This window comes from Rutidosis leptorrhynchoides, chromosome 9, assembly GCF_046630445.1.
Source record: "Rutidosis leptorrhynchoides isolate AG116_Rl617_1_P2 chromosome 9, CSIRO_AGI_Rlap_v1, whole genome shotgun sequence".
Lineage (NCBI taxonomy): Eukaryota > Viridiplantae > Streptophyta > Magnoliopsida > Asterales > Asteraceae > Rutidosis > Rutidosis leptorrhynchoides.
Window position 1 is genome coordinate 138,667,616 of NC_092341.1, and position 144,179 is coordinate 138,811,794.

The following is a 144,179-nucleotide window of genomic DNA, read 5'->3' on the forward strand; positions in this document are numbered from 1 at the left end:
GATAGGCGCGGTGGTTAACTTCCGTTTCAAGAATTGAAACGCTTTCTCTTGCTCGTCTCCCCAAACGAATTTCTTTCCTTTGTGAGTGAGTGCGGTTAGCGGACGTGAAATCAGAGAGAAACCTTCGATAAACCTTCAGTAATAACCGGCAAGACCCAAAAATTGGCGGATGTGAGTCGGAGTAGTGGGGGTCTCCCACTTGCTGATAGCTTCGATCTTGGCGGGATCAACTTTGATGCCCTGGTCACTCACAACATGACCCAAAAACTGAACTTCCTTCAACCAGAATTCACACTTGGAAAACTTTGCGTAAAGTTGCTCACGTCTCAAAAGTTCAAGTACTAATCGGAGATGATGCTCGTGTTCTTCTTCGCTCTTAGAGTAGATGAGGATATCATCTATGAAGACTATAACAAATTTGTCCAAGTACGGCTTGCAAACACGATTCATAAGGTCCATAAATACAGTAGGTGCATTGGTCAGACCGAATGGCATTACAAGAAACTCATAATGTCCGTAGCGGGTTCTAAATGCAGTTTTCATCACGTCACTTTCCTTCACCCTCAACTGGTGATAGCCGGATCGTAAATCGATCTTTGAGTAAACACACGATCCTTGCAGTTGGTCAAAAAGATCGTCAATTCGTGGGAGAGGATATCGATTCTTGATTGTTAATTTGTTGAGCTCACGGTAGTCGATACACATTCGGAAAGATCCATCCTTCTTCTTTACAAACAACAAAGGCGCGCCCCACGGCGAAGAACTCGGTTGAATAAACCCTCGATCAAGTAACTCTTGTAGCTGGCTTTGCAATTCTTGCATCTCGGAAGGTGCAAGTCTATAGGGTGCGCGAGCTACATGAAATGTCCCGTTCTTATTGATTAAAAACGTTCCATTTTAATTGATTTCGTTGCGAGGTTTTGACCTCTATATGAGACATTTTTCAAAGACTGCATTCATTTTAAAACAAACCATAACCTTTATTTCATCAATAAAGGTTTAAAAAGCTTTACGTAGATTATCAAATAATGATAATCTAAAATATCCTGTTTACACACGACCATTACATAATGGTTTACAATACAAATATGTTACAACAAAATAAGTTTCTTGAATGCAGTTTTTACACAATATCATACAAGCATGGACTCCAAATCTCGTCCTTATTTAAGTATGCGACAGCGGAAGCTCTTAATAATCACCTGAGAATAAACATGCTTAAAACGTCAACAAAAATGTTGGTGAGTTATAGGTTTAACCTATATATATCAAATCATAATAATAGACCACAAGATTTCATATTTCAATACACATCCCATACATAGAGATAAAAATCATTCATATGGTGAACACCTGGTAACCGACATTAACAAGATGCATATATAAGAATATCCCCATCATTCCGGGACACCCTTCGGATATGATATAAATTTCGAAGTACTAAAGCATCCGGTACTTTGGATGGGGTTTGTTAAGCCCAATAGATCTATCTTTAGGATTCGCGTCAATTAGGGTGTCTGTTCCCTAATTCTTAGATTACCAGACTTAATAACAAGGGGCATATTCGATTTCGATAATTCAACCATAGAATGTAGTTTCACGTACTTGTGTCTATTTTGTAAATCATTTATAAAACCTGCATGTATTCTCATCCCAAAAATATTAGATTTTAAAAGTGGGACTATAACTCACTTTCACAGATTTTTACTTCGTCGGGAAGTAAGACTTGGCCACTGTTGATTCACGAACCTATAACAATATATACATATATATTAAAGTATGTTCAAAATATATTTACAACACTTTTAATATATTTTGATGTTTTAAGTTTATTAAGTCAGCTGTCCTCGTTAGTAACCTATAACTAGTTGTCCACAGTTAGATGTACAGAAATAAATCGATAAATATTATCTTGAATCAATCCACGACCCAGTGTATACGTATCTCAGTATTGATCACAACTCAAACTATATATATTTTGGAATCAACCTCAACCCTGTATAGCTAACTCCAACATTCACATATAGAGTGTCTATGGTTGTTCCGAAATATATATAGATGTGTCGACATGATAGGTCGAAACATTGTATACGTGTCTATGGTATCTCAAGATTACATAATATACAATACAAGTTGATTAAGTTATGGTTGGAATAGATTTGTTACCAATTTTCACGTAGCTAAAATGAGAAAAATTATCCAATCTTGTTTTACCCATAACTTCTTCATTTTAAATCCGTTTTGAGTGAATCAAATTGCTATGGTTTCATATTGAACTCTATTTTATGAATCTAAACAGAAAAAGTATAGGTTTATAGTCGGAAAAATAAGTTACAAGTCGTTTTTGTAAAGGTAGTCATTTCAGTCGAAAGAACGACGTCTAGATGACCATTTTAGAAAACATACTTCCACTTTGAGTTTAACCATAATTTTTGGATATAGTTTCATGTTCATAATAAAAATCATTTTCTCAGAATAACAACTTTTAAATCAAAGTTTATCATAGTTTTTAATTAACTAACCCAAAACAGCCCGCGGTGTTACTACGACGGCGTAAATCCGGTTTTACGGTGTTTTTCGTGTTTCCAGGTTTTAAATCATTAAGTTAGCATATCATATAGATATAGAACATGTGTTTAGTTGATTTTAAAAGTCAAGTTAGAAGGATTAATTTTTGTTTGCGAACAAGTTTAGAATTAACTAAACTATGTTCTAGTGATTACAAGTTTAAACCTTCGAATAAGATAGCTTTATATGTATGAATTGAATGATGTTATGAACATAATTACTACCTTAAGTTCCTTGGATAAACCTACTGGAAAAGGGAAAAATGGATCTAGCTTCAATGGATCCTTGGATGGCTCGAAGTTCTTGAAGCAGAATCATGACACGAAAACAAGTTCAAGTAAGATCATCACTTGAAATAAGATTGTTATAGTTATAGAAATTGAACCAAAGTTTGAATATGATTATTACCTTGTATTAGAATGATAACCTACTGTAAGAAACAAAGATTTCTTGAGGTTGGATGATCACCTTACAAGATTGGAAGTGAGCTAGCAAACTTGAAAGTATTCTTGATTTTATGAAACTAGAACTTTTGGAATTTATGAAGAACACTTAGAACTTGAAGATAGAACTTGAGAGAGATCAATTAGATGAAGAAAATTGAAGAATGAAAGTGTTTTTAGGTGTTTTTGGTCGTTGGTGTATGGATTAGATATAAAGGATATGTAATTTTGTTTTCATGTAAATAAGTCATGAATGATTACTCATATTTTTGTAATTTTATGAGATATTTCATGCTAGTTGCCAAATGATGGTTCCCACATGTGTTAGGTGACTCACATGGGCTGCTAAGAGCTAATCATTGGAGTGTATATACCAATAGTACATACATCTAAAAGCTGTGTATTGTACGAGTACGAATACGGGTGCATACGAGTAGAATTGTTGATGAAACTGAACGAGGATGTAATTGTAAGCATTTTTGTTAAGTAGAAGTATTTTGATAAGTGTATTGAAGTCTTTCAAAATGGAATAAATACATATTAAAACACTACATGTATATACATTTTAACTGAGTCGTTAAGTCATCGTTAGTCGTTACATGTAAGTGTTGTTTTTAAACCTTTAGGTTAACGGTCTTGTTAAATGTTGTTAACCCAATGTTTATAATATCAAATGAGATTTTAAATTATTATATTATCATGATATTATCATGTATGAATATCTCTTAATATGATATATATACATTAAATGTCTTTACAACGATAATCGTTACATATATGTCTCGTTTAAAAATCATTAAATTAGTAGTCTTGTTTTTACATATGTAGTTCATTGTTAATATACTTAATGATATGTTTACTTATCATAGTATCATGTTAACTATATATATATCCATATATATGTCATCATATAGTTTTTACAAGTTTTAACGTTCGTGAATCACCGGTCAACTTGGGTGGTCAATTGTCTATATGAAACCTATTTCAATTAATCAAGTCTTAACAAGTTTGATTGCTTAACATGTTGGAAACATTTAATCATGTAAATATCAATCTCAATTAATATATATAAACATGGAAAAGTTCGGGTCACTACAGTACCTACCCGTTAAATAAATTTCGTCCCGAAATTTTAAGCTGTTGAAGGTGTTGACGAATCTTCTGGAAATAGATGCGGGTATTTCTTCTTCATCTGATCTTCACGCTCCCAGGTGAACTCGGGTCCTCTACGAGCATTCCATCGAACCTTAACAATTGGTATCTTGTTTTGCTTAAGTCGTTTAACCTCACGATCCATTATTTCGACGGGTTCTTCGATGAATTGAAGTTTTTCGTTGATTTGGATTTCATCTAACGGAATAGTGAGATCTTCTTTAGCAAAACATTTCTTTAAATTCGAGATGTGGAAAGTGTTATGTACAGCCGCGAGTTGTTGAGGTAACTCTAGTCGGTAAGCTACTGGTCCGACACGATCAATAATCTTGAATGGTCCAATATACCTTGGATTTAATTTCCCTCGTTTACCAAATCGAACAACGCCTTTCCAAGGTGCAACTTTAAGCATGACCATCTCTCCAATTTCAAATTCTATATCTTTTCTTTTAATGTCAGCGTAGCTCTTTTGTCGACTTTGGGCGGTTTTCAACCGTTGTTGAATTTGGATGATCTTCTCGGTAGTTTCTTGTATAATCTCCGGACCCGTAATCTGTCTATCCCCCACTTCACTCCAACAAATCGGAGACCTGCACTTTCTACCATAAAGTGCTTCAAACGGCGCCATCTCAATGCTTGAATGGTAGCTGTTGTTGTAGGAAAATTCTGCTAACGGTAGATGTCGATCCCAACTGTTTCCGAAATCAATAACACATGCTCGTAGCATGTCTTCAAGCGTTTGTATCGTCCTTTCACTCTGCCCATCAGTTTGTGGATGATAGGCAGTACTCATGTCTAGACGAGTTCCTAATGCTTGCTGTAATGTCTGCCAGAATCTTGAAATAAATCTGCCATCCCTATCAGAGATAATAGAGATTGGTATTCCATGTCTGGAGACGACTTCCTTCAAATACAGTCGTGCTAACTTCTCCATCTTGTCATCTTCTCTTATTGGCAGGAAGTGTGCTGATTTGGTGAGACGATCAACTATTACCCAAATAGTATCAAAACCACTTGCAGTCCTTGGCAATTTAGTGATGAAATCCATGGTAATATTTTCCCATTTCCATTCTGGGATTTCGGGTTGTTGAAGTAGACCTGATGGTTTATGATGCTCAGCTTTGACCTTAGAACACGTCAAACATTCTCCTACGTATTTAGCAACATCGGCTTTCATACCCGGCCACCAAAAATGTTTCTTGAGATCCTTGTACATCTTCCCCGTTCCAGGATGTATTGAGTATCTGGTTTTATGAGCTTCTCTAAGTACCATTTCTCTCATATCTCCAAATTTTGGTACCCAAATCCTTTCAGCCCTATACCTGGTTCCGTCTTCCCGAATATTAAGATGCTTCTCCGATCCTTTGGGTATTTCATCCTTTAAATTTCCCTCTTTTAAAACTCCTTGTTGCGCCTCCTTTATTTGAGTAGTAATGTTATTATGAATCATTATATTCATAGATTTTACTCGAATGGGTTCTCTGTCCTTCCTGCTCAAGGCATCGGCTACCACATTTGCCTTCCCCGGGTGGTAACGAATCTCAAAGTCGTAATCATTCAATAATTCAATCCACCTACGCTGCCTCATATTCAGTTGTTTCTGATTAAATATGTGTTGAAGACTTTTGTGGTCGGTATATATAATACTTTTGACCCCATATAAGTAGTGCCTCCAAGTCTTTAATGCAAAAACAACCGCGCCTAATTCCAAATCATGCGTCGTATAATTTTGTTCGTGAATCTTCAATTGTCTAGACGCATAAGCAATCACCTTCGTTCGTTGCATTAATACACAACCGAGACCTTGCTTTGATGCGTCACAATAAATCACAAAATCATCATTCCCTTCAAGCAATGACAATATAGGTGCCGTAGTTAGCTTTTTCTTCAATAACTGAAACGCTTTCTCTTGTTCATCATTCCATTCAAATTTCTTCCCTTTATGTGTTAATGCAGTCAAGGGTTTTGCTATTCTGGAAAAGTCTTGGATGAACCTTCTGTAGTAACCAGCTAGTCCTAAAAACTGGCGTATGTGTTTCGGAGTTTTCGGGGTTTCCCACTTTTCAACAGTTTCTATCTTTGCCGGATCCACCTTAATACCTTCTTTGTTCACTATGTGACCGAGGAATTGAACTTCTTCCAACCAAAATGCACACTTTGAAAACTTAGCGTACAATTCTTCCTTCCTCAATACTTCTAACACCTTTCTCAAATGTTCACCATGTTCTTGGTCATTCTTTGAGTAAATAAGTATGTCATCAATGAAAACAATGACAAACTTGTCAAGGTATGGTCCACACACTCGGTTCATAAGGTCCATGAACACAGCTGGTGCATTAGTTAAACCAAACGGCATGACCATAAACTCGTAATGACCGTAACGTGTTCTGAAAGCAGTCTTTGGAATATCATCTTCTTTCACCCGCATTTGATGATACCCGGAACGTAAGTCAATCTTTGAATAAACAGACGAGCCTTGTAGTTGATCAAATAAGTCATCGATTCTCGGTAGTGGGTAGCGGTTCTTGATGGTAAGTTTGTTCAACTCTCGGTAGTCGATACACAACCTGAATGTACCATCTTTCTTCTTGACAAACAAAACAGGAGCTCCCCACGGTGATGTGCTTGGTCGAATGAAACCACGCTCTAAAAGTTCTTGTAATTGGCTTTGTAGTTCTTTCATCTCGCTGGGTGCGAGTCTGTAAGGAGCACGAGCTATTGGTGCAGCTCCTGGTACAAGATCTATTTGAAATTCAACGGATCGATGTGGGGGTAATCCCGGTAATTCTTTCGGAAATACATCGGGAAATTCTTTTGCGATGGGAACATCATTGATGCTCTTTTCTTCAGTTTGTACTTTCTCGACTTGTGCTAGAACAGCATAGCAACCTTTTCTTATTAGTTTTTGTGCCTTCAAATTACTAATAAGATGTAGCTTCGTGTTGCCCTTTTCTCCGTACACCATTAAGGGTTTTCCTTTTTCTCGTATAATGCGAATTGCATTTTTGTAACAAACGATCTCTGCTTTCACTTCTTTCAACCAGTCCATACCGATTATCACATCAAAACTCCCTAACTCTACTGGTATCAAATCAATCTTAAATGTTTCGCTAACCAGTTTAATTTCTCGATTCCGACATATATTATCTGCTGAAATTAATTTACCATTTGCTAATTCGAGTAAAAATTTACTATCCAAAGGCGTCAATGGACAACTTAATTTAGCACAAAAATCTCTACTCATATAGCTTCTATCCGCACCCGAATCAAATAAAACGTAAGCAGATTTATTGTCAATAAGAAACGTACCCGTAACAAGCTCCGGGTCTTCCTGTGCCTCTGCCGCATTAATATTGAAAACTCTTCCGCGGCCTTGTCCATTCGTGTTCTCCTGGTTCGGGCAATTTCTAATAATGTGGCCCGGTTTTCCACATTTATAACAAACTACATTGGCATAACTTGCTCCGACACTACTTGCTCCGCCATTACTCATTCCGACACCATTTGTTCCTTTCGTTCTATTAACCCCTGGTCCGTAGACATCACACTTCGCCGCGCTATGACCATTTCTTTTACACTTGTTGCAAAATTTGGTGCAGAACCCCGAGTGATTCTTTTCACACCTTTGGCATAGCTGCTTCTGATTGTTGTTGTTGTTGCGGTTATTATTGTTGTTGGGATGATTGTTGTAGTTGCTGTTGTTGTTGTTGTTGTTGTTGTTGGGCCGTTTGTTGTAGTTGCGATTGATGTTGCGATTGTTGGGATAATTGTTGCGATTATTGTTGTAATTGCTGTTGTTGTTGTATTGGTGATTCTTATCACCATTTTCCTACCACTTTCTTTTGACTTGCTTCACATTGGCCTCTTCAGCAGTCTGTTCTTTAATTCTTTCTTCAATCTGGTTCACTAGTTTGTGAGCCATTCTACATGCCTGTTGTATGGAGGCGGGCTCGTGTGAACTTATATCTTCTTGGATTCTTTCCGGTAATCCTTTCACAAACGCGTCGATCTTCTCTTCCTCATCTTCGAATGCTCCCGGACACAATAGGCACAATTCTGTGAATCGTCTTTCGTACGTGGTAATATCAAATCCTTGGGTTCGTAACCCTTTAAGTTCTGTCTTGAGCTTATTGACCTCGGTTCTGGGACGGTATTTCTCGTTCATCAAGTGCTTGAATGCTGACCACGGTAGTGCGTACGCATCGTCTTGTCCCACTTGCTCTAGATAGGTATTCCACCATGTTAACGCAGAACCTGTGAAGGTATGCGTAGCGTACTTCACTTTGTCCTCTTCAGTACACTTACTTATGGCAAACACCGATTCAACCTTCTTGGTCCACCGTTTCAATCCGATCGGTCCTTCGGTTCCATCAAATTCCAAAGGCTTGCAGGCAGTGAATTCTTTGTAGGTGCATCCTACACGATTTCCTGTACTGCTAGATCCAAGGTTATTGTTGGTATGTAGCGCAGCCTGTACTGCAGCTATGTTTGAAGCTAGAAAAGTACGGAATTCCTCTTCATTCATATTCACAGTGTGTCGAGTAGTCGGTGCCATTTCCTTCAAAATAGTTAAATGGAGCAAGTTAATCATACAGAATATTAAGAGTAGTTAATAGTATTTCGTAGCATAATATGAACTCATTTATAAAAGCTTTTTCTTCATATTAGCGTTTTATAAGTTTAAATTCGGGTAGTACCTACCCGTTAAGTTCATACTTAGTAGCTAATATACAATTCAACTACTACAATTCTATATGAAAAACTGATTATAATAATATTTCGCGTTCAAACTTTTATACAATATTTTACAAACTTACAATACCGCTTATTTTACATAAAGCATGAAATATAGCACACAATAACTTTGATACAAGATAGTTGTGAAGAAAATTCTAGCTAGTACACAAGTCGTTCAGCAAAGGCAATAAAGACACGTAATTCATACGTCCAGAAACAAGTCATGCATTCTGGTTTTACTAGGACTACTTCCCATCCTTGGTCTTGTGCAACATAACCGTTATGGCTGTTGATAAGACAGCGTGTTGTAACGTCGTCAAAGGGACGAGGGTTACGTAATGTCCAACAGTCCCGTAATAATCTAAAAACCTCATTTCTTACCCCAATTACCGACTCCGTCACTTGTGGAAACGTTTTGTTTAATAGTTGTAGCCCGATGTTCTTGTTCTCACTTTGGTGAGAAGTGAACATTACTAATCCGTAAGCATAACATGCTTCATTATGTTGCATGTTAGCCGCTTTTTCTAAATCACGAAGTCCAATATTCGGATATATTGAGTCAAAATAATTTCTTAACCCATTGCGTAAAATAGCATTTGGGTTCCCCGCAATATATGCGTCAAAGTAAACACATCGTAACTTATGGGTTTCCCAATGTGATATCCCCCATCTTTCAAACGAAAGTCTCTTATAAACCAAGACATTCTTGGAACGTTCTTCGAATGTCTTACAAACTGATCTCGCCTTAAATAGTTGTGCCGAAGAATTCTGGCCGACTCTAGACAAGATTTCATCAATCATGTCTCCGGGTAGGTCTCTTAAAATATTGGGTTGTCTATCCATTTTGTGTTTTTAAACTGTAAAATAGACAAGAGTTAGATTCATAAAAAAATACTTATTAATACAAGCAATTTTTACATATATCATAAAGCATAAGAACACTATATTACATATATTACACCACACGAATACAACTATCTTATTCTGACTCGCTCGTTTCTTCTTCTTCGATTTTGGTTCGTTTTGCCAAGTTTCTAGGGATATATGATGTTTCCCTAATACGAGCCGTCGTTATCCACATTGGTTTAGAAAAACCTGGTGGTTTAGAGGTTCCCGGGTCATTGTTACAACTTAAGGACTTCGGGGGTTGACGATACATATAAAGTTCATCGGGGTTGGAATTAGATTTCTCTATTTTTATGCCCTTTCCCTTATTATTTTCTTTTGCCTTTTTAAATTCAGTTGGGGTAATTTCTATAACATCATCGGAATTCTCGTCGGAATCCGATTCATCGGAGAATTGGTAATCCTCCCAATATTTTGCTTCCTTGGCGGAAACACCATTGACCATAATTAACCTTGGTCGGTTGGTTGAGGATTTTCTTTTACTTAACCGTTTTATTATTTCCCCCACCGGTTCTATTTCTTCATCCGGTTCCGATTCTTCTTCCGGTTCCGATTCTTCTTCCGGTTCCGACTCTTCTCCCGGTTCCTCTTCGGGAACTTGTGAATCAGTCCACAAATCATTCCAATTTACATTTGACTCTTCATTATTATTAGGTGAGTCAATGGGACTTGTTCTAGAGGTAGACATCTATCACATAACACGTTAAGAGATTAATATATCACATAATATTCATATGTTAAAAATATATAGTTTCCAACAAAAATGTTAAGCAATCATTTTTAAAGAAAACACGGTCGAAGTCCAGACTCATTAATGCATCCTAACAAACTCGATAAGACACACTAATGCAAATTTTCTGGTTCTCTAAGACCAACGCTCTGATACCAACTGAAATGTCCCGTTCTTATTGATTAAAAACGTTCCATTTTAATTGATTTCGTTGCGAGGTTTTGACCTCTATATGAGACGTTTTTCAAAGACTGCATTCATTTTAAAACAAACCATAACCTTTATTTCATCAATAAAGGTTTAAAAAGCTTTACGTAGATTATCAAATAATGATAATCTAAAATATCCTGTTTACACACGACCATTACATAATGGTTTACAATACAAATATGTTACAACAAAATAAGTTTCTTGAATGCAGTTTTTACACAATATCATACAAGCATGGACTCCAAATCTCGTCCTTATTTAAGTATGCGACAGCGGAAGCTCTTAATAATCACCTGAGAATAAACATGCTTAAAACGTCAACAAAAATGTTGGTGAGTTATAGGTTTAACCTATATATATCAAATCATAATAATAGACCACAAGATTTCATATTTCAATACACATCCCATACATAGAGATAAAAATCATTCATATGGTGAACACCTGGTAACCGACATTAACAAGATGCATATATAAGAATATCCCCATCATTCCGGGACACCCTTCGGATATGATATAAATTTCGAAGTACTAAAGCATCCGGTACTTTGGATGGGGTTTGTTAAGCCCAATAGATCTATCTTTAGGATTCGCGTCAATTAGGGTGTCTGTTCCCTAATTCTTAGATTACCAGACTTAATAACAAGGGGCATATTCGATTTCGATAATTCAACCATAGAATGTAGTTTCACGTACTTGTGTCTATTTTGTAAATCATTTATAAAACCTGCATGTATTCTCATCCCAAAAATATTAGATTTTAAAAGTGGGACTATAACTCACTTTCACAGATTTTTACTTCGTCGGGAAGTAAGACTTGGCCACTGTTGATTCACGAACCTATAACAATATATACATATATATTAAAGTATGTTCAAAATATATTTACAACACTTTTAATATATTTTGATGTTTTAAGTTTATTAAGTCAGCTGTCCTCGTTAGTAACCTATAACTAGTTGTCCACAGTTAGATGTACAGAAATAAATCGATAAATATTATCTTGAATCAATCCACGACCCAGTGTATACGTATCTCAGTATTGATCACAACTCAAACTATATATATTTTGGAATCAACCTCAACCCTGTATAGCTAACTCCAACATTCACATATAGAGTGTCTATGGTTGTTCCGAAATATATATAGATGTGTCGACATGATAGGTCGAAACATTGTATACGTGTCTATGGTATCTCAAGATTACATAATATACAATACAAGTTGATTAAGTTATGGTTGGAATAGATTTGTTACCAATTTTCACGTAGCTAAAATGAGAAAAATTATCCAATCTTGTTTTACCCATAACTTCTTCATTTTAAATCCGTTTTGAGTGAATCAAATTGCTATGGTTTCATATTGAACTCTATTTTATGAATCTAAACAGAAAAAGTATAGGTTTATAGTCGGAAAAATAAGTTACAAGTCGTTTTTGTAAAGGTAGTCATTTCAGTCGAAAGAACGACGTCTAGATGACCATTTTAGAAAACATACTTCCACTTTGAGTTTAACCATAATTTTTGGATATAGTTTCATGTTCATAATAAAAATCATTTTCTCAGAATAACAACTTTTAAATCAAAGTTTATCATAGTTTTTAATTAACTAACCCAAAACAGCCCGCGGTGTTACTACGACGGCGTAAATCCGGTTTTACGGTGTTTTTCGTGTTTCCAGGTTTTAAATCATTAAGTTAGCATATCATATAGATATAGAACATGTGTTTAGTTGATTTTAAAAGTCAAGTTAGAAGGATTAATTTTTGTTTGCGAACAAGTTTAGAATTAACTAAACTATGTTCTAGTGATTACAAGTTTAAACCTTCGAATAAGATAGCTTTATATGTATGAATTGAATGATGTTATGAACATCATTACTACCTTAAGTTCCTTGGATAAACCTACTGGAAAAGAGAAAAATGGATCTAGCTTCAATGGATCCTTGGATGGCTCGAAGTTCTTGAAGCAGAATCATGACACGAAAACAAGTTCAAGTAAGATCATCACTTGAAATAAGATTGTTATAGTTATAGAAATTGAACCAAAGTTTGAATATGATTATTACCTTGTATTAGAATGATAACCTACTGTAAGAAACAAATATTTCTTGAGGTTGGATGATCACCTTACAAGATTGGAAGTGAGCTAGCAAACTTGAAAGTATTCTTGATTTTATGAAACTAGAACTTTTGGAATTTATGAAGAACACTTAGAACTTGAAGATAGAACTTGAGAGAGATCAATTAGATGAAGAAAATTGAAGAATGAAAGTGTTTGTAGGTGTTTTTGGTCGTTGGTGTATGGATTAGATATAAAGGATATGTAATTTTGTTTTCATGTAAATAAGTCATGAATGATTACTCATATTTTTGTAATTTTATGAGATATTTCATGCTAGTTGCCAAATGATGGTTCCCACATGTGTTAGGTGACTCACATGGGCCGCTAAGAGCTGATCATTGGAGTGTATATACCAATAGTACATACATCTAAAAGCTGTGTATTGTACGAGTACGAATACGGGTGCATACGAGTAGAATTGTTGATGAAACTGAACGAGGATGTAATTGTAAGCATTTTTGTTAAGTAGAAGTATTTTGATAAGTGTATTGAAGTCTTTCAAAAGTGTATAAATACATATTAAAACACTACATGTATATACATTTTAACTGAGTCGTTAAGTCATCGTTAGTCGTTACATGTAAGTGTTGTTTTTAAACCTTTAGGTTAACGGTCTTGTTAAATGTTGTTAACCCAATGTTTATAATATCAAATGAGATTTTAAATTATTATATTATCATGATATTATCATGTATGAATATCTCTTAATATGATATATATACATTAAATGTCTTTACAACGATAATCGTTACATATATGTCTCGTTTAAAAATCATTAAGTTAGTAGTCTTGTTTTTACATATGTAGTTCATTGTTAATATACTTAATGATATGTTTACTTATCATAGTATCATGTTAACTATATATATATCCATATATATGTCATCATATAGTTTTTACAAGTTTTAACGTTCGTGAATCACCGGTCAACTTGGGTGGTCAATTGTCTATATGAAACCTATTTCAATTAATCAAGTCTTAACAAGTTTGATTGCTTAACATGTTGGAAACATTTAATCATGTAAATATCAATCTCAATTAATATATATAAACATGGAAAAGTTCGGGTCACTACACTACAGGTGCAGCTCCTGGCACTAAGTCGATTTGAAATTCTACTGCCCTCGGTGGCGGTAATCCAGGCAATTCTTCGGGAAAGACATCGGAGAACTCGTTCACAATACGCACATCTTCCACTTTCTTCTCCTCGGTTCCTACAGTTTTCACATGAGCTAGGACAGCAAGGCGTCCTTTCTTCATTATTTTCTGTGCTTTAATGCAACTGATGAGGTTCAATTGAGAGCTACATCTCTCTCCATAAATGATCAATGGCTCGCCATCTCCTTGCGGTATACGAAGAGCTTTGTCTCCATAAATAATCTCGGCTCTTATCTTAGTCTACCAATCCATGCCAATAATAACATCAAAACTTCCCAACTTAATGGGTATCAAGTCTATCTCAAAGTCTACACCGGCTATGTTGATAATAGCCCCTCGGCCAATTTGGTCCACTTTTTCAAGTTTTCCGTTGGCTACCTCGACAAGCATACTTTCCTTTAAAGGAAATAACGACCAATCTAACTTATCACAAAAATGTCTACACACATAGCTCCTATCGGCACCAGTATCAAATAGGACAGAAGCTAAAAGATTGTTGATTTTGAATATACCTGTCACCAAGTCAGGGTTGTTGCGGACGTCCCCTGCATTAACATTGAAGGCTCTAGCACGTGGTGGTCCGCCATCCTTACGCTTGTTTGGGCACTCGTTCCTGAAATGGCCCGTCTTTCCACACTCATAACATTTCCTAGGCCCATTGTTGTTGTGGTTCGGCTTCACGTTCAAAGTAGTAACCTTACAATCCTTACCAACATGCCCAGTCCGTTGGCATTTCTCACAGACAACATTGCAATACCCGGTGTGGTGCTTATAACACCTCTTGCATTGTGGTAAAGTTCCTTTGTAGTTTGGGTTGGAGCTGTTGTTGTTGTTGGGGTTGGTGTTGTTGTGGTTTTGCCTGAAACCTTCATGTCGCTTTGCCGGGTTTTGATCATAGTTTCTACCTCGGTTGTTGTTGTTGTGGTTGTTGTCCCATTTCCTCTTCTCGCCACTACCAGTTTCAAACTTAGCCTTCTCCGGCTCGTCAAGGATGATTTGATTCAAGAGAGTATGCGCCATGCGCATTGCTTCGGGAACACTTGGTGGCTTGGATGAGGTAACATTGCCCTTGATGGACTTAGGAAGTCCCGAGAAGTATTTTTCCAAGCGCTTAAATTCGGGGGTGACCATGGTCGGGCACATAAGAGCCAACTCCAAAAACCTACGATTGTAACTGTTAAGGTCGTTCCCTACGGTCTTCAATTGCATAAATTCAATTTCCATCTTTTGGATTTCGGTCCTCGGACAGTATTCCTTGATCATAGCAGATTTAAATTCTTCCCAAGGCGTAGCATACGCCTCATCAATTCCTTGCGCTTGGGCCATGGTATTCCACCATGTAAGCGCACCATCGGAAAGCGTGCAAGATGCAAATTTCGTTTTGTTAGCCTCAGAGCAATTGCTAACCCTGAATACCGATTCTAACTTTCCGAACCATCTTGTGAGACCGACTGGTCCCTCAGTGCCACTGAAGTAGTGCGGCTTACAGCTTTGGAATTCCTTATATGTACACCCAATTTGGACGGGTGGAACAACCGGTGGTGGTGGTGGTGGAGCTTGGGGTTGCCTTTCAGCTAGAGCAGCAGCAACACGCTCGTTAATCATTTCCTCAATTTGTGCTGCGGTAGGGGTTGATCTCCCGTTGGCCATGATGTTCTAAACAAACATTTTGACTCAAGTCAAAATCCAGTATGCAAATAATAATAATATAGTGTATAACAATCAACATGAAAACAGCACAACACATGTTGATTAAGTAACGCAAGCAGATATAAGTACCACAAAACCATGATAATGTAAATAGAACACTTGTGCAAAAAGTAATCAACACAAATTTCCATTCATTAAAGATAATAAGTTCCATACATTACAATAAGTTCGTACGATACATAAGTGAAATATGAAATTCCAAAAGAGATTACAATACAGAATCTAATACAAAGTCCTACGGTGATGGTGGGTGCAAGATGTCCAAAACCTGAGCCAACTGCTCCTCAAGCTCAGTAACTCGGGCCTGAAGAATCTCAATCTCCCGCCTCAGTCCATCATTAGAGGAAGATGGCGGGGCAGGTGGTGCTGGCGGTGCAGGTGGTGCTGGCGGTGCTGAAGTAGATGGTCCGGCTCTGGGTGGAGATGGTAATATCAGTGGGTCAGCAGGGTACGGCACCAGCCGTTTACGAGCAGTAATCCTCTGACGCCGACCAAAAGCGTCAGTGATAGTACGACCCGGAATAATGCCAGCGAAGCGATACCGCTTCTTCGGCGGGGTAGAGGGTGCCTGAATCGGTCTGTCAGCGGGATCCTCCTCATCACTGGAGTCATCAGATGAGGTGTCGTCTGAAGGAGCATCGGTGGAAGACCCGTCGTCTGAATCATGTGGTGGTGACACGGGTGGCTCAACTGGATATCCGAAGGCGGCCAACATCTGTCGGTGTCGGCCTGGCGTAATCACGGCTAGGTATCCGTCGGGAGTGCGTCGGCAGGGAGTGCGCCAGTGATTACGAAAAGGACCTTCCCCGAACTCCGCGGGGATCTCCATACCACCAATGCGAGCCAGTTGCCTCGGGGGTCTGGAAGAAGATGCTGGGGCAGGTGCACTAGAGCTAGCTCCGGAAGTGGAAGCGCCGGGATCGCAAGTGGGTGTCGGGGCCGGAATATCGGCAGCAGCAGCAGCAGCAGGTGTAGCAGTAGGTGGGACAACGGGGTCTGAGCCTGTACTGCCCGGAATGCCAGCAGGTGAAACGTCCGACATCTGAACAAGGAAAAATAAATTTTTCCATGTCAGTAAGTCATAAAGCACGCAAATAATTGGCCAATAGTTTAAATCATGTATAACAGTAACTAGCATGGCAATAACAGCAAATCGTATGAAAGTAGCATGCAATCGAAAGAAAATAATAGCATGCAGTAGTGAAAACATGTAGTAACATACGGCATATAGCAGTAAAGGTAAGCAGCAACATGTAGTAAACACAGCGGAAACAAGTAAACTAGCAAGTTGTAGATTAGTCCTATTAGTGAATCCTACTCGGGTCGGTCTTAGACTCACTAATGCATCCTAATTCCCTACAACCAACGCTCTGATACCAAATGTGACGCCCCGTACTAAATCATCATGTACGGACCATCATCAACAGGATCATTATAAGGTTAAGTACTATATGCGTTTTCAAAACAGAGTTTGCATTCATTAAAAAAAGTGACGTCAGAACAAACGTCGAATGTTTTACAATCCAAAAGTAAGCTTCACTAAGTAGAAGCATTAAATAAGTGTACGTGACCACAAAGGTCGTTACATAACATAGTTCCAAAAGTACATAAGTTTGAATGCAAGATAAGTAGTCATGCGATAACAACTCTAAGCAGCGGGTTCTACAGCACGACTAGTATGATAGCGGAAGCGACTTCAAGCACCTGAGAAATACACGCTTAAAAAGGTCAACACAAAGGTTGGTGAGCTATAGTTTAAGTTTAACAGTAATGTAATTAGGCCACGAGATTTCGGTGCTACAACGAGCGTTTCAAAAGTATGTAAAAGTATATGCTTAACCGCGGGCACCCGGCAACCAACTTAACGTTTATGTACCCCCTGAAAGTGCACTTGGCAAGTGCGTATAACCTCGAAGTATTAAACACTCGTTAAATGCTAGCGCGACTAGCCCGAGTGGGGATGTCAAACCCTATGGATCCATATCTAAGATTCGCGTTCACGGTTCAAAAACTAATGACTAAACGTTACCGAGCTAAAGGGAATGTTTCTGCCGTTATATAACCCACACATATATGTAGGTTAAGTACTCGTGCCTATTATGTAAAACATAAAATGCGCATGTATTCTCAATTCCCAAAATAAGTTAAAGTAAAAAGGGAAAGCTATAACTCACAATGATAAGTAGCGGTAAAATAGTAGTAATGTAGAGTCGGGAAAGTGTGCAAGTAATCGGTCCAAAAGTCCTCAACCTAAGTCAAATAGTACTAAGTCAGTAGCTTGTCTTAAAAGGTTTATAAGTATGTAAATAAGGTCATAAGGGTCATCATCAAACATCATCAAACGAAAGGTATAAGTATGTTTTGTTCATAAAGGAAGTTTTAAAACGAAGGCTGACTTCGGTCAGTCACCACGGTCTCTATACCTACTGAAATAAGGTGAGACCAGTGGCCATGGCTCCGTATATGAGTCCCTTAAGTGTGGTAAAAATCTCAGAAGCAAACTCGTCTTAGTTTGACCGTGGCGACGGTTTAAGTGCGAGTAGGTCAGAATTTTCTGCACAACGTTAGAGGACCTAGTGACGATCGGAGGGCCATAAATCCTAAACCGTAACTCGTATTAAGATGAGTCCTAAACGAAAAATTATCTACTCGAACAGAGCTAACTGAATATCACAGTTACAGTAGCCCAGGTGTTTAGGTCTGACTCAGAAAACAGTAAACAGAAAACAGAAACAGAAAACTAGAAAAGTAAATGGACTTAGTGACGCTCGGAGGGCCATAGACTCTAAACCGTAACTCGTATGAAGACGAGTCTTATATGAAAAGTTATCTACTCGAAAAGTTCTATCCAAAAATCAAGGTTAGATCAGCCCAGACCTACTGGTCTGTTACGGGTTCAGCTGATCAGAAAGTTTGGACAGAACAGTAAGTTTAAGGGAGTTCCGGTGGTTTTGGTGCTTGATGTTCATCATGGTTCTCATCCTTGATGCATATGGCTTCAAGTGTACAACTCATGGATGTGTTTACATCATTTTAAACAAGTCTTGACCATCATAACCCAAGTGAAAGTCTAAGTAAAGTCATTAAGTTAAATCATAATTACCATCCCTTGAATCTTTACTTTAGTGAAACCATAGGTTACAAAACTTTGATTATCAACTAGTAAAGTGTAATTTGAGTGCAAGAATTAAAGTGATAAACTAAATAAACAAGTAACAAGTTCATGAGTTTCATACTTTTAAAGATTCAAGCCTAGGTCTTGATCTTTAGAAAGTAAACTTCAAGTTTACTAACATGAATGCATGTATGATTTTTACAACCACGGACTTACAATCTTTTATAACAATAGAGGTAGAACATAAACTAGAGAGTTTTGTTCTTGCATGTTCTTGTTAGCACAAGATAAATGAAGAATCAAACTAGAAAGTTTGCTCCTTAGTAATTAGTATGTAACAACAAGAAACTAGTAATTAAAACAACTACAAGTAAGTAAGCTATAACAAGATTAAGTAACAATTTAACAACAAAAGAAATGATGATGAAGATGATTGTTGGGGGCTGTTTTAGATGAAGAAAAAGAAGAGTAAATAAGCCTTGTTACTTACCAAGTAGAGAGAAAAATGAGATCAATTGAAAGTGTGCAAGTATGTGTAAGTATAAGTGAGATAATACTAGAGAATATGTAGTCAAAATTTAAAAAAACAATCCCACCCTCCAAGACCCCCATGGTGGACGGTTTTTAGGCCATCCATGGAGTGGTTGTCATAACCCGTCCTTAACCATAAGAACGCGTTAGATAACGTATGATTTCATTGCGAGGTATTGACCTCTATATGAGACATTTTTGAAAGAAAACTGCATATATTATACATTACAAACCATAACCATTATTTTTGTTACAAGCTTAAGACAATAAAAAGAAGATTAACGTTTAGCGATAATCTTTGACTTACAAACTTTACAAATGATGACAACAACACGGTTTCTAGCATATTTTACAATACAACATCTCGGATATGCAGTTTTATTTTTGACACAAATATGCGTACGCAAGATCCTGGTTAGATCCAACATGATGCAGCGGAAGCTTTAGAAATCACCTGAGAATAGACATGTTTTAAAAAGGTCAACATAAAGTTGGTGAGATATAGGTTTAATGCCGGCAGCAATATATATATAGACCACAAGATTTCGTATATAAACAGTTTAATAAAAGTATTCTAAGTGGTTGAGCACTTGGTAACCATACTTAACATTTTCACGTCGCATATTCCCTTTAATATGAAATCTTACTACACCGTACCAAGTGTAGTTACAAAACGAAGTACTGTGCAACCGTTGAATACTGGTCGTCCAGTCCGGTTGGGGTTGTCAGGCCCGATAGATCTATCAACAGGATTCGCGTTTACAATACCGCTGTAAATATTAGTTACCAAGCTACAGGGAAGTATGCCAGTGGTACAACTCAACGTAGAACATATTTTTCAGTTACTTGTGTCCATATCGTAAAACATAAAATACATGTATTCTCATCCCGAAATATTTAGAGTTTAAAAGTGGGACTATATACTCACTCTTGTCTTGATGATATATATAATTTGACTCGGTCTTCCGGTTGATATCACGAACCTATCCATATATAATATATCAATATGTTTTCATTTTAAAACAAACGTTATATATATATATACTTGTTATACTTTTAATATTTTGAATATTTCCTTAGTCCGTAGTTAGCAGTTCGTTGTTAGTAATTCAATTTTAATGGTTCATTTTTAGATGTTTAATATACCCGCAATGAAATAAATAAAACCCCCAACGAAATAAATAAAACCCCATCGTATATGTATTGGTCGAGATTAATCTTGACCCATGGTACCGGTGTTGTCAAATGACGTGTTGCGTACATAAAGTACCGGTGTTGTCAAATGACGTGTTGCGTACAATCATGGGATCTTATGATTAATCTTCTCGTGTTGTTTACGGGTGATCCTGAACCATATAAAATTGAATTATAAGTACATATATATAAAATATCATGTTATCTTAGAAGTATGTGATTTTATGTAAATTTTTCCAATGAATCCCGAAGTCATTTAAGTCTTGGATAACCAATTTTGTTTCGGTCATAGTTTCTTCGTTACAAGTCCGTTTTCGTTGATTCAAATTGCCATCTTCTTGGATCGAGTTCTTCTTTAAGACTATGAACTGTAAATACCTTGGTTTGTATTCAAAATCATACGGCATAAGTGAAAGTTTAGTGAAACATATGAAGTTAAACATTTTGTTACAACAAAATCATTTAATGACCATTTTTCCAAAAATACTTATACTTTGAAAAACCAAGTTTTACCTTGTTAAATTAACATATAAATAAGTTATGTTACATGTCTTGAAGTATTTTAAAAGTTAAGTTAGAAGGATCTATTTAGTTTGCAAACAAGTTTGAAAACATTCAAACTATGTTCTTGTTGTTAAACTTGTATACCACAAAATATGATAGCTATATATATATGAATCGAATAAGGTTATGAACATAGATTCTACCTCAAGTTCCTTGGATAAGTTTGCTGTAAAAGAGGAGTAAGAAGCTAGAATCAAAAGGGTGATAGAAGTGGATGAAAGATTGGAAGTAAGTTGGTGTTCTTGGAGGGTTTTCTTGAAGTGTTTTTGTATGGTTTTCTTATGGTGTTTTAGTATGGTTTTTGAAGCTAGATCTTCTTGGAAACTTTGCTGAATTGATTAAGGGTTTTAAGGCTATGGAAGAGTGTGTGTTTTGCTAAGAGATTTGAAGTTGAAATGAACTAAAATGATGATACATATAGATAAAAAAAAACGTGACCATGGGGGTCCTCATGGACAAAATTTCAAGTTATAATTTTATGTATCTAGTCCTAATTGCTTCCAAGTTCAATTACCTAGCCCTCATGGCATGAATAATGGCTGGTTAGGTGGTGATTTTGATGTGTATTTACTATTAGTAAATACGTATAGGAGCTTGGTATGATACGAGTACAATACTCTAGGTATACGTATAGAAATTTTGTGAAAAATGGAATGAGGATTCAAATATAGCTATCTTTTGTGAATACACTTATATGGTTTTATGTATTTAAGTCTTTAAAAGTGATTAAATACATTACTTATACAATATATGTATAAACATTATATGTCTTAAGTATTTATGTCAAATAACGTTACGTATAGTTATCGTTTTGAAAACTTAAGTTAGTAGTTTCAAAATACACATATAACTTGTTGTTATTAATACAAAATGAGATATTAAAACATTTATTAATCATGTTAAATATGTATATATACATTTATATACACAAACGTATAATTATCATATATTGTATAGTTCGTGATATCATCGGTCAAACTAGACGGTCAAACGTTGTGTAAAACTCTTTTCGGAAACATAAGTCTCAACAATTTGGATTTCTTATCAAGTTGGTAATGTTTAATTTATGTAAATATTAATCTTATAAGTATAGTATGATCGAAAAAGTGCGGGTCGTTACATTACCTCCCCGTTAAATAAATTTCGTCCCGAAATTTTAAAATTGTACCTATTTTGCGTTATCGAGAAACAAGTGTGGATACTTTTGTTTCATTTGATCCTCTCGTTCCCACGTAAACTCGGGACCTCTTCTAGCATTCCAACGAACCTTAACAATCGGTATATTGCTCTGTTTGAGCTGTTTAACTTCACGGTCCATGATTTCGATTGGTTCTTCGACGAATTGTAGTTTCTCGTCGACATGGATTTCTTCAAGAGGAATGGTAAGGTCTTCCTTTGCAAGACACTTCTTAAGGTTCGAGATGTGAAAGGTATTATGTACTCCGGCGAGTTGTTGCGGTAACTCGAGTCGATAAGCTACCGGTCCAATGCGTTCGATGATCTTGAACGGGCCTACGTACCTTGGGTTCAGTTTACCCCTTTTGCCGAAACGTATTACACCTTTCCAAGGTGACACCTTTAGCATAACCATGTCCCCGACCTGAAACTCTAATGATTTCCTTCGAACATCGGCGTAGCTCTTTTGGCGACTGCGGGCTGTTTTTAATCTCTCCTTGATTTGCACTATCTTCTCAGTCGTTTCATGTATGATCTCGGGACCAGTTAATTGTCGATCTCCTACTTCATTCCAACAGATAGGAGATCTACACTTCCTTCCATACAATGCTTCGAATGGCGCAGCTCCAATGCTCGCATGATAACTATTATTATACGAGAATTCTGCTAACGGTAGATATTTATCCCATCCGTTTCCAAAATCGATCACACATGCCCTGAGCATGTCTTCAAGAGTCTGAATTGTTCTTTCACTCTGCCCATCGGTCTGCGGATGATATGCGGTACTCATATCCAACCGAGTTCCTAGTGCCTCCTGTAGTGATTGCCAAAACTTTGAGGTAAATCTACTATCACGATCGGATATAATGGAAATAGGTATTCCATGCCTTGAAACAACTTCCTTTATATACAATCGTAATAGTTTCTCCATTCTATCCATTTCCTTTATAGGCAAGAAATGTGCAGACTTGGTGAGACGATCAACAATCACCCAAATGGTGTCGTATCCCCAGGCAGTCTTTGGTAACTTCGTGATGAAATCCATGGTAATACCATCCCATTTCCATTCTGGGATTTCTGGTTGTTGAAGTAACCCTGACGGCTTCTGGTGTTCTGCTTTGACTTTGGAACAAGTTAAACATTCCCCAACATATGTTGCAACGTCTGTCTTCAAATTAGGCCACCAATAATGCGTCTTAAGATCTTGATACATCTTTCCAACTCCAGGATGTATCGAGTATCTTGTCTTATGTGCCTCGTTCAATATTAACTTCCTTAATCCACCCAACTTCGGTACCCAAATACGATTTGCAAAATATCGAATTCCATCTTCCCGTATAACGAGTTGCTTCTCATACTTCTTCATTATTTCATTCTTTATGTTTTCTTTATTGAGTGCTTCTTGTTGAACTTCTTTGATTTGTGAGTTGAGATTCATGCGAATTTTTATGTTCATCGCTCGTACTCGAATTGGTTCTCGTTCCTTTCTGCTTAAAGCATCGGCCACCACGTTCGCCTTTCCGGGATGATAACGAATTTCACAATCATAGTCGTTTATTAACTCGACCCACCTACGTTGCCTCATGTTCAATTGTTTCTGATCAAAAATATGTTGAAGGCTTTTATGATCAGTAAACACAGTGAATTTAACCCCATACAAGTAGTGTCTCCACATCTTCAATGCAAACACGACTGCTCCCAATTCTAGATCATGCGTCGTATAATTTCGCTCGTGAATCTTCAATTGTCGGGATGCAAATGCAATAACTTTCTTCCGTTGCATAAGAACACAACCAAAACCTTGTCGCGAAGCGTCACAATATATTTCAAAATCATCGTTCCCTTCAGGTAACGATAAAATAGGCGCCGTAGTTAACTTCTTCTTCAGTAATTGAAATGCGTTCTCCTGCTCCGAGGTCCATTCGTATTTCTTCCCTTTTTGTGTTAATGCTGTCAACGGCTTAGCTATTCGAGAAAAATCTTGAATAAACCTTCTATAATAACCGGCTAAACCCAAAAATTGGCGTATCTGTGTTGGTGTCTTAGGAGTCTCCCATTTTTCAATAGCTTCAGTTTTTGCTGGATCAACCTGAATTCCTTTGCTATTAACAACGTGACCAAGAAATTGCACTTCTTTCAACCAGAAAGCACACTTAGAAAATTTAGCGTATAGCTGTTCTTTTCTCAACAACTCTAATATCAACCTTAAATGCTGCTCATGCTCTTGCTCACTCTTGGAATAGATAAGAATATCATCAATGAAAACGATAACAAACTTATCCAAATACGGACTACAAACTCGATTCATGAGGTCCATGAATACAGCTGGCGCATTTGTCAACCCAAACGGCATGACCAAAAATTCGTAATGACCATAACGTGTTCGAAAAGCAGTTTTCGGAATGTCCTCTTCTTTGACACGTAGTTGATGATAGCCCGATCTTAGGTCGATTTTCGAATAAACACATGATCCCTGGAGTTGATCAAATAAGTCGTCAATTCTCGGTAGTGGATACCGATTTTTGATAGTTAACTTATTTAATTCACGATAATCTATGCACATCCTAAAAGATCCATCTTTCTTTTTAACAAATAGAATCGGAGCTCCCCACGGTGAAGTACTCGGTCGTATGAATCCACGGTCCAGTAATTCTTTTAACTGACTTTGAAGTTCTTTTAATTCGGACGGTGCAAGTCTATATGGAGCACGAGCCACTGGTGTAGCTCCTGGTACTAAATCTATTTGAAATTCTACCGATCTAAATGGAGGTAATCCCGGCAATTCTTCCGGAAAAACTTCAGGAAAATCTCTTGCCACAGGCACGTCGTTGATACACTTTTCTTTCTTTTCAACTTTATTAACATGTGCTAGAATAGCATAACATCCCTTTTTTAAACACTTCTTGGCTTTCAAACAGCTAATGAGTTTTAGCTTTGAATTACCCTTCTCTCCATAAATCATCACCGGTATTTTATCCTTACCAGGAATACGAATTGCCTTCTTGGCACAAACAACTTCCGCTCCTATTTTGGACATCCAGTCCATGCCGACTATTACATCAAAACCTCCTAATTCTACGGGTATTAAGTCGATTTTAAACGTTTCTCCGGCTAGATTTATTTCACAATCACGACAAATTTTATCGGCTTTAATTAGCTTACCATTAGCTAACTCAATCAAGTACTTAGCATCTAGAGGTAATGATGAACAATTCAATTTAGTGTAAAAATTTTTACACACATAACTTCTATCGGCGCCAGTATCAAATAAAATAGATGCTGATAAGTTATTAATGGTAAACGTACCCGTAACAAGCTCCGGGTCTTCTCGTGCCTCTCTAGCATTAATAACAAACGCTCTTCCACGTGCAGGTCCGCCATTCTGATTCGGGCACTGGCTCTTATAATGACCTTGTTTTCCACACCCAAAACAAGTAATGTTAGCCAAAGCAGTTCTATTTGCGTTGGTGGCAGGAGTCTTGTTACCATTTGCATTTGTAACGAGAGCCTTACAATCTTCAGCAAGATGTCCCTGTCTATTGCATTTAGTGCACAACACACTGCAGTAACCAAAATGATGTTTGTGACAATGGTTGCATAAAGGACTTTGTCCTTTGTAACCAAAGCCTGAACCGCTACCCGCACCTTTCGGGGTTTCTGGTTTCTTAAAAGATTGCTGTTGGTAACCTCGATCATAATTTCCGTTCCACTTCCTTTTGTTACTCGATACCTTCACCTCAGTAGTGAATGCTTTCTTATCCAGAATGACCTGATCCATTAACTCGTTCGCCATGGTTATAGCTTCATGAATTGTCTTAGGTTTCGACGCCGTAACGTTTGCCTTGACCTTTTTGGGCAAACCACCTTTGTACATTTCAATCTTCCGTGCTTCGGTTGGAACCAATTCAGGACATAGTAAAACCAATTCCATGAATCGCTGATTGTAGTTGGTGATTTCAGTACCAACCACCTTCAAACTTCGTAACTCATCTTCTAACTTAATAACCTCATTCCTTGGACAATACTCGGTGATTATCATTGCTTTGAATTCTTCCCATGGAGTATCATAAGCTACATCTCCTCCTACCGCCTTCACATAATTCTTCCACCATGTGAGTGCACTATCTTGTAAAGTGCACGATGCAAACTTGGTCATGTCTTTTTCATCACAACCACTGATTTTAAACACCGTCTCCATTTTTTCTATCCATCGGGTTAAACCGATAGGTCCTTCCGTTCCGCTGAATGATGATGGCTTGCAAGCTTGAAACGTCTTGTAGGAGCATCCTACACGAGGATTTGGGTTAACTGCAGCAGCTCTTGCAGCTTCGACCCATAGCATTCTATCGTTCACTCGCTGGTTGATGAGTTCCTCGAGTTCTTGTTCCGTCATTCGATTCAATCGCGCCATTTCCTAATGAAAGAAAATAATTATTCACATGGAATATTATAGATGTAGTGTGTATTTATAGTACATTTATAGCTTGTTAATAATATGAACCAGGTATTATTATAAAAGCCTTTTCTTCTTATTAGCGTTTTATAATTATATCTTGGGTAGTACCTACCCGTTAATGTTCATACTTAATAGCTTAGTACAGAATCAATTACTACAATCTAAATAATACTTAACCATGGAAAATTATTGCATTTCATACTTCGCTATTTTACATATGCTTATCTTACATCAAACTTTAAGCAAACCACACTAATAATATTATACAAAACATTATATGATTCCATGGCTTAATACGGCAGTGCATCGTTCGGTCTATTTTCTAGGGCGTTTAGTTCCAATGAATGGCCTAACGCTTATCCTAGCTGTCTGCCTACGTTTTGGCTGAGGAGCCGAAGAACTAGATGCGGGGATAGCACTAATAGGAATAGCGGGAATAGGGGTGGTAGTGTTGAGTGGAATTGGTGCTACGTCATTCTCACTAAGTTCGGGATTTGAATTTTCTAATTCATTCGCTTTTCGTTTCTTTCCTTGATCGAATTTTTCTTTCGTAATTTCTAGTATTTCTTCCTCGGGTTCACTTTCTTCTTCGGGTTCACTTTCCTCTTCGGGTTCACTTTCCTCCTCGGGTTCACTTTCCGATATTTCTATAGTTGGTTCATCCGGAAATTGTGAGTCTTCCCCTAAAATACCACTTTCGTCATCGGATATGTTAATGACTGAAACACAATCTGAAGGTTCTGATTCGGAGTCGCTGAATGTGATAATAAGTTTCGAGCCCGACATCTATCACACAACAACTAACCCATTAGTACTACATAATATTTACATATAAATTTTAACCAACAGTGATAAGCAATGGTTTTTTTTTTTTAAATCAGACCCGGTCAAAGTCCAGACTTTACTAATGTATCCTAACGACTTCTCGGTTAGACACACTAATGCAAACCTGGTTCGCTAAGACCAACGCTCTGATACCACATGTCATAACCCGTCCTTAACCATAAGAACGCGTTAGATAACGTATGATTTCATTGCGAGGTATTGACCTCTATATGAGACATTTTTGAAAGAAAACTGCATATATTATACATTACAAACCATAACCATTATTTTTGTTACAAGCTTAAGACAATAAAAAGAAGATTAACGTTTAGCGATAATCTTTGACTTACAAACTTTACAAATGATGACAACAACACGGTTTCTAGCATATTTTACAATACAACATCTCGGATATGCAGTTTTATTTTTGACACAAATATGCGTACGCAAGATCCTGGTTAGATCCAACATGATGCAGCGGAAGCTTTAGAAATCACCTGAGAATAGACATGTTTTAAAAAGGTCAACATAAAGTTGGTGAGATATAGGTTTAATGCCGGCAGCAATATATATATAGACCACAAGATTTCGTATATAAACAGTTTAATAAAAGTATTCTAAGTGGTTGAGCACTTGGTAACCATACTTAACATTTTCACGTCGCATATTCCCTTTAATATGAAATCTTACTACACCGTACCAAGTGTAGTCACAAAACGAAGTACTGTGCAACCGTTGAATACTGGTCGTCCAGTCCGGTTGGGGTTGTCAGGCCCGATAGATCTATCAACAGGATTCGCGTTTACAATACCGCTGTAAATATTAGTTACCAAGCTACAGGGAAGTATGCCAGTGGTACAACTCAACGTAGAACATATTTTTCAGTTACTTGTGTCCATATCGTAAAACATAAAATACATGTATTCTCATCCCGAAATATTTAGAGTTTAAAAGTGGGACTATATACTCACTCTTGTCTTGATGATATATATAATTTGACTCGGTCTTCCGGTTGATATCACGAACCTATCCATATATAATATATCAATATGTTTTCATTTTAAAACAAACGTTATATATATATATACTTGTTATACTTTTAATATTTTGAATATTTCCTTAGTCCGTAGTTAGCAGTTCGTTGTTAGTAATTCAATTTTAATGGTTCATTTTTAGATGTTTAATATACCCGCAATGAAATAAATAAAACCCCCAACGAAATAAATAAAACCCCATCGTATATGTATTGGTCGAGATTAATCTTGACCCATGGTACCGGTGTTGTCAAATGACGTGTTGCGTACATAAAGTACCGGTGTTGTCAAATGACGTGTTGCGTACAATCATGGGATCTTATGATTAATCTTCTCGTGTTGTTTACGGGTGATCCTGAACCATATAAAATTGAATTATAAGTACATATATATAAAATATCATGTTATCTTAGAAGTATGTGATTTTATGTAAATTTTTCCAATGAATCCCGAAGTCATTTAAGTCTTGGATAACCAATTTTGTTTCGGTCATAGTTTCTTCGTTACAAGTCCGTTTTCGTTGATTCAAATTGCCATCTTCTTGGATCGAGTTCTTCTTTAAGACTATGAACTGTAAATACCTTGGTTTGTATTCAAAATCATACGGCATAAGTGAAAGTTTAGTGAAACATATGAAGTTAAACATTTTGTTACAACAAAATCATTTAATGACCATTTTTCCAAAAATACTTATACTTTGAAAAACCAAGTTTTACCTTGTTAAATTAACATATAAATAAGTTATGTTACATGTCTTGAAGTATTTTAAAAGTTAAGTTAGAAGGATCTATTTAGTTTGCAAACAAGTTTGAAAACATTCAAACTATGTTCTTGTTGTTAAACTTGTATACCACAAAATATGATAGCTATATATATATGAATCGAATAAGGTTATGAACATAGATTCTACCTCAAGTTCCTTGGATAAGTTTGCTGTAAAAGAGGAGTAAGAAGCTAGAATCAAAAGGGTGATAGAAGTGGATGAAAGATTGGAAGTAAGTTGGTGTTCTTGGAGGGTTTTCTTGAAGTGTTTTTGTATGGTTTTCTTATGGTGTTTTAGTATGGTTTTTGAAGCTAGATCTTCTTGGAAACTTTGCTGAATTGATTAAGGGTTTTAAGGCTATGGAAGAGTGTGTGTTTTGCTAAGAGATTTGAAGTTGAAATGAACTAAAATGATGATACATATAGATAAAAAAAAAACGTGACCATGGGGGTCCTCATGGACAAAATTTCAAGTTATAATTTTATGTATCTAGTCCTAATTGCTTCCAAGTTCAATTACCTAGCCCTCATGGCATGAATAATGGCTGGTTAGGTGGTGATTTTGATGTGTATTTACTATTAGTAAATACGTATAGGAGCTTGGTATGATACGAGTACAATACTCTAGGTATACGTATAGAAATTTTGTGAAAAATGGAATGAGGATTCAAATATAGCTATCTTTTGTGAATACACTTATATGGTTTTATGTATTTAAGTCTTTAAAAGTGATTAAATACATTACTTATACAATATATGTATAAACATTATATGTCTTAAGTATTTATGTCAAATAACGTTACGTATAGTTATCGTTTTGAAAACTTAAGTTAGTAGTTTCAAAATACACATATAACTTGTTGTTATTAATACAAAATGAGATATTAAAACATTTATTAATCATGTTAAATATGTATATATACATTTATATACACAAACGTATAATTATCATATATTGTATAGTTCGTGATATCATCGGTCAAACTAGACGGTCAAACGTTGTGTAAAACTCTTTTCGGAAACATAAGTCTCAACAATTTGGATTGCTTATCAAGTTGGTAATGTTTAATTTATGTAAATATTAATCTTATAAGTATAGTATGATCGAAAAAGTGCGGGTCGTTACAGTGGTCAACATGCATTATTCTTGCATTGAAGTGTGGTGTTTGTGTGGAATGGGAAAAGCTAAGAGCATGAGGGAATATTGCTAGCATGCTTGTAAGAAATTGTCTTCCACTTAATTTATTTATTCCATGTTTATTATTAATTAGCCATTAGCATAATATGGGCTCCTAGTAGTCCATTAAGGGAGGTAGAGTGGGCCTATAAGTCCATAACCATGAGTCCATAACATTTAACAAGCCCAAGTTCAAGTAATTTACAAATTATTCCAACTAAAGCCCAAGTAACTAACTAATCACCATAGTTAATTAAAATGATTAATAAAATTAATCATGAATGTAAATAATACTTGAAATTATTATTCGCGTAAGTTCCGGGTGTCACAAAGACGTTTCGGGCATTAAAGAATCAAGTACGGTTAATCATGGCAACAAGTAAATGTAATAACATACATTCGTTTAATCACACGTATTAATAATAATAATTATTAATAAAATAATGTTGGAAAAACCAGGGTCGTTACAATATCAAAGTAAGATCAAAATATAATTACAACCATTTTTATTATGTTTTAAAGATTTGAGTGTATTAAGTCAGCTGTCCTCGTTAGTAACCTACAACTAGTTGTTCACAGTTAGATGTACAGAAATAAATCGATATATATTATCTTGAATCAATCCAAGACCCAGTGTATACACGTCTCAGGCTAAATCACAACTCAAAGTATATATATTTTTGGAATCAACCTCAACCCTGTATAGCTAACTCCAACATTACTGCATATAGAGTGTCTATGGTTGTTCCAAATAATATATATACATGGGTCGATATGATATGTCAAAACATTTGCATACGTGTCTATGGTATCCCAAGATTACATAATATATTAGAATACATGTATAATACAATATAAGTTAGCTAGAATATGATTTGTATAGATTTGTTAAACATTTCCCGTAGCTAAAAAGATCAAAAATATCCAATCTTGTTTTACCCATAACTTCTTCATTTTAAATCCGTTTTGAGTGAATCAAATTGCTATGGTTTTATATTGAACTCTATTATATGAATCTAAACAGAAAAAGTATAGGTTTAAAGTCTGAAATTTAAGTTACATGTCAATTACTAAAGAGGTAGTCATTTCTGTCGAAAGAACGACATCTTGATGACCATTTTGAAAAACATACTTTCACTTTGAGTTTAACCAAGATTTTTGGATATAGTTTCATGTTCATATGAAAAATCATTTTCCCAGAAGAACAACTTTTAAATCAAAGTTTATCATAGTTTTTAATTATCCAAACCAAAACAGCCCCCGGTTTCACTACGACGACGTATATCCGATTTTATGGTGTTCATCGTGTTTCCAGGTTTTAAATCATTAAGTTAGCATATCATATAGATATAGAACATGTGTTTATTTGATTTTAAAAGTTAAGTTAGAAGGATTAACTTTTATTTGCGAACAAGTTTAGAATTAACTAAACTATGTTCTAGTGATTACAAGTTTAAACCTTCGAATAAGATAGCTTTATATGTATGAATCGAATAATATTAACATCATTACTACCTCAAGTTTTCTGGATAAAACTACAGGAAATGAGAAAAATGGATCTAGCTTCAAAGGATCCTTGGATGGCTTGAAAGTTCTTGAAGCAGAATCATGAGACGAAAACAGTTCAAGTAAGATTTTCACTCGAAATAAGATTGTTATAGTTGTAGAAATTGAATCAAAGTTTGAATATGAATATTACCTTGAATTAGAAAGATAACCTACTGTAAATAACAAAGGTTCCTTGATCTTAGATGATTACTTGGAATGGATTAGAAAGCTTGGAAGTAGACTTGCAAACTTGGAAGTATTCTTGATTTTTATGAAACTATACTTATGGAATTTATGAAGAACACTTAGAACTTGAAGATGCAACTTGAGAGAGATCAATTAGATGAAGAAAATTGAAGAATGAAAGTGTTTGTAGGTGTTTTTGTCGTTGGTATATGGATTAGATATAAAGGATATGTAATTTTATTTTCATGTAAATAAGTCATGAATGATTACTCATATTTTTTGTAATTTTATGAGATATTTCATGCTAGTTGCCAAATGATGGTTCCCACATGTGTTAGGTGACTCACATAGGCTGCTAAGAGCTGATCATTGGAGTGTATATACCAATAGTACATACATCTAAAAGCTGTGTATTGTACGAGTACGAATACGGGTGCATACGAGTAGAATTGTTGATGAAACTGAACGAGGATGTAATTGTAAGCATTTTTGTTAAGTAGAAGTATTTTGATAAGTGTATTAAAGTCTTTAAAAAGTTTATGAATACATATTAAAACACTACATGTATATACATTTTAACCGAGTCGTTAAGTCATCGTTAGTCGTTACATGTAAATGTTGTTTTGAAACCTTTAGGTTAACGATCTTGTTAAATGTTGTTAACCCATTGTTTATTATATAAAATGAGATGTTAAATTGTTACATTATCATGATATTATGATATCTAATATATCTTAGTATGATATATATACAGTTAAATGTCGTTACAACGATAATCGTTACATATATGTCTCGTTTCGAAATCATTAAGTTAGTAGTCTTATTTTTACATATGTAGTTCATTGTTAATACACTTAGTGATATATTTACTTATCACTTAACATAATTAATCAAGTGTATCAATATCTTAATATGATTCATATGTACCTAGTAAGACGTTGTTATAACGATAATCGTTATATATATCGTTTTCGAGTTTCTTAATTTAATAGTCTCATTTTTATGTATATAACTCATTGTTAAAATACCTAATGAGATACTTACTTATAATAAAATCATGTTAACTATATATATAACCATATATATGTCATCGTATGGTTTTTACAAGTTTTAACGTTCGTGAATCACCGGTCAACTTGGGTGGTCAATTGTCTATATGAAACCTATTTCAATTAATCAAGTCTTAACAAGTTTGATTGCTTAACACGTTGGAAACATTTAGTCATGTAAATATCAATCTCAATTAATATATATAAACATGGAAAAGTTCGGGTCACTACACCGGACATGGGCTGTTATTTTTGGAATTCATTCTTTTGAGGTAGTCTTTTGTTAATTATTATTATTATTATTATCATTTTCATTATTATTATTATTATTATTATTAGTGTTATTGTTATTGCTATTGTTATTATTGATTGTTATTAATACAAGTATTATAGTTATTATTATTATTAATACTAAAATAAGTATTAGTTAATATTTATTATTTTCATAAAAATTACAAATATGATTATTATTATTAATATTGTTATTACTAATATTATCATCATTATCAAGTAATATTATTTAGTATTATTGTTATTATCACTAATATTAATATCGTTATCATTACTCGCACTAGTATTATCACTAAATATTATTATTAATATGAGTATTATTAATATAAGTATTACTATTACTATTATGATTAGGATTACGAATTGATGTTATAGAAGCTTTAGTTATTAGTTTAGAAATTTAACATGAAGATTTTGATTATGATTAACATAAGTATGGTTATTGATATTATCACGAGTAATGGAATTGCTATAATAATAATTATTATTAAGTATTATGTATTACTATAAAAATTATTATTTTCATTATCATTAGTAATAAACTTTTCATTTTATTAAAAATTACTGTTATTATCGTTATTATAAAATGTATCATTAAAACTAACGTTAATATTATTATTAATAGAAACATTAATATTATTATCACTATTATTATTTTAATCACTACTAATATTATTCTGGTATTATTATAATTACTATTTTAACAAACAAATGAAATATATATATAAAATATTTAATACATATAACGATATATATATAAATACATTCGATTACAAGAATATGTTTTAATACATATATGAATGATATATGTTCGTGAATCCAAGGCCAACCCAACATTTGTTCAATGTCATCATATGTATTTTTACTACAAAATACAGTATTGTAAGTTTCATTACTCCCTTTTTAAATGCTTTTGCAATATATGTTTTTGGAACTGAGAATACATGCGCTGCATTTATAAATGTTTTAAGAAATAGACACAAGTAATCGAAACTACATTATATGGTTGAATGATCGAAGCCGAATATGCCCATTTTGCTTGGTAGCCTAAGAATTAGTAATCCGATATACTAATTGATGCGAATCCTAAAGATAGATCTATTGGGCCTAACAAACCCCATCCGTTGTAGCGGATGCTTTAGTACTTCGATGTTGTTTTATCATGTCCGATGGATGTCCCGGAATGATAGGGGATATTCTTATATGCATCTTGTTAATGTCGGTTACCAGGTGTTCAATCCATATGAATGATTTTTGTCTCTATGCATGGGACGTATATTTATGAGAAATGGAAATGAAATTCTTGTGGTCTATTAAAATGATGGAAATGAATGTTTATGATAAACTAATGAACTCACCAACCTTTTTGGTGGACACTTTAAAGCATGTTTATTCTCAGGTTTGAAAGAAATCTTCCGCTGTGCATTTGCTCATTTTAGAGATATTACTTGGAGTTATTCATGACATATTTCAAAAGATGTTGCATTCGAGTCGTTGAGTTCATCAAGATTATTATTAAGGCAATTATAGATTGGATATATTCTGAAATGATATGCATGCCGTCAACTTTCAATGAAATGAAAGTTTATCTTTTAAAAACGAATGCAATGTTTGTAAAATGTATCATATAGAGGTCAAGTACCTCGCGATGTAACCAAATGTAATGTATTCGTCTAAATTGATTAGGACGGGTCACTACAATTAAAATGTCTGTAGGTATCCTTGAGTAGTTCATCAGGTTTCTGCTTGAAATCTTCATAAAGTCCTAGGGCCTTATTCAGCTTAGTAACATTGGTCATGTCATAGCCTTCTTGTTGTCTCTTGATCTCATCCCATATGTCCTTAGCAGATGTGCTGCTATCAACATTCTCAAACAGTTCATGCCGAATAGCTTGCATGATGATATTCTTGGATTCCATATCACCCTGAGCACGCTCACGTCTCTCACCAGAAAGTTCATAGACTGGAATTGGTAGACCCGTTTCTGGATGAAATTCAGCAATTGGTCCATCTCTTAAAGAAGCCCAAATGTGTTTTACCTTCTCACCCTTGTAGTCTATGTACTGAGTGATACAATGCAGCCATTGGTAACACTTTCCATCAAAAAAGACAGGAGGTCTAGTATCTGATCCGATAATCAAAGTATCTTGAGTACACATTTTGATAAAAACTGAGATAGATTCGGTATGAATTCGGTAAGTCACAAAAACCAAGATTCAGAATAAAAAATCTAACAAGATGTTAGATTCGGTTTCGGTACTGTAGCAGATTCGGTATATCAGATTCAGTATCAGAAACTGATAAAAATGTCAAGTATCTCACTCAAATTCGGTAAGTACAGAATTTGACGCCTTAGAACAATTAAAACCCAAGATATATCAAGTATATCTAAGATTCAATTTTGGTATCTTATTCGGTAACCAGATTCAGTGAAAATCATCAACAAATGAATCCAATCCAATGTTTAACACTTTGAATCAAATTCGGTAACCTTGCTGCACAAGGAAACAAGTTAGTAACAAGTGAAATATCAATTAAACCGAATGTGAGGAAACCGAATGTCAATTGTAGCAGTTGACAAACCGAGTCTAAGTGTGAAACTTAGATAATCGAACGAATAACTACTAGAACCACTTGAATCAGCTGCATTTTATCAAACCGAATGTGACTGAATCACAAACACTCCACAATCTGCAACATTAAGCAAATTTAAGAGATGAAGCAGACTCGGTATGGCAGTTGAGATACCGAATGAGGATCAAATCACCAAAAATTGATGAATTAATGAAATTAAACCGTCAGATAGTTGCCAAATCACCTCACGAACTTAACAGAATCCACATATCTTCACTTGAACACAGAAACAAGCTTGAATTGATCAAAATATAGAGTTTTAGCCACGAACTCTAAAAAATAGCTTGAATCTTTATAATTGTTGTTATAAAGATGTAATAAAGATCCAAACACTTTCCAATACACTTAATAACCCTTCGTTGATCTTATCACACAAATTTGAACGTCAGATTATCAAATTTGATGATACCGAATGTGATTCAATCTAACCGAATGTGTTCAGATTTTCTAATCTTCAATCTCTGAATCGATATAGTGATGTAATATCACTCCCTGGACGCTCTGATACCAATTGTAGGACCTAAGATCTCATGAATACCATGAATGTGAATGATAAACCACATGAATGTAGAAAGCATTAGTCAAATAGTCAAAATATCATTCCACGGCTCTCTTGAATACATTACATAATGGTGACTATCATTAGTGAATCTAGGGAGCCTTGGATCCTTTATATATGTAGTGACCCGAACTTTTCCATGTTTATATATATATATTAAATGAAATTGTTATTTACATGATTAAGTGTTTCCAACATGTTAAGCAATCAAACTTGTTAAGACTTTATTAATTGAAATAGGTTTCATATAGACAATTGACCACCTAAGTTGACCGGTGATTCACGAACGTTAAAACTTGTAAAAACTATACGATGATATATATATATGGTTATATATATAGTTAACATGATTTTATTATAAGTATGTATCTCATTAGGTTTTTAACAATGAGTTATATACATAAAAATGAGACTATTAATTTAAGAAACTCGAAAACGATATATATAACGATTATCGTTATAACAACGTCTTACTAGGTACATATGAATCATATTAAGATATTGATACACTTGGTTAATTATGTTAAATGATAAGTAAATATATTATTAAGTGTATTAACAATGAAATACATATGTAAAAATAAGACTACTAACTTAATGATTTCGAAACGAGACATATATGTAACGATTATCGTTGTAACGACATTTAACTGTATATATATCATACTAAGATATATTATATATCATAATATCATGATAATATAACAATTTAACATCTCATTTGTTATAATAAACAATGGGTTAACAACATTCAACAAGATCGTTAACCTAAAGGTTTCAAAACAACATTTACATGTAACGACTAACGATGACTTAACGGCTCAGTTAAAATGTATATACATTTAGTGTTTTAATATGTATTCATACACTTTTGAAAGACTTCAAGACACTTATCAAAATACTTCTACTTAACAAAAATGCTTACAATTACATCCTCATTCAGTTTCATCAACAATTCTACTCGTATGCACCCGTATTCGTACTCGTACAATACACAGCTTTTAGATGTATGTACTATTGGTATATACACTCCAATGATCAGCTCTTAGCAGCCCATGTGAGTCACCTAACACATGTGGGAACCATCATTTGGCAACTAGCATGAAATATCTCATAAAATTACAAAAATATGAGTAATCATTCATGACTTATTTACATGAAAACAAAATTACATATCCTTTATATCTAATCCATACACCAACGACCAAAAACACCTACAAACACTTTTATTCTTCAATTTTCTTCATCTAATTGATCTCTCTCAAGTTCTATCTTCAAGTTCTAAGTGTTCTTCATAAATTCCAAAAGTTCTAGTTTCATAAAATCAAAAATACTTCCAAGATTGCTAGTTTACTTCCAAGTTTTCTAAATCCATTCCAAGTAATCATCCAAGATCAAGAAACCTTTGTTACTTACAGTAGGTTAACTTTCTAATACAAGGTAATAATCATATTCAAACTTTAATTCAATTTCTATAACTATAACAATCTTATTTCGAGTGGAAATCTTACTTGAAATTGTTTTCGTGTCATGATTCTGCTTCAAGAACTTTCAAGCCATCCAAGGATCCTTTGAAGCTAGATCTATTTTACTCATTTCCAGTAGGTTTATCCAAGGAACTTGAGGTAGTAATGATGTTCATAACATCATTCGATTCATACATATAAAGCTATCTTATTCGAAGGTTTAAACTTGTAATCACTAGAACATAGTTTAGTTAATTCTAAACTTGTTCGCAAATAAAAGTTAATCCTTCTAACTTGACTTTTAAAATCAACTAAACACATGTTATATATCTATATTATATGCTAACTTAATGATTTAAAACCTGGAAACACGAAAAACACCGTAAAACCGGATTTACGCCGTCGTAGTAACACCGCGGGCTGTTTTGGGTTAGTTAATTAAAAACTATGATAAACTTTGATTTAAAATTTGTTATTCTGGGAAAATGATTTTTATTATGAACATAAAACTATATCCAAAAATTATGGTTAAAATCAAAGTGGAAGTATGTTTTCTAAAATGGTCATCTAGACGTCGTTCTTTCGACTGAAATGACTACCTTTACAAAAATGACTTGTAACTTATTTTTACGACTATAAACCTATACTTTTTCTGTTTAGATTCATAAAATAGAGTTCAATATGAAACCATAGCAATTTGATTCACTCAAAACGGATTTAAAATGAAGAAATTATGGGTAAAACAAGATTGGATAATTTTTCTCATTCTAGCTACGTGAAAATTGGTAACAAATCTATTCCAACCATAACTTAATCAACTTGTATTGTATATTATGTAATCTTGAGATACCATAGACACGTATACAATATTTCGACCTATCATGTCGACACATCTATATATATTTTGGAACAACCATAGACACTCTATATGTGAATGTTGGAGTTAGCTATACAGGGTTGAGGTTGATTCCAAAATATATATAGTTTGAGTTGTGATCAATACTGAGATACGTATACACTGGGTCGTGGATTGATTCAAGATAATATTTATCGATTTATTTCTGTACATCTAACTGTGGACAACTAGTTGTAGGTTACTAACGAGGACAGCTGACTTAATAAACTTAAAACATCAAAATATATTAAAAGTGTTGTAAATATATTTTGAAAATACTTTGATATATATATATATATGTATATATTGTTATAGGTTCGTGAATCAACCAGTGGCCAAGTCTTACTTCCCGACGAAGTAAAAATCTGTGAAAGTGAGTTATAGTCCCACTTTTAAAATCTAATATTTTTGGGATGAGAATACATGCAGGTTTTATAAATGATTTACAAAATAGACACAAGTACGTGAAACTACATTCTATGGTTGAATTATCGAAATCGAATATGCCCCTTTTTATTAAGTCTGGTAATCTAAGAATTAGGGAACAGACACCCTAATTGACGCGAATCCTAAAGATAGATCTATTGGGCCTAACAAACCCCATCCAAAGTACCGGATGCTTTAGTACTTCGAAATTTATATCATATCCGAAGGGTGTCCCGGAATGATGGGGATATTCTTATATATATGCATCTTGTTAATGTCGGTTACCAGGTGTTCACCATATGAATGATTTTTATCTCTATGTATGGGATGTGTATTGAAATATGAAATCTTGTGGTCTATTGTTACGATTTGATATATATAGGTTAAACCTATAACTCACCAACATTTTTGTTGATGTTTAAAGCATGTTTATTCTCAGATGAATACTAAGAGCTTCCGCTGTTGCATACTAAAATAAGGACAAGATTTGGAGTCCATGTTTGTATGATATTGTGTAAAAACTGCATTCAAGAAACTGATTTCGATGTAACATATTTGTATTGTAAACCATTATGTAATGGTCGTGTGTAAACAGGATATTTTAGATTATCATTATTTGATAATCTACGTAAAGCTTTTTAAACCATTATTTATGAAATAAAGGTTATGGTTTGTTTTAAAAATGAATGCAGTCTTTGAAAAACGTCTCATATAGAGGTCAAAACCTCGCAACGAAATCAATTAATATGGAACGTTTTTAATCAATAAGAACGGGACATTTCAGTTGGTATCCGAGCGTTGGTCTTAGAGAACCAGAAAATTTGCATTAGTGCGTCTTATCGAGTTTGTTAGGATGCATTAGTGAGTCTGGACTTCGACCGTGTTTACTTGAAAAATGATTCCTTAATAAATTTTGTTAGAAACTATATATTTTTAACATGTGAATATTATGTGATATATTAATCTCTTAATTTGTTTGATATTATGTGTTAGATGTCTACCTCTAGAACAAGTCCCATTAACTCACCTAATAATAATGAAGAGTCAAATGTAAATTGGAATGATTCGTGGACTGATTCACAAGTTCCCGAAGAGGAACCGGAAGAAGAGTCGGAACCGGAAGAAGAATCGGAACCGGAAGAAGAATCGGAACCGGAAGAAGAAATAGAACCAGTGGGGGAAATAATAAAACGGTTAAGTAGAAGAAAATCCTCAACCAACCGACCAAAGTTAATTATGGTCAATGGTGTTTCCGCCAAGGAAGCAAAGTATTGGGAGGATTACCAATTCTCCGATGAATCGGATCCCGACAAGGATTCCGATGATGTTATAGAAATTACCCCAACACAATTTAATAAGGAAAATGAGAACAATAAGGGAAAGGGCATAAAAATAGAGAAATTTGATTCCAAATCCGATGAACTTTATATGTATCGTCAACACCCGTATTTCTTAAGTTGTGACAATAACCCGGGAACCTCTAAACCACCAGGTTTTTCTAAACCAATGTGGAAAACGACGGCTCGTATTAGGGGAACATCATATATCCCTAGAAACTTGGCAAAATGAACCAAAACCGAAGAAGAAGAAACGAGCGAGTCGGAATAAGATAGTTGTATTCGTGTGGTGTAATATATGTAATATAGTGTGCTTATGCTTTATGATATATGTAAAAATTGCTTGTATTAATAAGTAATTTTTTTTATGAATCTAACTCTTGTCTATTTTACAGTTTAAAAACACAAAATGGATAGACAACCCAATATTTTAAGAGACCTACCAGGAGACATGATTGATGAAATCTTGTCTAGAGTCGGTCAGAATTCCTCGGCACAACTATTTAAGGCGAAATCAGTTTGTAAGACATTCGAAGAACATTCCAAGAATGTCTTGGTTTATAAGAGACTTTCGTTTGAAAGATGGGGGATATCACATTGGAAAACCCATATGTTACAATGTGTTTACTTTGACGCATATATTGCAGGGAACCCAAATGCTATTTTACGCAACGGGTTAAGAAATTATTTTGACTCAATGTATCCGAATATAGGACTTCATGATTTAGAAAAAGCGGCTAACATGCAACATAAAGAAGCATGCTATGCTTACGGGTTAGTAATGTTCGCTTCTCACCAAAGTGAGAACAAGAACATCGGGCTACAACTATTAAACAAAACGTTCCCACAAGTAACGGAGTCGATAATTGGGGTAAGAAATGAGGTTTTTAGATTGTTACGGGACTGTTGGACATTACGTAACCCTCGTCCCTTTAACGACGTTACAACACGCTGTCTTATCAACGTCCATAACGGTTATGTTCCACAAGACCAAGGATGGGAAGTAGTCCTAGTAAAACCAGAATGCATGACTTGTTTCTGGACGTATGAACTACGTGTCTTTATTGACTTTGTTGAACGACTTGTGTACTAGCTAGAATTATCTTCACAACTATCTTGTATCAAAGTTATTGTGTGCTATATTTCATGCTTTATGTAAAATAAGTGGTATTGTAAGTTTGTAAAATATTGTATAAAAGTTTGAACGCGAAATATTATTATAATCAGTTTTTCATATAGAATTGTAGTAGTTGAATTGTATATTAGCTACTAAGTATGAACTTAACGGGTAGGTACTACCCGAATTTAAACTTATAAAACGCTAATATGAAGAAAAAGCTTTTATAAATGAGTTCATATTATGCTACGAAATACTATTAACTACTCTTAATATTCTGTATGATTAACTTGTTCCATTTGACTATTTTGAAGGAAATGGCACCGACTACTCGACACACCGTGAATATGAATGAAGAGGAATTCCGTACTTTTCTAGCTTCAAACATAGCTGCAGTACAGGCTGCGCTACATACCAACAATAACCTTGGATCTAGCAGTACAGGAAATCGTGTAGGATGCACCTACAAAGAATTCACTGCTTGCAAACCTTTGGAATTTGATGGAACTGAAGGACCGATCGGATTGAAACGGTGGACCGAGAAGGTCGAATCGGTGTTTGCCATAAGTAAGTGTACTGAAGAGGACAAAGTGAAGTACGCTTCGCATACCTTCACAGGTTCTGCGTTAACATGGTGGAATACCTATCTAGAGCAAGTGGGACAAGATGATGCGTACGCACTACCGTGGTCAGCATTCAAGCACTTGATGAACGAGAAGTACCGTCCCAGAACCGAGGTCAATAAGCTCAAGACAGAACTTAGAGGGTTACGAACCCAAGGATTTGATATTACCACGTACGAAAGACGATTCACAGAATTGTGCCTATTGTGTCCGGGAGCGTTCGAAGATGAGGAAGAGAAGATCGACGCGTTTGTGAAAGGAGTACCGGAAAGAATCCAAGAAGATATAAGTTCATACGAGCCCGCCTCCATACAACAGGCATGTAGAATGGCTCACAAACTAGTGAACCAGATTGAGGAAAGAATTAAAGAACAGACGGCTGAAGAGGCCAATGTGAAGCAAGTCAAATGAAAGTGGGAGGAAAACGGTGATAAGAATCACCAATACAACAACAACAGCAATTACAATAATAATCGCAACAATTATCCCAACAATCGCAACATCAATCGCAACTACAACAAACGACCCAACAACAACAACAACAACAACAGCAACAACTACAACAATCATCCCAACAACAATAACAACCGCAACAACAACAACAATCAGAAGCAGCTATGCCAAAGGTGTGAAAAGTATCACTCGGGGTTCTGCACCAAATTTTGCAACAAGTGTAAAAGAAATGGTCATAGCGCGGCGAAGTGTGAGGTTTACGGACCAGGGGTTAACAGAACGAAAGGAACAAATGGTGTCGGAACGAGTAATGGCGGAGCAAGTAGTGTCGGAGCAAGTTATGCCAATGTAGTTTGTTATAAATGTGGAAAACCGGGCCACATTATTAGAAATTGCCCGAACCAGGAGAACACGAATGGACAAGGCCGCGGAAGAGTTTTCAATATTAATGCGGTAGAGGCACAGGAAGACCCGGAGCTTGTTAAGGGTACGTTTCTTATTGACAATAAATCTGCTTACGTTTTATTTGATTCGGGTGCGGATAGAAGCTATATGAGTAGAGATTTTTGTGCTAAATTAAGTTGTCCATTGACGCCGTTGGATAGTAAATTTTTACTCGAATTAGCAAACGGTAAATTAATTACAGCAGATAATATATGCCGGAATCGAGAAATTAAACTGGGTAGCGAAATATTTAAGATTGATTTGATACCAGTAGAGTTAGGGAGTTTTGATGTAATAGTTGGCATGGACTGGCTGAAGAAGGTGAAAGCAGAGATCGTATGTTATAAAAATGCAATTCGCATTGTACGAGAAGAAGGAGAACCCTTAATGGTGTACGGAGAAAAGGGCAACATGAAGCTACATCTTATTAGTAATTTGAAGGCACAAAAACTAATAAGAAAAGGTTGCTATGCTGTTCTAGCACATGTCGAGAAAGTACAAATTGAAGAAAAGAGCATCAATGATGTTCCCGTCGCAAAAGAATTTCCCGATGTATTTCCGAAAGAATTACCGGGACTACCTCCACATCGATCTGTTGAATTTCAAATAGACCTTGCACCAGGAGCTGCACCAATAGCTCGTGCTCCTTATAGACTCGCACCCAGCGAGATGAAAGAACTGCAAAGCCAACTGCAAGAACTATTAGAGCATGGTTTCATTCGACCAAGCACATCACCATGGGGAGCTCCTGTTTTGTTTGTCAAGAAGAAGGATGGTACATTTAGGTTGTGTATTGACTACAGAGAGTTGAACAAACTTACCATAAAAAACCGTTATCCACTGCCGAGAATTGACGACTTATTTGATCAACTACAAGGTTCGTCGGTTTATTCGAAGATCGATTTACGTTCTGGATATCATCAAATGCGAGTAAAGGAGGATGATATTCCAAAAACTGCTTTTAGGACGCGTTATGGTCATTACGAGTTTATGGTTATGCCGTTTGGATTGACTAACGCACCAGCTGTGTTCATGGACCTTATGAACCGAGTGTGTGGGCCATATCTTGACAAGTTTGTCATTGTTTTCATCGATGTCTCTACAGGGTTCCAAACCTTTCTTCAACATAGGTGACAAGGAGCGAGGCCGCGATGGAAGAGATCAAACACGGGAATAAGAAGGAGTTCCATTACCTTTTTTTTTCATTTTTCTAGAGGGGGATGGAGAAAGTGGACAAATACTTATTTACTCAAAGAATGATCAAGAGCACGAAGAACATTTGAGAAAAGTGCTAGAAGTATTGAGGAAAGAAAAACTGTACGCTAAGTTTTCAAAGTGTGCATTTTGGTTGGAAGAAGTTCAATTCCTCGGTCACATAGTGAACAAAGAAGGTATCCAGGTGGACCCGGCAAAGATTGAAACCGTTGAAAAGTGGGAAACCCCAAAAACTCCGAAGCATATACGTCAATTTTTAGGATTGGCTGGTTACTACAGAAGATTCATCCAAGATTTCTCCAAAATAGCAAAACCCTTGACTGCATTAACGCATAAAGGGAAGAAATTTGAATGGAAGGATGAACAAGAAAAGGCGTTTCAATTATTGAAGAAAAAGCTAACTACGGCACCTATATTGTCATTGCCTGAAGGGAATGATGATTTTGTGATTTATTGTGACGCATCAAAGCAAGGTCCCGGTTGTGTATTAATGCAACGGACGAAGGTGATTGCTTATGCGTCTAGACAATTGAAGATTCACGAGCAAAATTATACGACGCATGATTTGGAATTAGGCGCGGTTGTTTTTGCATTAAAAACTTGGAGGCACTACTTATATGGGGTCAAAAGTATTATATATACCGACCACAAAAGTCTTCAACACATATTTAATCAGAAACAACTGAATATGAGGCAGCGTAGGTGGATTGAATTGTTGAATGATTACGACTTTGAGATTCGTTACCACCCGGGGAAGGCAAATGTGGTAGCCGACGCCTTGAGCAGATAGGACAGAGAACCCATTCGAGTAAAATCTATGAAGATAATGATTCACACTAACCTTACTACTTAAATAAAGGAGGCGCAACAAGGAGTTTTAAAAGAGGGAAATTTAAAGGATGAAATACCCAAAGGATCGGAAAAGCATCTTAATATTCGGGAAGACGGAACCCGGTATAGGGCTGAAAGAATTTGGGTACCAAAATTTGGAGATATGAGAGAAATGGTACTTAGAGAAGCTCATAAAACCAGATACTCAATACATCCTGGAACGGGGAAGATGTACAAGGATCTCAAGAAACATTTTTGGTGGCCGGGTATGAAAGCTGATGTTGCTAAATACGTAGGAGAATGTTTGACGTGTTCTAAGGTCAAAGCTGAGCATCAGAAACCATCAGGTCTACTTCAACAACCCGAAATCCCGGAATGGAAATGGGAAAATATTACCATGGATTTCATCACTAAATTGCCAAGGACTGCAAGTGGTTTTGATACTATTTGGGTAATAGTTGATCGTTTCACCAAATCAGCACACTTCCTGCCAATAAGAGAAGATGACAAGATGGAGAAGTTAGCACGACTGTATTTGAAGGAAGTCGTCTCCAGACATGGAAAACCAATCTCTATTATCTCTGATAGGGATGGCAGATTTATTTCAAGATTCTGGCAGACATTACAACAAGCATTAGGAACTCGTCTAGACATGAGTACTGCCTATCATCCACAAACTGATGGACAGAGCGAAAGGACGATACAAACGCTTGAAGACATGCTACGAGCATGTGTTATTGATTTCGGAAACAGTTGGGATCGACATCTACCGTTAGCAGAATTTTCCTACAACAACAGCTACCATTCAAGCATTGAGATGGCGCCGTTTGAAGCACTTTATGGTAGAAAGTGCAGGTCTCCAATTTGTTGGAGTGAAGTGGGGGATAGACAGATTACGGGTCTAGAGATAATACAAGAAACTACTTAGAAAATCATCCAAATTCAACAAAGATTGAAAACCGCCCAGAGCCGATAAAAGAGCTACGCGGATAGTAAAAGAAAAGATATAGAGTTTGAAATTGGAGAAATGGTCATGCTTAAGGTTTCACCTTGGAAAGGCGTTGTTCGATTTGGTAAACGGGGGAAACTAAATCCAAGGTACATTGGACCATTCAAGATTATTGATCGTGTCGGACCAGTAGCTTACCAACTGGAGCTACCTCAAAAACTCGCGGCTGTACATAACACTTTCCACATCTCAAATTTGAAGAAATGTTTTGCTAAATAAGATCTCACTATTCTGTTGGACGAAATCCAAATCAATGAAAAACTTCAATTCATTGAAGAACCCGTCGAAATAATGGATCGTGAGGTTAAGAGACTTAAACAAAACAAGATACCGATTGTTAAGGTTCGATAGAATGCTCGTAGAGGACCCGAGTTTACCTGGGAGCGTGAAGATCAGATAAATAAGAAATACCCGCATTTATTTCCAGAAGATACGTCAACACCTCCAACTGCATAAAATTTTGGGACGAAATTTATTTAACGGGTAGGTACTGTAGTGACCCGAACTTTTCCATGTTTATATATATATTAAATGAAATTGTTATTTACATGATTAAGTGTTTCCAACATGTTAAGAAATCAAACTTGTTAAGACTTGATTAATTGAAATAGGTTTCATATAGACAATTGACCACCCAAGTTGATCGGTGATTCACGAACGTTAAAACTTGTAAAAACTATACGATGATATATATATGGTTATATATATAGTTAACATGATTTTATTATAAGTATGTATCTCATTAGGTATTTTAACAATGAGTTATATACATAAAAATGAGACTATTAATTTAAGAAACTCGAAAACGATATATATAACGATTATCGTTATAACAACGTCTTACTAGGTACATATGAATCATATTAAGATATTGATACACTTGGTTAATTATGTTAAATGATAAGTAAATATATTATTAAGTGTATTAACAATGAAATACATATGTAAAAATAAGACTACTAACTTAATGATTTCGAAACGAGACATATATGTAACGATTATCGTTGTAACGACATTTAACTGTATATATATCATACTAAGATATATTATATATCATAATATCATGATAATATAACAATTTAACATCTCATTTGTTATAATAAACAATGGGTTAACAACATTCAACAATATCGTTAACCTAAAGGTTTCAAAACAACATTTACATGTAACGACTAACGATGACTTAACGACTCAGTTAAAATGTATATACATGTAGTGTTTTAATATGTATTCATACACTTTTGAAAGACTTCAAGACACTTATCAAAATACTTCTACTTAACAAAAATGCTTACAATTACATCCTCGTTCAGTTTTATCAACAATTCTACTCGTATGCACCCGTATTCGTACTCGTACAATACACAGCTTTTAGATGTATGTACTATTGGTATATACACTCCAATGATCAGCTTTTAGCAGCCCATGTGAGTTACCTAACACATTTAGGAACCATCATTTGGCAACTAGCATGAAATATCTCATAAAATTACAAAAATATGAGTAATCATTCATGACTTATTTACATGAAAACAAAATTACGTATCCTTTATATCTAATCCATACACCAACGACCAAAAACACCTACAAACACTTTCATTCTTCAATTTTATTCATCTAATTGATCTCTCTCAAGTTCTATCTTCAAGTTCTAAGTGTTCTTCATAAATTCCAAAAGTTCTAGTTTCATAAAATCAAGAATACTTCCAAGATTGCAAGTTTACTTCCAAGTTTTCTAAATCCATTCCAAGTAATCATCCAAGATCAAGAAACCTTTGTTACTTACATTAGGTTATCTTTCTAATACAAGGTAATAATCATATTCAAACTTTAATTCAATTTCTATAACTATAACAATCTTATTTCGAGTGGAAATCTTACTTGAACTTGTTTTCGTGTCATGATTCTGCTTCAAGAACTTTCAAGCCATCCAAGGATCCTTTGAAGCTAGATCCATTTTTCTTATTTCCAGTAGTTTTATCCAGAAAACTTGAGGTAGTAATGATGTTCATAACATCATTCGATTCATACATATAAAGCTATCTTATTCGAAGGTTTAAACTTGAAATCACTAGAACATAGTTTAGTTAATTCTAAACTTGTTCGCAAACAAAAGTTAATCCTTCTAACTTGACTTTTAAAATCAACTAAACACATGTTCTATATCTATATGATATTCTAACTTAATGATTTAAAACCTGGAAACACGAAAAACACCGTAAAACTGGACATACGCCGTCGTAGTAACACCGCGGGCTGTTTTGGGTTTGATAATTAAAAACTATGATAAACTTTGATTTAAAAGTTGTTATTCTGGGAAAATGATTTTTATTATGAACATGAAACTATATCCAAAAATTATGGTTAAACTCAAAGTGGAAGTATGTTTTCTAAAATGGTCATCTAGACGTCGTTCTTTCGACTGAAATGACTACCTTTACAAAAATGACTTGTAACTTATTTTTCCGACTATAAACCTATACTTTTTCTGTTTAGATTCATAAAATAGAGTTCAATATGAAACCATAGCAATTTGATTCACTCAAAACAGATTTAAAATGAAGAAGTTATGGGTAAAACAAGATTGGATAATTTTTCTCATTTTAGCTACGTGAAAATTGGTAACAAATCTATTCCAACCATAACTTAATCAACTTGTATTGTATATTATGTAATCTTTAGATAACATAGACACGTATACAATGTTTCGACCTATCATGTCGACACATCTATATATATTTCGGAACAACCATAGACACTCTATATGTGAATGTTGGAGTTAGCTATACAGGGTTGAGGTTGATTCCAAAATATATATAGTTTGAGTTGTGATCAATACTGAGATACGTATACACTGGGTCGTGGATTGATTCAAGATAATATTAATCGATTTATTTCTGTACATCTAACTGTAGACAACTAGTTGTAGGTTACTAACGAGGACAGCTGACTTAATAAACTTAAAACATCAAAATATATTAAAAGTGTTGTAAATATATTTTGAACATACTTTGATATATATATATATATATTGTTATAGGTTCGTGAATCAACCAGTGGCCAAGTCTTACTTCCCGACGAAGTAAAAATCTGTGAAAGTGAGTTACAGTCCCACTTTTAAAATCTAATATTTTTGGGATGAGAATACATGCAGGTTTTATAAATGATTTACAAAATAGACACAAGTACGTGAAACTACATTCTATGGTTGAATTATCGAAATCGAATATGCCCCTTTTTATTAAGTCTGGTAATCTAAGAATTAGGGAACAAACACCCTAATTGACGCGAATCCTAAAGATAGTTCTATTGGGCCTAACAAACCCCATCCAAAGTACCGGATGCTTTAGTACTTCGAAATTTATATCATATCCGAAGGGTGTCCCGGAATGATGGGGATATTCTTATATATATGCATCTTGTTAATGTCGGTTACCAGGTGTTCACCATATGAATGATTTTTATCTCTATGTATGGGATGTGTATTGAAATATGAAATCTTGTGGTCTATTGTTACGATTTGATATATATAGGTTAAACCTATAACTCACCAACATTTTTGTTGACGTTTAAAGCATGTTTATTCTCAAGTGAATACTAAGAGCTTCCGCTGTTGCATACTAAAATAAGGACAAGATTTGGAGTCCATGTTTGTATGATATTGTGTAAAAACTGCATTCAAGAAACTGATTTCGATGTAACATATTTGTATTGTAAACCATTATGTAATGGTCGTGTGTAAACAGGATATTTTAGATTATCATTATTTGATAATCTACGTAAAGCTTTTTAAACCTTTATTTATGAAATAAAGGTTATGGTTTGTTTTAAAAATGAATGCAGTCTTTGAAAAACGTCTCATATAGAGGTTAAAACCTCGCAACGAAATCAATTAATATGGAACATTTTTAATCAATAAGAACGGGACATTTCAATATAGACCTTATCTAAAGGATCCTCCATAAGGCTAGGGAAACTCGTATTTTTTTCAGGGTTCTAACAGATACAGATTAATACAATCTGGGATGCAACTTACATTCATAATAAACATTATTTAAAATCCAAGTACCAGAGTCACATTCGTCCTTTACTTTTCTGCATTTTATCTTTAGTTGCATTTAATTTGATAAAAAAATCACCTACCAAACCATCGTTAAAATAATCTTAAATACTAAATTTTCTAAATAAGTTTTGCTTCAAATTCGACCGTCTTTAAAGAACGATATTCTATGTAATACTTTCTCTATTTACTTGAAAAGAAGGTTTGTATAATATAGGTGCCAACACTATAAAATTTAAAACTACACATGATGTTAGCGAGCGGAAGTAACCTCCGTCTAATCACTCAACGACTGTCGTTAAGAATAAAAGTGATTGTAGGCGCCACAACGTGTGTGTAATCAGAAGATGTATTCGTGAAATTCATACTGCTATGAGGATGTGATAGTGAACTAGAATGAAAGCAAAAGGTTGAAATATGTGAATTTTAAGGTTGTGCATGGGTTCTCACTGGAAGCCTTGATGAATTGTCTACATGTTGTTAGTCGGGATTTTCTAATTTCTGAAAGAAAAAATAAGAGATAGACGGAAATTTTGTATAAGTAATCATTGAGATATCGGTGGAGGATCGGGCGTTGCTAGATCGATGAGTGAGGCGTTTTACTCGGACGTGGCTACACTTCAATGTATCTTATATTGTAAGAAGATGGTCTTCTGGTGTAAGAAGATGGTGCTATATAAACCGATATGACCCAAGCTAGTAAAGTATATTTGGTCATTGCTCAGTTTGAGTGTAGAAAGCTTCTTCCCAGTTGTGGAAGAGCGGCATGTATCAGGTGGTTTATCAAGCGATATTTCAATAGAAGCTTTGATTAGGTGATCGAGAGTTGCTATGGGTGTTTAAGCAAATTTGAATAGTTGAGGTTGTTGTTGCTTTTCAATTTCGACAAGATAGCGTTGGCGGAATCTTTATCAAAAGCTATCATCTTGCGCATTTGATTTCTATGTGACCCAATTTCATTGGCGGAATAGAAAGGAAGTTTCAACGGAGTTGAAATGGAGATTTATGTATGAGTAATTTGTTCAATCTTGACTTAAGAGATTGTTAAGATTGTGAAGCATTGGAACAAAAAAAGAAAAAAAAATCAAATTATCTTGGAGGTTAAGTTAGATTGGAAATCAAGTTTACTTATGAAGCAAGTAACTGATTTTGAATGTCATTTGCTTGAAGACCAAATTTGCTTGTGGAGCAGAAAACTAGTTGGAAAATCCAAATGTTTTAGTTTTAATGTTTCTTTATAAATATATTCATAACCTCATTGTACTTATATGCACGATAATGAAAAATCTATGGTCGGTGTCATGTGAATTAAATCCTTTTGTTTAACGGCTAAAAACTTTATTAAAAAACACAAATGACTCTCTAGCAAGATGTATAAGAAAATATAATCACATTAAATTTTTGTGTTATTTACGTTCATTTATCGTTTACTTGTGTTATGCATTTGTTATTGTGGGTCAAGTGATTAAAATTTAATCTTCTTATTTGGGATCCATGAAAATTCCTAACATATTTTGCAACATAACATAAAAACTCCGTAACAAGAATACATAAAACTTTGTAAGTTTCACTAGAAAAGTTTAACAATCTTAAATTGTTGTAAGAGGGTGGGAATAAACATGTGAAGGTTTTCGTATGCCCGAGAGACATATTAAATTAATGTGGCTAATGTGTTTTGATCCAAGTCGGGTCATACCCAATAACAAGCTTACCGACACCTTATACGTATTTGATCTTAACGATTGGATCGTGGATTAAATTACGTGACACTTGGATTTTAGAAAAATGGTTTTCTAAAATAATATAACTTGATATGGATATAAATTATGGAATAATTTATATAATATGGATTTAATTATTTATAGGTTAAATAATTAATTTTGTTATGTTACATTTTATAAAATTGGTTTTATAAAATAAAAATGTACATAACAAATAATGGAAGTTTATAAAATGTAGTTTATATAAAATTAGATTTTATAAAACTAATTTTATAAAATAAGTTAGTGGCCTTGGAAGTGGATGTTTTACTTCTCCAAGACACCCTTTTATTGGCTACTTTACTTCACTCTTCCAAGGCATGTATCTAGTCCATATTTTAGCCACTTACACATGCAAAACCATATCAAGTAATTCAAAAAAAAGCTCTCTTCCTCCTCTAAAAAATTCTGGCCGAAACTTTTGGGTGTGAGAAGGGTTCTTGAGTTTTTTTTTTTTTTGGCTCATATTCAAGTGTCTGAAAATCCTAACTAATCCTTTGTGGTGTTGGTTCAAAAGCTTGAGGTATTACACATTTGAGGTTTCAAGTTAGAGGCTCTATTCTTTATCATCTTCATTATCATCTTTTGGATAAACACACAACTAGCTTGAGGAGGTAAAAACTCTAAACTCGCTTTTAGTTTGTAAGTATATTTCATAGCTCTGATACCATTGTTGGGATTTAACAAGTCTCAAAACACTTAAACCATTTTAAGAAACAACAAAGCGGAAGCATGAAAACCCGATTTAAAACTAGTTAAACTTTAACCATTTTATAGTTAAATCCCAAGAAATGATTAAGCTATTTTATAAAACCAGTTTATAAAAATGTAAGTGGCATTGGAGTCCATACAAGCATGCACTTTGACTAGTCATGTGTGTGGTTACTTCAATACTCATGGGGCATAAGTACCCAGACATGTTGGAGACTAAATAGAACATACAAACACATCAAAACATATATAAAAAAATTGCACAAACCCTCTTTTTTCTGCTGTCTAGCCGTGGCCTTTTGGAGGAGAAAGGGAGTTCAAAATTTGGTTTTTGCAAGCTCTATTCAAGTGTTAATAAATCCTAACTAAAGTACAAAGGTTTGGTATTAAAAGCTTGGGGTATTACAACTTGAGTCTTCAAGTTAGAAGCTCCATTCTTCATCATCTTCATAATCATCTTTTGAATTAACCCTCAAAGACTTGATATTAACATGGAATTTAACTAAATGGCTAAACATACTAACATGAACTTAACATTATGCTTCCGCTTGCTTTAACTCTAATTATAAATTGGTTTTGTAATTAAGTAAACTATAAGAACATGTTGTTATGAACTTGTTAAATTCCATCAATGGTATCAAAATGCAAAATAAAGTGGGTTTTGGGTGGGGTTCATTTTGGCCAAATTTTAGAGACCCAAAATGGGTTTGGGTTCTTCCATTTTGGTCATGTTTGGTTGCATGTTGATGTTCACAATCCTAGCCTTAACCTTGTGTTTGGTTGCATGCTTATTTGGTTGAATATTTATTCATTTGGTATGTAATCTTATTTATTCATTTTGGCATGTAATATTATTTATTCATTTGGTTATGTAATTTATTTTATATTTGGTATGTAAAATAGATTAGGTTGTATTTTCATTTTCTAGAGAAAAATGTATTAGGATATATTTTTTTTGTAAAAAAAATGAAGATGCACAAGATGGAGCAAAGGAAGAACACAAGAAGAATGCATTTTGGATGCAAGATTTAGTGGGAGATCTAAAATCTCCTACTTTGTGTTATGACCTATTAACCGGTGACATTTGTTTTCGGCTAAACATATGTCCACCAAAAGGCTTGATTGTGAACATATTGTTTTGCATGTGTGGTTGTTTATTTGTTTGATTATGGATTGTATGTTTGGTTGCTACAACAAATCGACAATACAAAACAATAATTTAATTGGTTAAATTGGTAATTATTAACCACATGCAAAGAGCAAAACTTTAATTTAAATTGGTTAAATTAAAATGGCAAAAGGATTTAATAATTGGTTATTAAGATATAATAAAATGGTTTATTGCAAAGTAATAAAATTGGCTTTATTACAAGACATGAAAATCTTTTCATATGTATCACACACTAAATGCATGTTAGTGTATGGTATAAAAGTTTTCTTAAACTAGAAATTATGGAAACTTAAAATCCCTTTTATTAACAAGGTAAACAAGTTTAACGCCATCCTTTTGTGTGACACTTAGGCATATTAAGGAACTCATGATGGGATAAAGGTCACCTAACCGTTATGAGCAAACTAATTTGATTAAGGTGAATTTCGCATGCTTGTGGGATAAAGGTCACCTAACCACTTGTATGTTAAGTTTACATGTTTACACAAGTAGGACGACTTGATTTGGGAATCATGAACTTAGGGTCACCGAAGCATGAGGAACAAATAGGCGTTGATGGGATAAATATGCCATGCAAAAGGATTGCATGATCCCATACCTTAGAAGTTGCAAGGGGATTGCAATTGTCATATAAATGACTACCTAGCTAAATCAAATAACGGGATAATGGTCACCTAACCGGAATTTGGTTTAACATTGGATTCTAAAATTTAATATATCAATTGGATATAAAAGGGTATTGATTGTTAAATTAAGAATGATACTTAAACGAACTTTGTTAAATTTTGTAGATGGCCGCCAATAACAACAACATTCCAAACTCACCAATCAACTTTAATAACCTATCTTTAAGGTCCTTACTCAAAAAGGAAAAACTCAACCATACGAATTTCATGGATTGGTACCGCAATCTAAGAATTGTCCTCAAGCTTGAGGATAGGGCGTATGTGTTGGAGGACCCTATTCCCGACCAACCCGAGGACGATGATGCCAAAGGCATGGCATATTGGGAGAAATATTGCGCCGATTTTGTGCAAGTTTCTTGCCTTATGCTTGGGACCATGGTCCCCAAACTCCAAAAGGACTTCGAGCATCATAGTGCATTTGACATGATCACACAATCGAAGGAGATGTTCATTCAATAAGCTCGTGTCGAGCACTTTAAAACGGTTTGAGCACTTCATGCATGTCGAATGGACGACTCCCAATCAGTTTCATCTTATGTTCTTAAGATGAAGAGCCTAATTGATCGATTGCACCGTCTAAATTGCAACGTGTCTAATGAATTAGCCACGGACCTTATCCTCAACTCTTTGTCAAAAAGGTTTGACACATTCGTTAAGAATTACAACATGAATGGTTGGGATAAGAGCATTGGCGAATTACATGCCATGCTTAGGATGTAGCGACCCGAACAAATCATGTTTGACGGCGCTGACTACTTAGGTCCCATTACGTGGTCATAAGTCTTTAAAATGACATTTGACCGAAAATATGTCGCATTCATTTTAAAAGTTAAGATTTGTTCCCAGGTTTACAAGAATCGTTCATCCAAAAGTTACGTTACAAAGTTATAAGTACAATTGAAATCTATGCGACACGATTTAAAAGTAGCCAAAAGATGCTCCATGTATGCATGTATATACTCGACATCCAAGCAAGTATCAAAAGTAATGAGCGGAAGCATGTATCACAAAACGTTCAAGGACCTGAGAAAAACATAGAAATCTGTCAACGAAAACGTTGGTGAAATCATAGGTTTAAGTAATTAAGTACAAGTGAACCACAAGATTTGTAACATTGATATAAGTAATACATTCCAAAAGTTTGTTTCACGAGCACCTAATTATGAATGCTTAACATTCCTTCCATAGAACCCCATCACAATAGTGTTAGAACATACACTGTTTCTCGAAAATATATTTCATTCGTAAACGGTAGCGAACCGTTTGAATGAGGGTTTGTCTAACCCATATGGCCATATAACATAAGTTCTCGCTTACACCCGGCAAGTGTAACTAATGATAATCGAATTGAGGATTTTTGTTCAAACTCGTATGTAGAATGTTTGTTTTCCTGTACTTGTGTTCACTTAGTAAAAAGAAACGTTTATGTTTTCTCATCCCAAATGTAAGTTTAAAAGAGTAAAAGTGGGACTATGATCTCACCTTGAGTGCACGTATGAAAAGTACTTCACAAAGTAACGTGTGCAAAGGACAATGCTAATCTTGACCTAAACAAATAGGTCGTATCAATAACGGTAAACACAATAGGTCAAAGATGTTCAATTAGTCCTATGGCTCGTTACGACTCGATTATGTAGCATGTGAATCAAATTGTCCAAGTTTCATGCAAGATACAAGTATAGAAACAAGTTAGAAAGATTGCATAATCATTTGGTTAAGTTTGACAAAAGTCAAACTTTGGTCGGTCAAAGTCAACGAAAAAGTCAACACGTTCGGGTCGGGTCCCGAACTATTTTTCTGAGGTTTTTATTCATATATAAGCATGTTAGGACAAGTCTCATGTGAATCGGAGGTCCATAGCATGCCAAACATTTTTCTTATTTTGACCAAGGAGGTCAGAACCTGGACACGCCTTATGTCGCGCCGCGACATAGGCTGGCCGCGCCGCGGCACATAACGTGTGCTGGTGCCTGGTTAGTTTCAATTGTTCAAGTCTTTTTCCGAACTTCGATCAAACACAAATCACAAACCGTAAACACTTATGACACGCATTTTATATCGTTGGAAAGCTAATTCGACAAAGAACACAACTAAACACATTTCATCAACCAAAAAAATCATTTGCAATAACCGACTTTCTAACATTTAATGCTCAATTAATACTCAAGTTCATAAATGTACAAAATAGGATTCAGGAATTAAATGCATACATATGACACGCCGTTTCGTAGGTAATCAAGCATACAATCTAACTAACCACTTACCAACCACAATTCATGGCATTCAATACATTAAATATTCACATTCAATTCTATCAAACCCTAACCAACAACATCAAAATCACTAATCATGTTTATGAAGTTTTCTAAAACATCCTACACATCAAATTGAAGCAGGTGATGTTAGGAACACATTTAATACATGCATTTATAACATTTAACATCATCCACACAACTAAATCACCAAATCAAACACACCAAAGTTTATGTTCATTCTAGTTACTTCAAATAACAAAATCGAACATATAAATCATATATTCATGTTAAACTTGAGCCATAGACACTAATTAACAACTTTATGAGTTAAAAAATCAAGAACACAAATTCTAGTGATTTTAGAAAGTTACCCAAACGTAATAAAATCGGTATGGAATCGAAGAGGAAGTTGCAAGGATTCCAAATATGTAATTTGTTTTGCAAGACACCCGCTAGCTTGGATTTAGATGATGATTCTTTGTTTGAAGATTTGAGAGAAAAATGGAAAGTATAGAAAGAAAAGGAAAATGAAATGGAAAAGAAAGAGGAGGTGGGTTGACTAGTCAAATGCTAGTCACCTCTTTGGCACTTTGGCGAAACTAGTCCCTCGAGTTCTGTTGCGGGTGCATGAATTACCTAAACGAGATATTTTTTAAAACGCGTATTAACGAGGGATGTCATAAACATATAACGGAATTTAAATAGTTAAACGGAAAAGTAAATGGAAAAAGGCAGGATGTTACATTACCTACTCCTTAAAAGAAATTTCGTCCCGAAATTTAAGTAGGCGTAGTAGTCGTTGTTTCTTTCTCGAAATCTTGCGTTTCTGAATTCTCGAATAGATGAGGATACTTCCTTTACATTTGATCTTGCCTTTCCCAAGTAAACTCGGGCCCTCGTTTGGCATTCCAACGGACTTTAACAATCGGAATTCAGCTTTGTTTCAATGTCTTGACGGAGGTGTCCACAATTTCAACCGGTTCCTCCAAAAAATGAAGTTTGTCATCAATAGTAAGTTCGTCGAGAGGGATGACGATATTGGGTTTGGCAGGACACTTTTTCAAGTTAGACACATGGAAGGTAGGATGAACAGAGCTCAATTGAGGTGGAAGATCTAAACGATAAGCAACGGTTCCAATACGCTCCACGATTTCGAAAGGACCAATATACCGCGGATTTAGCTTCCCGCATTTCCCAAAACAGATTACACCTTTCCAAGGTGCGACTTTTAACATTATTCGGTCACCGACTCGAAATTCGAGGTCGTTGCGTCTTTTGTCGGTATAGCACTTTTGACGACTCCGGGCCGTCCGAAGCCTATCTCGGATTTGTACGATCTTCTCGGTAGTTTCGTGAATGAGTTCGGGTCCGGTGATTTGCACGTCGCCTACCTCGGCCTAACAAAGAGGTGAACGACATTTTCGGCCATATAGCGCTTCAAAAGGTGCGGCTTTAATACTCGCGTGATAACTATTGTTGTAAGAGAATTCGGCGAGAGGTAAGTGCTTATCCAAAGCTTTTCCAAAGTCGACAACGCAAGCTCGTAGCATGTCTTCCAAGGTTTGAATTGTGCGTTCGCTTTGTCCGTCGGTTTGCGGATGGTACGCGGTGCTCATGTCTAAACGCGTTCCCAACGCTTCTTGTAAAGTACGCCAAAATCTAGAAACAAAACAGCCATCTCGGTCGGAGATAATCGATAACGGTACACCGTGTCGGGCTACGATCTCCTTAATGTAAAGTTGTGCAAGTTTCTCCATCTTGTCAGTCTCCTTCATGGCGAGAAAGTGTGCGAATTTGGTGAGACGGTCAACAATAACCCAAATGGTATCATATCCGCCCGTCGTTTTTGGTAGTTTGGTGATAAAATCCATCGTTATCCTTTCTCACTTCCATTGCGGGATTTCGGGTTGTTGAAGTAACCCAGACGGTCTTTGGTGTTCGGCTTTGACTTTGGAACATGTCAAACACTTGGAAACATAAGTAGCTACGTCCCTCTTGATGTTCGGCCACCAATATTGTTGTTTAAGGTCGTGGTACATCTTATTGGCACCGGGGTGAATCGAGTATCGTGACTTATGGGCTTCATCTAAAATAAGACTTCGTAGGTCCCCATATCTAGGCACCCAAATCCTTCTAGCGAAATATCGAAGTCCGGTCTCCCTAACTTCGAATCGATAGATGAGAATGTTCAAGAGCTTGTGTAAAACGTTTTCATCCTTGAGAGCCTCATCTTGGGCTACCCGAATTTGGCTATTAAGGTTTGTGTGGATGGTAATGTTTAAGGCTCGGACACGAAGAGGCACCACTCTTTCTTTTCGACTTAAGACATCGGCTACTACATTTTCCTTTTCGGGATGGTAACGAAGCTCGCAATCGTAATCGTTTAAGGTTTCAATCCACCTTCGTTGTCTCATGTTTAGTCGCTTTTGATCGAAGATGTGTTGGAGACTTTTGTGATCGGTAAAGATAGTACTCTTGGTTCCATAAAGATAGTGTCTCCACATTTTAAGTGCAAAGACAACGGCTCCGAGTTCGAGATCATGTGTCGTGTAGTTTCGTTCATGAATTTTAAGTTGTCGAGAAACATAAGAAATGACCTTCGTTTGTTGCATCAACACACTCCCAAAACCATGTTTCGAGGCGCCGCAATACACAACGAAATCATCGTTGCCTTCGGAAAGTGACAAGATAGGAGTGGTGGTTAGCTTCGTTTTCAAGATTTGAAATGCGGATTCTTGTTCGGTTGCCCAAACGAATTTTCTTCCCTTATGAGTTAACGTGGTTAGAGGACGAGTGACCAAAGAGAAATCTTTGATGAATCTACGATAGTATCCGGCAAGACCCAAGAATTGACGAATGTGAGTAGGAGTAGTGGGAGTCTCCCATTTACTAATGGCTTCGATTTTCGCTGGATCGACTTTAATACCTTGGTCACTTACAACATGACCAAGAAATTGAATTTCCTTTAACCAAAATTCACACTTGGAGAATTTGGCATAGAGTCGTTCTTGTCTTAAAAGTTCAAGCACAAGTCGGAGATGTTCCTCGTGTTCTTCTTTACTTTTAGAATAAACCAAAATATCATCGATGAACACGATAACGAATTTATCAAGATACGATTTGCACACGGGGTTCATAAGATCCATGAACACCGCCGGTGCGTTAGTGAGATCAAATGGCATGACAAGGAATTCATAACTACCATAACGAGTTCGGAAAGCGGTTTTGGAGACATCTTCCCCCTTAACCCTCAATTGATGATAACCCAAGCGGAGATCGATTTTTGAATATACACGTGATCCTTATAATTGATCAAAGAGGTCATCGATGCGCGGAAGAGGATATCAGTTCTTAACCGTCAATTTGTTTAGTTCACGATAATCAATGCACATTCGTAGGGATCCGTCTTTCTTTTTAACAAACAAAATCGGAGCACCCCAAGGTGAATGGCTAGGTTGGATAAAACCACGATCAAGTAGTTCTTGGATTTGACTTTGCAATTCTTGCATTTCGGATGGAGCGAGTCTATATGGTGCACGTGCTACGGGTGCGGCTCCCGGAATAAGATCGATTTGGAATTCAACCGGTCGATGAGGTGGAAGACCCGACAATTCGTCGAGAAATACATCGGAATAGTCACTAACAATTGGCACATCATCGATGTGCTTCTCATCGGACTCAACTTTCTTAACGTGAGCAAGGATCGCAAAACAACCCTTACGAAGTAGTTTTCTAACTTTAATGCATGAAACGAGGTTGAGTCCGGTGCAACTCTTATCGCCATAGACGATCAAAGGTTCACCATTCTCGATAGGAATTCGGATTGAGTTAAGATCACAAAGGATGTGAGATTTCGTTTTGGCTAGCCAATTCATGCCGATTATTACATCGAAGCTTCCTAGTTCCATGGGTATCAAGTCAATTTCAAACTCATTACCAAAAATGTTTAACGTACACCCCCGGTAATATGTGTCAGTACTCAATAGTTTTCTGTTGGCCACTTCAATGGTATAAGTGGTATCTAGTGGAAGTGGTGGAGTGTTAAAAGAATGAGTCAAAGTCTTGGATACAAAACTCTTATCGGCACCCGAATCGAATAAACAAGTAACATAAGTGTTGTTGAGAAGAAACGTACCCGTGACTAATTCATTGTCATCTCGGGCTTCCTCGGTGTTGATGTTGAAAGCTCGGCCGTGTGTGTTGGGGTTATCTTTCTTCTTCGGGCATGCATTTCTATAATGGCCCGGTTGGCCACATTCGTAACAAGTGCCCGTTTTTGGTGCATTGGGCCCCTTTCGAGCGATGGGGGCGACACTTTTACATTCGTTGGCCTTATGACCAACTCCTTAGCACCGATGGCAAATTAGCTTGCCACATTCACCAAAGTGATGTTTGTTGCATTTGTTGCAAAGAGGTAGGTTTCCGGCATAACCCTTCTTGCCGTCAGAGGTGAAAGGCTTCTTGGTATAGTTGTTGTTGCTTGATTGGGGGGTTTCCCACTTTCTTTTGTTGTTACCCGACTTATCCTCAGCTTTAGGTGCCGGCACTACAATTTCGTCCACCGTTTCTATCAACTTGCGGGCCATGTTCAAAGCTTCTTCATGATTAGTGGGTTTGGATGACATTACCCCGTGTTTGACGCTCTTTGGGAGACCATCCATGTAAAGTTCAACCCTTAAAGCTTCGGGGTTCACAAGGTTTGGGCACATCAAGGCTAGTTTGGAAAATCGTTGATTATAAGCCTTGAGATCGTTTTCGACCGCTTTCAAAGTTCTTAGCTCTTGTTCGAGCCTTCGGGTTTCTTCACGAGGGAAATATTCGACGATCATCTTTTCCCTTAAGTTGGCCCAAGAGAGGGCGTGAGCTTCATCGGTACCCACCGACTGTACATAGGTGTTCCACCATGTGAGGGAGACACCGGCGAAAGTGTGAGTGGAATATTTGACTTTATCTTGGTCTCGACAACTGCTTATGCTAAAAACGGCTTCCGTTTGTTCGAACCATCGAGTAAGTACAACCGGTCCCCCGGTTCCATCAAAGGTGTGAGGTTTGCACCCCATGAAGGCTTTGTAGGAGCACCCTTCACTTGAATTACCAGCCCCTTGATTGTTGCTGTTGTTATTGTTATTGTTGTTGGTGGAGTGATCGGCCATGGCCGCCTCTACGGCAGTGGCTACCATTCGTTGTAGAGCTTGTTCGGGTGTCTCATGGCGTGGCACACGACGAGGAGGCATTGTTCCTTCAAAACACAAGAATACCGTTGGTTAGTATTCTTAATAATACTAACCATGATATGGAATAAGGATAGAGAGAAATTTTCCTTGACTCGCCTTAAATTCTTTATGTCATAATGTCGGAATGTTCATATGAGTCACCGTAATATAATCCCGGAAATTATATTACCCTAATTCATATGTGCATTCGACACTATTTCATATAGTCAAGGTGGCGCGTCAATTAAATCAAGTAACGTGAGATTAAGGTTGAATAAGAATTAGATATGATAGAAGAGTTCGAGTATAATGCACAAGTAGTCAAGTAATTCCTACTTCAAGTCTATATGCCGGTTGTAGTCTAGACTCACTAATGTACCCTATGACTCGGGGTTGACACCAATGAACTCTAAATCCCTACAACTAAAGCTCTGATACCATCTGTAGCGACCCGACCAAATCATGTTTGACGGCGCCGACTACTTAGGTCCCATTACGTGGTCATAAGTCTTTAAAATGACGTTTGACCAAAAATATGTCGCATTCATTTCAAAAGTTAAGATTTGTTACCAAGTTTACAAGAATCGTTCATCCAAAAGTTACGTTACAAAGTTATAAGTACAATTGAAATCTATGCGACACGATTTAAAAGTAGCCAAAATATGCTCCATGTATGCATGTATATACTCGACATCCAAGCAAGTATCAAAAGTAATGAGCGGAAGCATGTATCACAAAACGTTCAAGGACCTGAGAAAAACATAGAAATCTGTCAACGAAAACGTTGGTGAAATCACAGGTTTAAGTAATTAAGTACAAGTGAACCACAAGATTTGTAAAATTGATATAAGTAATACATTCCAAAAGTTTGTTTCACGAGCACCCAATTATCAATGCTTAACATTCCTTCCATAGAACCCCATCATAATAGTGTTAGAACATACACTGTTTCTCGAAAATATATTTCATTCGTAAACGGTAGCGAACCGTTTGAATGAGGGTTTGTCAAACCCATATGGCCATATAACATAAGTTCTCGCTTACACCTGGAAATTGTAACTAATGATAATCGAATTGAGGATTTTTGTTCAAACTCGTATGTAGAATGTTTGTTTTCCTGTACTTGTGTTCACTTAGTAAAAAGAAACGTTTATGTTTTCTCATCCCAAATGTAAGTTCAAAAGAGTAAAAGTGGGACTATGATCTCACCTTGAGTGCACGGATGAAAAGTTCTTCACAAAGTAACGTGTGCAAAGGACAATGCTAATATTGACCTAAACAAATAGGTCATATCAATAACGGTAAACACGATAGGTCAAAGATGTTCAATTAGTCCTATGGCTCGTTACGACTCGATTATGTAGCATGTGAATCAAATTGTCCAAGTTTCATGCAAGATACAAGTATAGAAACAAGTTAGAAAGATTGCATAATCATTTGGTTAAGTTTGACAAAAGTCAAACTTTGGTCGATCAAAGTCAACGAAAAAGTCAACACGTTCGGGTCGGGTCCCGAACTATTTTTCTGAGGTTTTTATTCATATATAAGCATGTTAGAACAAGTCTCATGTGAATCGGAGGTCCATAGCGTGCCAAACATTTTTCTTATTTTGACCAAGGAGGTCAGAACCTGGACACGCCTTATGTCGCGCCGCGACATAAGCTGGCCGTGCCGTGGCACATAACGTGTGCTGGTGCCTGGTTAGTTTCAATTGTTCAAGTCTTTTTCTGAACTTCGATCAAATACAAATCACAAACCGTAAACACTTATGATACGCATTTTATATCGTTGGAAAGCTAATTCGATAAAGAACACAACTAAACACATTTCATCAACCAAAAACATCATTTGCAATAACCGACTTTCCAACATTTAATGCTCAATTAATACTCAAGTTCATAAATGCACAAAATAGGATTCGGGAATTAAATGCATACATATGACACGTCGTTTCGTAGGTAGTCAAGCATACAATCTAACTAACCACTTACCAACCACAATTCATGGCATTCAATACATTAAATGTTCACATTCAATTCTATCAAACCCTAACCAACAACATCAAAATCACTAATCATGTTTATGAAGTTTTCTAAAACATCCTACACATCAAATTGAAGCTAGTGATGTTAGGAACACAATTAATACATGCATTTATAACATTTAACATCATCCACACAACCAAATCACCAAATCAAACACACCAAAGTTTATATTCATGCTAGTTACTTCAAATTACAAAATCGAACATATAAATCATATATTCATTTTAGACTTGAGCCATAGACACTAATTAACAACTTTATGAGATAAAAACATCAAGAACACACATTCTAGTGATTTTAGAAAGTTACCCAAACGTAATGAAATCGGTATGGAATCGAAGAGAAAGTTGCAAGGATTCCAAATATGTAATTTATTTTGCAAGACACCCGCTAGCTTGGATTTAGATGATGATTCTTTGTTTGAAGATTTGAGAGAAAAATGGAAAGTATAGAAAGAAAAAGAAAAAGAAATGGAAAAGAAAGAGGAGGTGGGTTGACTAGTCAAATGCTAGTCACCTCTTTGGCACTTTGGCGAAACTATTCCCCCGAGTTAGGTTGCGGGTGCATGAATTACCTAAACGAGATATTTTTAAAACGCGTATTAACGAGGGATGTCATAAACATATAACGGAATTTAAATAGTTAAACGGAAAAGTAAACGGAAAAAGGCGGGATGTTACATAGGATAGCCGAATCAAGCATGGGTAAAAGGGCTTCACCTGTGCTTATGATCAATGAAGGTGGGTCAAAGAATAATTCCACTCCTAAGCCAAAGGTGACTAAAAGGAAAGGACCCACCTACCAAGGCAAGGGTAAGGGAAAGGGGAAGATGGTTACCCCAACCAACAAAAACAAGAAGCAAAAGGTTGCCGGTCAAGCTAATCCCAAGGAAGATCCGTGCTTTGGTTGTGGTGAAATGGGTCACTGGAAACGCAACTGCCCGATCTACCTAAAGGAGTTGAAAGAAAAGAGGGATGGAGGGCAAACCTCAGGTAATGTATATATGGTATACATTGAGCTTAGTATTACTTCTTCTAATACATAGGTATTAGACACAAGATGTGGAACTCATATTTGCTATTCTTTGCAGGGGTTCAAAAGAAGTAAACAAGGAGCGGGAACAACAAGTCTCTTCATGGGAAATGGTGCAAAGGTACACATGGAAGCTCAAGGAGACTTTGTTTTAAAGCTACAAACTGGGTTGGAGCTTGTTTTGAAAAATGTTTTGTATGCTCCTGATTTTACTCGAAACATTATTTCTATTTCTCGTTTAAGACAATGTGGTTTTGATTTTAATTTTATTGATGATGATATCCACGTTTCTTTAGATAATGTGTTCTATTTTAAGGCTTCACCTTTGAATGGTATTTATGAATTGGTTCATTATGACACATCACACAATAGCTCAATGTTCCATGCAAACACCAAGAAACTCAAAAGGGATTTGAGTGATTCCTACTTGTGGAACTGTAGCCTTGGTCACATAAACAAGAACCGAATGCATGCACTTCAAAAGAATGGTCTTTTAAAATCCAGTGAGCTAGACTCATTTGATGTATGTGAATCTTGTTTACAAGGCAAAATGACTAAAGCACCTTTCAAAGGGACATATGAAATGGCTAAAGACTTATTGGGATTAAAACATTCAGATGTATGTGGACCCTTTAAGCCCATGACAAGGAATGGTGAAAGATATTTCGTTTCTTTCATTGATGACTTCAGTCATTTCAGATATGTTTACTTGTTAAGACACAAGGACGAAACTTTTGAGGCATTCAAAGAGTATCAAAACGAAGTACAAAATCAACTCAACAAGACAATCAAGGTACTTCGTACCGATAGAGGAGGTGAATACCTAAGCGATGCTTTCCAAGATCATTTTAAAGGTTGTGGGATTATCTCGAAACTTAATCCTCCTGGAACACCCCAACTTAATGGAGTATCCGAAAGGAGGAACCGAACCCTAATGGATATGGTTCGATCTATGATGGCAAGAAGCTCGTTACCTCTATCATTTTGGGGTTATTGTCTATGCTTCGCGGCTCGTATTTTAAATATGGCCCCAACCAAGAAAGTGGAACGAACTCCTCATGAGATGTGGTTTGGAAAACCTCCTTCTCTATCATACTTGAAAGTATGGGGATGTGAAGCTTGTCCTAAGCGCTTCGTCACTAATAAGCTAAATGCTCGATCCACGAAGTGTATCTTCATAGGATATCCCAAGAATGATATGGGATACTATTTCTATAATCCAATTGAGTAAAATATATTTGTTGCTCGAAAGGCGGAATTCCTTGAAACTAAGTTCCTAATGGAAGGTAATAGTGAAAGGAAGATAGATATTGAAAAGGTTCAAGATCAAGTAGATGATACACAATTGGTTGACACTAGCACTCAACATGAAAATGTTGAGAATGATCAAATAGATGATCAAAGTGTACAAGACGTTCGCAGATCTGGTAGGATTAGTAATCCTCCTGAGAGATATGGGTTTCTCATGGATGGTTGCTAAATGGTTGATTTGGATGAATCAACAAACTACCAAGATGCTTTATCAAGGATTGATAGAGATAAATGGCAGGAAGCTATGAACGCTGAGATGCAATCCATGTATGACATCCAAGTTTGGGAACTTGTTGTACAACCTACTAGCTCCAGGCTGGTTGATTGTAAATGGCTTTTCAAGAAGAAAACTAACATACATGAAAACTTGGATACATATAAAGCTAGACTTGTAGCAAAAGGTTTCACTCAAACTCAATGGGTTGACTATGATGAAATTTTTTCGACTGTGGCAATGCTAAAGTCTATTAGGATATTATTTGCCATTGCTGCTCATTATGATTATGAAATATGGCAAATGGATGTTAAGACCGCTTTCCTAAATGGATATCTTGAGGAAGATGTCTATATGGTTCAGCCTGAAGGTTTTGTTGATCCAAAATATCCTAATAAGGTATGCAAGTTAAAGAAGTCAATATACGGATTGAAACAAGCATCTAGAATGTGGAATCATCGTTTAATGAGGAGGCCAAGAAATTTGGCTTCATTAAAAATGGTGATGAAGCTTGTGTATACAAGAAAGCTAGTGGGAGCACTGTCATGTTCCTTGTACTATATGTGGATGATATATTGTTATTTGGAAATGATATTCCGACAATGCAAGGTGTTAAAACTTGGCTAAGTAAATGCTTCTCCATTAAGGATCTTAGAGAAGCACAATACGTTTTGGGGATTGGGATCTACAGAGATAGATCTAAGAAATTGATAGGTTTGAATCAAAGTGCATACATTGAAAATGTCTTGAAAAGGTTCAAGATGGAGAACTCTAAGAAAGGTTTGGTACCTATTGTAGTGACCCGAACTTTTCCATGTTTATATATATATATATATATTAAATGAAATTGTTATTTACATGATTAAGTGTTTCCAACATGTTAAGCAATCAAACTTGTTAAGACTTGAGTAATTGAAATAGGTTTCATATAGACAATTGACCACCCAAGTTGACCGGTGATTCACGAACGTTAAAACTTGTAAAAACTATATGATGACATATATATGGTTAAATATATAGTTAACATGATATTATGATAAGTAAACATATCATTAAGTATATTAACAATGAACTACATATGTAAAAACAAGACTACTAACTTAATGATTTTGAAACGAGACATATATGTAACGATTATCGTTGTAACGACATTCAATGTATATATATATCATATTAAGAGATATTCATAGATCATAATATCATGATAATATAATAATTTAAAATTTCATTTGATATTATAAACATTGGGTTAACAATATTTAACAAGATCGTTAACCTAAAGGTTTCAAAACAACACTTACATGTAACGACTAACGATGACTTAACGACTCAGTTAAAATGCATATACATGTAGTGTTTTAATATGTATTCATACACTTTTTAAAGACTTCAAGACACTTATCAAAATACTTCTACTTAACAAAAATGCTTGCAATTACATCCTCGTTCAGTTTCATCAACAATTCTACTCGTATACACCCGTATTCGTACTCGTACAATACACAGCTTTTAGATGTATGTACTATTAGTATATACACTCTAATGATCAGCTCTTAGCAGCCCATGTGAGTCACTTAACACATGTGGAAACCATCATTTGGCAACTAGCATGAAATATCTCATAAAATTACAAAAATATGAGTAATCATTCATGACTTATTTACATGAAAACAAAATTACATATCCTTTATATCTAATCCATACACCAACGACCAAAAACACCTACACACACTTTCATTCTTCAATTTTCTTCATCTAATTGATCTCTCTCAAGTTCTATCTTCAAGTTCTAAGTGTTCTTCATAAATTCTACAAGTTCTAGTTTCATAAAATCAAGAATACTTCCAAGTTTGCTAGCTTACTTCCAATCTTGTAGAGTGATCTTCCAACCTTAATAAATCTTTCTTATTTACAGTAAGATATTTTTCTAATACAAGGTAATACTCATATTCAAACTTTGATTCAATTTCTATAACTATAACAATCTTATTTCGAGTGGAAATCTTACTTGAACTTGTTTTCGTATCATGATTCTGCTTCAAGAACTTTCAAGCCATCCAAGGATCCTTTGAAGCTAGATCCATTTTTCTTATTTCCAGTAGTTTTATCCAGAAAACTTGAGGTAGTAATGATGTTCATAACATCATTCGATTCATACATATAAAGCTATCTTATTCGAAGGTTTAAACTTGAAATCACTAGAACATAGTTTAGTTAATGCTAAACTTGTTCGCAAACAAAAGTTAATCCTTCTAACTTGACTTTTAAAATCAACTAAACACATGTTCTATATCTATATGATATACTAACTTAATGATTTAAAACCTAGAAACACGAAAAACACCGTAAAACTGGACATACGCCGTCGTAGTAACACCGCGGGCTGTTTTGGGTTTGATAATTAAAAACTATGATAAACTTTGATTTAAAAGTTGTTCTTCTGGGAAAATGATTTTTCTTATGAACATGAACCTATATCCAAAAATCATGGTTAAACTCAAAGTGGAAGTATGTTTTTCAAAATGGTCATCAAGACGTCGTTCTTTCGACTGAAATGACTACCTCTTACAAAAATGACTTGTAACTTATATTTCTGACTATAAACCTATCATTTTTCTGTTTAGATTCATAAAATAGAGTTCAAAATGAAACCATAGCAATTTGATTCACTCAAAACGGATTTAAAATGAAGAAGTTATGGGTAAAACAAGATTGGATATTTTTTGATTTTAGTAGCTACGGGAAATATTAACAATTCTATACAAATCATATCCTAGCTAACTTATATTGTATTATACATGTATTCTAATATATTATTTAATCTTGGGATACCATAGACACGTATGCAAATGTTTTGACATATCATATCGACCCATCTATATATATTATTTGGAACAACCATAGACACTCTATATGCAGTAATGTCGGAGTTAGCTATACAGGGTTGAGGTTGATTCCAAAAATATATATAGTTTGAGTTGTGATCTAGCCTGAGATGTGTATACACTGGGTCGTGGATTGATTCAAGATAATATATATCGATTTATTTCTGTACATTTAATTGTGGACAACTAGTTGTAGGTTACTAACGAGGACAGCTGACTTAATAAACTTAAAACATTAAAACGTATTAAAAATGTTGTAAATATATTTTGAACATACTTTGATATATATGTACATATTTGTTATAGGTTCGTAAATCGACCAGTGGCCAAGTCTTACTTCCCGACGAAGTAAAAATCTGTGAAAGTGAGTTATAGTCCCACTTTTAAAATCTAATATTTTTGGGATGAGAATACATGCAGGTTTTATAAATGATTTATAAAATAGACACAAGTACGTGAAACTACATTCTATGGTTGAATTATCGAAATCGAATATGCCCCTTTTTATTAAGTCTGGTAATCTAAGGATTAGGGAACAGACACCCTAATTGACGCGAATCCTAAAGATAGATCTATTGGGCCTAACAAGCCCCATTCAAAGTACCAGATGCTTTAGTACTTCGAAATTTATATCATATCCGAAGGGTGTCCCGGAATGATGGGGATATTCTTATATATGCATCTTGTTAATGTCGGTTACCAAGTGTTCACCATATGAATGATTTTTATCTCTATGTATGGGATGTGTATTGAAATATGAAATCTTGTGGTCTATTGTTACGATTTGATATATATAGGTTAAACCTATAACTCACCAACATTTTTGTTGACGTTTAAAGCATGTTTATTCTCAGGTGAATACTAAGAGCTTCCGCTGTTGCATACTAAAATAAGGACAAGATTTGGAGTCCATGTTTGTATGATATTGTGTAAAAACTACATTCAAGAAACATATGTCGATGTAATATATTTCTATTGTAAACCATTATGTAATGGTCGTGTGTAAACAGTATATTTTAGATTATCATTATTTGATAATCTACGTAATGTTTTTAAAACCTTTATTGATAAAATAAAGGTTATGGTTGTTTTAAAAATGAATGCAGTCTTTGAAAAACGTCTCATATAGAGGTCAAAACCTCGCAACAAAATCAATTAATATGGAACGTTTATAATCAATATGAACGGGACATTTCAGTTGGTATCCGAGCGTTGGTCTTAGAGAATCAGAAAATTTGCATTAGTGTGTCTAATCGAGTTTGTTAGGATGCGTTAGTTAGTCTGGACTTCGACCGTATTTTCTTTAAAAATGATTGCTTAACATTTTTGTTGGAAACTATATATTATTAACATGTAAATATTATGTGATATATTAATCTCTTAACGTGTTTGATATTATGTGATAGATGTCTACCTCTAGAACAAGTCCCATTGACTCATCTAATAATAATGAAGAGTCAAATGTAAATTGGAATGATTCGTGGACTGATTCACAAGTTCCCGAAGAGGAACCGGAAGAAGAGTCGGAACCGGAAGAAGAAATAGAACCAGTGGGGGAAATACTAAAACGGTTAAGTAGAAGAAAAATCCTCAACCAACCGACCAAAGTTAATATGGTCAATGGTGTTTCCGCCAAGGAAGCAAAGTATTGGGAGGATTACCAATTCTCCGATGAATCGGATCCCGACAAGGATTCCGATGATGTTATAGAAATTATCCCAACACAATTTAATAAGGCAAAAGAGAACAATAAGGGAAATGGCATAAAAATAGAGAAATTTGATTCCAAACCCGATGAACTTTATATGCATCGTCAACACCCGTATTTCTTAAGTTGTGACAATAACCCGGGAACCTCTAAACCACCAGGTTTTTCTAAACCAATGTGGAAAACGACGGCTCGTATTAGGGGAACATCATATATCCCTAGAAACTTGGCAAAACGAACCAAAATCGAAGAAGAAGAAACGAGCGAGTCGGAATAAGATAGTTATATTCGTGTGGTGTAATATATGTAATATAGTGTGCTTATGCTTTATGATATATGTAAAAATTGCTTGTATTAATAAGTATTTTTTTATGAATCTAACTCTTGTCTATTTTACAGTATAAAAACACAAAATGGATAGACAACCCAATATTTTAAGAGACCTACCCGGAGACATGATTGATGAAATCTTGTCTAGAGTTGGTCAGAATTCCTCGGTACAACTATTTAAGGCGAGATCAGTTTGTAAGATATTCGAAGAACGTTCCAAGAATGCCTTGGTTAATAAAAGGATTTTGTTCAAAAGATGGGGGATATCACATTGGGAAATCCATAAGTTACGATGTGTTTACTTTGACGCATATATTGCGGGGAACCCAAATGCTATTTTACGCAACGGGTTAAGAAATTATTTTGACTCAATATATCCGAATATAGGACTTCGTGATTTAGAAAAAGCGGCAACATGCAACATAAAGAAGCATGTTATGCTTACGGGTTAGTAATGTTCGCTTCTCACCAAAGTGAGAATAAGAACATCGGGCTACAACTATTAAATAAAACGTTCCCACAAGTGACGGAGTCGGTAATTGGGGTAAGAAATGAGGTTTTTAGGTTATTACGAGACTGTTGGTCATTACGTAACCTTCATCCTTTTGACGACGTCACAACACATTGTCTTACTATCAGTCACAACGGTTATGTTCCACAAAACCAAGGATGGGAAGTGGTATTAGTAAAACCAGAATGCATGACTTGTTTCTGGACGTATGAATTACGTGTCTTTATTGTCTTTGCTGAACGCCTTATTTATTAACTAGAATTATCTTCGCAACTACTTTGTATCAAAGTTTTATGTGCTATATTTCATGCTATATGTAAAATAGCGGTATTGTAAGTTTGCAAGTTATTGTATAAAGGTTTGAATATGATATTTTTTTTTTGATTAGTTTTTCATATAGAATTGTAGTAGTTGAAATGGTATGTTAGCTACTAAGTATGAACTTAACGGGTAGGTACTACCCGAATTAAAGAGTATAAAACGCTAATATGAAGAAAGAGCTTTTATAAATAAGTTCATATTACGCTACGAAATACTATTGACTACTCTTGATATTCTATATGATTAACTCGTTTCATTTGACTATTTTGAAGGAAATGGCACCGACTACTCGACACACCTTGAATATGAGCGAAGAGGAATTTCGTGCCTTTCTTGCTTCAAACATAGCCGCAGTACAGGCCGTGCTACATACCAACAATAACTCTGAATCTAGCAATATAGCTAACGGTGCAAGAAATCATGTAGGATGCTCCTACAAGGAATTCACTGCCTGCAAACCTTCAGAATTTGATGGAACCGAAGGACCAATTGGATTGAAACGGTGGACCGAGAAAGTCGAATCGGTGTTTGCCATAAGTAAGTGTACTGAAGGAGATAAAGTGAAGTATGCTACGCATACCTTCACAGGTATTGCGTTAACATGGTGGAATACCTATATAGAGCAAGTGGGACAAGATGCTGCTTACGCACTACCGTGGTCAGCATTCAAGCACTTGATGAACGAGAAGTACCGTCCCAGAACCGAGGTCAATAAGCTCAAGTCAGAACTTAGAGGGTTACGAACACAGGGATTCGATATTACTTCGTACGAAAGACGATTCACAGAATTGTGCCTATTGTGTCCGAGAGCATTTGAAGATGAGGAAGAGAAGATCGACGCGTTTATGAAAGGGTTACCGGAGAGAATCCAAGAAGATATAAGTTCACACGAGCCTGCCTCCATACAAAAGGCATGTAGAATGGCTCACAAACTAGTGAACCAGATTGAGGGAAGAATTAAAGAACAGGCGGCCGAAGAGGCCAATGTGAAGCTAGTCAAAAGAAAGTGGGAGGAAAACGGTGATAAGAGTCACCAAAACAACAACAACTATCCCAACAATCGCAACATCAATCGCAACTACAACAAACGGCAAAACAACAACAACAACAACAACAACAACAACAACTACAACAATCATTCCAACAACAATAACAACCGCAACAACAACAACAATCAGAAGCAGCTATGCCAAAGGTGTGAAAAGTATTACTCGGGGTTCTGCACCAAATTTTGCAACAAGTGTAAAAGAAATGGTCATAGCGCATCGAAGTGTGAGGTCTACGGGGCAGGGGTTAACAGAACGAAAGGAACAAATGGTGTCGGAACGAGTAATGGCGGAGCAAGTAGTGTCAGAGCAAGTTATGCCAATGTAGTTTGTTATAAATGTGGAAAACCGGGCCACATTATTAGAAATTGCCCGAACCAGGAGAACACGAATGGACAAGGCCGCGGAAGAGTTTTTAATATTAATGCGGCAGAGGCACAGGAAGACCCAGAGCTTGTTACGTGTACATTTCTTATTGACAATAAATCTGCTTACGTTTTATTTGATTCGGGTACGGATAGAAGCTATATGAGTAGAGATTTTTGTGCTAAATTAAGTTGTCCATTGACGCCTTTGGATAGTAAATTTTTACTCGAATTAGCAAATGGTAAATTAATTTCAGCAGATAATATATGTCAGAATCGAGAAATTAAACTGGTTAGCAAAAAATTTAATATTGACTTGATACCAGTAGAGTTAGGGAGTTTTGATGTGATAATCGGTATGGACTGGTTGAAAGAAGTGAAAGCCGAGATCGTTTGTTACAAAAATGCAATTCGCATTATACGAGAAAAAGGAAAACCCTTAATGGTGTACGGAGAAAAGGGCAACACGAAGCTACATCTTATTAGTAATTTGAAGGCACAAAAACTAATAAGAAAAGGTTGCTATGCTGTTCTAGCACACGTCGAGAAAGTACAAACTGAAGAAAAGAGCATCAATGATGTTCCCGTCGCAAAAGAATTTCCCGATGTATTTCTGAAAGAATTACCGGGATTACCTCCACATCGATCCGTTGAATTTCAAATAGATCTTGTACCAGGAGCTACACCAATAGCTCGTGCTCCTTACAGACTCGCACCCACCGAGATGAAAGAACTACAAAGTCAATTACAAGAACTTTTAGAGCGTGGTTTCATTCGACCAAGAACATCACCGTGGGGAGCTCCTGTTTTGTTTGTCAAGAAGAAAGATGGTACATTCAGGTTGTGTATCGACTACCGAGAGTTGAACAAACTTACCATCAAGAACCGCTACCCACTACTGAGAATCGACGACTTATTTGATCAACTACAAGGCTCGTCTGTTTATTCAAAGATTGAATTATGTTCCGGGAATCATCAAATGCGGGTGAAAGAAGATGATATTCCAAAGACTGCTTTCAGAACACGTTACAGTCATTACGAGTTTATGGTCATGCCATTTGGTTTAACTAATGCACCAACTGTGTTCATGGACCTTATGAACCGAGTGTATGGACCATACCTTGACAAGTTTGTCATTGTTTTCATTGATGACATACTTATTTACTCAAAGAATGACCAAGAACACGGTGAACATTTGAGAAAGGTGTTAGAAGTATTGAGGAAGGAAGAATTGTACGCTAAGTTTTCAAAGTGTGCATTTTGGTTGGAAGAAGTTCAATTCCTCGGTCACATAGTGAACAAAGAAGGTATTAAGGTGGATCCGGCAAAGATAGAAACTGTTGAAAAGTGGGAAACCCCGAAAACTCCGAAACACATACGCCAGTTTTTAGGACTAGCTGGTTACTACAGAAGGTTCATCCAAGACTTTTCCAGAATAGCAAAACCCTTGACTGCATTAACGCATAAAGGGAAGAAATTTGAATGGAAGGATGAACAAGAGAAAGCGTTTCAGTTATTGAAGAAAAAGCTAACTACGACACCTATATTGTCATTGCCTGAAGGGAATGATGATTTTGTGATTTATTGTGACGCATCAAAGCAAGGTCTCGGTTGTGTATTAATGCAATGAATGAAGGTGATTGCTTATGCATCTAGACAATTGAAGATTCACGAACAAAATTATACGATGCATGATTTGGAATTAGGCGCGGTTGTTTTTGCATTAAAGACTTGGAGGCACTACTTATATGGAGTCACAAGTATTATAAATACCGACCACAAAAGTCTTCAACACATATTTAATCAAAAACAACTGAATATGAGGCAGCGTAGGTAGATTGAATTGTTGAATGATTACGACTTTGAGATTCGTTACCACCCGGGGAAGGCAAATGTGGTAGCCGACGCCTTGAGCAGAAAGGACAGAGAACCCATTCGAGTAAAATCTATGAATATAATGATTCACACTAACCTTACTACTCAAATAAAGGAGGCGCAACAAGGAGTTTTAAAAGAGGGAAATTTAAAGGATGAAATACCCAAAGGATCGGAGAAGCATCTTAATATTCGGGAAGACGAAACTCGGTATAGGGCTGAAAGGATTTGGGTACCAAAATTTGGAGATATGAGAGAAATGGTACTTAGAGAAGCTCATAAAACCAGATACTCAATACATCCTGGAATGGGGAAGATGTACAAGGATCTCAAGAAACATTTTTGGTGGTCGGGTATGAAAGCCGATGTTGCTAAATACGTAGGAGAATGTTTGACGTGTTCTAAGGTCAAAGCTGAGCATTAGAAACCAGCAGGTCTACTTCAACAACCCGAAATCCCGGAATGGAAATGGGAAAACATTACCATGGATTTCATCACTAAATTTCCAAGGACTACAAGTGGTTTTGATACTATTTGGGTAATAGTTGATCGTCTCACCAAATCAGCACACTTCCTGCCAATAAGAGATGATGACAAGATGGAGAAGTTAGCACGACTGTATTTGAAGGAAGTCGTCTCCAGACATGGAATACCAACCTCTATTATCTCTGATAGGGATGGCCGATTTATTTCAAGATTCTGGCAGACATTACAGCAAGCATTAGGAACTCGTCTAGACATGAGTACTGCCTATCATCCACAAACTGATAGGCAGAGTGAAAGGACGATACAAACGATTGAAGACATGCTACGAGCATGTGTTATTGATTTCGGAAACATTTAGGATCGACATCTACCGTTAGCAGAATTTTCCTACAATAACAGCTACCATTCAAGTATTGAGATGACGCCGTTTGAAGCACTTTATGGTAGAAAGTGCAGGTCTCCGATTTTTTGGAGTGAAGTGGGGGATAGACAGATTACGGGTCAAGAGATAATACAAGAAACTACCGAGAAGATCATCCAAATTCAACAACGGTTGAAAACCGCCCAAAGTCGACAAAAGAGCTACGCTGACATTAAAAGAAAAGATATAGAATTTGAAATTGGAGAGATGGTCATGCTTAAAGTTACACCTTGGAAAGGCGTTGTTCGATTTGGTAAACGAGGGAAATTAAATCCAAGGTATATCGGACCATTCAAGATTATTGATCGTGTTGGACCAGTAGCTTACCGACTTGAGTTACCTCAACAACTCGCGGCTGTACATAACACTTTCCACGTCTCGAATTTGAAGAAATGTTTTGCTAAAGAAGATCTCACTATTCCGTTAGATGAAATCCAAATCAACGAAAAACTTCAATTCATCGAAGAACTCGTCGAAATAATGGATCGTGAGGTTAAAAGACTTAAGCAAAACAAGATACCAATTGTTAAGGTTCGATGGAATGCTCGTAGAGGACCTGAGTTCACCTGGGAATGAGAAGATCAGATGAAGAAGAAATACCCGCATTTATTTTCAGAAGATACATCAACACCTCCAACTGCTTAAAATTTCAGGACAAAATTTATTTAACGGGTAGGTACTGTAGTGACCCAAACTTTTCCATGTTTATATATATATATTAAATGAAATTGTTATTTACATGATTAAGTGTTTCCAACATGTTAAGCAATCAAACTTGTTAAGACTTGATTAATTGAAATAGGTTTCATATAGACAATTGACCACCCAAGTTGACCGGTGATTCACGAACGTTAAAACTTGTAAAAACTATATGATGACATATATATGGTTATATATATAGTTAACATGATATTATGATAAGTAAACATATCATTAAGTATATTAACAATGAACTACATATGTAAAAACAAGACTACTAACTTAATGATTTTGAAACGAGACATATATGTAACGATTATCGTTGTAACGACATTTAATGTATATATATCATATTAAGAGATATTCGTACATCATAATATCATGATAGTATAATAATTTAAAATCTCATTTGATATTATAAATATTGGGTTAACAATATTTAACAAGATCGTTAACCTAAAGGTTTCAAAACAACACTTACATGTAACGACTAACGATGACTTAACGACTCAGTTAAAATGTATATACATGTAGTGTTTTAATATGTATTCATACACTTTTGAAAGACTTCAAGACACTTATCAAAATACTTCTACTTAACAAAAATGCTTACAATTACATCCTCGTTCAGTTTCATCAACAATTCTACTCGTATACACCCGTATTCGTACTCGTACAATACACAGCTTTTAGATGTATGTACTATTGATATATACACTCCAATGATCAGCTCTTAGCAGCCCATGTGAGTCACCTAACACATGTGGGAACCATCATTTGGAAACTAGCATGAAATATCTCATAAAATTACAAAAATATGAGTAATCATTCATGACTTATTTACATGAAAACAAAATTACATATCCTTTATATCTAATCCATACACCAACGACCAAAAACACCTACAAACACTTTCATTCTTCAATTTTCTTCATCTAATTGATCTCTCTCAAGTTCTATCTTCAAGTTCTAAGTGTTCTTCATAAATTCTACAAGTTCTAATTTTATAAAATCAAGAATACTTCCAAGTTTGCTAGCTTACTTCCAATCTTGTAGAGTGATCATCCAACCTCAAGAAATCTTTCTTATTTACAGTAAGATATCTTTCTAATACAAGGTTGTAATACTCATATTCAAACTTTGATTCAATTTCTATAACTATACCAATCTTATTTCGCGTGGAAATCTTACTTGAACTTGTTTTCGTGTCATGATTTTGCTTCAAGAACTTTCAAGCCATCCAAGGATACTTTGAAGCTAGATCCATTTTTCTCATTTCCAGTAGTTTTATCCAGAAAACTTGAGGTAGTAATGATGTTCATAATATCATTCGATTCATACATATAAAGCTATCTTATTCGAAGGTTTAAACTTGAAATCACTAGAACATAGTTTAGTTAATTCTAAACTTGTTCGCAAACAAAAGTTAATCCTTCTAACTTGAATTTTAAAATCAACTAAACACATGTTCTATATCTATATGATATGCTAACTTAATGATTTAAAACCTGGAAACACGAAAAACACCGTAAAACTGGACATACGCCGTCGTAGTAACACCGCGGGCTGTTTTGGGTTTGATAATTAAAAACTATGATAAACTTTGATTTAAAAGTTGTTCTTCTGGGAAAATAATTTTTCTTATGAACATGAAACTATATCCAAAAATCATGGTTAAACTCAAAGTGGAAGTATGTTTTTCAAAATGGTCATCAAGACGTCGTTCTTTCGACTGAAATGACTACCTCTTACAAAAATGAGTTGTAACTTATATTTTTGACTATAAACCTATACTTTTCTGTTTAGATTCATAAAATAGAGTTCAATATAAAACTATAGCAATTTGATTCACTCAAAACGGATTTAAAATGAAGAAGTTATGGGTAAAACAAGATTGGATATTTTTTGATTTTAGTAGCTACGGGAAATATTAACAATTCTATACAAATAATATCCTAGCTAACTTATATTGTATTATACATGTATTCTAATATATTATGTAATCTTGGGATACCATAGACACGTATGCAAATGTTTTGACATATCATATCGACCCATCTATATATATTATTTGGAACAACCATAGACACTCTATATGCAGTAATGTCAGAGTTAGCTATACAGGGTTGAGGTTGATTCCAAAAATATATATAGTTTGAGTTGTGATCTAGCCTGAGATGTGTATACACTGGGTCGTGGATTGATTCAAGATAATATATATCGATTTATTTCTGTACATTTAATTGTGGACAACTAGTTGTAGGTTACTAACGAGGACAGCTGACTTAATAAACTTAAAACATTAAAACGTATTAAAAATGTTGTAAATATATTTTGAACATACTTTGATATATATGTACATATTTATTATAGGTTCGTGAATCGACCAGTGGCCAAGTCTTACTTCCCGACGAAGTAAAAATATGTGAAAGTGAGTTATAGTCCCACTTTTAAAATCTAATATTTTTGGGATGAGAATAAATGCAGGTTTTATAAATGATTTACAAAATAGACACAAGTACGTGAAACTACATTATATGGTTGAATTATCAAAATCGAATATTGTGACGATCGCTCCAAATCCATATGGACAATACGTCATTCATTGATTTCATTGCGAGGTATTTGACCTCTATATGATACGTTTTGTAAACATTGCGAGGTATTCTTTTGATGATTTCTACATATAGACAATCACCGTAAATAATAGTTTACAATAGTACTTCCGTTGACAATGCAGTCAAAATAAGATACATGGTGATGATTTGGTGAATGCAACGTTTCCTTGAAAAATATGCCATGTACGACTCAATGCACATAGCTTGTCTAACATATAAGCAAACAGCGGAAGACTTCTAGGAAACCTGAGAATAAACATGCTAACAAGTGTCAACACAAAGGTTGGTGAGTTCATAGTTTTAGTGTTTTGCATAATCTGTATATAAAGGTGGATCACAAGATTTCAGTTGTTTCATTTAGAAACGTTTATCAAAAGATTCTACGTAACAGAGCACCCTGGTAACTAAGCTTTAACGTTATAATGATAAATACCCCATTCGTTTTAATACACGCAAACCAACGTGTCCTAAACTCAAATAACACACGTCCGTTAAAAGGCTAGCGCTCTAGCTCGGACGGGGATGTCAAGCCCTATGGATCCATATACTGTTATTCGCGCCCACCAGTCCATATCCTATGTACTGGCAGCTACTAGTTACCAAAGCTAAGGGATTTTCGGTTCAAACTCAGTGTAGAATTAAGTATGTACTTGTATCCATTGCGTTTAAAATAAATTGCATGTATTCTCAGCCCAAAAATATATATTGCAAAAGCAATTAAAAAGGGAGCAATGAAACTCACGCATATAATTATTGTAAAACATTTAATAAAGCATTTGCATGTATTCTCAGCCCAAAAATATAAAGGGTAAAAGGGATCATATGAAACTCACCTTAGCAGCATATAAAGTCGTTCACCAAAATGTGATCGAAACACGGATTACCAAATAACCGTAGATCTCAACGTATCAATATTGTGATTCAATATTGCAGGAAAGTACGTAGACGCAACAGAGATGATAAACACTAGGTTTAATTTGCAAACAATACTCATGAACATTACCCATAACCTCCATAGCTATAACCCATAGTTTTCTTAACTCTATCCCGCTCAAAAACCCATTTTGAAAGTGACATGCTCATGACCTCGTCGTAGTATTTTATGTATAATACTAATTAATAATATTACTACTAATAATATTAAGATTAATAATAATAATAATAATAATAATAATAATAATAATAATAATAATAATATTAATAATAATAATAATAATAATAATAATAATAATAATAATAATAATAATAATAATAATAATAATAATAATAATAAATATAATTGAGAGACAGAGAGATTTGAGAAGAAAAAAAAATAAATTCGAACAAAACTGCGAGCTTTATAGACCTGGCCTGATTTCCACTGCCATGCGATCGCATGGCTGGGCAGTGTAATTCCCATGCGATCGCATGGGAAACTTTTCCAGCTCACAATGTTTTGGCAACTAGCTCGTCGACATATTTTTATAATATATATAATATATATAATTTAAATTAATTAATTATATATTATATTTTATTCTCGTGCATAGTTGATTTGTAATTTTTGTTTCGATAAGTCGTACGTCGTCACTCGACTTATGTCCCGGTTCCGGTTTTTCGAATGTCCCTTCGTACGCTGAGAAAACTTGTACATTACATTTTGGGACATGTACCTTAGTCAAAATATAGCCTTAAATTATCCCAAAATTATATCGCTCAAAATATAACTTATACATTTGAGTGTTTTGGTCATTTACTTCTATAAATCATCGTCTCGCTATTTGTTAAAATACATTTTAAAATAGTGTTTACTGTAGCAAAGTTACTGTAGCAATTCGCTGTAGCAATTCACTGTAGCAAATAATGATTTTTCGAAAACACTGTAGCATTTTGGGTACTGTAGCAATTTGAAAATACTGTAGCAAATTAGTGTTTTACTGGTTCATCTTAAACGCTTTAGTTAACTTATCTAATATCAATCGAATCAATAAACGAATGTTACTATCGTTTACTAAATAACTTGAAATTATATATATGTATATATATTTTTAATATACATAAATCAGTTTTTAAATACACATTGGAAGTTATTTATAAATAACTTTTAATAATAAATATTTCAACTTATCATATATATTCAAATAGATATTTAAACCAATAAGTTTAATGTACGGTATCAAACAATTAATACATTGTTACCTTTTCAAGTTATAGTATATATGTATCTATTTACAAATAATTGTTCGCGAATCGTCGAAAACAATCGAAGGGTATTTAAATATATAAAAGTAGTTCAAAAATTTTGAGATTCAGTTTTACAGACTTTGCTTATCGTGTCGGAAATGTTAATCATACAAAGATTAAGTTTAAATTTGGTCAGAAATTTCCGGGTCATCACAAATATGCCCCTTTTTATTAAGTCTGGTAATCTAAGAATTAGGGAACATACACCCTAATTGACGCGAATCCTAAAGATAGATCTATTGGGCCTAACAAGCCCCATCCAAAGTACCAGATGCTTTAGTACTTCGAAATTTATATCATATCCGAAGGGTGTCCCGGAATGATAGGGATATTCTTATATATGCATCTCGTTAATGTCGGTTTCCAGGTGTTCACCATATGAATGATTTTTATCTCTATGTATGGGATGTGTATTGAAATATGAAATCTTGTGGTCTATTGTTACGATTTGATATATATAGGTTAAACCTATAACTCACCAACATTTTTGTTGACGTTTAAAGCATGTTTATTCTCAGGTGAGTACTAAGAGCTTCCGCTGTTGCATACTAAAATAAGGACAAGATTTGGAGTCCATGTTTGTATGATATTGTGTAAAAACTGCATTCAAGAAACATATGTCGATGTAATATATTTCTATTGTAAACCATTATGTAATGGTCGTGTGTAAACAGTATATTTTAGATTATCATTATTTGATAATCTACATAATGTTTTTAAAATCTTTATTGATAAAATAAAGGTTATGGTTGTTTTAAAAATGAATGCAGTCTTTGAAAAACGTCTCATATAGAGGTCAAAACCTCGCAACGAAATCAATTAATATGGAACGGTTATAATCAATATGAACGGGACATTTCACCTATTCAAAGAGGAACGCTCCTTAGTTCAACTTAGTACCCCACCATGAAAGATGAACATGAGAGAATGAAGAATGTCCCATATGCGTCTGCTATTGGGTCAATCATGTATGCAATGATATGCACTAGACCGGATGTGTCATGCGCTCTCAGCTTGACAAGTAGATACCAGAATAACCCTGGAAACAGTCATTAGATTGTGGTTAAAAGTATATTGAAATACCTTAGGACGACTAAGGATATGTTTCTTATATATAGGTATGGTGAGGAGGAACTCGCCGTAAAAGGTTACGTGGACGCGAGTTTCCAAACTGATCGAGATGATTCTCGATCACAATCCGGTTATGTCTTCATGTTAAATGGAGGTGCGGTCTCTTGGAAGAGTTCAAAACAGGATATTGTTGCATTATCCACTACAGAGTCGGAGTACATTGCCGCCTCATTGGCAGCTCAGGAAGCTGCATGGATGAAGAAATTCATCGACGACTTAGGAGTAGTCCCTTCCATTCAGGACCCTCTTGAGATCTTTTGTGACAATGAGGGAGCGATAGTGAAATGTCCCGTTCTTATTGATTAAAAACGTTCCATATTAATTGATTTCGTTGCGAGGTTTTGACCTCTATATGAGACGTTTTTCAAAGACTGCATTCAATTTAAAACAAACCATAACCTTTATTTCATCAATAAAGGTTTAAAAAGCTTTACGTAGATTATCAAATAATGATAATCTAAAATATCCTATTTACACACGACCATTACATAATGGTTTACAATACAAATATGTTACAACAAAATAAGTTTCTTGAATGCAGTTTTTACACAATATCATACAAGCATGGACTCCAAATCTCGTCCTTATTTAAGTATGCGACAGCGGAAGCTCTTAATAATCACCTGAGAATAAACATGCTTAAAACGTCAACAAAAATGTTGGTGAGTTATAGGTTTAACCTATATATATCAAATCATAATAATAGACCACAAGATTTCATATTTCAATACACATCCCATACATAGAGATAAAAATCATTCATATGGTGAACACCTGGTAACCGACATTAACAAGATGCATATATAAGAATATCCCCATCATTCCGGGACACCCTTCGGATATGATATAAATTTCGAAGTACTAAAGCATCCGGTACTTTGGATGGGGCTTGTTGGGCCCGATAGATCTATCTTTAGGATTCGCGTCAATTAGGGTGTCTGTTCCCTAATTCTTAGATTACCAGACTTAATAGAAAGGGGCATATTCGATTTCGATAATTCAACCATAGAATGTAGTTTCACGTACTTGTGTCTATTTTGTAAATCATTTATAAAACCTGCATGTATTCTCATCCCAAAAATATTAGATTTTAAAAGTGGGACTATAACTCACTTTCACAGATTTTTACTTCGTCGGGAAGTAAGACTTGGCCACTGGTTGATTCACGAACCTATAACAATATATACATATATATCAAAGTATGTTCAAAATATATTTACAACACTTTTAATATATTTTGATGTTTTAAGTTTATTAAGTCAGCTGTCCTCGTTAGTAACCTACAACTAGTTGTCCACAGTTAGATGTACAGAAATAAATCGATAAATATTATCTTTAATCAATCCACGACCCAGTGTATACGTATCTCAGTATTGATCACAACTCAAACTATATATATTTTGGAATCAACCTCAACCCTGTATAGCTAACTCCAACATTCACATATAGAGTGTCTATGGTTGTTCCGAAATATATATAGATGTGTCGACATGATAGGTCGAAACATTGTATACGTGTCTATGGTATCTCAAGATTACATAATATACAATACAAGTTGATTAAGTTATGGTTGGAATAGATTTGTTACCAATTTTCACGTAGCTAAAATGAGAAAAATTATCCAATCTTGTTTTACCCATAACTTCTTCATTTTAAATCCGTTTTGAGTGAATCAAATTGCTATGGTTTTATATTGAACTCTATTTTATGAATCTAAACAGAAAAAGTATAGGTTTATAGTCGGAAAAATAAGTTACAAGTCGTTTTTGTAAATGTAGTCATTTCAGTCGAAAGAACGACGTCTAGATGACCATTTTAGAAAACATACTTCCACTTTGAGTTTAACCATAATTTTTGGATAGTTTCATGTTCATAATAAAAATCATTTTCTCAGAATAACAACTTTTAAATCAAAGTTTATCATAGTTTTTAATTAACTAACCCAAAACAGCCCGCGGTGTTACTACGACGGCGTAAATCCGGTTTTACGGTGTTTTTCGTGTTTCCAGGTTTTAAATCATTAAGTTAGCATATCATATAGATATAGAACATGTGTTTAGTTGATTTTAAAAGTCAAGTTAGAAGGATTAACTTTTGTTTGCGAACAAGTTTAGAATTAACTAAACTATGTTCTAGTGATTACAAGTTTAAACCTTCGAATAAGATAGCTTTATATGTATGAATCGAATGATGTTATGAACATCATTACTACCTTAAGTTCCTTGGATAAACCTACTGGAAAAGAGAAAAATGGATCTAGCTTCAACGGATCCTTGGATGGCTCGAAGTTCTTGAAGCAGAATCATGACACGAAAACAAGTTCAAGTAAGATCATCACTTGAAATAAGATTGTTATAGTTATAGAAATTGAACCAAAGTTTGAATATGATTATTACCTTGTATTAGAATGATAAGCTACTGTAAGAGACAAAGATTTCTTGAGGTTGGATGATCACCTTACAAGATTGGAAGTGAGCTAGCAAACTTGAAAGTATTCTTGATTTTATGAAACTAGAACTTTTGGAATTTATGAAGAACACTTAGAACTTGAAGATAGAACTTGAGAGAGATCAATTAGATGAAGAAAATTGAAGAATGAAAGTGTTTGTAGGTGTTTTTGGTCGTTGGTGTATGGATTAGATAGAAAGGATATGTAATTTTGTTTTCATGTAAATAAGTCATGAATGATTACTCATATTTTTGTAATTTTATGAGATATTTCATGCTAGTTGCCAAATGATGGTTCCCACATGTGTTAGGTGACTCACATGGGCTGCTAAGAGCTGATCATTGGAGTGTATATACCAATAGTACATACATCTAAAAGCTGTGTATTGTACGAGTACGAATACGGGTGCATACGAGTAGAATTGTTGATGAAACTGAACGAGGATGTAATTGTAAGCATTTTTGTTAAGTAGAAGTATTTTGATAAGTGTATTTAAGTCTTTCAAAAGTGTATAAATACATATTAAAACACTACATGTATATACATTTTAACTGAGTCGTTAAGTCATCGTTAGTCGTTACATGTAAGTGTTGTTTTGAAATCTTTAGGTTAACGATCTTGTTAAATGTTGTTAACCCAATGTTTATAATATCAAATGAGATTTTAAATTATTATATTATCATGATATTATGATATATAATATATCTTAGTATGATATATATACAGTTAAATGTCGTTACAACGATAATCGTTACATATATGTCTCGTTTCGAAATCATTAAGTTAGTAGTCTTATTTTTACATATGTATTTCATTGTTAATACACTTAATAATATATTTACTTATCATTTAACATAATTAACCAAGTGTATCAATATCTTAATATGATTCATATGTACCTAGTAAGACGTTGTTATAACGATAATCGTTATATATATCGTTTTCGAGTTTCTTAAATTAATAGTCTCATTTTTATGTATATAACTCATTGTTAAAATACCTAATGAGATACATACTTATAATTAAATCATGTTAACTATATATATAACCATATATCTGTCATCGTATAGTTTTTACAAGTTTTAACGTTCGTGAATCACCGGTCAACTTGGGTGGTCAATTGTCTATATGAAACATATTTCAATTAATCAAGTCTTAATAAGTTTGATTGCTTAACATGTTGGAAGCATTTAATCATGTAAATATCAATCTCAATTAATATATATAAACATGAAAAAGTTCGGGTCACTACAGATAGCTCAAATCAAGGAACCTCATGCTCACCAAAAGACCCGTCACATTGAGCGGAGATTCAACTACATAAGGGATGAAGTTGAAAAGGGAAAGATATGTATTCGCAAAGTTCACACAGATCTTAATATAGCGGATCCACTCACGAAACTCTTACATGGTGCAAAACATCAAGGGCATGTTAGTGTATTAGGGCTTCGATATTCTAGTGATTGGTTGTGATCTGTTTTATGTATTGTAATGGAACGAAGTGGTTCAAACTCATTAATATAATTATGGTGTTAATTAATCTTGAGTCATGTTCCTGTTTTGCATATTTTATCCATGAATAAGTAATTATTCTAAATTCCGTAGTCGATCACATTTGAAGGAACAAGTGTGAGGTCTAGACTATTATGAACTTGGATTGGTATACATTCACAGGCTGAATGTGGGGCAAGGTTGCAACCAAGGTTCATAGATATTTGTGGGATACAAATATTGGAAGACCCGCTCTCAAGATTTACTAAATGGAGCCTTTGTGGTTGATCACATGTAATATTGAGTAATGGCAAATATCATTGTATCCTCTGACCTGAGATACATAGTGGGTTCGGATATTTACCAAGTATTGTGCCTTGATTCTTTCCTTCGCTATTCTGAAATATGGTAGTTCATAAGGAAGAGCTCAGGTATAATGCAAGGTATATATTTAGGACGTATGTAGTCAAGATGGAATTTGTCCCTCTTATTCGTTGAGAGTCAGATGTTTAAGGCCTGATAAAGTTAAATCTAGAAGAGAGTGATCACTCTGTGTCTCTTGGATTTAACATGACATCTAGGACAAAAGGATGTGATGAAAGATTCACCTATACATATTCGAGAGGGGAACTCAAAAGAGATGATGTTATTGAATGGCACTAAGTCATAACATATTGGGGGTGATGGACGGTCGTTAGGTGGTATCCATCACTTGCATTAATTTCTTATGTTTCTCGTGCAAGTGGGAGATTGAAGGTTTTGGTATGCCCGAGAGACATATTAAATTAATGTGGCTAATGTGTTTTGATCCAAGTCGGGTCATACCCAATAACAAGCTTACCGACACCTTATACTTATTTGATCTTAACGATTGGATCGTGGATTAAATTACGCGACACATGGATTTTAGAAAAATGGTTAATTTAATTATTTAGAGGTTAAATAATTAATTTTGTTATGTTACATTTTATAAAATTGATTTTATAAAATAAAAATGTACATAACAAATAATGGAAGTTTATAAAATGTAGTTTATATAAAATTAGATTTTATAAAACTAATTTTATAAAATAAGTTAGTGGCCAGTGGATGTTTTACTTATCCAAGACATCCTTTTATTGGCTACTTTACTTCACTCTTCGAAGGCATGTATCTAGTCCATATTTTAGCCACTTACACATGCAAAACCATATCAAGTAATTAAAAAAAAGCTCTCTTCCTCCTCTAAAAAATTCTGGCCGAAACTTTTGGGTGTGAGAAGGGTTCTTGTGTTTTTTTTTTTTTTTTTTGGCTCATATTCAAGTGTCTAAAAATCCTAACTAATCCTTGGTGGTGTTGGTTCAAAAGCTTGGGGTATTACACACTTGAGGCTTCAAGTTAGAGGCTCTAATCTTCATCATCTTCATTATCATCTTTTGGATAAACCCTCAACTAGCTTGAGGAGGTAAAAACTCTAAACCCACTTTTAGTTTGTAAGTATATTTCATAGTTTGATCATTTCTTGGAATTTAACTATAAAATGGTTAAAGTTTAACTAGTTTTAAATCGGGTTTTCATGCTTCCGCTTTGTTGTGTCTTAAAATAGTTTGTGTTTTGAGACTTGTTAAATCCCAACAACATGAACTTATAGATAAATCCGATGTGTGAACAGCTCAAACCGTACGTTTAATCGGACAACATTTGGACAAATTTCATGTTGGCATACTCGTCGCAGTCGTACATCGGTACATGGGACTCTCTTTGGTCCGTACCAAATTCATAAATATATGCACGAACTTTAAACGATGTGATACAGCTATTACAGTCCAATAACATGGTTATTTTTAAGAAAAGAAAACTATATAATTTATTGTCATTTCTAAAAAAAACTATAAAATGAAAGCTATTACAGTCTAATAATATTTTCGTATATATTTCACCACATGAAGTAAATTTTTTTTTTTTTTTTTTGGGCTAAAAGTTGGAACTTTATAAAACTCGAGAGCTTCATCAAAATAATGAAGACTCGAAACACGATTACACGAATACAAACAAAGGCATCGAGGCCTAAACAACACAACCACCATCTAAACTTCCTACAAACCATCACAAACACGAACACACTAATCGAACCATACAAACACAAATGTACCTACACATTACACAACGAAATAAAACAAACCAAAACTCGAAGAAATAAAACGGAAATGACACTAACCATCTACAATGGCCTTCGCGATCACCACTCCCTTAGCTTTCTTTGCCCGAGACCTTGTACCCTATTTTTTCTTCGGAAGCATCTTTGACCCAATTAACTTGCCCTCCACCCTAACCAATCCTTCCACATCTTTAACCGCCTCCGCAAAAAAACTAAAAACTTTACCCGAAGAACCACCAACACCTAAACTCGCATTCGCAACAGACCCCACCACGGGCTCATGTCCAGGCTCAAGCCTAGGCCCATGTCCGAGCCCAATCCCAGACCGAGGCCCAAGGCAGAACCCTGGCCCACCAGCCTTGTCACAATTCAAACCAAACTCACGACCCGTATGTAACCCATCAAACTTCGAACCCAAATCGAATCGAACAAAACTGTCATCATCCACCTCCTCCTCCACAGTATGAGTATTTTGACCAACTAAACGACCCTCAACAGTCCCCAAATCGTCAACATGCTCTGACCCGTGACCTGATCTACAAACCCTGGCCCGTTTACGTTTACGAAAACCATGTGAAAAAAGAGCGGCATGTACCTTATCTAACGAAAGAGAAACCGAGGAAGCCCTAACACTACTCACGCCATTTTTAATCGAAGAATTAGTAATGCCACCATTTTTTTACCCACTGCCAACGGAGAAGAGTAATCAACATCAACTACTTCATTACCCATATTTTGAACATGTTGACCAACACCATCACCAAATACAAATGGAGTATCCGAATTAACCATCTCAACAGGAACACCACCAGAAGGACCCGCATTCAAAAATGTTTTATTAACAACCTATGCAAAATTATCTGAAATATATGCCGCCTGAATTCTCTCCATAACCGACACATCAGAGATCTCGTTGACCCAAATATTCCCTTTAACAAGATTATTGGAAATCAAAGTCACCAGAAAAAATCATGGATATGTTTAACACATGACGTTTCGACAAACAACAAATACAGAACCAAGGCTAAGACCACCATCCGAGGGTTGAGCCACCTTCACCACAGTTCCCACCCTGTCCGCAATAGACCTAATGTTTTCATCAGAGATAAATTTAGCCGGAAGACCTCTTACCTCAACCCAAACAAACCTGAAAAAAGAATCCGCCTTAGATGAAAAATCACCATATCAAAATCGAACCTCAAACCCTTCTCAAGAACACTGGAAAATGATGACGAATATTGAAATGTCCCGTTCATATTGATTATAAACGTTCCATATTAATTGATTTCGTTGCGAGGTTTTGACCTCTATATGAGACGTTTTTCAAAGACTGCATTCATTTTTAAAACAACCATAACCTTTATTTTATCAATAAAGGTTTCAAAAGCATTACGTAGATTATCAAATAATGATAATCTAAAATATACTGTTTACACACGACCATCACATAATGGTTTACAATAGAAATATATTACATCGACATATGTTTCTTGAATGCAGTTTTTACATAATATCATACAAACATGGACTCCAAATCTTGTCCTTATTTTAGTATGCACCAGCGGAAGCTCTTAATATTCACCTGAGAATAAACATGCTTTAAACGTCAACAAAAATGTTGGTGAGTTATAGGATTAACCTATATATATCAAATCGTAACAATAGACCACAAGATTTCATATTTCAATATACATCCCATACATAGAGATAAAAATCATTCATATGGTGAACACCTGGTAACCGACATTAACAAGATGCATATATAAGAATATCCCCATCATTCCGGGACACCCTTCGGATATGATATAAATTTCGAAGTACTAAAGCATCCGGTACTTTGGATGGGGTTTGTTAGGCCCAATAGATCTATCTTTAGGATTCGCGTCAATTAGGGTGTCTGTTCCCTAATTCTTAGATTACCAAACTTAATAAAGAGGGGCATATTCGATTTCGATAATTCAATCATAGAATGTAGTTTCACGTACTTGTGTCTATTTTGTAAATCATTTATAAAACCTGCATGTATTCTCATCCCAAAAATATTAGATTTTAAAAGTGGGACTATAACTCACTTTCACAGATTTTTACTTCGTCGGGAAGTAAGACTTGGCCACTAGTCGATTCACGAACCTATAACAAATATGTACATATATATCAAAGTATATTCAAAATATATTTACAACACTTTTAATACATTTTGATATTTTAAGTTTATTAAGTCAGCTGTCCTCGTTAGTAACCTACAACTAGTTGTCCAACGTTAGATGTACAGAAAAAAATTGATATATATATATTATCTTGAATCAATCCACGACCCAGTGTATACACGTCTCAGGCTAGATCACAACTCAAAGTATATATATTTTTGGAATCAACCTCAACCCTGTATAGCTAACTCCCACATTACTGCATATAGAGTGTCTATGGTTGTTCCAAATAATATATACACATGGGTCGATATGATATGTCAAAACATTTGCATACGTGTCTATGGTATCCCAAGATTACATAATATATTAGAATACATGTATAATACAATATAAGTTAGCTAGGATATGATTAATATAGATTTGTTACCAATTTCCACGTTGCTACAACAAGAAAAATTTTCCAATCTTGTTTTACCCATAACTTCTTCATTTTAAATCCGTTTTGAGTGAATCAAATTGCTATGGTTTCAAATTGAACTCTATTTTATGAATCTAAACAGAAAAAGTATAGGTTTATAGTTGGAAATATAAGTTTCAAGTCGTTTTTGTAAAGGTAGTCATTTCAGTCGAAAGAACGACGTCTAGATGACCATTTTAGAAAACATACTTCCACTTTGAGTTTAACCATAATTTTTGGATATAGTTTCATGTTCATAAAAAAAATTATTTTCCCAGAAGAACAACTTTTAAATCAAAGTTTATCATAGTTTTTAATTAACTAACCCAAAACAGCCCGCGGTGTTACTACGATGGCGTAAATCCGGTTTTACGGTGTTTTTCGTGTTTCCAGGTTTTAAATCATTAAGTTAGCATATCATATAGATATAGAACATGTGTTTAGTTGATTTTAAAACTCAAGTTAGAAGGATTAACTTTTGTTTGCGAACAAGTTTAGAATTAACTAAACTATGTTCTAGTGATTACAAGTTTAAACCTTCGAATAAGATATCTTTATATGTATGAATCGAATGATGTTATGAACATCATTACTACCTCAAGTTTTTTGGATAAAGCTACTGGAAATGAGAAAAATGGATCTAGCTTCAAAGGATCCTTGGATGGCATGAAAGTTCTTGAAGCAGAATCATGACACGAAAACAGCTCAAGTAAGATTTTCACTCGAAATAAGATTGTTATAGTTATAGAAATTGAATAAAAGTTTGAATATGAGTATTACCTTGTATTAGAAAGATATATTACTGTAAATAAGAAAGATTTCTTGATGTTGGATGATCACTCTACAAGATTGGAAGTAAGCTAGCAAACTTGGAAGTATTCTTGATTTTATAAAACTAGAACTTGTAGAATTTATGAAGAACACTTAGAACCTGAAGATAGAACTTGAGAGAGATCAATTAGATGAATAAAATTGAAGAATGAAAGTGTTTGTAGGTGTTTTTGGTCGTTGGTGTATGGATTAGATATAAAGGATATGTAATTTTGTTTTCATGTAAATAAGTCATGAATGATTACTCATATTTTTGTAATTTTATGAGATATTTCATGCTAGTTGCCAAATGATGGTTCCCACATGTGTTAGGTGACTCACATGGGCTGCTAAGAGCTGATCATTAGAGTGTATATACCAATAGTACATACATCTAAAAGCTGTGTATTGTACGAGTACGAATACGGGTGCATACGAGTAGAATTGTTGATGAAACTTAACGAGGATGTAATTGTAAGCATTTTTGTTAAGTAGAAGTATTTTGATAAGTGTCTTGAAGTCTTTCAAAAGTGTATGAATACATATTAAAACACTACATGTATATACATTTTAAATGAGTCGTTAAGTCATCGTTAGTCGTTACATGTAAGTGTTGTTTTGAAACCTTTAGGTTAACGATCTTGTTAAATGTTGTTAACCCAATGTTTATAATATCAAATGAGATTTTAAATTATTATATTATCATGATATTATGATGTACGAATATCTCTTAATATGATATATATACATTAAATGTCGTTACAACGATAATCGTTACATATATGTCTCGTTTCAAAATCATTAAGTTAGTAGTCTTGTTTTTACATATGTAGTTCATTATTAATATACTTAATGATAAGTTTACTTATCATAATATCATGTTAACTATATATATATAACCATATATATGTCATCATATGGTTTTAACAAGTTTTAACGTTCGTGAATCACCGGTCAACTTGGGTGGTCAATTGTCTATATGAAACCTATTTCAATTAATCAAGTCTTAACAAGTTTGATTGCTTAATATGTTGGAAACACTTAATCATGTAAATAACAATTTCATTTAATATATATATATATATATATATATATATATATATATATATATATATATATATATATATATATATATATATATATATATAAACATGGAAAAGTTCGGGTCACTACAAATATGAACATTCAATTACCCTAGCGAAAGCACCCATCTTCATGAAATTGGAAATCATAGCCTTACACAAAGAGAGGAATTTCGGAACCTTGCATTCCCTCAATAGAGCAGAATCAACAATTAACACACTCAAATTCATCTTATCGGTAACAGAATGATTAGGGATAATCATCACCGGCGACACTTGTAATGACCCAACCCGTCATTAATCCGACCCGATTTTTTTTTTCTTTTGTGACACAATAGTATTAATAACACGACACCACAATTTATGTTTTTCAAAACATTTCCAATACCCAACTAGTTTTAAACACATTAATTTAATCAATACATAAGTCCAAGTGTCAAAATGGACATAATAACCCAAGACCCGTTTACATAACTAAAAGTTAATTTCGACCCAAGAGTCTAAATCCCAACATAAGACCGAGCATGGTGATTGGCAATGCACTACCCAATCCTAAGTCATATCCAATAGCCAAGTCTTCTAAAGTAACCCGTAATAATCTACTAGTCCCCGTGTTTAACCTTGCCACCTCTTCCTTGCGTATCTATAAAAATATAAATGATATGGCCGAAACGGACGGTTTTATTCGTGCGGTGTCGTTAGGTCGCAAAACGTCAGAATCAGCTACTAAGGGAGAGTAATGGTTTTATTATTTATATTTAGCTGGGTTTCCTAGCTATAATTCACCTGCTTATCTTCCTTTTAACGAATAAGTGGTAAGTATAACTCAGGTTCATATTTTTATATGTATGCTCAGTAATGTGGGAAAAAAGTGCGTAAATAGTTAACCCTAGTGACAAGTGGTGATAGATTAAGATTAACTAAGGGTAATACAAACTATAAAGATAAAAAGGGATAGGTATGAAGAATAGAATACTGATGGGGAACTATTACAATAGTTTAACTTCCTAGAATGAACACTAAACCTCAATCAATTGGGTTATGACCCTAATCAATTTGTCACTAAGAGTTTAGGCCTTGAAGATTTTGGCTAAGACGGATATCCCTACTCCCAACGTTAACCTTAGAGGGTTTAAACTACCTTATGGATAGAATCCTAGGTACATGAATAAAGTGGAATATCCCTAAAGGAAAGTCTCAGCTTTTCGTAATCCTAGTTGGTTTAACTATAGTAACGTTCCTCCACTTAATACTAAGCTATGGCTTAACATTAACAGGTGTGCAATCTTAGATATTCTAAGGTACTGCTAATTGGATAAGAGGTCTCCCCTTTGTGATCACTTACTCAACCCCAGATTAACCGTACGTAGGTACTATATCCTTATTGTGACGTTAAGCACACATAACTACTTACCTTGTATTCTAGGGTTGATCAGGTCCTAAAACTAGGTTATAGCCACGTGAATAAGCGGAAAGGGTGATTCGTAAATTAGACTTCTAAACCGTTAAGGTTTCAGCATAACAATAGTATAAGTTTCAGATAAGATATTCAACATGTAATAAACATTTGCAACAGATAGATAAGCATGCAAGGTGAAAGCAACTTAAAGTAAAAAGATAACTTTATTAAATTAAGGAAAGCGTTCACAGTTTACAGACGAGATCTGGACCATTACAAGTGCTGAAATCCTCTAGACTGCTCCTAGTACAATCTTCGGCGTTCGCCTCCGGGTACTTTAATTTCCTGCTTGGAGGTGAGAAGGCCTTGAAAGCTCTAATGTGAGAAATGTATTGTAGTGAGAGAGTGAAAAAAGTGTGTGTAAAATGGATGACAAGAAGCCGTTTATATAGACTTGGAAATGGCCTGCATACGACTAGCAAGCCGTTTGACCATGCCGTTTGGTCTGGCAAGCCGGATTGCATGGCCGTTTTCCCAGGCCGTATGGCAGGCCTTTTTTCACACTGACAGGCCGTATGGCAAGCCGGATGGCAATCCGTATGGCCTACCCTGGTTTGCTATTTTCACTGGATCGTAACTTGATTTCCTTGATCGTAGCTTGGTTTCTTGTCCTTCGCCGTTTTCGCTCTAAAATCTTCGTTTTAGCTCCGATTCTCTTGATTCGTTTTGCACTGTCTTCGTAATTATAAATTCTACAAAATTAACCGACAAAGTGAATATTTTGCCGACAAAGCTTGGAATTTTATCAATTTTAGGCTCTAATATCTAGGTAAAAACGTGACTTTTTAGCCGATATCAATAAAGAACGAGATGGTAAGCTATAACGCTTAGTGAATGTAAGCATACTATATCCATACGTATCACCAACATAAGTAATAAACACATACCATGCCCACCTATAACTAAGCAAGCTATATGCAACGTACCACCATGTCAAATCCGCAGGATTAGCTACAATATATATATATATACACACACACACACACACACACACACACATACGCATATACACAACTATCACATGGTTAACCCCTTAACCTTAAACACACGAAGGTTGGCCGAAAATACATGTGCCCTAGTGAATCCAAAATCACACGCGATTCACTACCTTCATCTCAACTTGTGTTGGCCGAAACCACATGCGCCCTAGTGAATCCGAAAACACACACGATTCACTACCCCAATCCATACGACAATAGGGCTGGCCTAAAACACACGCGCCCTAGTGAATCCGAAACCACACGAGATTCACTACCCTAAGCCATAACAACAACAATGGGAATGTCCGAAACCACACGCGACATTGTGAATTGGAAACCACACCAGATTCACTTCCCAAATCACCTCAACAACATCCACGGGGTTGGCTTACTCACGCCAATGTGAATATGAAAACACATGAGATTCACTACCCCAAAGGTGGTTACCCAAAATGCACAGACGTGCAAAGTGGACCCGAAACTTACGGGGTCCATCATCCCACACACATGTAAAGTGAACCCGAACGCACAAGGATCACTCTACCCCACCCGCACCCATCATACGCATACAATATATTTACACTCACCTTGTCGCCTTAATGAATGCAAACCAAATCCACAATCTGTCAATGGAAAGTACCTATTCCATTTATCACATAAACAAACAACACAATTAGGATGGATTACGAACCAACACAAATTGACACTTAGTCAATTATGACCCAATTGCACCTTCCAAGCACAACCTCCAAATTAACCAATAATCACTAACACTGGTGAAAATGATCCTATAATACCAACTAAACCAAAACACAAGTGCTAACACACTTGTCTTCCTCAAATCAACTCACGAACCCTAATTTTGACCCATTTCCAAATCAAGCTTCTAAACACCCCCATTTGGGTTCGAATACCAACATAATCACTAATCCTAGTGATTATACCCAAATTAGAAGCCCTAACATGGCCAAAACATTTTCCAACCCAAAACCCACCAACAAGGGTAAACAATACTCACAACTAGATTTAAGCACCCATTTGGTGAGCTAGATGGGTTTTCTCAAGAGCACTTAAGTTCAAAACCCAACATTAAATTATATGATTTGAACGAGATGAACAACTTTAGTGCTTGGAGTTTGTTGAGAATCAGGCTTCTTCTTCAAGCTTTCAAGATTTCTCTCTCAACAACTCTTTCTCTCTCTTTCTCTCTCTAAGTGATAATGTGTGAAAAAGGTGAAAATGATGATAAGGATGAGGTTGGACCAGTTTTGTATCCTCAAACCCGGCATGCATGTGAAAAGACCGAAATACCCCTCATTTAAAACCCTAAAAAGAGTTTAAGATTCCAGTCTGGCAACAGGAACGTCGTTCTAGGATTAGGAACGTCGTTCCTTTACATGTATTCAAGAACGTTGTTCCACTAAAAGAGATGTCATTCCTCAAACTGCTCCAAACATGTTCTGTTCAACTTTTACCATTTTCTTCCTTACACAATGACATTCTTGGATTCTAGAACGTCATTTCCTCTTTTGGAACGTCGTTCCTCCTTTTGGAACATTATTCCTTCTCTGAAATTTGGATTGTTACAACTCTCCCCCACTTAAACTGGATCGCGTCCTCGTGATCTAAGCCTCGTCGTAAACAGGAAGATACACCTTCCTCAACTTTTTGAGTTCTCACATAACTCTGGATCCTTCAATGACGCCATTGCATTCTATAACTCCCACTTCCTTATTACGGAAAGTGCTATCCAAACAACAAAACCTCCACGGTTCCTTGGCACACTTTAATTTACGACTTAGAGTCCCATCATCAACCTACAACCTATTTGGGTCATCCGCACCACGTACACGGTGATGAAATGTCCCGCGAGCTCTTCAGTAACTCCTACCTACATGCAATCTTGCTCAACTCACAACTAGTCCACCTTTACCATGTGAACCCTTGCTTTGACAGACCCTCAAGGATAGTCTTGACAAATTTTCGCACGTACAAGTTCTCAACACACTAGAGAACTCTCTAACATGCTCAACATCTACATGTCTCTACATGAGACAGTCAGGATCAACACTCTACGCCCCACGATCATTCACCCAATGGGACAACTTTAGGTAAATTGCTCGAACACGCCTACCAAACCTAGGCAACATCATACCCTCTGGGTACATAACTCCCTCACTTAGGATTACCTACACTCTCACCGCCAAGTGATAACATTATGTGGAATTCAACATTCCTTAATACGCATGATCGGTCTCAACGTTAGTCATACACAACAATCCTCTGTGGACTTACTACAAGGTACTTGAACCTTGACTTTTCAAATCAGTCAAATTGTGAATGCCCGCTAAACATCACAACCAAACACAGTTTTATCTTCTGGTTTCTCACCGATACCCAAGTACAAAGTAATCACACTACCAGAGTCAAACATTACACAAGAAGGTATGAGGAGGCACCTGACGTAGTGTTATGTAGCTCCCACCGTTACTACCGAGACTCCAGAACTCGACCCTTTCAAGGTCTACACCAGTATCACACGTCACCTGACGACTCGAAGTCACACATATACAATGAACCTCACGGTTCGACGCCCAAAAATTTCCTAGCGACACCCGCAAGTCACAACCACCTAGGCCGCATAGCTAGCCTAGTAACCTTCCACTCATCACTAAGGAGATGCTTGGGAACACCAAGGCTTACACCCTTTCGCACACCGCCGCAACCATTCACGGTTACCTTTTCATATCAATGCTAGTCAACAACCATGACACTACTCGCGCACGTACGTGGCAGACAAAAGCGCCTCCCGAATGGCACTACCACGTATACATACATGAAAGTGACCGACAAAGAGTGAACATCACTCGCCACACATCTCACACTTAAAAGTGGTCGACGAATAGTGAACAACACTAGCCACACATATCAAACCGAAATCGTGGTCAACGAAGAGTGAGATCTTACGGAGTCACTCACCACATTGCATCAAGTGGCCAACGAAGAGTGGATCCTTACACCAGGAACGCACTCGCCACCTCACTCATAATAAGCAATAAAACACAACACTCTAGCTAAGATGAACACACGTCACGTGACCCTGTTAGAATCCACTAACGGTATATTAACTCCTAATTCCTCAGTTAACGGTCACACCCTTTATATGAGACATTTTCCGAAAAGCATTCGCATTAATTTCAAAAGATGTTATCATTAATTGTAAAGTAATTCAAATAGTTAACACTAGTGACAGAAGTAAATAATCCCAAACATTATTTAAGTAAATAGTTTTCAATGTGAATGTAATTGTCTTGACAAAAAGTCATGTTGGACTCCAATGCAGTGTATGCACCAAGCAAGCACAAAGTCATCAAAGTAGCAGAAGCTTATACCTTTAAGAACTTGAAATAAAACATGAAAATGGATCAAAAAAATTGTTGAGTGAATCTACAGGTTTAGTAAATCGTTTAGCTTTTGTTAGACCACGAGATTTCGTTCAAAGCAGCAAAAATTATACATCTGTTATGAGAACGTGAATATAAAGCTTTAACCTGCGAATACCTAAAGCGCTACACGACTTCTTTTACCCTATTTAACATACACTAATCAAATATAAAGTTACAAAGTAATAAGCACCCGTTCGTTGGGCGAGACTGTCAAACTTAATGGATTCATCCCTATGATTCGAGCTTACAAATGTAATTAAGATATTCAAGCTAAGGGCTTTTTGATCGAGCACACAAGGGAACAGTACTCTCTCAATGACCATTGGTACTCACACAATGACCGAAAGTGTACATACGCCTTCTAGCACTTACCCCTAGGTGGTCTTCCACACTTGCCGTAAAGCAACCGATAAATCGATCACACACAATATGGTCTCCATACCCACGCTATGGTGCTGCCGGCTCTTTGATTCACACCACACGTCATATGCTATGGTGCTACCGGCTCTTTGGTTCACGCGATAACAAAAATGTCGCGATGCTACCGGCTCTTTGGTTCACATCATAGCACCCGCTACGCACATGCTATGGTACTACTGGCTCTTTGGTTCATACCATAGCACAAAAAAACACACTATCACAACCAACATCCTACGGGACTCACTCAAGCGAGTTTAACGACCCAAATACCAACCCAAATGCGTAAGCATAAAAGACCCGCACGATAGAGTCAAGGCACAATTCATTAACCACACACTCTGCCGAGTGCAATCTAAAACTATAATCGTAAGCCAACCACTTGCTAAAATTATCTCCAACGGAGGATAAAATTTAGCTAAGGCTTACATACACACCGCATGTTATTACAATGAACAACATACAATTACCACACTAAAAGTAGCTGAAAGTCTTCTCGTGACGCTCGCTACCGCTAGCTCAGGACACTCCATGTTTCGATGCCCTTCTTTACAACAATTGAAACACACAGTGCAATTACCTATCGATACCGGGCAAACTCAACACTTGTGACCTCTTTCTCCGCAATTAAAATATCTAGATGCACTAGTGTCTGACACTCCTTTCCTCACGCTACCCGTGCTTTCAGTTTTACTTTTACCTTTCTTGCTCGGAGTGCCATGCGACTCAACCTTCTCTTACCCGAAATATCATCAACCATCGTCGGAGCATACGATTGAAAATCCTTAGCCACGTCAAATAGTTTAGCAAAAGAGTCCACTTTCCCAAGGCTAATCTTTTCGTGCAAATCATCAGTCAAGGTATTAAGAAAAAGCTCCATCTACAACCTATCGTTCTTGGTATATTCGGGACAAAACCGGGCCTTCGCCAAAAAGGTATCCCTAAGAGTATTTAGGTCCATAGACCCTAGTAAATTTCATAACTCATCACGCAACCTCATCATATCGGCATGCGTTCAGAACTCCTCAAAGAATTCCTTCTTAAATTCATCCCACAATAACCCCTTAAACAGTTCCTCACCAACGATATCGATATTACCATCCAACCAATTCTTCGCATTACCCCGCAACAAACTAGTAGCGAGTCTCGTTTTCTTATCAGGAGGGCATTTACTCGTGCGAAAAAACCCTTCGGCATCTGATATCCAGCCGGTGCTTATCAAAGGATCGGGATCCCCTGCATACATAGGAGGTTTAGTCATCATGAAGTTTTTGTAAATATACTCCCTTCTGACTGCGTTGCCTCGAATGCATGATCTAGAGGAACATCCCCTCCACTGCCTTCAACTTGAGGTTAAGGAAACCTCTTCTCAAACTCTGCTCGAATAATCATACCCATTTGTTCCTCAAGAAGATCATTTACTTTTCGTTCAATCGCCCCTTGAAAGACTTCTTTAACTTTCCCGGTAAAAACCAAGGAATAATTCTCCAAAGCGGCCTCAATCTTAGCCGTCAAATCATCATCATCACCCATACTCCTATAAGTCCCACAACAAATAAGCACATATAAAAGTCTAAATCTAGGCACCTATCTCAAGTCGCCTAAATCTCTTAGACCATGCCTTGATATCACTTGTAATGACCCAACCAGTCATTAATCTAACCTGAAATTTTTTCTTTTGTGACACAGTAGTATTAATAACACGACACCACAATTTATGTTTTCAAAACTTTTCCAATACCCGAATAGTTTAAAACACTTTAATTTATACGATACATAAGTCCAAGTGTTAAAATGGGCATAACAACCCAAGACCCGTTTACATAACCAAAAGGTAATTTTGACCAAAGAGTCTAAATCTCAATATAATACCGAGCATGGTAAAAGGGAATGCACTACCTAATCCTAAGTCAAATCCAATAGCAAAGTCTTTTAAAGTAACCCGTAATAATCCACTAGTCCCCGTGCTTACCCTTGCCACCTCTTCCTTGCGAATCTATAAAAATATAAACAACGAGAGGGTAAGCTATAAAGCTTATTGAATGTAAACATAATATATCCATACATATGCAAAAAATGAATACATATCACTAACAAAAGTAATAAACACATGCCAGACCTACGTATAACTAAGCAAGCTATTTGCTACGTACCACCATGTCAAATCCGCATGATTAGCTACAACACAACAATATATATATATATATATATATATATATATATATATATATATATATATATATATATATATATATATATATATATATATATATATATATATATATATTTGACAATGAATATTGTCTATTATATGTGGCATGTGGTTTTAGTTTTACTAATTTAATAGGTAGTTTACTTATTATTGTATTAGTTAGTTTTACCATGGTAAGTCATATTAAACACCCTTGTAACTAAAGGAGGTTACTAGTATATAAAGCAACCTCTCACCCATTTTACATTTAGGTGAGTTAATCTAATATTGCAAGTGTTACTTACATATTCTCTCTACCTTCTCTATAGTTCATCAAACCCACTTACACTAACAAAACCGATCGACCTCGGCTAGATTTGGGACTAACAATTAGTATCTGAGCGGGTCTAAGCTCTTTGCATAGAAGATCTGTTGCTCAAAGGTCTCCATCGTGTTTTTGAAGTGTTCGTGTTCATTTTCAGTTTAGGTAACTCGAAAAATCAACTCACTAACTTATTCTTGTTGGTTTTAGTACTTATCATAACTTACATGTGTTATTAAAACCACTTGAACTAATTTTTATATCGTAAAACACCAACAGATTCGTCCACGTTTATTCTTGTTGTGTGAACTTGAAACTTACATATGTAAACCCAATTTTTTTATTTAAGCTTGAAACTGTTAATTCTGCTTATGTTTGTTTAGAATCTGTTGCAAGAACACTATAAATCTGTTTGTGTTTGTTAAAAGTGGTGTTTTCCTTGTAATCAGATTGCTCGAAATTATTGTTATTCATGCTCGAAAACCTTGTTTTTGTGCTAAAAGCTGCTCGAAAATATTACTGCATGCTCTAAAACCATAGTATGTCTACACTGCTGCTTGAAAATCATAAGTATGTGACTAAAATGATGTGTCCATGCTCGAAAACCCAATAATTTTAGCTCCAAAAAGTATAAAGTTTGACTTAGTTTTGGCTGCATACTTTTGTCCTTTAGATAATACCCACTGAAAATCCTTTGTTCACTGGATATTACCCATCAAAAAGGTGTTGATGCATTTTCTATAAGTCCCTAGTGTAACGACCCGGATTTTTCCGATCGTTTTATACTTATGAGATTAATATTTACATAAAATAAACCTTACCAACATGATAAGCAATCTAAACTGTTGAGACTTATGTTTTTGAAAAGAGTTTCACACAACGTTTGACCGTCCAATTTGACCGATGATATCACGAACTATATAACACACGATAATTATAAGATTATATATATGTACATATCTATACATATTTAACATGATTTAAGGATGGTTTAACATTTCATTGTGAACTAACAACAATGAGTTATAAGTATACTTTGAGACCACTAACTTAAGTTTTCAAAACGATAACTATATGTACCGTTCTTTGACATATATACTTACAATCTATAATGTGTTGGTGATCTATGTCACCAATATGATTTAAGTGTAATGGGATTAATTTGTAACCAAAATAATCTTGATAAATATCGAACAAGTTTGGGGAAGTGTGGAGTGCACACTTGTTTGAACTTATCTTGATTATGACGGGGGTTCGGGGGCAGCGCCCCCGATAAGCGGGGTCCAAGGGGTGGCCCGGTTTGACCCAAAAATAAAAGCCCAGTTTTGAGTCTCTTTTACAGTTATAAACCCGTCCATATTTGAATTCTCGTTCCGATTCCTCAAAATTTCTACAAGTATATCTAGGGTATATGTAACCGTATCATACCCAGCTTCTATACGTATTTACTATTGGTATATACCAACAATAAACTTCAATGATCAGCCACTAGACATGATGTTACATGTGGGAACCAGCCATTTAACCTCATGTGTGACTTTTGTGCAAGAAAACAAACTAAATCTCCTATATATCCATCCCATAATCATGCTATTTTGCATACACACACACATACAATTTTATTTCCAATTTTCTTTCAAGTTAATTCACTCCCTAATCTCTCTTCATTTACCTACTCAAGAACGTATCAATATAGTCTTCCGATTTCAAGGAGATTACTTCCAATCTTTCAATCCCACTCCACCACTCTTTTGATTCCAAGATTTTTCTTACCTTTTCCAGTAGCTTTGTCCAAGTAACTTGAGGTAGTAACCTTATTCATAACCTTATTCGATTCATATTTATATAGCTATCTTATTTTGTGTTGTAAAATTTTAACAACAAGAACATAGTTTGAGTGATTTCAAACTTGTTCGCAAACTAAATAGATCCTTCTAATTTGATTTTTAAAAACACTTCAAGACCTGTAATATATCATATTATGACAAAATCGGATTAATCATATATTGGCTAATTAACATAATATTTAATATATATTTACTTATGATTTGATTTTATATATTTCAGGACCACCCGTAAACAACACGAGAAGATTAATCATAAGACCTCATGATTGTACGCAACACGTCATTTGACAACACGGTACTTTATGTAAGCAACACGTCACTTGACAACATGGTACCATGGGTCGAGATTAATTCTGATCAATACGAATACGATGGGGTCTTTATTTATTTTATTTAAGCAACTAATTGTGGACCACTAACATCGGACTGCTAACTACGGACTAAGAAAATATTAAAAGTATTAAAAGTATATATATATGTATATATATATATAGGTAACGATTACTTAAAAAGAAAATATGTTGATATATTATATATATGGTTAGGTTCGTGATATCTATCGGAGACCAAGTCGAGTTAAATACCTTCAAGACAAAAGTGAGTATATAGTCCCACTTTTAAACTCTAAATATTTCGGGATGAGAATACATGCATTTTAGGATTTACGTTATGGACACAAGTGATTAAAAATATATATTCTACGTTGAGTTGTACCACTGGAATACTTCCCTGTAACTTGGTAACTACTATTTACATGAGGTATTGTAAACGCGAATCCTGTTGATAGATCTATCGGGCCTGACAAACCTAACCGGACTGGATGACCAGTATTCAACGGTTGCACAGTACTTCGTTTCGGTGACTACACTTGGTACGGTGTAGTAAGATTTCATAATAAAGGGAATATACGACGTTGATTAAATGTTAAGTATGGTTATCAAGTGCTCAACAACTTAGAATATTTTTATTAGAACGTTTATATATGAAATCTTGTGGTCTATATTTATAACGCTGCCAGCATTAAACCTATATCTCACCAACTTTATGTTGACGTTTTAAGCATGTTTATTCTCAGGTGATAACTAAAAGTTTCCGCTGCAACATGTTGAATTTAAGCAAGATCTTGAGTATGCATATTTGTGTCAAAAATAAAACTGCATATCGGAGGATTTGTAATGTAAAATATGTTGGAAGTCGTATTGTTATTATCACATGTAAAGTTTGTAAGTCTAAGATTCTAGCTAAACGATAATCATTATTAAGTTGTTTAAACCTTGTATTTGTAATAAAAGCTATGGTTTGTATTGTAAAAACGAATGCAGTTTTTGAAAAATGTCGCATATAGAGGTCAATACCTCGCGATGAAATCATATGTTATTGTATTCGTCCTTATGGTTAAGGTCGGGTTATGACACCTAGACATCTAGCTTACGTTTGTGAACAGTACTTCAGTTTATGGGCTACCATGATCGCTCGATATTATTCTATCTGTGTTTATATGTGGTTACAGGTACTGCAGGAACGCGATAAGGATGTCTGACACTATTAGACTCTGTCAGACGTACGAGTGAAGTCTCACTCGTATGGCTGACAAGCTCATACACACGATTGAGCTGAGCTGAGTCACAAATCTAATCTGAGTATACATACACGAGTGAGTGATCACCCGCATGGCTGAGACAGATCACTCGTACGAGTGACAGCTGACTCGCATGGTTGACTCAACAGCAGGGGTATTTGTAGCGACCCCGACAAATCGTCAAGTGACGGCGTCGGCTACGTGGGTCCCATTACCTGATTATAAGTCTTTAAGATAACGTTTGACCAAAATATGTCGCCTTCATTTCAAAATAAAGATTGTTTCAAAGTTTACAAGAATTGTTCAACCAAAAGTTAAGTTACAACGTTATAAGTACGATTGAAATCTAGGCGACACGGTTTAAAGTAAAGTCAAAAGACGCTCCAAGTAATGCATGTATACTCGACATCCAATGCAAGTATCAAATAGTGAGCGGAAGCATGTATCACATATCGTGCAAGACCTGAGAAAAACATAGAGAAATCTGTCAACGAAAACGTTGGTGAAATCATAGGTTTAGTAAGTATTAAACGTTGTATTTGAACCACAAGATTTTGTATTTCCATAACGTAGATTATCCAAATCATTTGCATTCCAAAAGTGTTGTTATACGCGAGCACTCAATTATCAAAACTTAACCAACGTTACCCCATCACACAGTGCTAGAACCCGCACTAAAACACAAAAATATATTTCATCCGCATAACGGTAGCGAACCGTCCGAATGAGGGTTTGTTAAACCCGTATGGCCACACAATATAAGTTCTCGCTTACACCCTGCAAGTGTAACTAATGATAATCGAATTGAGGCATTTTTGTTCTAACTCGCACGTGGAATGTTTGTTTTCACACTTGTGTTCAAAACATAAAAGTAAGTAGTACAAGATGTAACAAAGTATATGTTTTCTCAGCCCACGATTTAAAAGTATAAAAGTTGTTGAAAAGGTGGGACTATGATCTCACCTCGAGTGCACGAGTATAAAGGTACTTCAACAAGTAAACGTGTGCATGAAAGTTGCTTAGCCTTGACCTAAACAAGTAAGTTATATCAATTAACCGGTTACGACACAAGGTCGGGTGAAATGTGTTCAATTAGTCATATGGCTCAATACTACTCGATTAAATATAGCATGTGAATCACGTTGTCAAGTTTCATACAAGAAACAAGTATAAAAGCATGTTAGAATGATTGTATAAAAGTTTGGTTAAGTTTGACTAAAAGTCAAACTTGGTCAAAGTCAACGAAAAAGTCAACGCGTTCGGGTCGGGTCCCGAACTATTTTTCTATGCTAAATATTCATATACAAGTATATTAGAACAAGTTTCATGTGAATCGGAGGTCCGTAGGTCATCAAACATTTCACGTGAAATGGGACGAGGAGGTCAGAATCTGACCAGGCACATCTGCGCGCCGCGCGGGGATGGGGCGCGCCGCGCCACCATCTGTGCAGGTCTGTTTCTGTTTTTCACAAGTATGCACGAGCTAAAAACCAAATAACCACATTTTATGATCCGTAAACAATTAGAACATGTATCTTATATCATCGGAAAGGTAATTTGACGAGGAAAACACCTAGACACATTTCATCAAGCAATTCAACACTTACAACAACCCAAAACCGCATTAAACGTTCATAATCAAAGTTTCAAGTTCTAAAAATGCATTTCATGATTCGGGCAACCAATTGACATGTATGATATGCCGTTTCGAAGATAATCAAACACACATTGCAACTAAACACTTATCAACAACAATTCATAGCATTTGATGCACCAAAAGTTCATATAAAGCTTATCAACCCTAATCCAAAATCACCAAAATCACTAATCAAGTTTATGAAGTTTTACAAATCAACCTACGCATCAAAACGAAGCTAATGATACTAGTAACACTTTTAAAACATGCACTTTAACAATCTAACAACATTTGATCATCCAAAATCAAGGATTAAGCATACACTTTTCATTTTCAAGCTAGTTACACCAAAACATCAAGATCGAGAATACAAATCATATATTCATGTTATACACGAGCCATAGACACTAACCAACACAATTTCAAGTCAAAAACACGAATTTATAGAAATCTAAAGTTTTTAGAAAGTTACCCAAACTTGATGAAATTGGTATCAAAATGTAGAGGATGAAGAGAGGATCACGAATATGTAATTTGTTTTGAAGTTTGCTTCCCGATCCGAATTTAGATGATGAATGTTTGAATTGGGTGTTTGTGTGTGTGTTCTTGCTAGAGAGAAAGAGAGAGAGATGGAGGTGATTGAATGGTGAGGAAGGTGGGGAGGTGGTGGCTAGTTGCCCCAATTTGGCCAAGTGACGAGATTGGTCCCTCAAGTTTCAAAGCGGGTGCGGTAATTAACCAAACGAATATTTTAAAACGCTCGAGTAACGGGTGATGTCAAAATTAAATAGCGGGAATATAATGAACGTTACTCACGGAAACTATTAATTTAAATACGAAAGATTATGTTTTAAAAAAAAGACGGTGTTAAAATTAAATTTAACGAAAAAACGCGGGATGTTACATTATCCACACCTCAAAAGAAATTTCGTCCCGAAATTTAGTTGGAAGTAGTAGTCGATATCTCTTACTCGAGACTTTACGTTGTTCATAATATGAATAAGTGTAGGTACGTCCTTGAGTGTTCTCATGAATTTGGATAGTCAGGGTTTTACGTTGTATTAAGGTTTGGTTTTACGATCCCCGATTTCAACTGGTTTTCCTATGAAGAGAAGTTTGTCATCGATAGTTGATGTACCTAGCAGGATTGCACGTTCCTGTTCCGCAGGACACGTTTCTAAGTTTGTTACACGAAATGTAGGGTAAACGGAAACTTAATTGAGTCTGAAGTTCTAAACGATAGGAAGCGGTTCCAATACGCCCCAAGGTTTCAAAAGGTTCGATATTGCGGATATAGCCTTTCTCGATTTCCCAAATTGGATTACACCTTTCCAAGGTGCGGTTTCTCAATATTACGCGGTTACACACTGGGATTTGTGAGGTTTTCATCTAAGTTTGGTATGACTCTTTTGGGCGACTACGGGTCGTCTCGAGCCCTTCTCGGACTTGGATTATCTCAATTGTTGTTTCTTGATGGAGTTCAGATTCGGTGTTTTGTTTGCCACATGCTTTGGTCCAACGAATAGGGGTATGACATTAGCGGTCATATAGGGTTTCGGAAAGTGCGTGTGAACACACGAGTGGTAACTACTGTTGTAAGAGGGATCTACTAAAAGCGACCATGCAAGTTTGAAACATGTCTTTTGAAGACGTAAATCGTTCGTTTGTTCGGTTCGTCTGTTTGTGGGTGGTACGCGGTACTCATGTCTAAGCGGGTCTCCAAGGTTTCTTGTAAAACTAGAAGTGAAACGAGTATTTCGATACGGAATAATTGACAAAGATACACCGTGTTGGAATAGAATCTCTTAAGATACGTTTGAACAAGTTAGTTAGGGTTCGAAAAATGTTCATTAGGACTATTCACCCTCGTGGCGAATACTTATGTAATATGAGGAGTTTCTCTATCCATGGAGAAATGTTACAAGGAGTTTCTTTAAACGGAAATGCGAGCGATAAAGATAGGAGTGAAATGAGGACTGAGAATAGGATGAGCTTACATCTCGAGGTTGCCATAACGCGCCTCTAGTCAAAATTGAAGTCTGGAAGAGAAACAAGATAGTACACGTAGTTGTATAGTTCGGGGTTGAATAATAGTTGGCCGATTATCAGAAACACAAGGACGTTAAGTCAAAGAAGAGTGAAGTATCGTTGGATTGTGTGTTATCTTAAATTCCAGTAATATCAGACAGTAACGGTGAAATAACAGAGGTATGTGTGTGGTACGTGATGACGAGAAAGTTGATCGGATCTACAGTTTAATATTCGAATTCTTCGTGCAAAATAACGAATTTTAGTTACGTTAATTTTGAGTCGAGAGAGTATGCCTTTCGGCGTTCATGTAGAAATATTTCCATGTTTGAGTTCCATCTAGTGCTATACGAATTTAGCTAGGAAGGTTGGTGTGAAGAATCACGTTCAAGGCTCAGACATGAAGAGGTTTAAAGTTGTGTAACACGAGAAAAGTCAGAAATGAATCTTCGGTAACAACCGGTGAGATCTAAGATTTTTACGAATACAAGTCTGAGTTGGGAGAGTTTCCTGATTACATGTGGCTTGATTTCGAGATTGATTGTAATGCCTTGACCATTAACTTCATGGTCTAGAAAATTGGACTTCGTTCAACAGAAATTCTCACTCGGAGAATTTGGTATAAAGTTGCTCTTTTCTCAAAAGTTCGAGCGTAAGATGGTGATGTTGTTCGTTTTCCTTCTTTACTTAAATAAGTTAAGATGTCATCTATAAATACGATAACAGATTAGTCTATATGAATTTGTATACGCGGTTCAAGAGGTTTATGGATACGGGCGAGCCCTAAATAAATCAAACGGTACTAAGAGAGTTTTACAACTAACGTTGCGAGTTCGGAAAGTGGCTTAGGAGACATCGTCTCACTTAACCCCCAATTGATGATAACCGGAACGGAGGTCGATTTGGAACATACGGGATTCGTGCAAATAATCATGAGGTCATGGATGCGAGGGAGAGGGTATCGGTTTCCAACCGAAAATTACTCAGTTCACAATAATCTATACAAGATGATGGGGAAACATTTTTTTTTTTTTTTTTTTTTTTTTTTTTTACGAATAGGTTCCGAGCTCCCTAGTTCTATAGGTGTCAAGTCAAAAGTCTTAACGTATATCATCCAATAAAATTTATAGGCACACAATATTTTCCGTCGGTCACTTAAATCGTCTAAGTAGTATCTGGGGGAAAGAGGTGGAATATAAAGAGCACGAGTCAAATCCTTGGTTATAAAACGTCTAACGGTACTCGAATCGAATAAGTATGAAATATACGGTTTGTTGTGAGGAAACGTACCCGTGACTAGTCCATCATCGTCTCGGGCATCCTAGGTGTCGATGTCGTAAGTTCAACGGCGCGCGTTGGTTTTTGCTTTATTCTTTGGGCATTCATTCCTAAAATGACCCGATTGGCCGCATTTGTAAGAAATACTCGGCTTTGGTGCGTCGGGCCCCTTTTGAGTGACGGGGGCGGTACTTCCACAATACTTGGCAATATGACCACTACCTTGGCACCGATGGCAAATTAGCTTGCCACATTCACCAAAATGATGCTTGTGGCATTTGTTGCAAAAAGGTCGTGTCCCGGCATAACTTTTCTTGCCGACGGGGGTGAGAGGTTCCTTGGAAAGGTTGTTGTTGTAGTTACTCGATTGGGGGGCTTCCCATTTTCTTTTGTTGTCACCCGACTCATCCTCGGCTTTAGGTGCCGGCACTTCAATCTCGTCTACCGTTTCGATCAATTGACGGGCCATATTCAGGGCCTCTTGGTGATTACTGGGTCTGGATGACATTACTCCTTGTTTGATGCTCTTGGGAAGACCATCCATGTAAAGTTCAACCCTTAGAGGTTCGGGGGTCACGAGGTTTGGGCACATCAAGGATAGCTCAGAAAATCGTTGATTATATGCCTTTAGGTCATTCCCGACCGCTTTTAAAGTTCTTAGTTCGTGTTCGAGCTTACGGGTCTCTTCGCGCGGGAAGTATTCGGTGATCATCTTTTTCTTTAAGTCGGCCCATGAGAGTGTGTGGGCTTCATCGATACCCACCGATAGCACATACGTATTCCACCATGTGAGGGCGATACCGGCAAAAGTGTGGGTGGAATATTTGACTTTGTCTTGGTCCCGACAACCGCTTATGCTAAAAACGGCTTCTGTTTGCTCAAACCATCGGGTGAGCACAACCGGTCCTCCGGTCCCATCGAAGGTGTGAGGTTTGCACCCCATGAAAGTTTTGTAGGAGCAACTCTCGTTTGAATTACCGGCTCCATGGTTGTTGTGGTTGTGGTTGTTATTGATGTCGGAGGAGATACTAGCCATAGCCGCACCTATGGCGGTGGCTATCATGCGTTGAAAAGCTTGTTCGGAAGTTTCATTACGTGGCCCGCGACGGGGAGGCATTGTTCCTTCAAGACACAAGAATATCGTTGATTAGTATTCTCAATAATACTAATCATGATATGGAATGATGATGTAGAGAAAATTTTTCCTTGACTCGCCTTAAATTCTTTATGTCATAATGTCGGAATGTCCATATGAATCACCGTAATATAATCCCGGAAATTATATTACCCTGATTCTCATGTGCATTTAACATTACTTCATAAAGTCAAGGTGGCGCGTCAACAAAATTTATCAACGTAAGATCAAGATCGAATACGAGTTAGATATGATAGAAGAGTTCGAGTATAAATGCACAAATAGTCAAGTAATTCCTACTTCAGTCTATATGCCGGTTGTAGTCTAGATTCACCTATGTACCCTATGACTCGGGGTGGACACAAATGAACTCTAAATCCCTACAACCAAGGCTCTGATACCACTTGTAGCGACCCCGACAAATCGTCAAGTGACGGCGTCGGCTACGTGGGTCCCATTACCTGATTATAAGTCTTTAAGATAACGTTTGACCAAAATATGTCGCCTTCATTTCAAAATAAAGATTGTTTCAAAGTTTACAAGAATTGTTCAACCAAAAGTTAAGTTACAACGTTATAAGTACGATTGAAATCTAGGCGACACGGTTTAAAGTAAAGTCAAAAGACGCTCCAAGTAATGCATGTATACTCGACATCCAATGCAAGTATCAAATAGTGAGCGGAAGCATGTATCACATATCGTGCAAGACCTGAGAAAAACATAGAGAAATCTGTCAACGAAAACGTTGGTGAAATCATAGGTTTAGTAAGTATTAAACGTTGTATTTGAACCACAAGATTTTGTATTTCCATAACGTAGATTATCCAAATCATTTGCATTCCAAAAGTGTTGTTATACGCGAGCACTCAATTATCAAAACTTAACCAACGTTACCCCATCACACAGTGCTAGAACCCGCACTAAAACACAAAAATATATTTCATCCGCATAACGGTAGCGAACCGTCCGAATGAGGGTTTGTTAAACCCGTATGGCCACACAATATAAGTTCTCGCTTACACCCTGCAAGTGTAACTAATGATAATCGAATTGAGGCATTTTTGTTCTAACTCGCACGTGGAATGTTTGTTTTCACACTTGTGTTCAAAACATAAAAGTAAGTAGTACAAGATGTAACAAAGTATATGTTTTCTTAGCCCACGATTTAAAAGTATAAAAGTTGTTGAAAAGGTGGGACTATGATCTCACCTCGAGTGCACGAGTATAAAGGTACTTCAACAAGTAAACGTGTGCATGAAAGTTGCTTAGCCTTGACCTAAACAAGTAAGTTATATCAATTAACCGGTTACGACACAAGGTCGGGTGAAATGTGTTCAATTAGTCCTATGGCTCAATACGACTCGATTAAATATAGCATGTGAATCACGTTGTCAAGTTTCATACAAGAAACAAGTATAAAAGCATGTTAGAATGATTGTATAAAAGTTTGGTTAAGTTTGACTAAAAGTCAAACTTGGTCAAAGTCAACGAAAAAGTCAACGCGTTCGGGTCGGGTCCCGAACTATTTTTCTATGCTAAATATTCATATACAAGTATATTAGAACAAGTTTCATGTGAATCGGAGGTCCGTAGGTCATCAAACATTTCACGTGAAATGGGACGAGGAGGTCAGAATCTGACCAGGCACATCTGCGCGCCGCGCGGGGATGGGGCGCGCCGCGCCACCATCTGTGCAGGTCTGTTTCTGTTTTTCACAAGTATGCACGAGCTAAAAACCAAATAACCACATTTTATGATCCGTAAACAATTAGAACATGTATCTTATATCATCGGAAAGGTAATTTGACGAGGAAAACACCTAGACACATTTCATCAAGCAATTCAACACTTACAACAACCCAAAACCGCATTAAACGTTCATAATCAAAGTTTCAAGTTCTAAAAACGCATTTCATGATTCGGGCAACCAATTGACATGTATGATATGCCGTTTCGAAGATAATCAAACACACATTGCAACTAAACACTTATCAACAACAATTCATAGCATTTGATGCACCAAAAGTTCATATAAAGCTTATCAACCCTAATCCAAAATCACCAAAATCACTAATCAAGTTTATGAAGTTTTACAAATCAACCTACGCATCAAAACGAAGCTAATGATACTAGTAACACTTTTAAAACATGCACTTTAACAATCTAACAACATTTGATCATCCAAAATCAAGGATTAAGCATACACTTTTCATTTTCATGCTAGTTACACCAAAACATCAAGATCGAGAATACAAATCATATATTCATGTTATACACGAGCCATAGACACTAACCAACACAATTTCAAGTCAAAAACACGAATTTATAGAAATCTAAAGTTTTTAGAAAGTTACCCAAACTTGATGAAATTGGTATCAAAATGTAGAGGATGAAGAGAGGATCACGAATATGTAATTTGTTTTGAAGTTTGCTTCCCGATCCGAATTTAGATGATGAATGTTTGAATTGGGTGTTTGTGTGTGTGTTCTTGCTAGAGAGAAAGAGAGAGAGATGGAGGTGATTGAATGGTGAGGAAGGTGGGGAGGTGGTGGCTAGTTGCCCCAATTTGGCCAAGTGACGAGATTGGTCCCTCAAGTTTCAAAGCGGGTGCGGTAATTAACCAAACGAATATTTTAAAACGCTCGAGTAACGGGTGATGTCAAAATTAAATAGCGGGAATATAATGAACGTTACTCACGGAAACTATTAATTTAAATACGAAAGATTATGTTTTAAAAAAAAAAGACGGTGTTAAAATTAAATTTAACGGAAAAACGCGGGATGTTACAGTATTTAAGTGTTATGTTTTTCATTTTAGGTTAAGCCTCTCATTACACACACATCACTCAGATCTTCCGATTCTCTCTCAACCCAAATCACTCAAGAGGTGAATAATAGCTATAGGTGTTAATTTAATCACACAATCCATTGTTGTGGTTTGACTAAATTAATCCCAAAAAGCACAATATTCACTAGATTGGTTTGATTCACTAATTCCGCCTTTGTGTGAATTAAACTTGTTGAATTCGAAGTTCCTAGTCATGTTTCATCATTGGTATCAGAGCATTGGTTGTGATTTCAACATCATCTAGTGATTTTTGGTGATTAAAAAGTTTGTTATTTTGGGTTTTTGAGTTTTAGAGTGATTTTGATCAAAAATGAATCATTTTTACGTGTGTAATCGTGATTAGAGAGTATGTTTATGTTAGTTTAGTGCTAATCCAGCTTGTGGACGAAGAAATTGAGGTTTAGCATCAATTTCTAGGGTTTTTGAGTGAATTAGGGTGAACAACAGCTCACACGAGTGGGTCAAAAAATTTGATCACTCGTGCGGTTGACCAGACGGTTGACATCACTCGTGAACTCACACGCACGATTTAGCATAACCTTGTTAGGTTAAGAGACTACTGTCTGATCACACGAGTAATCAAGCGGTTGACAGTGACATGTATGAGTAATCACACAGGTGATCCTTACTCGCACGTTTGAGACTTTTTGTTTGGTTCTTTTGTTTGAGTCTTGACACGTACGATTAAGTAGTGACACATACGCTTGAGTTGTGACAAGTACGGTTGAGATTGTCACGCGTACGGTTGATATCTTGAACCGCATGGTTTACCTTTGGTAAAATTTTTCAAGATGTTTAATTCAAACGATTATGCGTTAGTTGCATTATTAGTTCAGAGTATTACGAATATGACTCAACGATTACTCCTTGCTGAGAGTGAATCCGGAAGTGGTACGAAATGTCCGAGGTTAATGAATGTGGATAACTATTTCACTTGGGAGTCGAGATTTAAGATTTAGTCTGATGGTCAGGACACGAAGTTTTGGAAGTACATTGAAACCGAATTTCAATGGCCACGTTCACCTGTTACAAATGAATTGTATACGTTACATAATATGCCTTCGGAAGAACGTGAAGAATATAAATTGGAAAAGAAGATGTACTGTAACTTGACAAGTGCTCTTGATGGTCCAATTTTCCATCAATTTCTGTGTCATGATAACTCATTCAAGATATGGGAAGCACTTCGTACTTTCAATGAAGGAAATACATCTTACAGAACTAGAAAAGGTTTAGAGTTGAAAGCTGAGTTTGATCATTTTCACTGGAAAGTTGGAGAATCTATTACAAAATTGGTTGAAAGATATCGTCATTTGATGGCTGAACTACACAAGCATGATGTGACCATTGCTGAGAAAGACAAATTTAACATGTCTAGCTGGAGCATTACCTTTAGAATGGAATGGTTTCGTATTAACTATGAAAACCAGTGGAGAACTTGCTACTGCTACAGTGAACTCGTTTATTGTAAGACTTCATGAAGAAGAATTAGAGTTGTTAAACAAAGTCAAGAGGTCTAAACAAGTTCAAGACACGAAAATGTATTGTCCAAATGGTTACACACCGCCTAAGTCAGCTCATGCACCATTTCAAACAGCTTTTGCTACGAACAATCAGAATATGTATGGTTTGGATGTTAGCAGTGCACCTATTCAGCAACCTTCGTATCCACCACAAGTTTAACCATGTTCTCTCAATACTCAATCACAGCCTACTTCCAATTCTATAGAGTCATCTACACTGACTACATCAGATGTTCTTTCTGCACTTAAGATTGAAAACATAAGGAAAGTTGGGAAAGAAAAGATTAGTGAAGATATAGCTTTACTGTCAAGCCTGGTTAATTCTTATGATAGTTATCTTGATGGTCGTGTGGGTAACATTCATCTAACGATAGAAGATTATCATCAACTTGATAGAGATGAAGAAGAAAAGATGGATATTATGTGGGGTATGGAAAAACTTGTGAGAAGAGCAAGAGATTATGAAGAGCGAACTGGAAAACCGATCAGTCTGACCAAAGATACAAAACTGGGATTTGATATGAATAATGTTACTTGTTACAATTGTGGAGAATTAGGTCATTTTTCAAGACAGTTCACAAAATAGAAGAAGCAGGGTAATCGTAATCCGTTCAAGAATCAGAACTACAGTTCATAGAGTCAAACTACTAAATGTGAGATCTACATTACTGATAAAGTAAATGAACCAGAAACAGCTGAGATTCCTAACAAAGCTTTGGTTGTCATTCATGGAGATGATGATGATTGGTCTATCAAATTGAATGTAGATGACCAACAACCTAAAGCTAACATGGCAAAGATCACTGAATCTGTAGCAGTTTGTGTTACTGATCAGAATTTAGTTGAGAAGCTGACTGATCGTGCTGAAAGAGCTGAAAGATTGTCTTGAACAATTCGGAAAGAGAAGATTCAGAAACTGGTTAAAGACAAATTCAAGAAGGCACGTGATTCAGTTCCTCTTACACCTGAATCTAGAAGTGTTTCACCAACATCGTCAAAGGACTACTACTTCAACAGTTGGAAGCATAAATATGGTGATACCTAAGTGTTTGAAGAAAGTCTAGAAGCTGATCAAAGTGAAGAAACATTGGTTGATGATGATAAAGAACTAGACGAATGGGGTAAAATGATTGCCGAAGAGTTGGAAATGTTAGTTCTTATGGGTGAAGGTTCAGATTTTGAGAGTGAAAATTCAGAAGATGACGAATCAAACAAAATCTCAGAATCAGAAGTTGAAGATAATGCTGACCTTACTGGAGTTAACCAAACTGATTTTGAAGCATTGAACAAGCAAACAGTAGACTTACTAAGGATGTGCTTATCAAAAAGTGATCTTGTGAAGGTCTCCGGGTTAACTAGAGCCAAAGATAATTGGGACAGACTTGAACAGATTCATTTGGGTAAAGATGCTGATACATCAGAGTTCCTTACAGACTCGTCAGAATCAGAAGATGAGCTTGATGATGGGAAGAAGATAAATTACTTTGTATTTATGGCTGAGACTTCTTCATCAAATAACGCTCAACTGGTATCTTCTGATCCATCTACTGTTATTGAATGTGTTAAATGCGCTGAATCTAAGATTACAATAGATAATTTAATAAAGGCATATGCAGAGATGAAAGAAAAATGGCATGCAGACTATGTGACCACTAAGGTTGAAAACGAGATGAAAGAGCAAATCAAAGTATATAAAAAGCAACTTCACGATCTTAAATGTTATAACATTGACATAAATCAAGCTTTAATTAAACGTGTTGACACAATTAATGAACTAAAGAAAAAAAATGAATGCATTAAAGCTGATTTAGAAGCAATTTCAATTAAAATAAAATGTTGGGCAAGTGCGTCATAGTGGAATGCATTAATGGTGGAACTTAATGACACCAAGGGCAAGGGTATTGGATATAAGTCTACATCTCCTCCTTTTCAGAACACATTTGTTAATGCAAACGTACTTGACGGTCAACCAGAAGATTGTATCCCTCCTAATTATGAAGATTATGTTGAAAAGAATAAAAAATGTAACTCAACTAAGAATACAACTTCTGATGATACTGCTGAAGGTGCTCTAGATCATGAGGAAGATAGAAAAACTAGGTTAGGAGATAACTCTAAGACAAGTAGAGTTAGAACACCGAAAGGTCCTGTTAAAATTTTAAGAAATCCTAGATTTGCTAACAGACCAGTTCCTCCTGTTACACCTAAGCCCGTTCCAAGAAATAAAACAAATGATTCTCCTGTGTTTGTAAGAACACAACATCCGTCATCATCAAACTTTAATAACGTGTATGAATTTAGAGGACATAGGGAGTTTCGTCAATGTTTTAATTGTGCTATTTTTGGACATATTGCTGCTAATTGTATCACACCCCCAATTAGATCCTGGGTGAATGTGACATTAATATCAAAAAAAATACCAACATATTATATAATGAGAATGACACTATATGATAAAAACAAACTTTATTGAGTACGCAGCGGAAAATAGAATGTCGTTACAAGAATTGAAATTACAAGAATGTAAATAAATGCATAAATAATAAATGTGACTCTTTCTTCAAGTCCTAGAGTCCAAGTAACATCACATAGATAAGAGTAAGCTGATCAATCGTAACCTGAGACAAAACATGCTAAAGTGTCAACCAAAAAGGTTGAGTGAAGTTCATAGGTTTAACAAAATAGTTGACCGTTGTTTAGACCACAATATTTTAATTTATAAAATTAGATCTCGCAGGGATCTAAAAGTCAATGCCAAGTTTGTGATATTTAGACTAAACAGTTTCAAAGTTTGCCCCATGACAAGTTGTACTGTCCTTATCGGTTTGAATCATTATTAAGTAGTACAATGACTTTGTCAAATGTATCGGGGATGTTACTCCCGATAGGCCTACCGCCAATAATTAAGATTGCGGTATGTAAAAGCAATTAAAAATATCACAGTGGGGACTTGCAGGACATAGCCAGGTATAACACAGTTTAATAGTTGGTACTTGTGTCTAAGTTGTAAATATTAAAAGAAGCATGTGTCTCACCCCAATAAGTTTAAATAAATTGCGCAATAGTAAGTGGGGCTATGAAGTTCACCTTAGTAAGTAGGAGAAGAGTTTGTTATTCCTCGGATAAGAAGAGTTGAATGAATGTGATCAGAAAATCAACCTAATGACATTTAAGAGTAGCTAAATGTTTTCCCAAGTTTAAGTTTAAGTATGCAAGTGTTTAAGTGTAGTTCATTTTACTAAGTTCCCATTTTTAGTAAGTTTCCACTTTTAGTAAGTTTCCATTTTTAGTAAGTTAGTGTTGAACACTAGTGAGTTGTTCTTAATAAGTCTACCACTTATTAAGTGTATAGGTGACTAAATATTGCTCACTTAGTGAGTGTATGATCACTATAGTCGGGTTTGATATTGTGCACCATACCCAAACATCTATGCTACCGCCGAGTCACTTGAATGATCTATTGTTACCGGTTGGCCCAGGATCTCTTGACCAGAATCTAAGTCTTGGCATTCGAGATCCACAAGCGTCCCATAATGGTACCAAGGATCACCCTAGGCCATAAGTAGCGTTGACGTTCAAGTAATCTTACTTTATCATGAATGACTATTGTAATCGTATGCTATAATCCTATAATATAAGTATTATAATATAAGTAGTATATTATAAGTGTTAGTAGTAGTATAAGTGTATAAGTGTTAGGTTGTTGTATGTAGTATAAGTATTATTAGGGTTTAGTAGTATTAAATGTTTTAATAGTATTTAAGTAGTATTAGGTTTAGGGTTTAGTAAAGTAATGATTAGATTTAATGATTAAATGATTAGGTTTAGTAATTATTATTATTATATGATTAGGGTTTAAGTAATTAATTATTAATAATTAAGAAATGATTAGGTAATGATGATTATATATTTAGGGTTATATAATTAATGTTTAGGGTTTAAGTAGTATTAAATAGTGTTTAGGATTTATATAAGTGTAGTGTATGTATATATATATATATAGTTTATATATATTTTTTTATATATTCGTATGTATGTATATATATATATATAAATTTTTTTGTACATATATATATATATATACAAATCGTGTATGTATATATGTTATGTATATATATTTGTTTCCCTTTTTAACCATTAACAAATCTTTGATAGATCTTTAGGGATTTTAAGATCTAAACTACTTTTATATATATTTTTTCTTTTATATATATATATATATATATATATATATATATATATATATATATATATATATATATATATATATATATATATATATATATATATGTATATGTCATTTATGTATGTATATGTATATGTTTATATTTTTTTTTAAACATGTAGGTTAACATAAACATGATTAGGTTTTAGGGTTTTGAAGATCAAAACCTTTTTTTTTTCTTCTAGCCGTATATGTATGTATATGTATATATTTATTATATTTTTTTATATGTATATGTATACGTGGTATATGTATATGTATAGATGTTTGTATAATTTAACAAGATCATGAGTATGAATGAACAAGATCAAGAACATGAATGAATTAAATTATGAATTGAAAGAAAGATTTAAAAGTTTAAGATCTTGGATCATACCTTGTTAATGATGATGAAGATTAACAAGAAAAAAGGAAGAAACTTGAAGATAAAGATCAAAGCACTTGAAAATCAAGACCATGTTTGAAGATCACGAAGAACACTATGAACACGCTTGAAGATCACCCGGAAAATAGAAGGAATTAACCAAAATATCAAAGTGGTGTTGGTGGTGTTCGGTTTTGTTAAAAACTGTGTGTGGTGGTGGCGGTTGGGTGTCTTGGCCGTGAGCCAAAAGAGGGAGAGGGAGAGGGAAAGGGAGAGGGAGGAGATTGTGAGGTGATTAGTGAGAATGTGAATGAATGATGAAAATGAGCTAGCATGCCTCTCCTTTTATACTTGAGGTAGGAAGGATCTAGAATTAGGGTTTAGTTAGGAGTGCTTAGGGAACAAGTTAGGGTTTAAGGGGGTGCCTTGGCCAATTTTTATCAAGGGCAATATGGTCATTTTACCTTGCCCAAAATCGGCTAGGGTTAGGAGGAGGGAGATGTAACTTTTTCGTTTTAGACCTTGTACATTTGCTTGGTTAAAATAGCTCCTTATATGTTCAAGTTTAAATGTTTAAAGGCTATAAGTTTTAGAGTTTTACATTTTGTTTACAATAGTTCTTAAGCTCATTATTTTTCATCTTTTATTAATTTGTCAATTATTGCACAAAGTTAATTAATATGTTTTATAACTCTTAACACTTAACAATTGTTGATTAAAGTTTAATCATTAAGTTTTAATTATATTTATGGGCATTTAATATTGGAAAAATATAGAATGGAAAAATGAGGGTCGTTATAGTACCTCTCCGTTATTAGAAACTTAGTCCCGAAGTTTTAGCTAGACTTCTCGGATGCATCAGCGTTTGAGAAGAGATGGGGATATTTCTGTATCATTTGGTCTTTGCGTTCCCATGTATATTCGGGGCTTCTACGCGAATTCCAACGGACTTTAACGATAGGTATGTTGCTTTTACGCGTTTGTTTGACCTCTTCATTCATTATTTCTAGAGGTTCTTCAACGAAGTGCATTTGCTCATCAATGCGGATATCATCCAAAGGAATAACAAGTGTGTCATTAGCAAGACACTTTTTAAGATTCGAGAAATGAAACACATTGATGTGTGAAATCTAGTATATAATTTATCTCTGGAAAATGCCGGTTTAAAGATTACTACACACTAACGGGCAGTGTACCCGATCGTGCAATAGTATAAAGTTGGTAGTTCCGAAATCGTTCCAAGGACAGTTTAAAGTGAGAATTAAGATTGTAACTAATAAAAATAAACTAAGTTAATCTATGAAAATTGAAAGTACGAGATAATTTGTTTTGCGGCTATTTAACGATTAGCCAAATCAAGGATAGATTAAATGTAAAAGACAATATTTTTGTGTTTTAAAGTTTATAGAAAATAAATGTAGACTCAACGAAAAATAAAGATATTTGAATTCAATAGATAAAAGAATGTTCGCCTAGATCTCCTATTCGCAGTGTCGGGTGATTTGTTATTAAGCACTAGTTCAATTTATCAATACATGCAACTACAGAGTCGGTTTACCCAGAGTTCTCTTTTAGCAAACACGTCAAACTAGGATTTATTGGCTTCGGGTTCCCTTTCACCAAAGACCTCTTTCGTTTGTGACTTAGTAATTAACTAATTATAAGATTAAGATTCAATTGGTTACGCATTCGCTCCACACAATTCACCCCTATTTTGTTCAATCTATGTTACCCGGTTTACCCCCTTGGTCCAGTAAGCACCCAATTGGTTAAGATAAAGCAATTGAAAACTAATGCACTAAATTGAAACAGGGTTTCCTTTGTTCAAACAAGTACACTAATCAACCTAGTAACAATAATTAACACCCACAAGAATGGTTCTTAATCAAAACTCATAATTATCATGCATTAATCAAATTAAACATTAAAGTATCATCCAAACACATAAGAATATTCAATCTAGACAAACATTAAAGTGCTTAGCCAACATTCATAGCTAAAACCAAAATCACAAATAAACAATTAAGAGTATTCATTATAATGATAAGAATTAAACCTAATGAAAAATGTATTCTTGAATGATGAACGGATCGAGACGCGTTTTCGGAATGATTGATGTGTTAGAATGATCTTGGGATTCCCCAAAATTCTCCCTTTTTCATCAAAAAGCTGCTGGAATTCGTCTGGATGCAAGAATGAATAATTAGGGTATTTTTCGGGCCTTAAATACCTACCAAAATTACCTGGGCCGACATACCGCCGCGCCGCGACATCATTTGTCGCGCCGCGACAATGCACGTGAATTGGAACCTTCTTAAATCTGCTTCTGATATTGAAACTAAGCAAATGCCGCGCCGTGGTCCCATTTATCGCGCCGCGACATAAAACTGAATTTGAACCCTTCTCTAACCCCTTCCTGATATTGAAGATCGTTAATCTCCGCTCCGCGGCCAAACCCATCTCACCGCGACATAAAGCTTGAACTGATAACTCATTTTTCTTTGCACTTTTTCAACACAAATACTAACTCAAAACCAAAATACCCGATATGTACTTAGCGTTTTAAACCTCGGAGCACCAATAATAATAAAATGCCTCAAAAACTCCAAAGAATGCAACTCTTCTATATTTAGCTCTTCAAACTCGGACATTCTCAATATCATCAAAATAAACACCAAATCGTATCCGAACGGACTAAAATGTGATCGATATCGCTAAGGAAAACGTGTATAAAATATACGATATCAAACCACCCCACACTAGAGTTTTGCTTGTCCTCAAGCAATTACACTCGAAAACAATCTTCTACCATAAAGTAACTTCTTCAAAAGTATATGTAGAACCAAATGAATAACCATCAAACCATCATCTAGCATGGGCACGATTTTGAGTAAATATCAACCATACCTCCCACTTGTATTCCCCCGAAATCAACTTCCCAATCCTCAATCAATTAAATATAAACAAAGTAGCTAAATAAAGTCTTGAATAGCGTACCAAATAAAATGAAGCAAGAATCTTGAACCATAATGTAAGTCTTCAAAGGAACCGGGAATCACGTGGGAGCCAAACACCAAAGATATGACAATCAAACGCATGTGCCAAAAAGAACACATGGGCTACCCCACAATTGGTCAAGCCAATGCCTCCTACAGTACCTAACATCGTGAGATGTCGGTAAGAAAATAATGTGCTTAGGAGGATACATATTATGTCCAGATATCAACGATAATCATGAGGTAATCATCTAATCCGTTAAGTCAATTATAAATATTGAAGTTCATCAGGCTTAAAAGCTGATATCTTACCTTTTCGGAGGTTATCCAACTGGGAATCTGATCAATCACAGAATTGTGTATCATGGTGCGCTTCCCATTTGACGAGATAGATCTCCCTCATCGAGATAAGTCTGACTACCAGTTTCCCTGTTTGATGTTGAGTCCTAGTAGATTTCCAGTCGATGTTAGCAATGACTTTTCAAGATTTTTCATCACCATACAACTAGTCTGGACTATGACTTCTGAAATAAATCAGCAAGTGTGTCGATTTGGAGACTTACTCCTCGGGTTATATAAAGTGGTCGGGTGCAACATTGTCCTTGTTAGGAGAAACAATGAGGATCGTCGTATTAAATTTTTCGATCTAGCGCATGGCCCGGTTTTGACCACACGATACAATTACCGTTCATACGGTTGACACCCGCCTTGGTGCAAGTGACCTACGATTGAATTTTTAAAGAATTCGTAGGATTTCACATTCAATGGTAATGAACGTAGTTGGAATTAATTCCAAGTTGCCTACTTCCCACATGACAAGCTTTTCTGCTTGTTTTAAGAAAGGTAGGAAGTAGATACTACCCTTCCGATATATTCCAAAAACCTTTGGGTGCCATAGCTTTTGGCTATGGGTTGTGTTGTCTAAGCAAACACAAGCACGTAGCTATTGTTCCTAAAAAGGACAACACTGGTGAAGCTCAAGGCTCCTCTTCCCACAGTATCACACCATTAGATGATGTAATAATAAAATGGTATAGTTTCGAAAGTCTGCTATACCAAGTAACCAAAAGTTTTTGATCTGGCACGTGATTCGGTCACAATCACGCTATGCAATCACCGCTCTCTCATGGTTTACACCCGTTTTGGTACAGGTGACCTACTATTGAGTTCCCCGAACTCGTAGGATTTCATGTCCAAGAAAATGAACATGTGGAACAAAGGTTTTGGCTTCTTTGAAATCACGAAATATGCCATAAAATACCAAGTCAAATCAAAACCAATTTTCATAACAAAGGTTTTGGCTGAATTTTTAATTGTTTTTCTATTTTTTTATATTTTTAAACTAACTTTTCTATTTTTTTTCCCCTAATATTTCAATTTTTTTACGACCAAAACCTGTGAAACGTCAAGTATTTTTAGATTAAAACTACTATGATGATGATTCCATTAACAACCAACCCGAGAGATTTTACATCCCCCACCCCACACTTGAGATCAAGTAATGTCCCCATCACTTGAGATCAAAAATAGATAAAAATCGAAAGGGTTATGTGAAAAAGAAAATATAAAAACTTATCGAGCTTAACCACTGATCGCGGAATGCCAGTGACAGATGGCGCTGAACTGACTGCCACCATAAGAACATCATCCATTCCCGATCATCACGCCAATATCATCAATCATGTTGTTTTGCTGAACTTAATGCCAGACTTGAAAAATCGTTTCACCAATAAACCTAAGAAAAGAAAAACAAACGAACTACATAACAGGACATGGTGGCACCACCCGATGCCGAAACGCCTTGCCTCCAAATTAAGTGTCAAAGTACAAAAGCAGAATACATAATTATCCAAATACAGACCAACGGAAAGGAAATAGTTTTAAACAAATTACAACATAATCAACGGGCTCGCAGGCCCTCCTCACTGAAAACCATCATACGGCCAATTGCCGTACGGATACTGCTGCTGAAACCTCTGATGCACATCCTCCAACCTTTCTTGCTTACTATAAATCAAGGCCTACACTCGTGGCCGAACTGGACTACGATAATACACGGGTGTCTGAGAAGTAGTACCATAATAATGATCCGGGTTGAAGTAGAAAAGACGATCATTGTGCCTTTGCCAATCGTTCCCATAAGCAATCCATTGCTGGTCATGCACAGACTCGACCTAACTCTCATCGAACTGCTGCTGACTTTCCCACATACGGTCATTATGCGACCGTTGTTCTCCCCGAAAAGCATTAAAACTATCCGACACACCGATTTGCACATTATCAACCCTTGAGACCAAGTTATCCCAAATTTTTTGGGAAATACCCCAAGGCTGACCCCCCTGCAGGAACATTCTGGGAAACCGGCTCTGCCTCATCACCTCCTTGATCATTATCACTAGCCTCAGGTGCTTGTTTCCGAACATAATCCACTAAGCTAACTCGATTTGCATCCCACATTATAAAATTTGCACTAATATAAAACCTTACATTAAAAGGTTTCATAATCTGTAATGGGTCGGTCAATTTCGTACACCTGCTGGAATCAATGTTGAAAAACCTCGCAATTTTTGTGACAAAATGACCACCAAGAAGTGGCCTTGATGCTCTTGTTTCCCTCGCATGATGAGATAAATAAGTAGAAATTAACATACACAAATCAACATGTGCATCGGCCCGAACTCGATGCATAATCCACAACTCGGTCGAATTGACTTTATCATTCTAATTTCTTCGACCACAAAAAGTACACGAAAGCAATTTATGAAGTAACCGTAGCTGTCTGCTCCGAATATCGGACCCCTTCGACTCATTAGAAACAAAAGGAGTCAAACCCGAAATTTCATACCAAAAGTCTCGCTTGTTATAATCCTCCGGATGTCCTATAAATTCAGTTTCTTTTTTCAAATACCGTATTAAAGACTTCTCATCCAATTCCTCATACAAATTGAGTGCTCGAGCCAAATCCATTCTACTCATGGCTCGGTTCTCTCCACCTAGCTGAAATGTCATAAACCCTTGATCCGTAGGATCCCTTCTTGAACGCACACTTAAAGAGGAGAAAAACTCAACCACCAACTCACGATAAAGGTCATCTTTCAAAGACATAGCACGTTCCCAAGTGCCAAGATAGACTCTGTTTCTCGACATTGCTAACATATCAGTAATTTCATCCCTGATCTCACTAGTAGCTCTATTCAAATCATCCCAACTAAAATACCAAGTCGCTTGTATACTTCGAACCGAAATAAATTCAAAGTAATGTGAGTAGTTTTCTCCAACTCTTTGCAACCAAATCTCTGGGTTCATTCTTCTCTCTTCATCCCTTCATGATTGAGATGTGGAGGATGAGGGGACATCAACTCTGCTTCTCTGCACACATGAAACAAGAACCAAACCAAACACCAAACCTTGAAAAGTTAGCATTAGGACAATAATAATAATCAAACCAACATGTTCCACATACTTGCATCAACTACCATTAATACTCGTTTCAACTCCAATTAGGCATTTAAACAAAAGCAAGTATTTAAAACATGTGTTTTTGTTTCATGGTACCAAATTCAAACTAATTCTCAAAACACTATATCATGTAAGTGCCCCATTAAACAATCTCCACTTAACTCAATTTCACAAACTCGTCTAATTAATTCACCAACCTACGATAAATCATTCCTATAATCACAGGTTAACTTCTAAACTTGCAAGAAGATTAAACAATTCCAACAACCAAATAAATATCACACAAATCACAAAAAAATCAACATGCTTTACCAGTTACCAAAATCACATATGACCCGCCCAAATCACCCCACACTATCTTTAAACATGTATCTAGTAGCATACATCTCTCTAACAAACAAAATCCCCAAACATTCAACATCAAATTCGGATTTATCGCTATCCTAATCTCAAGAATCAATATTATGCATAAACTACACAAGTATTCATGAAGAAAACACAATAATATCATATTCATAAACAATTCATCACATAATAAGGCATAAAAGTCTCAATTAAACAAACCCCATAAAATTTCAAACATGAACCCTAGAATTAATAAAATTAATCAAAGAAACATGAGAGAAAAAGATAGAGAATAGCAAAATCGGACCTTAACCGGCATGATTGAACAAGGAATTGAAGAAATTAGGCAAGAATTAGTGATAATTGAAATTAGGGTTTGAGAGCTCTAAGTGTGTTTGAGAGGTAAGTAATTAGAATAGTGGGTGGAAACAGATCCAAAAACCCCTAAAAGGGGTGAAATTCCCGTTGGGTTTAATGTTGGGTCGGGTTGACCCATTTGAATTAAAACAATTACCGTCGGGTAAGAATCAGTGCGGCAGGAATGTCACGCCGCGACATTAGTCGCCGCGCCGCGGCGATATGCTATACCTAATACTAATCATTTTCTTATTAGACGACCTCGAAAACCTATGAAAACTCGCGCCGCGACACCAATTGTCGCGACGCGGAAATGGGCGTGATCAAGAACCACTTTTAAAGGCTTCCTGATCCTGAAAACTTTGTAATATCGCGCCGCAGCCAGAAGCGTCACTCCGCGACAATTGGCATGACCTGATACTCATTCGTTTTAACTCATACAGCAGCTTTTAATCAACCTTAAGAATCAAACAACCAAATAAAAATAACAAGCAATCTTCCACAATCAATCAACTAGCATTTAAAACACAGCAAGCCCGTGATCAAACCTACATATACAAACTATACAACAATGTGAACTATATTTAACGAGTCGTTCACACGACTCATCCCCAAGTTCAAGTGGCGTTGGGATCGGGTTCAACGTGAACCCCGTCATCAAAATGGACCATTGAAATATTTCTTCACTCGATGTCCGTTAACTTTGAAGGTAATACCACTCGCATTTTTCAACTCAATCGTACCGTACGGGTACACCTTAACAATCTCAAATGGTCCCGTCCACCGAGACTTAAGTTTTCCAGGTAAAAGCTTCAATCTAGAGTTAAACAAAAGCACTCGATCGCCCTCATTAAACTCTTTCGGACCCTTTAGCCTTCTATCATGCCATTGCTTGGTTTTCTCCTTATAAATCAACGAGTTTTCATACGCATCAAGGCGTAATTCACCAAGCTCATTCAATTGCCTCGCCCTTAGCCGTTCGGCTTCCTTCAAATCCAAATAGCGCTTTTTAAGTGCCCACATCGCCTTATGCTCAATCTCCAACGGAAGGTGACACACTTTTCCATAAACCAACCGATAAGGAGTGGTACCAATTGGTGTTTTGTAAGCTGTTCTAAACGCCCACAAAGCTTCATCGAGCTTGTTCGCCCACTCCTTCAGATTCGACCCCACAGTTTTCTCAAGAATTCCTTTAAGAGCTCGATTGGTATTCTCAACTTGCCCGCTCGTTTGGGGATAGTATGAAGTAGAAACTTTATGGAGAACTCCATATCGCTTCAATACCTTCTCCATTTGGGCTTTACAAAAATGAGTACCCCTATCGCTAATTAATGCTTTAGGAGTTCCAAATCGAGAGAATAAACGCTGAAGGAAGGAAATCACAACTCGTGCATCATTTGTAGCTAAAGCTTGCGCTTCAGCCCATTTAGACACGTAGACAATGGCAACGAGTATGTAACTATAATTATGAGATTTCGGAAATGGCCCCATAAAGTCAATTCTCCAAACATCGAATACCTCGCATACTTGGATGCTTTGTTGAGGCATCTCATCCCTTTTGGTAACTTTACCGGCTCTTTGACAAGAATCGTACGACTTACAAATCAGGTGGGCATCTTTGAAGATTGTCGGCCAAAAGAAGCCGGCATCATAGACCTTACGCCCCGTGATTTGGGGTCCAAAATGCCTACCGGTAGGCCCACTATGGCACTCGGTTAAAATTCGCATACACTCCTCACCGGAAACACACCGGAGGATAACCCCATTGGGGCAACAACGAAAAAGATAGGGATCCTCCCAGAAATAGTACTTAATGTCACTGAAGAATTTCTTCCTCTTTTGATGTGACCACAATTTTTCTAAGAATTTCCCCACGAGATAATTAGCAATGTCCACATACCATGGCTCGTCCACCTTGTCCATCTTCATGAGAAATTCATCGGGAAAATCATCATGGATGCTCGACTCATGAAGGACTTCGAGATTTGGATTCTCGAGTCTAGACAAGTGGTCGGCCGCAAGATTCTCGACAACCTTTTTATCCCGGATCTAGATATCGAATTCTCGCAAAAGCAAGATCCATCTAAGCAGTCGAGGTTTTACATCCGGTTTGGCGAAAAGGTACTTAAGAGCAGAATGGTCCGCAAAAACTATAGTCTTAGATAAGTGTAAGTAGGACCGGAACTTATAGAACGAAAAGACCACCGCAAGGAGCTCCTTTTCAGTGGTAGTATAATTCAACTGTGCTCCTTGCAAGGTCTTGCTTGCATAATAAATGGGTCGGAAATGTTTCTCGACCCTTTGGCCAAAAACAGAGCCAACAGCAAAATCGGATGCATCGCACATAAGCTCGAACAGAAGGGACCAATTCAGAGTAATTATGATAGGTACATTGATGAGTTTCTCCTTAAGAAGTTCGAATGCCTTTTGGCACTCTTCGGAGAAATTCCAAGGTATGTCCTTTTCGAGAAGTTTGTTCATCGGGTTAGCGATTTTGGAAAAATCCTTTATGAACCGCCGGTAAAAACCGGCGTGCCCGAGAAAACTCCGAACACCCTTAACATCGGTGGGAGGTGGAAGGTTCTTAATAGCAGTTACCTTTGCGGGATCCACCTCAATACCGTTCCTAGAAATCTTGTGCCCGAGGACGATGCCCCCTTGTAGCATGAAATGGCACTTTTCCCAGTTGAGCACAAGATTAGATTTCTCACACCTTACCAACATTCGCTCTAAATTAAGAAGGCATGAATCGAATGTGTCACCGAAGACCGAAAAGTCATCCATGAACACCTCCATGTAATCTTCTATCATATCATGGAATATGGCCATGACGCACCTTTGAAAAGTGGCCGGAGCGTTACAAAGGCCAAAGGGCATGCGACGGTATGAGAATGTGCCATACGGGCACGTGAAAGTGGTTTTCTCTTGGTCCTCGGACGAGATAGGAATTTGAAAATAGCCCGAAAAACCATCAAGAAAACAATAAAAGCTGTTTCCCGCTAACCTCTCTAGCATTTGATCCATGAAAGGTAACGGGAAGTGGTCTTTATGTGTGGTGTCGTTCAACTTATGATAGTCAATACAAACACGCCACCCCGTGACAGTCCGAGTGGAAATTTACTCCTTTTTATCATTAGTGGTAACAGTTATACCACCTTTCTTAGGTACACAGTATACCGGGCTAATCCACGGACTGTCAGAAATCGGGTAAATCAGACCTGCATCAAGGAGACCTGCATCAAGGAGCTTAATGAACTCTTTCTTCACGACATCTTACATGTGCGGGTTCAACCTCCTTTGACGTTGCACCACAGGTTTGGAGTTATCCTCCATTAGAATTTTGTGGGTGCAATAGGAGGGACTAATACCCTTGATGTCATGAATTTTCCACGCAATGGCCGGTTTATGGGCCTTTAGCATGGTCACAAGTTCAGTTTTCTGACCTGTAGTAAGAGAAGAAGAAATAATTACCGGGAGCTTAGATTCCTCCTGCAAATAAGCGTATTCCAAATGATCTGGAAGTGGCTTCAATTCTAACTCGGGAGGTTCTTCAATTGAAGACTTGCTCCGGTAATCCACATCACATTCGAGTTCTTTGAACTCCTCCTTAGTCGGCTCATAGCCGTTCTCCATCAAGCAGTTAAAATATCCACCTCCTCAACCTGCAACTCCTCATCAATTTCAACCAATGAGCATTCTCCTGAACCCTGTAACTCTGGGAATTCCTGCAAAAACTCAGACTGGACATCCACAGTGTTAAGAAAATAACATGTATCATCAGTGTAGGCAGGGTACTTTAAAGCATGGTCGATTGAGAATGTTGCACTCAAGTCATCTATCCTAAGGGTCAACTTTTGGCCATAAACATCGATGATACACCAAGCAGTCTTCAAAAATGGCTGACCCAAAATAAGTGGAATCCTTTCATCCACTTCCATATCCAAAACTACGAAATCAGCCGGGAAAACCAACGACCCGGTCTTAACTAGCATATTCTCTATGATTCCACGAGGGAATTTAATAGAGCGGTCAGCTAGCTGAATAGCCATATGCGTGGGTTTTAACTCCCCGGGGTCTAGCTGTAAATAAATAGAATAAGGGAATAAGGCATTAAATTTATGCTAGCCCCCAAATCCGCCAACGCCATCACACAATCCAAATTACCAAGTAAACAAGGAATGGTAAAACTCCCAGGATCATCAAGCTTCTCGGGAAGCTTGTTTGCAACTACCGCTGAGCATGCGGCATTCAACCTGACTGAAGACACGTTCTCCAGCTTCTTCCTGTTAGTTAGCAAATCCTTCAGAAACCTTGCATACTTTGGCATACCTGCAATCACATTAATAAAAGGCATATTTATGTTAACTTTTTTAATCAAGTTCATGAACTTGGACTTTTCCGCCTCAAGCTTCTCCAATCTCTGCTTCCTCGGGAATGGGAGCGGTGGTTGATACTCTTTAATTACCGGTTTAGCAGCAACGGTTTCTGGTACCCTCACAACCTTCTCAATCACCTGTTCCGGCTCCTTTTCCCCCCTCCGGTTTACTAACAACAACCGGTTCACTATCCTTAGCTAACGGTACTCTCAAATCATACTCACCGGGCTTCCTCAGTGAATCATATGCTAAACCACTTCGGGTGGTGATAGCATTAACATGCCCATTCTTCGGGTTAGTATCTGTTTTGCTCGGTAACTCCCCCGGTTTCCTCTCATTACTCTGATTAGCAAGTTAACCAATTTGTTTCTCCAGATTCTGAATAGCTGCTTGTTAATTGCGAAACATTTGATTGTTTTTCTCATTGTTTTGAGTAACAGTAGTAACAAGCTGAGTTTGAGACATCACAAGCTTTTCGATCATAGCTTCAAGGTTGGACTTTTTCTCTTCGGCTTGGGGTTTCTGAATGTAGTGACCCGAACTTTTCCATGTTTATATATATTAAATGAGATTGATATTTATATGATTAAATGTTTCCAACATGATAAGCAATCAAACTTGTTAAGACTTGATTATTTGAAATGAGTTTCATATAGACAATTGACCACCCAAGTTGACCGGCGATTCACGAACGTTAAAAACTTGTAAAAACTACATGATGTTATATAAATGGATATATATATGGTTAACATGAGATTATGATAAGTAAGTATCTCCATAAATATGTTAACAATGAGTTGTATACAAACAAATGAGATTATTGATTTAAGAAACTCGAAAATGATATATATAACGATTATCGTTATAACAACGTCTTACTAAATACATATGTATCATATTAAGATATTGTTACACTATATTTAACATGATAAAATGATAATTAAGTAAATCATTAAGTGTGTTAACAATGAACTACATATGTAAAAACAAGACTACTAACTTAAGGATTTCGAAACGAGACATATATGTAACGATTATCGTTGTAATAGTATTTTAACATATATATATATGATGTTAAGATATATTTATACACCATGTTATTATGATAACATAACAATTTAACATCTTATTTAAGTATTATAACAATGGATTAATTACATTTAACAAGATCGTTAACTTAAAGGTTTCAAAACAACACTTATATGTAACGACTAACGGTGACTTAACGACTCAGTTAAAATGTATATACATGTAGTGTATTAATATGTATTTGTACACTTTTGAAAGTGTAACGACCCAGATTTTTCCAATCGTTTTATACTTATGAGATTAATATTTACATAAATTAAACCTTACCAACATGATAAGCAATCCAAATTGTTGAGACTTGTGTTTTTGAAAAGAGTTTTACACAACGTTTGACCGTCCAAGTTGACCGATGATATCACGAACTATATAACATATGATAATTATACGTTTGTGTATATATATGTATTTATATATATTTAACATGATCTAAGGATGGTTTAACATCTCATTGTGTACTAATGACAATGAGTTATAAGTATATTTTGAAACTACTAACTTAAGTTTTCAAAACGATAACTATACGTAACATTCTTTGATATATATACTTATAACCTATAATGCTTATACATGTATCGTATATATAATGTATTTAATCACTTTTTAAGGACTTAAATACATAAAACAATATAAGTATATTCACAAAAGATAGCTATATTTGAATTCTCATTCCGTTTCCTCAAGATTTCTATACGTATATCTAGGGTATATGTACCCGTATCATACCCAGCTTCTATATGTATTTACTATTGGTATATACACATCAAATCAACATCCTAATCAACATTATTACTGCCCTAGATATGAGGTAACTAGAATTTGTCAAGTAGCATGAATTATTAGTAAGAAAACAAAATTAGGAATCCTTTTCTTTCTTTATAAACTAAAAACGTTTTTATGAATGAACACCATTTCTTCACTCCATTTTCTCATACCTACACCCTCATTTCTCTCTAAAAATACTCCTAACTTCATACTTGATCATCTCCAAGCATTTTTCCCATCATTTAGCTTCAATTACAAGCCTTAAACACCATAAGAAAACTCTTTCAAGAACATATCAAAATAACCACCCATTTGAAGAAGTATACTTCCAACCTTTTGATCTAACTCCACCACTCTTTGATTCCAAGATTTTTTCTTATCTCTTACAGTAACTTTGTCCAAGTAACTTGAGGTAGTAACCTTGTTCATAATCTTGTTCGATTCATAATTATATAGCTATCTTATTTTATGTTGTAAAATTTTAACAACAAGAACATAGTTTGAATGATTTCAAACTTGTTTGCAAACTAAATAGATCCTTCTAACTTAACTTTTAAAACACTTCAAGACCTATAATATATCATAATGATATGCTAACTTAACAAGATATAACTTGGTTTTATAAAGAACACCTTAAAAACCGAATCTACGTCGTCGGAGTGCAACCGGGGGCTGTTTTGGGTTGGATAATTAAAAACCATCTTGAAATTTGAATTGGAAGTTTATATTCTGGAAAAATGATATTTCTTATGAATATGTTAATATATAAAAATCTCATGGTGTAACTCAAAGTGTAAGTATTTTTGTAAAAATGATCATCTAGATATTGTTTTTACAACGGAAATGATCACTTTCATAAGTTTTATCAAAGTTTGACCTATAACCTGTGATTTCAAATACAAACAAAGGTATTTTCAGTTCATATTCTTAAAAGTTTACTCGATCCAAGGAAGTGGCAAGTTGAACCAACAAAAACGGAGTTGTAATGAAGAAACTACGACTAAAACAAGATTGGGTATCCGAAGCTAGTTTAGCTACGAAAATATTTGGAGATAAAGTAAATTAATCATATCTTTTCTAATTAATATGATATTTTATACATAATTACTTATGATTTGATTTTATATATTTCAGGACCACCCGTAAACAACACGAGAAGATTAATCATAAGACCTCATGATTGTACGCAACACGTCATTTGACAACACGGTACTTTATGTACGCAACACGTCATTTGACAACATGGTACCATGGGTCGAGATTAATTCTGATCAATACGAATACGATGGGGTCTTTATTTATTTTATTGAGCAACTAATTGTGGACCACTAACATCGGACTGCTAACTATGGACTAAGAAAATATTAAAAGTATTATAAGTATATATATATATATATATATATATATATATATATATATATATATATATATATATATATATATATATATATATATATATATATATATATATATATATATATATATATGTAACGATTACTTGAAAAGAAAATATGTTGATATATTATATATATATGGTTAGGTTCGTGATATCTATCGGAGACCAAGTCGAGTTAAATACCTTCAAGGCAAAAGTGAGTATATAGTCCCACTTTTAAACTCTAAATATTTCGGGATGAGAATACATGCATTTTATGATTTACGTTATGGACACAAGTGATAAAAAAATATATTCTACGTTGAGTTGTACCACTGGCATACTTCCCTGTAACTTGGTAACTACTATTTACATGAGGTATTGTAAACGCGAATCCTGTTGATAGATCTATCGGGCCTGACAACCCCAACCGGACTAGACGACCAGTATTCAACGGTTGCACAGTACTTTGTTTCGGTGACTACACTTGATACAGTGTAGTGAGATTTCATAATAAAGGGAATATGCGACGTTGATTAAATGTTAAGTATGGTTATCAAGTGCTCAACCACTTAGAATATTTTTATTAAAACGTTTATGTATATGAAATCTTGTGGTCTATATTTATAACGCTGCTAGTATTAAACCTATATCTCACCAACTTTATGTTGACGTTTAAAGCATGTTTATTCTCAGGTTCCTAGAAGTCTTCCGCTGTTTGAATATATGTTAGAGAAACCATGTGCATGGAGTCATACATGTTTTATTCGAGGAAGAATTGCATTCACAAAATCATCACCGTGTATTTATTTTGACTGCATTGTCAACGGAAGTATTCTTGTAAACTGTTATTTACGGTGATTGTCTATATGTAGAAATCATCAGATGTCGAAAACATTGAATTTTAAATATTCATTTATGGTATATCTTTTCAAAAGAATGCAATGTTTATAAAACGTATCATATAGAGGTCAAATGCCTCGCGATGTATTCATATGTTATTGTATTCGTCCCTATGGATTGGGTCGGGTTGTTTCATGTGGTATCAGAGCGGTGGTCTTAGCGAACCAGATCTGCATTAGTGTGTCTAACTGATAAGTCGTTAGGTTGCATTAGTGAGTCTGGACTTCAACCGTGTCTGCATGTCAAAATTTTGCTTATCATATTGTGTCGAAAATCATCTACTTATCATCTGTAGGAAATTACCTGCTTATCATCTTAAGTCTAAACGCATCTTACTGCATTCATTGCATGAATGGTGTATAGACAAAATTCATATCTTAGCATATTTGCTAATTCATATCTACGTGTATCTGTTACTGTAAACTTTGTCCGACATATTCCGTAAATCCCTCCGTAATCTATGAGATCTTTTGTTCTATATATGTGGTTATTCTATATAATTAGAATACCACCCGATAGCCGGAAAATCATTTCATATCAAAAAAATCCTTTATTCAATCATACGAAATGGAACTCGTCACTAGTTGAAGTCCCTCGGATTCCGATATGGAATACCACTCAAGCTTCGAAAGCAGTGTGACCGGAATGGATCAACCAATCAGTCATCATCTATTTTGGATGGATTGGGGATGGGTTCGTAGCCTCCTCAATCATTGGAGACAAGAAGAAGGTGATCCCTTCCATCCATCAAATTGCCCTCTTGACGATGAACCTGAAGCACTTACCGGCGAACCTGTTCGAGAAACCATTTTCTCTCTCATTTCCAGAGTATCTCGTCACGATTATATACTACATCAAATTCTAGATTTTATTTATCCGCTCGTCCGAACCGACAATCACCCCGGTGTAATAGAAGAAGTCAACGAGCTTCGCACTCGGGTAGTGGCTTTGGAGAATACGGTATGAAGGTTACATACACCATCAGCAGCATCAGCAGCATAACCAGTACTGTCAATAACATCAACATCGCAAGCCTCAATACCCTAAGCACCAGCAGCATCACCAGCATCAACGTTATCACCATCATCAACATTAACAGGATCATTACCACCACCAACAATCACATCCGCATCACACGCCTCAATATCACCATCCGTACCTCGGATATCAACATCACACGCACCATAGATACCAATAAGTACCAACAACAACAACAAACGATGAAGTATTGATTCATAACTTCATCGAAGAAACATTCTATGGTGATTATGTAATTTCTAAAGACATAGAGATTACCTATTTCTGCCTTAACCATAAATCAGATGAGTGGACAGAAATGATAAAAGGAAGAGTAGAAACACCGACAAGAATGATGCGTAAGGTACAAGCTAGACTTGTTTTACCAACAGCATCAGCAGTACCCTTAGCCTCACCAACACAGTCAGTGCTGTCAACATCGTTAGAATCGTCAGCACCTTTAACATCACAAGCTCCACCAGTTCAAGAATCATCGTAGACATCATCAATAACGCGTATATTGCATCAACGATTTATGAAGTATTAACTCATTCTTCTGAAGAATTTATATAAATATTTTATATATATGAATTCGGAAACCAAAATAAATCTTTTCGTACTAAGCTATTAAGTATGAATTGAAAAAGGGTAGATACTACTCGTTTAAATTCATACTACAAATATGCAATGATGTACGTCTTTCGTCAGCAACTTAATCATCGTTAACTACAATCCCTGTTTCAATTCAATGAATTTCGTTTTATAATAAACCAAGTGTATTATTCAATAATATGTTTGATTTTACACTTTCATCTTCAATGTACTCGAAGCTTACTGGGAAACAACATTCATATCTTGCGAAGTTAGCAAGAGTTCAATGAGTATCAGCATGATTCACTAAGGAAATATATATAAGAATAAATAATGAAGTATTGATCCATAACTTCATTAATATTCTGTGAAGAATATATGGTTCCTAATCGTTTTAGAGATTACTTATTCTAGCTCAAACCGAAAATCAAATGAGTCTAATATTATATTGACTTATTAAATTCATGATTACATCTGAAGAAGATATATATGTACATATATTTTCATAAAGATTGTAATAAAATTCTCTGGTACAAAACATTACTTGTGAAATTTTTTTTAACGGGTAGGTAATACCCGAGAGATATATAAATTCACAATTAATATGATTATATTCTTCAACTCTGATTCAACAATCATCAACTATACTCACCACCTTCACAATAATATACATTCTTTCATAGAAATCAAAACAACCATTTTCATCCAAATTTGATTACGACAAAACGAAATCCAAGTCAAGACTTAACAGAAGACATCACTCTTAGGACTCTTACATCTTTCAAAACTATACTTTGACTTCAAAACTATGCTAGATCATCATTCGATTCTTGGAACCCAGAAAAATATTTGTATCGTTCAAAGTCCTAAAACATCATATGTATATTAACAATTACAATCTATGATCAAACCCTTCGAAATTCCTGAAGACACTTCAAATAATGGACAATCGAGATGATGATCCAACCACACATTACCCGCAGTCTTGCACCTGAAAAGCTCTCGAAACCAAGGACATAATTTAACACGTATCCGCGTTAAATCTTTTAGCATTTATTAGCAAAAATAACTTTGCAATTCCTTTTCAAAATAGCAAATTTTGTCACAGTTTCAGCAAGTCAACCTCGACTTTCCATTCGAAGTAGCCTTATTATAACCTGTAATACATACGATTACCCTTTTGTTACCAGGGAACCTTTTATATTCCACGACATTATCAGCAGATGTACCAGCAACTCGTTACCCCTTTGGCAGAATCAACAATTGGTATTTTGAAATCTCGCAGCATTTCTATTTCGGCAGTTATATATATCTACAACGTCTATCCCCAAGAATTACATATTTTAAATGTGAAGTTTCTGAAAAATGCTCCAGTCTACGAATTAGTGCTATTAAGTTTTGGAAAAGACTGATAAAGTGGTAAAGACAGTAGACAACAATTACGGTCAGAAGTTTGACAATAAAGAATAATAGATTGGAAAAGCTCGAACGAAAAATTTGGTACTGGAAAATGGATTGAGCAAAGTATAAAGGAGGTCGTGGACAAATCACAAAGACGAAATCTACCTTCAAAGGATTCAAATGATTCAGTGTCTGCTGAAACCGTTAGTAAGAACCTTACTCCTTATTCTAAACCTTCACAGACAGATTTTCCGGGTCATTCCCTGATCTTAGATATTCTAAGATATCATCGTATTTTTCATTATAAATATCTCCGATATTCTTGAAGATATATTCCCAACTATCCTCATCAAAAATTATTTATCTCTTCACAATATTTGCGTTACAACATAAAAAAAACTGTGTTAGTTTCTAAATTCTGAAAAATTCGAGTTTAAAATATGAATGTTTTGAAGTAGTGTTGGAAACTGAAGCATGAATTAGTATAATATAATGACACTTGATCAACGTGATTATATTACAGTAATTCATGCTGAGTTTCTAAATGGAACATAATGATTCACAGATCATAACGTCATCATGTGCCATGTTACACAACTCTTACATTCTACCTAATCTCCAAACATATTAAGAACATATCTCCTTGATAATTCTATCTTTTCGGACATTCTGGTAACTTACCAAATCAAGATAGTTCAATTACTATTTCCTGCTTAGAACATTAACTATGTTTATTTCAAAATCCATACCTACGAATTCCGGACCATTATTCGCTTGACTCGAAGTCGGGAAGAGGAAACAGAAGTATGGAACTGTTGAATATAAAAGAAAATATAAAGCTCGACAACAACAAATAAATTACAAACCGTGTATATCAATACGTATTGCAACGTAAAGGCACGGGAGAATTAACAATACTATAACCCCAAGGTAATAGTAGAAATAAATAACATCCTCCGGAGGTAGATGAAAAAGAAGAATGACAGAGATGAAAGTTAAGAGTATATCCAGGATCAGTACTGGATGAAGCATACTGATAAATATTTTAAAGTATGAATTGAGGGAGAAAGAATAGAAGGTATGAGTTGTAATGAAATGAAGGGAGGTGGATTTATAGTAAAAGATTCGACAAAGCAATCAAAATAGATGATCGCATTTAAAGCAGATTCTAATTTCCTTGATTATCGAAGAATCAAATCTCATTATGAAGATTTTACTCCAAATCTCTTGAACTTGGAAATCAATCCTATCTACGTCAAAAGATATGACGAATCTATACCTACTCATTTCACCGTTTGGTGATAGCCTCACTCGTACTCTTCACAAAAATCAAATTGCTTTATCAATATTACTTGATGATAATAAAACTCTAATTTCCAACTCGTATACGTCATGAAAACATACTTATTGTCAGCCATGACCATCCCATTCAAATTTCGGGACGAAATTTATTTAACGGGTAGGTACTGTAACGACCCAGATTTTTCCAATCGTTTTATACTTATGAGATTAATATTTACATAAATTAAACCTTACCAACATGATAAGCAATCCAAATTGTTGAGACTTGTGTTTTTGAAAAGAGTTTTACACAACGTTTGACTGTCCAAGTTGACCGATGATATCACGAACTATATAACATATGATAATTATACGTTTGTGTATATATATGTATTTATATATATTTAACATGATCTAAGGATAGTTTAACATCTCATTGTGTACTAATGACAATGAGTTATAAGTATATTTTGAAACTACTAACTTAAGTTTTCAAAACGATAACTATACGTAACATTCTTTGATATATATACTTATAACCTATAATGCTTATACATGTATCGTATATATAATGTATTTAATCACTTTTTAAGGACTTAAATACATAAAACAATATAAGTATATTCACAAAAGATAGCTATATTTGAATTCTCATTCCGTTTCCTCAAGATTTCTATACGTATATCTAGGGTATATGTACCCGTATCATACCCAGCTTCTATATGTATTTACTATTGGTATATACACATCAAATCAACATCCTAATCAACATTATTACTGCCCTAGATATGAGGTAACTAGGATTTGTCAAGTAGCATGAATTATTAGTAAGAAAACAAAATTAGGAATCCTTTTCTTTCTTTATAAACTAAAAACGTTTTTATGAATGAACACCATTTCTTCACTCCATTTTCTCATACCTACACCCTCATTTCTCTCTAAAAATACTCCTAACTTCATACTTGATCATCTCTAAGCATTTTTCCCATCATTTAGCTTCAATTACAAGCCTTAAACACCATAAGAAAACTATTTCAAGAACATATCAAAATAACCACCCATTTGAAGAAGTATACTTCCAACCTTTTGATCTAACTCCACCACTCTTTGATTCCAAGATTTTTTCTTATCTCTTACAGTAACTTTGTCCAAGTAACTTGAGGTAGTAACCTTGTTCATAATCTTGTTCGATTCATAATTATATAGCTATCTTATTTTATGTTGTAAAATTTTAACAACAAGAACATAGTTTGAATGATTTCAAACTTGTTTGCAAACTAAATAGATCCTTCTAACTTAACTTTTAAAACACTTCAAGACCTGTAATATATCATAATGATATGCTAACTTAACAAGATATAACTTGGTTTTACAAAGAACACCTTCAAAACTGAATCTACGTCGTCGGAGTGCAACCGGGGGCTGTTTTGGGTTGGATAATTAAAAACCATCTTGAACTTTGAATTGAAAGTTTATATTCTGGAAAAATGATATTTCTTATGAATATGTTAATATATAAAAATCTCATGGTGTAACTCAAAGTGTAAGTATTTTTGTAAAAATGATCATCTAGATGTTGTTTTTACAACGAAAATGATCACTTTCATAAGTTTTATCAAAGTTTGACCTATAACCTGTGATTTCGAATACAAACTAAGGTATTTTCAGTTCATATTCTTAAAATTTGACTCGATCCAAGGAAGTGGCAAGTTGAACCAACAAAAACGGAGTTGTAATGAAGAAACTACGACTAAAACAAGATTGGGTATCCGAAGCTAGTTTAGCTACGAAAATATTTGGAGATAAAGTAAATTAATCATATCTTTTCTAATTAATATGATATTTTATACATAATTACTTATGATTTGATTTTATATATTTCAGGACCACCCGTAAACAACACGAGAAGATTAATCATAAGACCTCATGATTGTACGCAACACGTCATTTGACAACACGGTACTTTATGTACGCAACACGTCATTTGACAACATGGTACCATGGGTCGAGATTAATTCTGATCAATACGAATACGATGGGGTCTTTATTTATTTTATTGAGCAACTAATTGTGGACCACTAACATCGGACTGCTAACTATGGACTAAGAAAATATTAAAAGTATTATACGTGTATATATATATATATATATATATATATATATATATATATATATATATATATATATACATACATATATATATATATATATATATATATATATATATATATATATGTAACGATTACTTGAAAAAAAAATATGTTGATATATTATATATATATGGTTAGGTTCGTGATATCTATCGGAGACCAAGTCGAGTTAAATACCTTCAAGGCAAAAGTGAGTATATAGTCCCACTTTTAAACTCTAAATATTTCGGGATGAGAATACATGCATTTTATGATTTACGTTATGGACACAAGTGATAAAAAAATATATTCTACGTTGAGTTGTACCACTGGCATACTTCCCTGTAACTTGGTAACTACTATTTACATGAGGTATTGTAAACGCGAATCCTGTTGATAGATCTATCGGGCCTGACAACCCCAACCGGACTGGACGACCAGTATTCAACGGTTGCACAGTACTTTGTTTCGGTGACTACACTTGGTACAGTGTAGTGAGATTTCATAATAAAG